The following is a 144,179-nucleotide window of genomic DNA, read 5'->3' on the forward strand; positions in this document are numbered from 1 at the left end:
TGTGTCACGCGCTTTGGCGCCTCAATGGGATTTGGCTTTGGTCAGGGCTCTCGACTAACTTTTTTCACCATCCTCCCGGAACCGTCCCGAAATACAATCTAAGCCGTCCCGAAATTAATGTGGACCGTCCCGAATTTTAAATATTTGTTTTTCTACATTATCATTAGTTAAAATCATTCAAAGTGACCTTTAACATAAATAAAACATCATACAAATCATTAGATGATAATTCATCAACCTTTTTATTTGAGTAAATCAGTTAAACACATAAACAAAGGACAAATATATTTAAAAAAAACACACAAGCGAGAAAGTTACTCTAATATTGAATCCAATCAAGTCCCATCCGATTAACAAAAAAAATCCAACACTCTGTCCTGAAGACAGAAGACAGAACCCAGAGTAACCACTAACCAGGATGACAGTCTGTAACACAGTCAGGAGACCTTTACAAACTGCCCCGCCCCCTCGCACACAGAAAATAAGATCGAAAATACATCATAGACGCATTTTGTAGTCTTATTGCATATTAGAAACGGAGTTGGCGAAACTAAAACTGCAATATAATGTTCATGTAGCAGTAATACATATGACATACGTTTTAAATGTCTCCAATGCTGCAATGACATGTCTGGAAACCCCCTCTAGGGTGCCCCATGCATAGCGCGCCGTCAAAAGCTGCTTCATAAGTTAAGTTTCGTTTCTCCGCACCGCTCCGGGGTAAAAAAAATGGTAGTTACATCACAGCTGTGCGGCTGGCTGACAGCTGTAGCTACGTACTTTGTGTGTGTTTATGTTGACAAGGAGGTTTAATAACTGTGTGCTACACAAAACGTGCAGTCAGTTTAATTTTCATCGCCGTTCGAGGTAGAGTTAGCAGGGTATTTTTATTTTAACTCTCGTCCCAAAATTAATTTGTATCCTCCCCGACCCGATTTTTTTCGGCCCCGGGACGACGGGACGTCCTTAAGCTCGAGCCCTGGTTACGCGCACTGAGTAAAGCTCCATTTGAACCTTTAGATCAGGTCCCCCTGAAGTTCTTGTCAGCCAAAGTAGCTCTGCTCTTGGCTCTGACATCAGCTAAAAGGGTGAGTGATTTGTCTGCTCTCTCTGTGGCTCTGTCATGTCTCCAGATCCAAGGAGATGGCAGCTCAGCTGTTTTGCGCCCTAACCCGGCTTTTATGCCAAAGGTTATCACAAGCTCTTTTAGATCGAGAGTGATAACTTTAACAAGTGGGACTTTGGTCTCTACTTTTTATAACGACAGGTATTCACCTTCATTCCCTCATGGAGAATATTCATTTTTAAATGCTATATTTCCAGGGACTGTGATGCTCCATTACGCATGGCGCAATGGACATGGGTTATTAATTGAGTAGATGTGTTTTTGTACTTCTGGTAACGGACGGACCAGTGGGGCGTGGACTACATCCTGCTTCGCCCTTAACCCAATAGCGATAGCCTTAGAGGGTGAAGCCTTATACAATATAGAACTGGGGTTACGTACTGTAACCCAGTTTCTATGAGTATAGGCGCAGCCCTCTAAGGTTCGGGCCCCACTGGCTCCGCGAATAGCTGAAGAAAAGCTGTTTGTGTGGGAGCAGATGGTCGGGCCTACTTCCTATTTATACGGAAGTGAGGCCGTAGGTGGGGCCCACGTCATAGGTGGGCGTGGATTAAGTCTGTCAGTGCTGCACATGTGCAGTGGGATTACCCAATAGCGATAGCCTTAGAGGGCTGCGCTATATATATATATATATATATATATATATATATATATATATATATATATATATATATATATATATATATATATATATATATATATATATATATATATATATATATATATATATATATATATTTCCATTTATTTTATTATATTGTTAATATTTAAAATAAATTATAAAATTAAAATATATTTATATTTTATATATAAAAATCGGTCTCATGTTACCACTCTGTAAGCCAAGAGTTGTTAATTTAGCAATGCCTTAGCTTGAAGAACAGGGACACAACTAATGACAATAGCATATGGTGGTATATTATTTAGATATTCACACCTTTATCAGAAGAACCAAACCAACATAAAATTATCTCACAGACAGTAGGTCCTGGCCAGTTCTGTCTCATTTATCACAATTATTTTGACATGAGATCTTGATATCGTCCTAGTTTTGTATTTAGTTTCTAGATTTGTAAACAAATCCAGAACCTTTGAAATACGTTACCACTTCACAGCACGGTGCGCTGAGTTCTTGTAGTCGAAAAAAGCCCTAGAAGAACAACTTTGTGTGGTGTGGAGGGGATGTAGGAAGCAGGGGCAGGTGGGGAGAGATGGGCCTTCAAGGTTCAAGGTTATTTTGTTTTAAATGTGTCTTGGAGATAAGGACCAGCTGCACACAATAAAATACAGTATAACACAAAACCAATAAGACACACGGCACGGTGACACATGTACAACACCTCACATTCAACAAGCATCACCTAAAATGGCCAAATCCAATTAACCACTTAAACCCTCTGTTCTTGATTATCGGATTCGAGTTGCAACTGTACTTTGAAGCAAAAAATAAAAAAATACTGGACTAGGGGTACCAAAGGGAAGTAACAAAATACAAAACAACCGGGCAAATGAAAAAAGGAGAGGAAACCGGTTTGTGAAGCCACAAGATGATCTTTTAATAAATCAAAGAAATCATGTTACATGTTCATTACTGCCAAGTGATAGCTTGTACATTTCCTGATCAGTTTATTGATCCTGCTGGTGTCACCGGTTCTGATGCTGCCCCCCCAGCAGACCGCAGCAAAGAAGAGTGCACTAGCCACAACAGACAGGTAGAAGATCTCCAGCATCTTGCTGCATACGTTGAAGGATCTCAGCTTCCTCAGAAAATAGAGTCGGCTCATCCCCTTCTTGTACACAGCGTCAGTGTTGATCCTCCAGTTCAGTCCGTTGTCTAAGTGCACTCCCAGATATTTGTAGTCCTCCACAACAGCCACATCCTCTCCCAGAATGCACAGGGGTAGAGGAAACGTCCTCACCGTCCTGAAATCAATGACCATCTCTCTGGTCTTGGCCACATTCAGAATACTCACAACATTAGGCTGAGGCAAGTCCATTGGCAGGTCATCTTCCGCTCTTCTAGAAGTGGTTGTGCTTCTTGTTGCTTCCGGCTAAAATAAACATAATTAAAGACATTTTGAGTGTTTAAAACACATTATTTATTCCTAAACTTGCAGAAAGAAAAACTAAAGTGTGACATTTAATCACATATTTCTATATCAATCTTATACACCTTGAATTATTGTTGGCCAATGATACACATACCCTTTGAAGATGAGCTGGGAAGTTGAATATTGTTGGCACAACACCATCTTTAAGCCGGACAGTCTGCCCCGTCCTGTCAAAGTCCTGCCAGAGGAAACAAAACCGTCCCTTCTTAGGGCAACTTCCCACTGCCTCCTCTCTCCGGTTTTGGGAAACCTTAAAAACATGAGAAAGGTAGCCAGATATATAAATTATTGTCAACATTTTCCACCCTTCTTTCCTTTAACATTAAGGGTAAGGACAAAAATACACACCTAAATTATCATATTTTTGGGGTAATTGTATGTATGTATGTAATGTATGTATGTATACTTTAAGAATAAGACAACCACACTAAGAGTTGTAAAAAAGGTGTCCAAAAGAAACATTAAATAATTGTGTGGGTCAACAACAATCTGGCCCAGGCCCACCCAGTTTACTCATTGGCCCACCCTGAGAAAGCTTCGGTGTACATTTTATTTTTTTGTTATTATTATAAAAAAATGTATTCACCCATTGAGAATATCCAAGCATTCAAAGTGAAATTCAAGTGAACAAATATCGAGTTGAATTAATGTTGTATGTGTTTTATCCTCTGAACCAAACTCGTTTACGGTAAAAACTGGTTGTTGGTTCCGGCGCGCGCCATAGTAACGTGAGAGGCAGAGAGCTGCCTGCAGGGACGCGCTTTTCTGTAAAAAGTGCAGACATTTCCTCAGCCAAGGAGCTGAAGGTGCATTTACGAGGGATAGATATGTAGACTGGAAGCACCTGCGTAACTCGTTGGAGAGACATAAACAAAGCGAGGACCACTGCAAGTCCATGAGCAGGTTTGAATGCTACAACCTATTGTTGCTGTTACGTAGTGCAATAAAAGAGTTACATAACGATTGTAAATAACCAAATTTCTGTTCTGTGAAACTGAAAAGGATATTACATTGTTTTTGTTACTTTCGTTAGATGCTTTTATTTTGAAGGCGAGTTTACGCTGTTGACAGGAAGTTGTTGTTGCCAAGGAAACAACGTGACGGAGAAAAGGATATTAATCTACGGAGAAAGTAAAGGATAACGTTTATGTTTAAGTTTAGCACCCCCCCGAAGAGGCACAAGGTTGGTATTAACTATAATATAAACATGTAGGTTGTGTCCTAATTCGTTTGTATGCTGTTTTGTAGCTTTGCTGTCTGTTTACAGTTAACATTTGTGTCAGGGTTGAGTGAAGCAGGCAGGACCCAAATGCAGATAACAAAGAAAATACCTTTATTTCAAGGTTTACACGACACGGTGACAAACAGAACACTACCCCGTGAACACAGTCACAGACAAACAAGGATTTAACAATGACAGACAGAAAAACCAGAACTAAAATACACACAAGACTAATCACACAAACAAGACACAGCTGAGGAGGGAGGAGAAAACACAGGGGCACCAGGTGAACACAATCGGGTAATCAGGTAGGAGGGAAAACAGACAGAAAGCAACAGGCAAGACAGGGGGTGAACACTTTTCAAAATAAAACAGGAAACCAAAGACAGAAAAAGACAAGACAAAACACAACACAGACAGATCGTGACAATTTGGTAGTATGCTAAAGTGATTCTAATACAGATGGAGCCTAAATGTATTTGTTATTTTTGTGTCTTTATAGCTCTTACGTTGATATTGGAGATTTCAATGAATTCATATCATCAGTCAAGTCTTCAACCATTATTCGGAGGGAAATGCTATGATGATGCTTGGCAATGGGCATTATTACATATTATTATTATAGGCCAGGCCTACTTTAAAGTCATTTTTCCCCCTGGAAAAAGCTGGCCCACCCTATTTTATACAGGCCCGCCCTAAAGTACATTTCTGCCTACGCTACTGCCACTAAGTAATTAACGATTATCCTAATTATAGTCATAATATTGTCATATCTTACACGTGAAAGGTGATTCCACGGGTTCTTGTTTCCAGACTACGGTGATTAGAGCATCCATAGGCTGCACAAAAGTCAGGCATAGTCAGGTACTTCTGTAAACACAAAGCCAGCAATTTCCTGTATTATAATGTTCTTACTTTATTACCCCTCAGCATTTTATAAATCATCTTCGTATTTACCTTCTCTATTTTCCCACAAGCATCCCCCTCCCCCTCCCCCTCCCCACGTACATTTCTGCCACACTCTCTCCACTTCTTACAGCCTCACACCCAATCATTCTCTTCCACCTAACAGGCATACCCTTTTTAACCCTGTTCATAATCCCTTCTGCTGTTCTCAAATTCATAATTCCCCCTCTACCCCTCACCTCATCCACTATCACCTGCGCCCCCAAAAACCCCGGTACAAACTCATAAACCAAATCCCTAATGTGTCTAAAACCCGCCCTCCACGTTGGGAGATCGAATACAGGACACTGCTCCACAGCGATCATATGGTTAAGAACTCACCCCATGCTAATAGAGCCTCTCTGTGGTACTCAGAAACACTATTAAGCATTTCTTTTTTTAAAGCCGTAAATAAAGCGCTGTCACAACAGCCTCCACAGTTATTAACTGCTTCTTTTAAAAATACTTTCCATACATGTTCTTTTTTATGTTCTTTGTCATTCATATATTTTAATATCATTTTGACCCTTAATGCCTTCTTTTTCCTTTCCAAATTGATCAGCTTCATCCCTCCATCCTTATACTCATTCTCCATTACCTCCCTATCAATTTTAACGCCCCCCCCATCCCACAAAAACTCATTCATTGCCATGTCAATTTCCTTTTGTACGCTCTCTGGCATTTCCATAACAGTCATGATGTAGACTAATTTACTCACTATAAGCCCATTTATAACAACTACCTTCCCTCTTAACTTCAAATGTCTCATCTTCCAAAACCTGAGCGTTTTCTTCATGCTGTTAATAATTCCCTCATATTGCATATCCCTCCCCTCTATTTCCTTTATACCCAAATTAACACCCAGCACCTTAAAATAATCTTTCCTTTCTTTGAGCTCTACTCTATCCTCACCTATACATTACCTCTGATTTATCTATGTTTATCTTTGCCCCTGACGCCCTACCATACTACCCCACTACTTCTAACACTTCCCTCACACTATCCCTATCTCTAACCGTAATCGAATCATCTGCATATTGGTACAGGAGACTAATCTGTCCCCCCGGTATCTCCACCCCTCTAATGTTTTTGTTCTGAATTAGCATTGTAGCTAATGGTTCTGCTGACAAGGCGTACAACATGGAGGAGAGAGGACAACCTTGCCTAACCGACCTCCCTAACCTAAATCAGGGTTCTTACACCTTTTCCAAAGTCAAATTCAAGCACTTTTCAAGCATTTTCAAGGTGCATTTTCAAGCTTTTCAAGCATCTTACAGCTGTTGTAAATTACATATTTATATACACATACTTATACTCAAATGATTATTTCCCTACCTCACATTAAATCAGATGTTCTTTATGCTACAACCAAATGTGTGTTTCATAATAGCATTCTACATGAGGATGAAAAATAAAAAAAAATAAACCTAGTTTAATATTTCAAAATGAGTGACCCATCTGTACGTAGACTGGGCATCCCATATAACCTGGCTGAGCCAATATAAAACAATCAGCCAAATAACTTTTCAATACATTATTGATTACTATTTTTGAGGTACTTTTAGGTTGGCAGTAAACATAAGTCAGAGGTAAATGGTGTACTTTTACTCCACTACATGTATTTAATACCTTTAGTTATTTTACAGATGTGGATGAATGATGTGAAATATAATCAAGTGTTAAATCAGACTTTAGTTCCACCTGGAGTAAATTCACAAGCTACCCTGCAGTATACAAAGTCATTCAAACTAGCTGCACCTTTGATAACACTTTAATGATTAATCATTATAAAACATATCATATATATTTTTAAAAGCAATGTATTTCTATTGGTAGTATGTTTCGTGCCTGCAACACGTCTTTTTGTCCGGTCGGGTCTTGGAAGACCGGAAGCTGTGGGGTTCATAAAAACATGTTCTTACTCAATATCAAGCCACGATTATTGTTTTTATTTTAAATCGTATAATGTCGGGCTTTTTTTGCCGTCTGTGAGGAAAAGAAATGGGGCTCAGAGCCTCAGAATACTGAAATCTGTATATATTTTTTTTCCTTCTAATTTGTTATTATTTGTGACCCGCTCTATCGAAATCAGTCAAAAGTCGCAAAGGCTTATTTAAAAAATAAACGTGGATTTGTGTAAAAAAACTAGTTTTTCAGGGTTCGGGTGTTTTGTTTAATTTTAAATAAACAAAGTCTTGGCTTTCAGAATATGAAACTGTTTGCCGATTAATTGCCAAAATCTCATGATAAATACATTTTTAAAGCTTGTAAAGGGAAGAAGAGGCACCTCTTAACTCGCACCCTGCTCTTCCGCAGCGCCGCTCCCCCTCCCTCCGCTGAATTTATGAAGTAAAGGCGTAGAGCAGGGGTACTCAAATACAAATCTTAAAGGTCCAAAGAAATGTTTCAATAAGACAAAGGTCCGTTTATTACGGTCATTCAAACTTTTAAACAATTGCAACAAGATTAACACGAGGTTGCAAAAACTAAAATAATCTGTATGCAGCAGTTTTCATTGTTATTGTGTCTGTGCTTGATCCCTCAGTCGCAGTGTAAGAGCTGCACAGTTATGAATAAAGGCAGCTGCACCCTCTTTCATTCAGCATTCCCATTATTGCTTTATAAATGTCTTGCCCCCTTGTGTGTCCACTAAGGTTCGTCAGGCCCAACACATCTTCAACAAACTCCCCCTTTGCCTCATCATAAAAACTCACAAACACCAGCAACTGAGCATTGTCAGTGGTGTCAGTGGACTCATCCACAGCTAAGGAAATGCACTGTGCATTTTTTATTCCATCACAAAGCTGATTCATCAAATCACCAGCCAGTATTTATGTTCTTCTGGTTGCTGTGGAATCTGTTAGAAATTAAAATCAATATTGAATGACGTAATTTAGTTTAAACAAACAGTAAGTTCAAAACTGTTTTATTCTGAAAACAGTTCCGGTTAAAGTTTACTTTGAAAAGCTGTATTGAGAGACGACAACAATGACCACTTCCGGTTTCACGTTAGGATCGATTACAGTCGTTAAAATGCATTAAATAAAAAGTCATGAAAGAGTGTATGAGGAGAAAAGGCGTGTGGAAGTTATACAATGACCACACGACATTTAAATCCTCTGTTATGTGCGATATCGGACATTGGAGAAAGAGGTGGGAGAACGACGTCACCAGCCGCCATTGAAGGAGGAGCGCTGGATCGATACAGACGGAGGACAACGCGATCTCAGGCACTTCTTGACCGGGCCGCCTCCAGACAGCAGCTGCAGCTGCTCTCTCCTCGCTCCTTCTGTTTGTTTCAGTACCGCGCCATTTAATTAAAGTACCAAATTGAACCTTCAGAGACTCCATTAGTCTCCTTATTTTAAGCTTCTCTCCTGGGACGCGAGAACAACGAATACAATCAACAAATCTGAGAGGGGGATTTGCTTGATTTGACCTGTTATGTATATAAAACATATATTTACACACGTAAGGTCATCATCTTAACAGTTTTGTATGCTCATCCGTGAGCAGAGCATCAAGTTGACATGTCTATTACAGCTGAATGCGGCAATTACCATTTTGTTCAGCAAAACGCCTCACAAACTTATTAAGATCAACAGCTTTAGTGCGTTTTGATTCAATGCTGAGTACAGCCAAACTTGACAGTCTCTTCTCTGTCATTGTAGACTGCAAATACCTCATTCCTTCAGTACTTGGGTCCGAATGCTTCTCGTTTTGCGCTGTCCCGTTCAAATGAAATCGCCGCCAATCATATTTCCACACTCACGCCAGGGCCGGGGGAGGGGTTACAAGACGTGTGTCTTGTGCTGCATTCACTTGCACTCGGACATTAGAGACTTTCTCTCATAAATGTCCGATGAGCCACAACTTTTCTTTCAAAACAAAGCTGCCAACTGGGGTGGCAGCTGGGGTGGCAAGGCCTATTTTTAGGGTAGCAGTTGCCACCCCATGCCACCCCGGTAGGTGAAACTAGGCTACTAGCTACAGTACAGATGCAACTAGATGAGCTGTTAACTCTCACTCTGATTTTTTTTTTTAAACTCTCGCTCTGACTCAGACAGGTTGAAAGAGACGAGACACGCATTTTTCCCACCCGCATTCCGCGAAGACGTAGAGGTGGAGGGCGCCGCAGCTACGGGACCCCCGTGCCGGCGCCTCTCCCTCCGCTTCACTGTCGCACTACGCTCCCTCCCCTGCATGGCAATGCGAGGGTGGCACGTAGCGGGGCCTGAGGAGGAGCCAGCGATAGCATGCGGCTAAACTGGACTCTCTCCTCCTCTAGGCGGCTGAAGCGCTGGGTGACCGAGGAGACCGACCCAAAGAGCCCCTCCGTGGACACGGGGGCTCCGAGGAGATCTTCTCGGTCCTTCTTAGATAGGGCCGTGAGCCCTGGCCACACGTGACGAGACGCCACTGTGGCCAGGGAAATCATCCGCCCTGCTGCGGTGGCCACGCCATAAATCAGATTACTCATCTGACTAACAGCGTGGTCCGAATAATCGCTCTCGTCCTGAGATGGGAGGGCGGGGGCGTCTGCCTGAGGGGTGATCAGGAAGACGCCAACACGCCAAGATTATCGGCCGCAGCCGCCATCTGCGTACCGAGCTTGAACAACTTATCCAGATATTCCAGGTGTCTCGGTCCCGGGGCAGCGGGGGCAGAGGACGTTTACCCTCTGCCCCACCAGCCGCGGAAGCAGATGGGCCGCCAGGCTCTCATCGAGGGGGGGGGGCACACCTGGACATGTCGTGTCCGAGCGATCCACCACCTTAACGATACCCGCCATGGCGGCTATCGGGGCCTTCGTTTTAAATGGCTGCTGCCATGTCGCCTCCACACACCGCCATACCTCTGGCAGCTGGGGCGAAACGAAGGTCGGCTGCGCCGGACGCACCGGGCCGTAAATCTCAGGAGGTTTACAGGCCTCGGTGGCAGCGGTGGGGGGAGCGGTAAGCCTACATGCTCCGCCGCCAGACTCATCACCGCCGGGAAATCGATCCGTGCAGACCTGACAGGGATGCAAACTTGTCATCTTTCGGCGAAATTCGCCGTTTTGAATCCAAAATAGGTCGTTTGTGTGATTCATGTAGATCTGCAATAAAAATATTTTTGGGGTATGGGGGGGGGGGGGGGTCTGGGACCCGGAGTAATCTGCGGCCGCGAGCTGTTATGTGCCATCATGACACGCATGGTGTTCTTTTTTTATATATTATAATGAAGTGCTCGAGTCTTCCTGCCTGTCGGCTCTGCTCATGGATGTATAATAAGGCTCTGCTGCTCCGGGATGAGGGTCTAGCTTCAGCAGCTACATTACCTACGGGTGCGTTCGTTAATATTAACTGTGCGGTCCGGAGTCACTGGCACAGACTGGACCGCTGGTGAACAGCTGTTAGAACGGGCTGTTCAGGTGTTCCGAGCAGAGCTCCCTGTCGGAGCGGCAGAGCGTGATGTGCACTGAAAAGTGTTCCTGTCGCAATATTATCATTGAGCTAGCTAACTAGCATACATTGTCACCAGGGGCGTCGCCTGGACCTGAAAACATTCGGGGCTTAGCCCACAGTGGCGGCGGCACTACAGTGGCATTTTTTACTGCAACACTCCCCACACGCGGGTCGATAATCAGCTCACGGCATATAAGCAGGGATAAAGTGGTATTTTTTCTGAGTGGGGGGCGGACCTCACCTCCTCTAGGGGGGTCCGGGGGGATGCTCCCCCGGGAAGATTTTTTTTTAAATGTTGAAGTTAAAAGCATCAATCTGGTGCACTTTGAGAGCAAAATGAAGAGATCTATGGATACCTCTCTCAACACCCATATGAAGCAGAACTGTAAACAGATGTACTTTTTCTTTATGGATATTTTACTAATCACTCCCCTTTTAAACTCTATTCTTGTTTTACTGCCATATAGTATTTCATAACTGTTTTTCCTTTATTCTCTTATTTTTTTTATAACTATAATGATCATATGAAGGTGTGCCGCGGAAATAATCTTTTGAATAATTTGTGACCAAACCGTTTGAGACCCACTGAGATAACTTAGACTAAAGTTAAGTATCTAAACACTCAGAGAGTCCTTTAGCTCAGGGGTTCCCAACCCCCGGTCCACGGACCGGTACCGGGCCGCGGAGGTGTTACTGCCGGGCCGCGAAATAGCTGTGAGTTTATCGTAATATTTGCAGAATTATAAATATATAAAAATATTTTATCATAATATTTTTCGCACCTATGCCACCAGTCATATTATTTCATCCAGTAGCTAGTTAATCTTTCACCAGAAAACCGTTGAAAATGGCTTTTATGATGTTCCGAGGGATTCGGCGGCTCAGCCTAAGGTCTCAGCCTCTTGTGCGCACGAGCATGTTACCGGTGCGCCAAGTAGGAAGAGGAGCGCAACCGTTTGATTGCAGACTGTTATGTTTATGTGGGGAAATGGTGGTGCATACATTATTTGAGATATATTTCAAACTCGGACTTCATTTTAAGGACATGTCGGCCAGGGGTGTAGAGGAGCTATTTGTTTAAGCACCGGATTGGCAAAACAGGAGAGTAAACCAGTCTGCCTTGATCTATGAATTAATGTCCGGGACTCTCACGGTATCTGCTGCCCGCAGCTGTTTTATAGAAGGAAACCCTCCTTCACTTCATGAAATGGGCTGGCTGCAGCATCAGGAGGCAGCGGGACGTACTCGGTAAAGAGCTGTGCCTTTTTACGCACCGCCTTCGCTAGGTGTTTAACTTAATCAGAACAGTTTAAGAGTGACTGCAGGCTGCTACGTGTTAACCACACACACATCTACATACATCGAACTGCCCGATTACTCCCCCTTTTATTAGTTTTATGAAGGAGATGTCCAGTCAGTCACCAAGGCGCATGATGTGTGTGTGTATGTGCTCTGCTCAGCTCAGCTCTGTGTGTTCGGTGTGTTTGTGTCTGTCCGACACCGGCATATGCGGCTGTTCCCAAAATAAATTAGTTTAATCTTAATCTCGATGTAGTGCTATGCTGTCGGGAGTGCACCGGAACGAACGACACTATCATAATATCTTCTGAAAACAAATGCCAGTGTCACACACACACACCCACCCACCCCCTGGCGACCGGACACCTCCTTCATAATGCGCCTTCTCCTCATTTCTCCAGCATTCACTGGAGTATCCGTAAATCATACAAACACAACCAAAACGTTGATTTATCTGTTTTCCCGTTTTGGTTTAAAAACTGAATAACGTCGGTTTTTTGGTTTTCCGAAAAACCAAAAAACACTGGTTCTTTTTTAAACGTTGTTAATATGTTTTGGATGCATATTGTTCTAGTATTTGTTCAGGCTGTTACATACAATTAGCCTCTGTTGCTACCTGCTGCTGGTGAGTAAATATTCAAATCAGTTAAAATTGACAACCGGTCCGCGATTTTTTTTTAATGTATCTACCGGTCCTTGGCACAATAAAGGTTGGGAACCCCTGCTTTAGCTCACCTGAGTCTCTCAGTCTGAGAGGAGAGGACTCTCCTCCAGCTTGTTGTGGAACAAACAGCTCCTTATGTCCGTTAGTGCAGCTAGCTAACCAGATGCTAACAACACGGTCCCTGCTGGCACCGGTCCCTCTCTCTCTCTCTCTCCCTCTCTATCACACTAAATGCGCTATTGCCACACACACACACAGAGCCAAGCTTGAATGACACAAGCACACGTTTATTTCCATGCAACTCTCTGATTGGTCTGGTGTCATGCCTCTGTTGCATTCAATGAACACGGGAAATTACAGTGCTGCCGTCCTCTCGTGTCATGATGAGGTTCACGTAAAGCACGGTTAATGTATTATATTATTGAGGGAGAATTGTCCGGGGCTACAGAAAAAACATTCGGGGCTAAAGCCCCGGATGCCCAGGCCAGGCGACGCCACTGATTGTCACTATCTGCTAACATTAGCTTTCGCCTTCGTTTTCAAATCGTTTTTTTCATAGGCTATAAACGGAGGTGGTATAAGTATATATCTTGTACTTGAGTAAAGTAGAAGTCCTGCATTCAAAATGTTCCTCAAGTAAAAGTAGAAAAGTGACCATGTCCTCTATAATGGTTGGATGTGATGTGGCTACTTGTCTGCCGGCTTTGTAACTTGCAATGTTTAAATTACAATATTTACCACTTGTCCACTTACGCGTTGTTGGAGCAGAACACTTCTGCTACGCGCCGTTCGTTGGATGAGGCTGGATCTCTATTAAATTAAGAAAGGAATTGAAAACACCGGAATCAAAAGTTATAACAATTTTCTGAGTTTACTGGTAGGAAATAGAACAAGTATACAAGTTATACAGAGTACTCCGGGTACTCCGGGATTTTAGGTCTGTGATGCGAAGCGGATAAATGTGTCGGGATCAAACCAACTCATCAAACAAAAAGAAATTGGACTTCAGGTCTGTGATGCGAAGCGGATACAGATATCGGGATCAAACCACTCACCAAACCCAAAAGCAATTGGACTTCAGGTCTGTGATGCGAAGCGGATACAGATATCGGGATCAAACCACTCACCAAACCCAAAAGCATTTTTACACACACAAACATCAGTATTTCTATCTACTTTTGGGGCGGAGATTTGTCGAGTCTTCCTTCCCATTTTTCTCCCAAGCGAATTAGAGAGCCCCTGGGGAGGAGCTGTTTAAACTGACCACCTCCCCCAAGTGCCCTGATTGGCTGGATTCGCTTCTGGCCGAGGTCAATCAGAGTTTCGAACAGAGTGAGATCCCAAACCACACCAGGTCAAAAGTCAATGTTTATCTTTACCTTATCTTACTCTACATTCCTTTCCCAGGGGATATTTTCACCTAAACTATTCTCCTTCAGACATTTAAACTCTTCTTCACCTATTTAACGATGTCTTTTAACGACTTAATGACCGCATCTGGCTTTTAGGGATGATAAGAAGGATGTTGGTGTATTGAAACACAGAATCTCTGAGCCAGTGAATTTAAAAGTGAGAATAACATTCCTATTCTATATATAATTACCCAAACCGTTGTGATTACATAAAACAGTTCAAACAATACATGTTTACTTCAATACAGTGTAGAATCATATCTTCTTACTTCAGCGTATATATGTGTATATATTTTTTTCTTTTTTTTCCTTTCTTTCTTGTATTTTCTTGTATTATTATGTTTTTGATTTTTCTTTGTGGGATATATACTTGTGCAATGTCTTATGCTGAAAAAACGAAATACCAATACAAATATTTGTCAAAAAAAAAAAAAAAAAAAAGTAGAAAAGTATTCTCATCAAAATATAGTTAAAGTAGCGACAGTAAAAGTAGTCGTTGTGCAGATTGGTCCATTTCAGAATAATATATATGATATGTTTTATAATGATTGATCATGAAAGTGTTCTCAAAGCTGGTAAAGGTGCAGCTAGTTTGAATGACTTTATATACTGCAGGGTAGCTTGTGAATTTACTCCAGGTGGAACTAAAGTCTGATTTAACACTTGATTATATTTCACATCATTCATCCACATCTGTAAAGTAACTAAAGCTATTAAATACATGTAGTGGAGTAGAAGTACACCATTTACCTCTGAACTGTAGTGGAGTAGAAGAACAAAGTAGCAACACATTGAAATACTTAAATAAAGTACAAGTATCTCAAAATTGTACCCAAGTATAGTACTTGTTGAGTTTATGAACTTAGTTACTTTACACCACTGGCTATACAGATAGAAAGACTAAGCCTTGCACAGAGGCATGAAAATACATTTTCAAAATGCTCAACAGTGCTGCCAAAATTATAAACTGTCTGCTACACAATTCAAATAAATTAGCTTTTATACATTTCTATTAGATGTGACTCTTTGGCGTTTCTGTTATTATTAACTGCTTTAGTTGTTCTGACTGCTCAAATCCTCTGTTATTCCTCATTTTAAAACCGATATTCCGTGGCGTCGGGGGGCTCGGATCCTCGTCACCTTTTTCATACCTGATGAGTTTGCATCCCTGCCTGAGAGTTGGACCTCCGGTCAGCGATGCATCCTCCTCGTCCCCCATCGGAAGAACCGGGAGACGTCACCTCGCTCCCCGAATCGCCTACGTCCACGACGTCGAGCTCCAGATCCACCGACTCCTCCTGCGGGGTAGCCCTCGCCAGGAAGTGCTGCCCACGATGCTCTCGTGTGAGCCGCGGGATCATCTGGCAGTCTGGGCATGTCAGCGTCGGGCCCATATTACCCACCGCGTGGTCAGGCCCCAAGGACGTGAAGCAGAAGGGTAATTAGATTCGGGCATTTCGGGTAGGTCCTACACTTTACTCTCTCTTTCTCAATCGTCTCGTGGAATCACTTCCACTGCTGAAGAGAAAAAGGATGATAGTCAGGAGGCGAGGCCTCCGTTTATACGGTGTGATGCGCGCGCATTCAGGTAGGCCCGCCCTGGGCCGGCTACGTCTATAGAAGTCTCAGTCGGAGAATGCACGCGGGATAAGGTAGTACCCATAGAGTCCAGTAGAGGGCGGAGCCTGTGAGAGATATAACATACTACCAGTAGAAATGCATTGCTTTTAAAATCGCTCTGTGTCGAATCAATAGATTATATTTTGTGACTATAACACGAAATGCCGTGAGACTGGGTTGAATTACAACAGTGAGTGCTTCATCCTCTGAACACCACGGGATGGCGTCTGTGACGCACATAACATAGATTGATTGTCCCCTGCAATTATTATTATCCCTCATCGAGTTCGCTATTCAGCTTGCTAACGTTAGCTTAAACAAACGTAACATGCAACGTTAGCCTAATCTAAAATGCTCTACTACGGCGTACCTTTCATGTGGCTCGTCAGCGCAGTATGGGCATAGATATGTCTCATAATTATTTGTGTGAACAGAAAAATAATTTGTGTGTAAATATGTGATTTGTAAATGTAAAACACCATCCACAAATGCATTTAACAGATTTGCAAACTCACAAATAAATGTGCAAATGTAAAACAGATCTGCAAATGCGCAAAATATTTTTACAAATAAAAAAAAGATCTTTGAATATCTCTTTAACATTTACAACTTTCGATCAGGCATTTGTGAATCCATTTTGTATTTGTCAACCAAAAATGCGCTTGTGGATCTCACGTTTCTGCTTGTGGATCTCAAATCTCTGCTTGTGGATCTCAAATCTCTGCTTGTGGATCGTCTTTTTACACACACGGAGTTTTGAGACAACCTTTCCGCCGGTCTCGGCTAAAATCTACTCGTGTCACTCGGTTATTTTCGGAAGCCACGTGATGGCCTGCTGATGACGACATTTCCGCATGGTTTTCAAAGTAAGAGCATAATGGTTTGTTTAAAGCGCTGTTTTTTTAATGAACAGCGGAACGTTAGATGCCATGGCCATGGGAAGTAGGGGTGCTGAGGGTGGGGAACAGGGAATCTGCACGTCCACAAGATTAATGAAAATATAATACAAATATAATACAAAAAAAACTAATTTTCGGCATTGATGTAACAACATTCATAATTAAGTAAAGATAACACCCTTTTCACCCTGATTACATTTTCCATTTCCCCTGAGGGGCTCAGTGAGGTAAAGGACTCTTGAGTGTTTAAATAGTTCACTTTAGTCTAAGTTATCTCAGTGGGTCTCAAACGGTTTGGTCACAATTTATGTAAACAAATATTTCCAAGGCACTCCTTTATAATTATTAGGATAAATAAAAACAGGTTTGAAATCATTCCAATGTATACTATAGACAGTAAACCAAAAATATCCTTTAAAACTGGAGAGATAAAAAAATATGCATAAATAAATAACTGTTAACCAGCTAAAATCTTGCCTAGGGCAGTAAATTGGTCAGAACCGGCCCTGGTGTCATCCCCACAGCACCCCCCATTTGAAACATGTTCCCACGGCTATGTTAGATGCATTCTTTATCACTGTTACGCCCAGATCTAGAGAAACTAGGCGCAGCATAAAATTGCCCTCTCCCAACTCTTCCCACTCCCAAGAACATGGACACCGAGACAGAGAATGCCGTTTGGTCATTTTAATTACCAACGTTTTTAACAAAGAAACACAACAACCCACAAAACAAACAAATCTCTGAACACATAAATATTGCCTAACAAATAAGAAAAATAAACGTACAGGCTTCTTACCTACTCTGACGTATAAACAGGAGAAAACGAGAATCAACCAAAAGAAAAGGGTTTCACACTTTTGCATAAATTAAAGCGTGTCCAACAAGGACAGGTTAAAGTAGTTTCTTTTCTGAGGTTTTCAAGACAAGCAAGAGGACCAGTATACGGTATAAGTAGGACCACAGCACAACAGGACAGATACAGGAGGAGGGAAAAATATCTACACACAAATGACATAACGACCCAGGGTCGTAACAATCACCATCATCATCATGTTATAGTGATACAGTTAGTTTGTGTTAGTTTATTGGTTCAACTTTCTTCATTGTTTTTTGTGTATTCAGTCAAGCGGGTCAAAGTTACAAAGCACTTCACATCTTATTAATCGGCCTAGTTTTACCTTACCAGTGCAGTGGTAAGGTAATCTGTAGAAAAGCAACGTATTTAGGTCAGCCTTAGTAAGGCTACATTAAATGCATATATTCCTGTCTATTGCTTTCATTTGTATTTAATGTTATTGTTTCCACACATTTCACAATTTGGGATGAATGAGGTATCTATCTATCTATCCATCTATATATCCATATATCCATCCGTCTGTCTGTCTGTCTGTCTGTCTGTCTACAGATAGATAGATAGATAGATAGATAGCTCTAACATGTAGGGTTTCCCATTAATGCTATGGGCTACAGTGAAATGTTCTACTGAAACACTCCCCACACGCACATACAGCTACACCCGTGACTGTTACAATGAAGGCTCGATAATCAGCTCACGGCATATCGGAGAAGATTTTTCTTTTAATTATTATTGAAGTTAAAAGCATCAATCTGGTGCACTTTTGAGAGCAAAATGAAGAGATCTATGGATACATCTCTCAACACCCATGAAACAGAACTGTAAACAGATGTACTTTTTCTTTATGTATATTTTACAAATCACTCCCCTTTTTAAACTGTATTCTTGTTTTACTGTCATATAGTATTTCATACCTGTTTTTCATTTATTCTCTTATTGTTTTATAGCCTAACTATAATGATCATATGAAGTGTGCCTCGGAAATACTTGTTTACATAAATGGTGATCAAACTGTTTTGAGACCCACTGAGATAACTTAGACTAAAGTTAACTATCTAAACACTGAGAGAGTCCTTTACCTCACTGAGCTGACGTTATCTGACAGGAGAGGACTTTCCTTTCACTTAGTTGTAGAAACAGCTTCTAATTTCGGTTAGCGCAGCAACAACAATCTTGCTCTCTCTCTCTCTCTCGCTCGCTCACTCGTGCCACACAGACACACACGGAGCCAAGCTTGAATGAAACACCCAGAAGTAGGCTACTTGTACTGTAGCAGCATATCATTTTCGAATCAATCATTTTTCAAATTACGAATTTCACATATATTACATTATACGGACGGACGGACAGACGGACAGACAGACGGACAGACAGACAGACGGACAGACAGACATAGATAGATACTTCATTCATCCCAAATTGTGAAATGTGTGGAAACAAGTATAAACATAATAACATGAAATACAAATGAAAGCAATAGACAGGAATATATGCATATACAGTAGAAAGGACACAATGAATATTATAACATTTAATGTAGCCTTACTATGAAGGCTAACCTAAATACGGTGCTTTTTTACAGATGACCTTATCTGCACTGGTAAGGTAAAACTAGGCCGATTAATAAGATGTGAAGTGCTTTGTAACTTTGACCCGCTTGACTGAATACACAAAAAACAATGAAGAAATTGTTATCTCTGGGCTGCTTCGCTGCCAGCTGCTCCCCCCGGGACCCGAAAGTGGCGTATAGCCTGTACTTCAACATCAATGCATACGAATGTGCTCGATATATGCTGTATTGAACCAATAAACTAACACAAACGAACTGTATCACTATAACATGATGATGGTGATGAAGAATGCATCTAACGTTCCGCTGTTCACAGTGGCGTTTTTATATGTACAAAACTGGTGGGGCACGAACAACTTAGATGTATATATATAAGCTTCTGGTGCTTTTTTAAACACGTAAACAAATAGCTGTAGGCTATCCATGGTTCCGATAGAGAGAGAGGGGGGGGGGGGAGTATCAAATGACAGACTGTCGGAAGCCTTGAATGAAGAACACGGAGCAACACTGTAAGCGCATACATTTACGTACACAGCGTGGCGATGTCTTATTGTAATGCACCTTAATACATGCAGTAAAGGGCACCATCACAAAGCAATACTTAACAATAACAACAACCGTAATGCTTCAGCATTAAAACACCATAGACTCTAAATATAAGGAAAACACAGACACTCATTACCGAGGTCACATTATCAATCGATCCAGCAGAGCAATAGCCTATAGGCAAAACACAGAAGATCAACAAAATATATGACATCAAATGAACAAATCTGAAGTAGATGGTCAACTTCATTCCTTTTCTTTCCGTTTGACTGATTTTAATGGCTATACGCTGCTCTCTCTCGTCACACTTTTCACGGCACACGTACTTATAGCCTATCAGCTCTGAATTATGAGACAACGTTTTGTTGGAGTTGCCAGCACTATTTTTTTGCGGCACACATTGAATACAAAAAGACTCTGAGCATGCGCAGTGTAGTTTTTACAGCACCCATTCATTTTGACAGCAAAGAGAGGGGCTAGATCGGGGCTTGCCCCACATCGCTCAACACGGCTCAATAGGCACACTGTAGACACTAACTAACACAGGGGTATCTCCTCTTCTTTAACACAGGGGTATCTCCTCTTCTTTAACACAGGGGTATCTCCTCTTTAACACAGGGGTATCTCCTCTTCTTTAACACAGGGGTATCTCCTCTCCTTTAACACAGGGGTATCTCCTCTTCTTTAACACAGGGGTATCTCCTCTCCTTTAACACAGGGGTATCTCCTCTTCTTTAACACAGGGGTATCTCCTCTCCTTTAACACAGGGGTATCTCCTCTTCTTTAACACAGGGGTATCTCCTCTTCTTTAACACAGGGGTATCTCCTCTCCTTTAACACAGGGGTATCTCCTCTTCTTTAACACAGGGGTATCTCCTCTCCTTTAACACAGGGGTATCCTCTTGCCCTTTAACACAGGGGTATCTCCTCTTCTTTAACACAGGGGTATCTCCTCTCCTTTAACACAGGGGTATCTCCTCTTGCCCTTTAACACAGGGGTATCTCCTCTCCTTTAACACAGGGGTATCTCCTCTCCTTTAACACGGGTATCTCCTCTTGCACTTTATGTAGCTCTTTTATATTTTCTTGCACTTTATATGTCGTAGCTGCTATATTGTACTGCCATGTGGTCAGAGTTGGGTGTAACGCGTTACTTTTGTCGGTAACGGAGTAGTGTAACGCGTTACTTTTATAATTCAGTAATCACACTACAGTTACTAACATTGCCCCGACACGCGTTACTTCGTTACTTTTATAAAATCAGTCATAATCACACTGACAGACAAGAGGGGTTTCCGCCGCAGGTTTATATGTACGTAATCTGCGCGACTTGCGCGTCCACATCTCCTGCAGTGCTGCATAAACATGGCAGAGTCAGCGATAACTTTCGAGGGGTGGAGGTATGCCCATTATTTTGAGTTCGTCCGAAGAATAGACAGGAATGTGACGGTGAGGTGCAAACTGTGTCCAGGCCAGAAGCTGTTATCCACTGCTGTAAACACCACGTCAAACCTCAACAAACACCTGCAAAGAACACATGCTAAGGTGAAGCTAATAGCTAAGGACCCCCGAACCCAGAGGGAGGATGTTGTGAGTGCGCCGCCGCCGACTCCGAAGCAGCAAAAATGACCGGTAACCAAAGCAGAGATGGACAGGCTTGTAGCATCCTTCATAGTAGAGGTAATGTTGCCCATTTGCACAGTGGAATCACCATCGCATCGTTCAGAGATATACTGCGCAAAATACAGATAGCAGGAGACAGAGGACAGCCATAGTCAGAGCTATCTGGATCAGTCTTATGCGACAATGGAAACTGAACTAAAGAGAACATTTGAAACTTTAGCAGTCTGCGTGATCTGCCTGTAGGGAGGGGCGGGCCGGCCCTGCGAGTAAAGTAACGAGTAAAGTAACGAGTAAAGTAACGAGTTACTTTATGTAGAGAGTAACGAAGTAGTGTAATATATTACTTTTTTTTTAAAGTAATATTACATATTACTTTTTTTTTTTAAAGTAATATGTAATATTACTTTTTTTTAGTAACGACCCCATCTCTGCATGTGGTAAATACTTGTGTATGCTGCTCTTGCTCTTTTTCACTTTTTGCATATCATGTATTTTGTTTTTGCTATGTTTGTAAAATGTAATTTTCTTAAATGTTTTATGTGAGGGACTGCGGATGGAAATTAGCTCAAAGCTAAATCTGGCACTGTTACGCTTAACACATTTGACTGTTTTAAGTGTTCATTACTGTGCATTTTCCCTGCCAAATAAACGATTCAATAAAATAAATAAATCTTTAAATATATTTTAACATATATTTTATACACATTTTTGGAATTATTATTTTAATTCATTTCTGCTGACAGTAGGTGGGGCTGTGCCCCACCTGCCCCTAATGACGAGTCGCCACTGGCTGTTCATTATAATACAAAAACAGAGTATTAAACAAACCATCATGCTCTTACTTTGAAATCATGCGGAAATGTCGTCATCAGCAGGCCATCACGTGGTTTCTGAAAACAACCGAGTGACACGAGTAGATTTTTTGCCGAGACCGGCGGAAAGTATGTCTCAAAATTCCGTGTGTGTAAAAAGACGATCCACAAGCAGAGATTTGAGATCCACAAGCAGAGATTTGAGATCCACAAGCAGAGATTTGAGATCCACAAGCAGAGATTTGAGATCCACAAGCAGAGATTTGAGATCCACAAGCAGAGATTTGAGATCCGCAAGCGCATTTTTGGTTGACAAATACAAAATGGATTCAGAAATGCCTGATCGAAAGTTGTCAATGTTAAAGAGATATTCACAGATCTTTTTTTTATTTGTGAAAATATTTAGCGTATTTGCAGATCCGTTTTACATTTGCAAATTTATTTGTGAGTTTGCAAATCTTTTAAATGCATTTGTGCATGGTGTTTTACATTTACAAATCACATATTTACACACAAATGATTTTTCTGTTCACACAAATAATTATGAGACATATCTATGCCCATAGCGCAGACTCTCGCATCGTTATTTTTGCATACTTTGCAGGAGGCTACTCGTGGGCTTGAACCTCGTCTTAGCCATGGCTTGTATTTGTCTTCTGCTAGCCAACGCTCGTTGAAACGGCAACCTCCTGGCATACTGTCATCTATCACTCTCATCAGAATGCCCAGGTCACACACGTAACAAAAACACTTGCAGGTCATGCGCATAGCACGGGAAGGCCGGGGCGGAGCTGTTTTATGTAAAAGCGAAGCAATTAAGCGCGCTCCGACTTCTTTATTTTCTTTTAATCTAAAAAGCGAAGTAAAGCATTTACAATTTCAAGCACTTTATCCCAAATTCAAGCACCATTCCCAAAATTCAAGCACTTTTCAAACCTTGAAAACACCTCGTACAATTTCAAGCATTTTCAAGGATTTCCAGCACCCGTACGAACCCTGCTAAATACGTTTGTTATGACCCAATTTATCTTAACACAACTCACCGCCCGACTGTATAATCTTTTAATCCAACCCACCAACTTCACTCCAAACCCCGCTTTCCCTAACACTCTATATAAATATTCATGATTAACACGATCAAATGCTTTGTTCAAATCAAGACTCACTACAATACCACCTTTCTCCTCCTTCATATGTTTTATAGTATCCCTGATACTACTTGTCGTATCACTTATATCCCTCCCCGGTACACTATACGCCTGAGTCCCACCCACAACTGTTTTAATTACCCTCTTGATTCTATTTCCCAGTACTCTAGCCAGAATTTTATAATCATTGTTAAGCATGCTTAACGGCCTGTAGTTCTCTAATCTATCTCTATCCCCTTTTTTGAAAATTATACTTATAACCCCCGATGCCATACTGGTCGGTAAGTCATCCTCCTCCTCAATGTGTTCAAACACCCTGTGTAATACTGGTACTAACAGTTCCCTAAAAGTAATATAAAATTCTGCTGTTAGCCCATCTAACCCCGGACTCTTATTTCTACCTAACCCTACTATTGCTAATTCTATTTCTCCTGTACCAATCTCTCCCTCACACATCTCTATCATTATCATTTAAAGTTTCTAGCGCTGTCTCTACACTCTCTCTATCGGCCTTTTCTGTCCTAAATAAATCCCTGTAAAACTCCTCTACTCTTTCTGCTATCCCTACTAAATCTGTTATTTTGCTACCATCCTTTCCCTCAACCTGTTTTAAATATTTGCTCTCCTGCTTACTTTTTTCCAACCCCAGAAAAAAACCAGTACACCTTTCCCCTTCCATAGCATATTTTGCCCTGCTCCTTACAATCGCCCCCCTACATTTGTCCCTCTCTATACCCTCTAGCTCATCTTTAATCCTAGTGTATTCTCCTAAATCCCTCCCTATCTCTCTATCGATTTTTGCTACCTCCTTAACTAAGGACTCATCCTTTTCTCCCTTCTCCTGTCAAGCATATTTTTTTCCTTACTGTGTTTTATGCTTATTTTCTTGATCTCCTCTTTTAATTCCCCCCACCAAGTTAATAATGTATTGCTCTTTGTACCACCTCCCTTCCTTATACACTCTGTCACCCTTTCTTTATACACTTCATCATTCAGCAGTTTCGCATTCAAGCACCACACACCTCCACTCCACCCATTCATTCTCAGTCCCATCCTGAGACTAAGAACCATATGATCGCTCAGTGCAGTGGTCCTATATTCAATTCTCCCAATCTTTTCAGCTGCAACTTCTGAGCACAGAGCAAAGTCAATCCTACTTTGTGTAAGTTTACCTCCCACCACTTGTCTTCTAGAAAATTCCCTAGCATCCAAATTCCTTTCTCTCCACACATCAATCAACCCATTCGCTTCCATTATCATTTTGAGTGCTCCTCGAGAGGGGTCACTCCCAAAACAAGCACTCACAGACGCATCCAACCTTCCACACCATACATTAAAGTCCCCAACAATCATACAGTTCCCCCCACATTTGCCATCCAACCCCTAAAAAAAACCCTTTCTCTCCTTTCGCTTATTAGGCGCATATACATTTATCAATATGAACGTTTCCCCCATATATTCATGCTGTACTCCAATCATCCTCCCCTCACCATCATCCTCAACCTTCCTTGCATTGTTTACCTCCCCTGAATTGATGAGTATCGCCACCCCTCTAGCATATACACTCCCATTATTTACAAACACTTCACCCATCCACTCCTTTTTTACCTCATCCACACATTCCCCATCCCAATGTGTTTCCTGCAGACATATGATACTGGCCTCACATAAAATTAGCGCCCGGTCTCTTTTGATCTTACTTTTGAGACCATTGCCATTAAAGGAGGAAATAGTTGCCATTAAAAGGAACGTTATTAATATAATAATAATAATAATAATTAAAGCTGCAAGCAGCGTTGAGCGGGTCTTCGACGCTCCGCAGGCTGTTGTCCGCACGTCGAGGTATCATGTAAAATGCTTCCTGTTTTCTGACTGGCTGGTCCCGATACCCAAGGGTGTAACTTGGTTTGAGAAGTGGGGGGGACACAAAACAGGGGGGTCCTCCGCAATGAAATATTTTCTCAATTTAATTCCATTTCCTGCCTTTCTACAAATATATTAGGGACTATAGTGTTAACAAATCCAAGAAAAATGTGTAGTGTATATAATGAGTGTGCACACTTATCTAGTATCCTATCCATGTGAACCTGTTTTATTTGTGATTACCTGACATCCTCTAGGGGGGTCCGGGGGCATGCACCCCGGGAAGATTTGTTTCTTTAAATTGAAGTTGAATGCATCAATCTGGTGCACTTTGAGGGCAACATTAAGAGATTTATGGATACAGTTCTCAACACTCATATGAAACAGAACTGTATATATTTCAATAATCAAAAAGCCATTAGAATATGCTCACAACCAATAACAAATCATTGATAAACTCCTCTCTCCTATCTTTATCTTACCTAGTCTGCATTTTTTCTTTTTATTTATGCATATTTGACTAATCACTCCCCTTTCAAACTGTGTTTTTTATTTTTGTACTGACCTATAGTACACATTGGAAGGATTTCTTAACTTATTTTATACAACTATATATTACATAGATGGAAATATTTGTTTACATAGATGACCAAACCGTTTGAGACCCACTGAGATAACTAGACTAAAGTTTACAACCTAATCACTCAGAGAGTCCTTTACCTCCCTGAGCTGACGTTATCTCTCTCAGTCCGACAGGAGAGGACTCTCCCTCTCCTTATTGTTGAAACAGCTTCTCCGTTAGCTCCGAGCTAGCACCAAATGCTAACAACAACCCCCGTAACTCTCTATGTCTCTCTCTCTCTGTCTCTCTCTCTTTCTATCTCTCTCTCACAAGATGCGCTCGTGCCACACACACACACAGACGCTCCTCCGTGACGATGACCGCTTGCGTAAAAAAAAAAAAAAAAATTAAAAAGTGGGGGGGACACAAATGGGATTTTGAAAAGTGGGGGGGACATGTCCCCCCTGTCCCCAGTGGAAATTACGCCCATGCCGATACCTGTATCGCACAGCAGTAGAACCTGAAGTCCGGAGTACTCTGTAAACTTGTATACGTGTTTTGTTTCTTACGAGTAAAATCTGATTATTGTTATAACCTTTATTCCGGTGTTTTGAATTCCTTTTTTATTAAATATAACCAGGCTCATCTAACGAACGGCGCGTAGCGGAGGTGGGCTTTAAGCCACCATCCACAGTGTTTGCTACAACAGATGACAGAAAGTGTTTTATAAAATGTTCCTTCAATGTGATATGTTAACAAAGGTGGAACGTTTTGCCTGCAACATTCTAAGGATGTGTTTTGGATGTTGTTGGGTAACACATTAAAGATGTTCTTTATAAAACGTTCCCTCAATGTTACATGATAACAAATGAAGAACATTCTCCAAGAAACATTCTGAAAATGTTTTCAGGATGTTATTTTCTTTTTTATAAAACATTCCTGTTATGGCAAATATTAACACGGTGATGGTCAGATTTATTTCTAGAGCGCTTTAAAAAACAAACTTGTTGCATTTGTTTTAACCTGTTTCACGCCTTCCCCCCGGTACCGGGCGGATAAACGCGTCATTTGCAGGAAACAACGTCTAAGGAATCTTAATATTGAATAAAACTATGAATGTGTTATATCCATGTAACGGGAAGAAACTCAGCTAACTGATCTTTTTAATTATTTTTTTCTAAAAAAACCCACAATGCTAGCACTCAGCCTCTGAATTAGCCTCGATCGAAAAAACGGGACCGACAAAGGCACATAAACTCACTCAGAACTCCCTTATTACTTATCCTAGATGCACAACCAAACACTATTTTTTGGTGTCCTGGAGACACTGAATCTAACGGTGCCCACCTCAACACTCAGTGATAAACATTCGCGACGCTATCAACGAAAGCGTACATCATCACATGTGGAGCCAAGAAGCTAAACATGTAAATATGGCTCACCTTGGTCAAAAGTGGTCTTCAATGGCATTAAAACGATAAAAAAACGATGCTGCAGTTAATCCATAGGTTCATCCTATGTGTCTGTGCCTTCTTTGAAATTATTTCTGATAATCCATAAGCAATACAACTGCGTTTTAGTTTCCAAACTCCAGAAGGAGACATTCCTCCAGTTTAGTTTCGCTTTCCACACGCGAAGCGGCAACATTTTTTCTTTATAATGTGTGTCTATGTGAGTCTCCTCCTTCGATTCTATTGGCTCTAACGGTCACAAGGGTATGTCAACCAACCAGATCGAGCAAGGGGGGCCAGAGATAGGTCAAATCCACCCAAATGACCCCAGATGGCCCAGTTTTTGGCTAAATCTCTCTAAAAAGGTCAAATTTCACTTGTTTTGCATAAATCTTGATACAGGGTACTTATTATATGTTGTACTTTGGATTCCTAAAGCTTTTAGTCTACTAACCCATCATCCAAGGGTAGTTTTCACTATCTGTAAAAAATAATTTTTGGACGGACACTATAATTTACAGTTTTTTACTATGTAAAATCTGAATTTTCTTTAAAATAAAAAACATTTATATTGATTCTGACACTTCTACATCCAACTCACAGGTTTATCATTACTTTGAGAAAAGATTATTAATTTAACCCTTTTAGAAGGGAAGATATGGTCATTTGTTCTGGGAATGTCATTTTCGAGCCTGAGACCTGAAAAACAGGCTCAGAGTGGAACAGGTTAAAAGAATGTTTTAAAAGAAATCTGATGTCACCATATTTTCCTTTTGAAAAAAACAAACAAGCACGTAATTCATGATAAGCTGTAAGCAGATATTGCATGTTTGCGGTGGCATGTGTGAGTTCCCAGCTAGAAATGTTTGTTACCATTCGTTGTTCTAGGAATGTTTTCAGCGGGATGTTTTATTTTGGTTCCCAGAATGTTCTTCTGAAAGGTAGGATAACGTTCTTTAAAAACATTCTTGAAATGTTTTGTGATAACCTTCTTAAAATGTTTTTGATAACCTTCTTAAGTTGTTTTTGATAACATTGTTAGAACATTATGTCCTACTGTTCTTAAAACGTTTTCAGCGGGACGTTTTATTTTGGTTCCCAGAATGTTCTTCTGAAAGGTAGGATAACGTTCTCTAAAAACATTCTTAACATTTTTGGTGATAACATTGTTCGAACAATATACAGATGGAGCCTCTTATTTTGGACCCCAGCATACAGCTTCCTGCCTACTGCCAGCCAGTTACCTGCCTAAGACCTGCCAAAGACCAGTATTCAGGAATGTTAGGCCCTCCCACTATTCTCCAATTTCAGGGTTTAACCAGGAGATGGCGCTATATATTAAATAACTAAGACTTAGTTTTTCACAATAGAAAATGCAGATATTATATAAAAAACTAAAGTTAAAATCTTGTTTTTAATGCCCCAAGAGCAATAACATCTTGTCACAAGCTTTTTGGAAGAAAAAGACTTCAAGAGACCTGTAGTTGACTAATTACAGGCCTCAATAAAGTTCTGCCATTGGTTGTGAAAAACAACGGTGGACATAGTGGAAAGTGAAATTGAGATTGTCAAATTTAATAAAAATACAAAATAATGTATCTGTGTACGTGTTTTACTATATGTGATCTGCATGCACTTATCAAACATCTAATTAAAGAATGGGGAGGAGCAAAAAACACACACTTCAAGTCAGATCATCACCCTTAGCCATTTCAATTACCTCTCAAACAACCTAAACTAGTTATAAATGTTTATTTTAAATAAAGTCTTTATGACTCGGAATATGAATAATATGGGTACGTTACAGTTTGTTTTCATCTGATTTCAAATAAACAAAGTCTTGGCTTTCAGAATATTAAACTTGTTTCGGCAAATTTAGATGATAAATACAACTATGAAGCCGACCCCCCTCTGAGTGAATACCTGTTAACTTAATTGTTAACACAATAAAAATGATAACAAGAAAAGTTCATGTTTTATCAAGATGATGGGTTTCCCTAACGCTCAGAGTCGCAACGACTAATTACAGGCCTCAATAAAGTTCTGCCATTGGTTGTGAAAAACAACGGTGGACATAGTGGAAAGTGAAATTGACATTGTCGAATTTAATAAAAATACAAAATAATGTATCTGTGTACGTGTTTTATGTGATCTGCATGCACTTATCAAACATCTAATTAAAGAATGGTAGCTGTACCTCTCAAACAACCTAAACTAGTTATAAATGTTTATTTTAAATAAAGTCTTTATGACTCGGAATATGAATAATATGGGTCCGTTACAGTTTGTTTTCATCTGATTTCAAATAAACAAAGTCTTGGCTTTCAGAATATTAAACTTGTTTCGGCAAATTTAGATGATAAACTTTAAACTTTCACACACGTTGACCGGCGAAAAACTCTGCCCGGTTCACCGACCCCCCTCTGAGTGAATACCTTGGTTTGATTTGGAGAAGGCTTTTAAAGTATACTAACTCTAACTCTATTGTATACTAACTCTTCCCGTCAAGAATATGAATAGAACTTAGATAGATCACTTTACATTTCTGCGAATGAATAGCTTAGCTACTTGGCACTAAGAGTACAGATATGTCTACCCTTTCTTTTCAGAGTGTAATATCTGCATTTTCTCTTTTGGTTTGAATAGGAGAAGGGCAATGGTTATCGATGGTGCTTTTAATGCCTATTGTATACGAACTGTGTGATTTATATTGCTTTTCAAATGCATATAAGCCCCCCATTTACACTGCACTTCCCCGTCAAGAAAATGAATAGCACTTAGTTAGATCACTTTACAGATCAGGTTGGACCAGCCCTGTCGCTACTCTCTGCATTTCCTACTGCAGATAAAAAAAAAGCTACAAATATGTATTTCTTAATAAACTAAATAGGCCACCATTGGTAGCAGTTCTCATTATATACTTCTCAGTAACTGCTCCCCTTAAATTAAATGTGTTCTGTAGATAAATGTAAACGTTCACCATCCCCCACCCGCCCACTGTTTGTTGCTTTTTGACATGTAAATGGGTAACTACCCCCCTCTGAGTGAATACCTGTTGTACCTGTCCGGGGCTAAGCCCATAGGACGATGCTCTGATGTCATCACCCTCGCACATTGGTCATATGTTTATGAGATCACTGTGATTCACTTCTCCGCGGCTCCTCCGTGCAGAGAGGCCCCCCCCCGTTGACAATTCACGAGCGTCTAACTCTCTCCCCCCCTCCCCCGTCGCACCTTCTAACAGAACCCCCCCCCCCCCCATATCTGGATTTGGCCCACAGACCTAGAGAGTAGCAAAATACAGTGAGTCCTAAACACAAGTAGTCAGGGTTCATTTATAACGCTTATTTTTGATTTATTTGATCCGTCCACCTGCCCGATCGGTACTGCGCATGTGCGAGATGGTCCGCCATATTGCTCAACTCCGTACGGCAACCCAACTAGGACACTTGACACAGTGGCTTTTGGCAAAGCACACAAAGAAAACAAAAAAAACCGAGAGAGATGAGTTATTGTTATTACAACGTGACTTCACTATTATTTAACAACTATTTTTATTGGGTTCTTTTATTTGGGGTTAAGTACATTGTCAGAATAAGTGAGAAATGGATTTAACTTCTGTTAGACAGCTATCATACTGAATAAATATTTATGCAAAAATGTATGGCATTAATAATGTATATCTAATTACATTTAAAAATGTATGGCATTAATAATGTATATCTAATTACATTAACTGTGAATGTCTTTCATTTTATTTAAAATGAAATAAAATTACATAAAACATTTTCCATAAAAAAGTTGATTCAAGAACAAATCAGTACTTTTCTTATATGACTATTATTGCTAAATTTGAAAGGTCTTTACCAGCTTTGGAATTATATATATATATATAGCACCTTCTGCCATCCCATCTCTACTGACAATCATTAACACTTAGATTTTATGATATCGTAAGCATCTTCAGTGATTGACTTAAACATTGAGAATGTATTTATTAACTTCTGACATTTTCATATACAAATGTGATCATACACCAACACATTTTTTTTAATTTAGTTGTGCAACATGGCGGACCATCTCGCACATGCGCACATGCATAACATCTCGCACATGCGCATAACAACATGGTGATGTTTTGTAAATGATTACATGTCTTATTTAGCACAGACTATGATCCTATCCGTGTCATATGGATCTTAACAAAGATCCGCTATACATTAGTACCAGATATACTGTACACGGACATTTTAGTGAACCAGACCAGCTGTTTCCGCCGGGTCTTCGCTTCCCGGGCATCACGTTGTTTACAAGTGTGTTCAGATGCTAAATAAAAGTTTAGCTTGTACTTTTGATACCCCGCCTCTCGGCACCACAACATCCAGTTTACTGTATTTCACATGAGCGATGTCGAACATTGAAAAGTCCTTATAAAATCTCTGTTATTAGATCAGTACTTTTCTTATATGACTATTATTGACTTGAACACTGAGAATGTATTTATTAACTTCAGACATTTGAAATATTTGAAATCAGATGAAAACAAACTGTAACGGACCTGCCGTGTTATCTATGATTACTATGCCTTACTGTACATTCATAATTTCAGCCGGAGGTAGGTGGTAGGCGTTGCGGAGGAGCAGATTACGAGTGAGGTGCCTGTTCTAAACGAACTATTCCAGCTGTTATAAAGCATTAAATAAAAGTAAGCAAGGAATACAGAATGTTTCGTTACGTTACTTTGTTGAGAATGTGGCCATGTACATGTAATACATGGGATCATTTGCAGCGACTTGGTCATTGTGGGGAAAATAACACCCATCCTGATCGTTTCAATGAAGTTGAATACAGAATATTCATATTTGTCAGTGATTTCATGTCAATTCGGCGAACATAAACATCAATGATGATGATTAAATTAGGATTAAAAATCGGGAGAGCCGGCTCGTTCGTTTTTTCCGACTAAACAACATTATTTAAATGATTACATGTCTTATTTAGCACAGACTATGATCCTATCCGTGACATATGGATCTTAACAACAAAGAAGTTGATTTCACATGACTCCAGTGTGGAACCCCACTGCACCCCCCTGGTGGATCAATGATCCATTGCAGCTGGCTTCACAATAATTAAATGTATTTATCACGGGGGCGGTATCAAGTCAGACTGGGGGCCGGCCGGCCATCACGGAACGTGCACGAACCGATCATGACCCTCGCATTTTAAACTGTCCAAAATAAGACGCTTCATCTGTACCCCAAGTGTTTTTGTTGTTTATGCACATATCTCTATTGTCATATGGATCGAATAACACTTAGAAAACCAAAGACAGACATATAGAAGAACGGACCGACTATCACTGCCCGTCCCTGAAACCCCTGTTAGTGTTTGTATGTGTTTGTTTCTACTGTGTATGTCTCTCTCTCCCCCCACCTGCCTGCTGGTCTGCTCTATACGGCTGGGAGCAATCTCCAATCAACCACACCTGCAACCTGCTCATCAGCCACACTATGAAAGCCTGCAGCCTGCACTCATTCCCTGCCGGATTGTTGCCGTGAACGGTTTGTTGCGTGCCGCTCTAGCTTTTTGCCAGCATATTCTTTGACAACTTTGCCTGCTTTTGCCTCACACTAATTTTTGTGTCTCTCCCAGGAGGAATCCAAGGCCTGCCACACTCCCAAGACCAGCCAGGCCTCTCCACCCTGGAACAACTGTTTCCCACTGCTGCCATAAACAACCTCCACTCCTAGCTCCCCTTTTCTAATAAACAAATGTTACTTTCACCAGCTGATTCCGAGTCATCCTTTTACATGTGTTAATAGTCCAATTCCAATATTTACAGTGGTCAGTCCAGTTACCCAGGAATTTTGAGTTGAACAATTACAGGAATATTATGTCTTTATGTTCTAATAATGTAAAAATATTGTAGTAAATTGTTACCACAGAACATTTGCATAATGTTTTAAACATAAAGCATGTTATCCTTCTCTAAAATAATAACATTCTGGCAACATAACAAAATCTTAACTTGCAGCTGAAAACGTTTTAAGAACAGGAGGGCATAATGTTCTAACAATGTTATCAAAAACATTTTAAGAATGTTTTTAGAGACCGTTATCCTACCTTTCAGAAGAACATTCTGGGAACCAAAATAAAAGCTTCTGGTGAAAACGTTTTAAGAATAGTAGGGCAAAATGTTCTGACAATGTTATCAAAAACATTTTAGGAAGGTTATCACCAAACATTTTAAGAATGTTTTTAAAGAACGTTATCCTACCTTTCAGAAGAACATTCTGGGAACCAAAATAAAAGCTTCTGCTGAAAACGTTTTAAGAATAGTACGGCATAATGTTCTAACAATGTTATCACCAAACATTTTAAGAATGTTTTTAGAGAACGTTATCCTACCTTTCAGAAGAACGTTCTGGGAACCAAAAGAAAACTTCTCGCTGAAAACATTCCTAGAACAATGAATGTAACATTCTCAGAATGTTTTTAGAATAAAAAAATTCTAGCTGGGTTAGTGTGCTTGAGTGTTTGCGTGGGGGTGGGGATGGGGATGGGGATATAGTCATGTTTACGGCACAGGTGCAATAGTGCCTTGCTCTAGGTCTAGGGCACATCTTCAGGTACCAGTTTTCCCCTGATGGTATTATTACTCCACAGGCCACATGAGTCAAATAAACGCTGCAAACCAAAATACACCACACATTCAAATGTTATTTTGATTTCACTTTAATTTGAAAAATAAATGTGGATATTGATGCAATATTCATACTGGAACATAACATAACAAAACATAAACAGTTGCCTGACATCCTACAGTTAAACATCAGATATAAATTACACAAAAACTGTTTGTTTTTATAAAATGCAAAATACATCCCTTCTTTACCTGCCTGATCCAACACTTAAAGGATACAGTGAAAACCTTGTTTATACCTAGTGTACAATATTATACTATTCAGTGTTACTGAAGCATAACTACATATTGAGATAGCTAAGTCAATATATTGAGATAGCTAAGTCAATATATTGAGATAGTAAGTCAATATATTGATAGCTAAGTCAATATATTGACTTCCATGATTTTTTATTTATTTTTCCTGTGGCGCAAACAGGCTTCCATACATAACACATCTGATGGTGGAATTTGAACTGTTGTGGCGTTAGTGTCTTAGAAACTAAACTAGTGTGTCCAAAACAATAAAGCTGCTACTACTTACTTGTTTCTGTCCTAACTAAGTTTGCTGCCAAAATATAATTTATCTGGTCCTTATTGCTTTTTATAATTATGTTTGGTCATCCATTGTGCTATGACAGTCTGAGGCAGTTATCTTGCAAACTGCCAAGAGTGTTTTTTTTTTTTATTAAGGTTGCTTTGAATCCTGAAAGTCAGTTACAGGATTTATTTTTAAAAAAGACAAAAAAATTAATATTAAAAATGGACACCTGAAAAAACTGTGTAAAACAGCACTGAGCTAGTAAATTATTTTTCACCAACTATATATGCTGGGTTGGCTTTTTAAGTGTTGAGACTGTTTTCTATGGGGCACATTGTTGCATTAAGCCTTAAGAATGTCAATGGAAAACGTTTCTCTGGACGGCACTAACTGAGCTGAAGTGTTTCACCTTTGAGAGTATAGAGAGAAAAGCAAACAGGAAAATAAAGATAACTTTTAGCTTAGGGGAGCTGCTGATGTTTTCAACAGAATATGAATGTGTGGCTTTCAAGTAAAAATATGATTTATTTAGGTTGTTCTTCAGTTTTGATAGGAATCATACTTTCAAGTCAATTGATGGGTTCAGTTCTTATCTTTTATTTATTTAATTTTGCCTCGTAAAACTTCTAAACTGATGTAATTGAATTTAGCTAAAACAAGGCTGTGCTGTTTGTCATGGATTTCAAAAAGCTTAATAGGAAAAAAAATGTCATCAATTTCCATCTGATAACAAGCATGATTGTGAGGAGTCACAATTTTGTAAGAAACTGTAATGGTATGCAATCATTTATGGCATTAATAATTAATATCTGAGATCTGAGTGAGAGGGCTTGAGAGTAAATTTCTCTTCAAAATATAATTGATGTGCTTGCAAAATATATTTTTCTGTGCTCAAAAATGTTCAATTGCGCGCTCAATAACATTTTCTATGCTCAAAATGTTTCATTGCGTGCTCAGGATAGAGGCACAAAAATAACCCCATAGTTCTGGTGGCTGTCTCCGCCCATGAACAACTGTCAGCACTCCATCAGTAACAGACAGTACTAGATCTCATCCTAATGTGTAAAATCTAAAGTGTTTCTATCTTTTCTGAATGTTAGGAACACTTTGTCTCAAAGTGTTTTGTATGTTCCTGCTTTGTTGTTGGCCTGTTGGTTTCAGATGCCTCAATTCTAGCTTCATCACGGGGGGTTCAGATCCAGTTAGATCTCGGGTGTCCAAACGTTTTACACTGATGGCCACATACAGAAAAACACATGATGGGCTGGGCCCCTCACTAGAGGTGAGGTATATCGCCTCATACGTGAAGTTATAAGTTAGCAAAATCAATCAAATGTAGGTCAATTATTCTTGATACTTGAATATGCTATAAGAAAACAAACAGCCTATCACAGCTCTCCAGAGGGTTTCATTTATTTTGTTACAAAAAGCTCATCCCTTAAAGCAGAAGCCTCAGACTGCTTATAATAAGTGGAAATAGGAGGGTATATTTCAAGCTTGTTATGCAAATAGGTTATTGGGCTTTTTGGGGATTTGTTAGAACATGTTTTCAACTTGAACTGAATTTATTTGAAAAGTTTGCTTATAAACACATGAATACTACTGTGTAATTATGTCTTTACATTTATATTTAAGAAGTACAATATAAGACAAGCACACGTTTCAGGTGTGGGCCATATTCCATTATACTTTAAGAATTAGCTGAGGGCCATTTCAAAATAGACAACGGGCCGCAGTTGCCCCCCGGGCCGTAGTTTGGACCCCCCTGAGTTAGATGGTCAGACAAGAACTGCATTTGAAGCAAACCGAAGCTTGTACAGCATTAATGTGAAATCAACCTAGCATTACTCACTGTCCTGTGTGGGACTTTAACTCATGACTCCTGCAGCTTCTCTGGAGCAAGGCAGGAGAACTGAAGTGGCAAAGATCAATCACAGCACTTAACACGTTCAACACGAGCTCTGCATATCATTAAACATACCTCTTGTAAAGTACAGTTTCTAGTTATATCAAGACAGTGATGTTTCTATTTAACTCCTATTATCAGGGTTTATGGGCTGACACTGTAGATGTGTATTTCTCCCGAAATCTTCATAAACTTTATTTCCGCATGCAGTCTGGTTATGAAACATTACTTACACACTGTACAAAGCGGATTGTATATAACATATTTACAACATCATATAGCACACTAATGCAAAGTTTGTGAGTTTCATAACAGTTGGGGTTGTACAGATTTTAGTAAATAGTTTTTACACAGTAAATATAATGCAGTCCAAATATGTCACACTGTAGATAATATTAGCATCACCTATATTTGTCTTGTACACTGCAATATACAATTCATTTGTTTAACATTGACACTCTCATTCTCCCTTACATTCTGCAGCATCATCTCTAACACCAGAGTCTGTTCCATTCTTTATTCTTCATTACCTTCTTTCTCTTCTTCACATCTTCCTATACAGTCTTCCATCCTCTCTGTGTACCTTCATGGTGTCCTCCTCTTCTGCGGACCGCATGTGAGACCAACCGGACCTGATTTGAGAGAGATGAGAGTTCAGAAAAGGTTTCCTACATAGCAGTTATAAACCACTGAAGCTACATCGATCAAACACATTTTCAGTGGAGGGGTTTCAGTTACCAGACAATAACATCATCTTTGACATATTGGGGGAGGGATGAAACCCTCTTTAATGGTCACACATGTGAGCACACAGCAAACACAGTGACATCTGGCCTCTGCTTTTAACCCATCCTAGTACCAGGAGTCTAGTACTAGGAGCAGTGGGCAGCTATTGTACAGCGCCCGGGGAGCAATGGGAGTGGGGGGATGTCCGGTGCCTTGCTCAAGGGCACCACGGGACCTCTCCAAGTACCAGTCCACACTCCATATTTAGGTCTGATCGGGGGCTTGAGTCCAAGTCCAAGTCCCCTACTGCCGGACATGTCCACCATGCAGGATAAAAAAGGTAGTCCCTCTCCAGAAACGTTGACCAGCTCTTTCTGGGGGATCCTCCGGGGCACCATCGCCAGAAAAGATATAGGCCTATTTCCAGACTGCCACCTACACCCTAACAGTACAGACTTCTGTTCCATATGCACGTTCGAGTGGAGGGTCCGCCACATTAAGTGCCGTTCCAAGCCAATAAGTGAAGAGGGGGAGTGAGGGGGAGTGGGTTATCAAGCCCTCCAACAGAGAGTCTGCATCACCTGCTGTCAGGAAACACGCTTAAATATCGACATACAGACGTGAACAACTTCATGTTACCTCGTATTTGATTTACTTAGGATCATGTACCCGTTTTAATCTAGAAAACGGTAACTATGTGCACTTGATTATAAAGTTATTTATATTTACAGGGACTGTTGCAAAAAAATGTGCAGCTTATAAACATCAGATCTAAAAACAAAAATAGGTTATAAAAACGATTTTCTAAATAATTTTTTACATTTTTGTGCAAAACATGCTGATTTGAAACCGTTGTTACGGAAAGTTTAGGCATTTCTTGTTTCTGTCGGAGAGAGGGGAGTTCATCCCAAAGCTTGCCGCTGTATTTACACCCTCCACCTGGAAGAAGGGAGCCTCGTCCAGCTGAGAGTGTGACTACAGACAGAGTTCACTCTGTCACGGAGGGGGAGAGGGTAGGGGGCGGTTTGGAATTGGGCCATTATATTTCCAGTGTGTTCTGGGCCTACCCTGTCTCCTCTCAGTTGGACCTTCCTGGAAAAGCTCCAAAGGGAGGTGCTGAGAAGGCATTCTGATCAGAAGCCACCTGAACTAGCTTCTTCCATCTCAAATGAGCAGCAGCTTCACCAGTTTCTTACTTATCTAAACTCCTCTAGAGGTTGGTCAGATTCAGGACATCAATTGTTCTTCCTAACACTTGTCAATATCCACGGTCCTTTCTGCTTTCCCATCCTGAGACATGTCACAGTTTGCTAGATCTTCCTTGAGGCCAACCTGAAATCATTTTCTCAGTACTCATCAATAATCTAGCCGTATACACTGTGATGTGCAGGTACTGGTGAAATGAAACTACATGAAATCAGATATTGTAATAACACAAAAGTCTCTGTTTTTCTTGTCTTAAACAAACTTGTGTGCATACTCAAACCAAAGCCTGATAGCACTTCTTCCTCTGTGCTTTAGAGAATCATTACAGAAGAAGTCCACACTACCTGGATGTTTATTGTAGCCAAGGGAAATCCAATTGGCTGTGGTGGCCCAGGGCAATCATGGAGTTTCTGTTTCTGCCAGCAGGTTCCACTGGGTCCAGGTCCGGCCTGTAATGATGAAGAGACAGATGTTAGTGTGAGCTTCTGGTTCATGTAGCTCTAGTGGAAACATCTCAGCCTGGGAGTATCAAAAACATCCATTGTCCATTATTCCCACAGTCAGAGCGCAGCAGTGTGCAGGCGTGCATGTCTAAGCAGGATCAGGGTTTCTAATGAATGCTGGACTCTGGCCATATCTCACCGGGCCTCAACTTAAATCCAGGGTGTAATTCTCCCACTCCTCCAGGCATACCTCAGGCCTGATTTTCCACCCCCCCTCTGTCCATCTGGGTGCGTGCCAAGCCCCGGTTAGGACAGTGGGAGAGGCTGAAGACCAACAGCCCCCAACCTGCCTTCAGATTCCAGCACTGTAAAACCTCTTAAATAAAGACAAGCCACAGTTCATCCACAGTAAGACCCCCTCTCCTCCACCAGGCAAAATGAGAGTAATAGCTCCTTTCATCCCTTACAGGTCACACGCTAAAAAAAAATGGCTTTCTTTAAACTTGTGTTTACAATTGTTTACACTGCAGTCAAATCACTTGCATTCCTTCTGTTTTTCCAGATGTGGTTCAACAATCAGGAGAAACAAACACAGCTCTCACAGTGGTTTTCGGGGCCAAAAAAACACAAAACATAGAACACTAAAGTTGGTCAGGAAGTTTGAAAACAGATTGAGATGGTTTGAACTGAAAACAGGATACAATGATGAATTTCATGATGTCTTTTACCACAACACATGTTCCAGACCTTTTATATGATCAATAGCCTTCGTATTAATTATTCATGGAGTAGCAATAAAAACATTTGATTTATTGCTGGATCCATTACCAGGAATGCAAACTCATCAGGTATGAAAAAGGTGACAAGGATCCGAGCCCCCCGACCCCACGGAATATCAGCTTTAAAATTAGGAATAACAGAGGATTTTAGCAGTCAGAACAACTAAAGCAGTTAATAATAATAGAAATGCCAAAGAGTCACATCTAATAGAAATGTATAAAAGCATTTATTTTAATTGTGTAGCAGTCAGTTTATAATTTTGGCAGCACTGTTGAGCATTTTGAAAATGTATTTTCATGCCTCTGTGCAAGGCTTAGTCTTTCTATCTTTATAGCCAGTGGTGTAAAGTAACTAAGTTCATAAACTCAACAAGTACTATACTTGGGTACAATTTTGAGATACTTGTACTTTATTTAAGTATTTCAATGTTTTGCTACTTTGTTCTTCTTCTCCTCTACAGTTCAGAGGTAAATGGTGTACTTTTTTGTTAAATCAGACTTTAGTTCCACCTGGAGTAAATTCACAAGCTACCCTGCAGTATACAAAGTCATTCAAACTAGCTGCACCTTTACCAGCTTTGAGAACACTTTCATGATCAATCATTATAAAACATATCATATATATTATTCTGAAATGGACCAATCTGCACAATCACTACTTTTGAGGAACATTTTGAATGCAGGACTTTTACTGTAACAGAGTATTCCTACACTCTGGTACTTCTACTTTTACTCAAGTACAAGACCTGAGTACTTCTACTTTTACTCAAGTACAAGATCTGAGTACTTCTACTTTTACTCAAGTACAAGACCTGAGTACTTCTACTTTTACTCAAGTACAAGATCTGAGTGCTTCTACTTTTACTCAAGTACAAGATCTGAGTACTTTTACTCTAGTACAAGATCTGAGTGCTTCTATAACAATTGTGACATCACTTACGCGACTCTGGGATTTGTAGTCTTTCTCGTTACGTATTTTTCATAGTCTTATATTTCAACAGTTTTACGACAAACTGTGACTTTTTTGACATGGAAATTATTTTTTAAGATTGACAAACATCATATGTGTAATTCATGGCACAATTCAAACGGGATTGAAAGATAAGTTTTCTCTCTCCATTGACTTCAATACATTATTTTTCCGAAATAAGGTCCCATGGGGCGGAAGTAGATGGGCGTGACTTCGCCACTCAAGTACAAGATATATACTTATACCACCTCCGTTTATAGCCTATGAAAAAAGCTATTTGAAAACGAAGGCTAAAGCTAACGTTAGCAGATAGTGACAATGTATGCTAGTTAGCTAGCTCAACGATTCCTTAAATAATATTGCGACAGAAAAACTTTTCAGTGCACATCACGCTCTGCCGCTCCGACAGGCCCGTTCTAACAGCTGTTCACCAGCGGTCCAGTCTGTGCCACAGTGACTCCGGACCGCACAGTTAATATTAACGAACGCACCGTAGCCTAGGTAATGTAGCTGCTGAAGCTAGACCCTCATCCCGGAGCAGCAGAGCCTTATTATACATCCATGAGCAGAGCCGACAGGCAGGAAGACTCGAGCACACAGCTCGCGCTTCATTATAATATATAAAAAAAGAACACCATGCGTGTCATGATGGCACATAACAGCTCGCGGCCGCAGATTACTCCGGGTCCCAGACTCCCCCCATACCCCAAAAATATTTTTATTGCAGATCTACATGAATCACACAAACGACCTATTTTCGATTCAAAACGGCGAATTTCGCCGAAAGGTGACATGTTTGCATCCCTGCATTACTGAAACTCCTCTTTCTTTCAGTATACAGTCATTTTAAATTAAGCTCTTGCTGTAAATGTTCTGTGGCTAGCAGTGTAACATATATATTGTGAAAGTAATTTGATCCAGAATTAGTATAAACATCTCCATCAGTGAGGGGTCTGCTTGCTCAAGGATACTATTTCATAAAGTTGTTATTGAACAATTCAACAAGTAATGAGAGTGTAATTGTAGGGCAAAGCTACTTCACACAGCAGCAAAGGGTGATGAAACCTCTGCAGACCTGAAACATTAATCTGAGGATCAGCAATGAAGGGGGTCTGGGGGAGATTTAATGTAAGTTGAGAGGAAGATAACATTGTTTTAGGGTGTTTGCCAATCACAGCGTTCTGTCATTTCCCATCCGCAAATTATTGAACTTCATTTGAAATGATTTATGACAGTGAGACATTTTACCCTGTTACAGATTTTTTCAATTGCTAAAACACGTTTTTTGACAACAGGGCTCATTTTGTCAAAACACTGAACATAATTCACAAAACCACACACCCAAAGTGCAAAACACCTCATATATCTTGCAAAATGAAGCACTGCACCCAAAACTACATAAACCAAACTTTTGCACCAAATGGCACACACTTCACTTATAGTACAAGACACTTTGTCCAACCTACTACACACTGTGGTGCTCATTCTAAAGCACACTCATATTTTATGGTGATCTGCGCATGTAGAGAATTCTGCATATAGAGATTGTTCAAGTCTACAAAAATATGTGCAGAAACACAAATATACAGTTGTTATACTTTTGTTTTTTTCCAAAACAAATTGGTGCAACTTTCTTACACAACACACAGTTACAGTTGTGTAAACACAAATGATGCCTTTGTCAAATACAGTAAAGTGAAAGGAAAACTTTGAGTAAAAATAAATACAAGAAAAGAAAATACTGAGCCAGCATTTTACCACCTCACTGGGTCTGACCACAGCGCCTCATCCACCTGCAGAAGAAGCATCACCTGCAGCCTGACGGTCACACAGCTCCAAACGTTGTGCTGCAAATAACTCTTCAACTGACTTCACTTCATCCTCCCTCTCTCTTATCCTCCCTCTTCCTCTTCCTCTTGCTGCTGTCCATACTGTATATCCATTGTTGTTTTTACAAATGTCTTACATGAAGCCTTTTTCTAGTGCTTACATCCTGATTTCTGAGTCAACAATAAAGCAGTTTGGTGTTTATGGTCATTTGGCACGTGTATTTGTTAATTGGTTCATGTGTGTAGCATTTTTAATGGCAGTGTTTTGAAAATGGCAAACAAGTGAATATGTCAGATTTCTGTGTCTTACTTCGAGAACTGTGTGCAGTGTTTTGCAAAAAGTGCCAAGTTGATCTGCAAATTGGGTGCAGAGCTGTTTTGGAGATTTGAGCTGAGGTTTTTCTCTTTGAGTGTGGGTTTGAATAATTGTGCTTGAATAATTGTTTTCTTGTGATAAAATATGTAATGTGGTTTAAAAGATCATAGATTACATTAGACACACAAAGATTACATTAGACACGCAAAGATTGTATGGTATACAAAAAATGAGTAATGCAGTTAAAAGGTGTAAAAGGATTTAACCCTTTAACAGCCAACGCCACCATTTGGTAGAGCACATGTTGTGTCTTGATATCTTGTTGAAAAATAAAATAAAAAAGTTTAACTCCATCTGATTCAGCCAGCTCTACCCTTTGGTTGACATGTTATGCACAAAACAACCTCTAGATGTCACTGTGGTTCGAACAGAATGCCCTTCAGCTAGCTTCCACTGAGAAAGTTGGCATGCTAAAAATCACTGCTGACAAAATCACTCTTTTGGGTCAACTTTTTTAAGGTAACTATATCATTTTTGACATATTTTAGTGTCAGAGCACTGACTGAACATAATTAGATAACTTGATGCACAAAAAAAGTTTTAACAAGGGTGTAATTCATTTTTTGAAAATATGCTCAACCAATCAATCGGTCGAATTGGCTTTTTATGGTAAACTAGCAATATGACTTTTTCAGAGTTTCAGAGATGTTTTCCAATAAAATATGGTAAATAAATAGCTAGATTCATGGTAATATTACTAAATCGAGTATTGCCTTATGAGTCTCAGAGTGAAAGAGTGATAATAATTTATATAGCCCCTTTCATGCATGGCATACAGCCCAAAATTGCACACAGATGAGCAATTTAGGCCAACACAGGATATAGACATTTGCTGTTAGGCCAGTGGTTTCTTGTTAGGCCAATTCAGCATATACAGTAAGATGAGCAAATCTTTTTCTATTCACTTAACATTACTTTTTTCCTTTTTTACAATTATAATTTATAATCTTTTATGAATATATCTGGTTGTATATATTGCTCATTTTCCCTTGGTCTGGTAGTTAAAGGGTTGAATACTAAAATGTGAAGGTAACTAATGCTTACGTTTTGACATGCTCAATATAAAATGTCAATCTTTGATCCACTTAAATGTCTGATCTAGGATCCTGAGATCCATTGCTTTTGTCTGTCTCCACCAACACATTTGGGCTCCGCGGGTTAGGGTTAGGGCAGAGCCGTTTATTGAGAGTTGCGACAACGGAAGTCCAAAATCAGGGGTCCTGCAGGTTTCACCAACTCAAATTTAAAGGTCCCATGACATGTTTTTCCGGTTATTACCCGTCCCCTTGTGTGTTATGTAGCTTTTTATGCATGTAAACGGTCTGCAAAGTCACAAACCCTCAAAGTACACCCTGTAGTGAGTAAAACTCTAACACAGAAAATACCTGTCTATGCCGCCCCAGAACACCTCGTTGGAGATATTTCTTTTTCCATTTTTTTCTTCCTGGTCATAGTGACATAACGCTGCGGAGCTCCGCACACACTCTCACTCAGCCTCATCTTTTCTCAGCCGCAGAGCTCCGTACACATAGTAGTGTACACGTAGTGATGTTAAGATTCACCGATTCGCATCGGTGCACCGGCATAAACGTTCAAGATGCGAGTGCACCGGTTGAAAGAGTGCACATCGACTACAGTTTGGGTTGAACTCGAGATGCATCGATTGTAGCGTCTCTTTGCATCGGTAAAAACAGATTAATTCATATATATATATAATATTATCCACTCATCCACTTGTCAGCACTCTGCAGAGACGATCTTTGCTTCGCTACTACGGAGCCCGAGAGCCGCGTCACAGTTATCAACAAACATGGAAGTCGAGGAGAAAGAAATACACACCGAAAAATAAATATAAATCAAACGTTTGGCAACACTTTGGATTTTTCAAACAAGACAGAGAACTTGACAAATCACAAGCAATTTGCAAACGATGCTGTGCCGCTATAAAGTACAGGAGTAGCACAAATTTAGCGATGCACCTAAAGAGGCGACACGGGGTGGATAGTACGTCTGCGGCTGCCTCACCATCCTCCTCGGATTCAGCTGAAGCCAACCCGGCTATCCCTGGCGGCAGCAAGACTGGTGAGCAGCGTATCGCAACTTTTTTTCACGCTCCGTGGCTAACAGTTCTACCCGTTCCAAGGCAATAACTGACGCCATCGCCTTCTTTATCTGTAAAGATATCCAGACGTACAGTGTCACGGAGAATGAGGGCTTCCAACACCTCCTCCACATTTTGGAGCTCAGGTACCATGTACCAATTAGAAGGTTCTTTACCGAGAAACAAATCCCTGCTCTGTATGAGAAAGTGAGAAGAGAGTTAGTTGACTCGCTGAGCAATGCCCAAAGAGTTGCAATTACAGTTGATGGCTGGACGTCTTGCGCCACTGACTCATATGTCACAGTCACGGCACACTATGGTCAGTGTATGTTTTGGTCATTGGATTTTCTTTTCACAAATGGATATTCAAAAACAAAAAAACCACTGGATATTTAATTTTTGTTTTAAAATAGAAAAACCAATATTGAAATACAAGGCGTTTTTCTTTATCATGGTCAAAAAGGGATTTACTAAACTTAAAAAACGGGATGGTTTTCATTTTCTACTTCTCAAAACAAAAAATAAAATCACTAGAAAACAGAAACGAAAAAACTACAGTTTTTTCATAATCTGCTACCGGAAGTTACCTTACAAAATAAGAACGCAGATGAGGTCAGAATCCGTGTATCTACGGTCCATTTGTTTTTCTTTATTAAACAAGTAAACGGAAGAGTGTCTGCGAGGCGTTTTTGCTTTTTACCTTACGGACCGTCTACACAGCAGCGTTAAAAAAATCTTGAAACGCTTCTGCCCATTCACTTTGAATGGGGTGACGTCACTTTACCTCACTTTTCGCCAAACTGCATTGTGGGCAGGCGAGCGGAGATTTTCAGGATTTTCAGGATTCAAAGTTGAACAATGTTCAACTTTTGAGGCTGAGGTGGAAGCGTCAGCCAATCAAATCCCGTGTACGCAAATCTGACAGTTCAAGCTCTAGCCAATCAAACGGCGTGTATGCTGGGAGAGACATACCGCAGTTCATTTCCTCATATTCCAAAAAATGGAGGAGAAATTAGCGGTAGGGAATCACCCGGTGCTTTATGACCAGTCCCTATTTACCTACCGGGATATAAACCAGAGGAGCCAGGCATGGAGGGAGGTGGCAGAGACAGTGGTATGTTTTCGCCTGTTTGGGGAGTTTATATCCAGTTTACTTCAAACTTTTTTGCTTCGTATGTCGCGGGCGGGAGATTCATGTGATTGGTTGTTCGCAAAAAATCCCCAAGCTTCAGATACGCCCACCTCCAAGTTTTTTTTAACGCTGCTGTGTAGACGGTCCGTTAGCCCAATCCCAAACCACGCCCTACACACTCCCCCTCCGTGACGGAGTGAACTCCGTGGAGTGACGGCCCCTACACACGGCGGCGTGCGTTGACGCTTCAACGCTTCTGCCCATTCACTTTGAATGGGGTGACGTCACGATTCGCCGAACTGCATTGTGGGAGCAAAGCGTAGCTTTTCTCGCGGTGCTCGCTGCAAAAGCAGAGCAATGTTCTACTTTTGAAGCTGAGGCGGAGGCGTCAGCCAATCAAATCCCGCGTATGCAAATCTGCCAGTACAAGCGCTAGCCAATCAAACCGCATGTATGCTGGGAGAGCCAGACCGCAGTTCATTTCCTCATATGCCAAAAAATGGAGGAGAAAATAATCGTAGCGGTAGGGAATCACCTGGTGCTTTATGATCAGTCCCTGTTCACCTACCGGGATACAAACCGGAGGAGCCAGGCATGGAGGGAGGTGGCAGAGACAGTGGGTGAAACTGGTAGGTTTTCGCCTGTTTGGGGAGTTTATATCCAGTGTACTTCATTTGAATGGACAGCTAGCAGGCATAGACAGTATTTAGCCAGCATGGAATGTTGCGTAAAATAGCACCATAGACATTAATGTCATAAATGTTCATCATATAAAGTGTGACATGTAAAACCTTTTATGCAATTGACAGGAGAGATTCATGTGATTGGTTGTTGGTCGCGTTGCTCGCGTAAACTCCCCAAGCTCAAGACACGCCCACCGCCAAGCGGCAACGCACGCCGCCGTGTGTAGGCGGCGTGACACTCGCAGCTCAACGAGGCTCCCTCCTGTCAGATGGAGGGAGTAAATAGAGCGGCTAGCTTTGGGACAAACTCCCCTCTCTCCGGCAGAAACAGGAAATGCCGTAACTGTATGTAACAACGGTTTCAGATCAGCATCTCTTAGACAAAAAATTAAAATGAATAACTAAAATAAAACTCCAAACATCTTTAATTGTGTTACTTTTTTGTAAAGCTCTTTTATTTTAAACCTGATTTTTATAAGCTTCTTAGTTTTTGCAACAGTCTGTAAATATACACAACTTTATAATGATGATTCGTGTTCACCAACACGATTTTTGCATTTTTTTCATGTCACACAGAACGATTTTAAAAGCAATGTATTTCTATTGGTAGTATATTTCGTGCCTGCACCACGTCTTTTTGTCCGGTCGGGTCTTGGAAGACCAGAAGCTGTGTGGTTCATAAAAACATTTTCTTACTCAATATCTTACCCTAAGCCTAACCCTTTTATTTTAAATTGTATAATGTCGGAATTTTTTTGCCGTCCGCAAAAATTAATCACCTCTTGCCTTTGACCAGTATAGTGTTATCAACAGCTCCCGGAAATGTATCATCTAATATTACACTAGATAGTAATTTAGAATGCTGTTCACCCATAAACCTTGAACAATTGAATTCAATGATTCTTTCTTCTAAACCAGACCTGGGCATCGTACGGCCCCCGGGCCACATACGGCCCTTTGGTTGACTCTGACCGGCCCGTGTAAGGCTAATTGGAAATTACAAAATAAACATATTTTCTAACTTTACCTCATGCATGGACTAAAGCTGCATTGCTTTTATTTTGAAGTTGTTTTTTATTCACGTGCATAATGACGCAATACGTATATCAAGACGTGCACATTATTGGATCCTTGTCACAAGACGACTTTAGCCCTCAAAAAAATGTCCGCTAAAAAAAGAAAGGTAGATGCTGAATGCAGGGTTTTCAACAAAAATTGGACTGCTAAGTATTTATTTACTGAAGTCGGAGGTAAAACCGTGTGTTTAGTTTGCGGGGAGCAGATCGCCGTGTTTAAGGAGTACAATGTGAGTCGACATTACGAGACGAAACACGCGGAGAAATATAAAAACTTGACTGACGCTGAAAGGGCGCGGACATCGGAAGCTTTGCTAGCTAAGCTGCAAAAGCAGCAAGGCTTTTTTACCAAGCTTCACACATCCAGTGATGCAGCAACCATGACCAGCTTTGTGATATCCCACAAAATTGCTAAAAATAGTAAGCCGTTCTCGGAGGGGGAGTTTGTCAAAGAGTGCTTGGTGGACTCTGCAGCACTAATATGCCCTGAAAAAAAAGCCGCATTTGAGCAAGTCCCGCTGTCCAGGCGAACCGTGACTAGAAGGATCGAGGACATTGCGGGGAATCTGGAGCTTCAGCTGCAACGTGAAGTGGCAAGTTACGACTTTTTCTCCTTGGCTTTGGACGAGAGCTGTGATGTCCGCGACACAGCCCAGTTACTCGTATTCGTCCGCGGGATAACACCGGACTTCAAGATTACGGAGGAGCTGGCAGCAATGCGGTCGATGAAAGGGACGACGACAGGGAGCGATCTGTTCACGGAGGTAAACGAGTGCATGGACACGCATACATATGTGAACAAACATTTTCATTATGAAGTTTACGAAATCCAGGTATAGATCCTCTCTCACTGATGATCATCTGTCAGCTGTGCTTCGCATCTCCACCTCAGACATTCAACCTGACTTTGATGCACTCGTTAAAGCCCAGCAGAGACTAGATTTCTCTCACTGAACAAGAAAAGAGAACTTAAAAACACCAAATGAGGTGGTTAGACTACAAATGTTGGCATGTAAAGGCACCAACTAGCAGTGAACTGGGACACTTTCTTTGGAAGCCTTTTTCTCAAAATCACAGTTCAGTGATGTTTAGTGACAGTTCAATATGATGTATTTTGCTTAATATTTGGAGTACAAAGACAATATTGTGATGTCTTTAGAATGCTAAGAACCTCTTTCCAACAGTAAATGAAACTCAAAATGTGTTTGAGTGAATGTGAATTTGATTTAATAAATGACATTTTTTTGTAAGGCAACCTCACTTTTTCATTGCTTAACTATAACATACTCTTACCAGCTTGTCAAAACAATGCTATTTACTGCTTTTTATAAAGAAATACAATTAATATTATGCAGAATTGAGTTCAGCCTTTTGGCCCGGCCCTCCACAATATTTTCAGTTTCTCATGTGGCCCCATGGAAAAAATAATTGCCCACCCCTGTTCTAAACCATCAACGTGTATCTTAGACCCGATTCCAACTAAGCTGTTAAAGGAAGTTCTTCCATTAATTAACACTTCTTTATTCAATATTATGAATATGTCTTTATTATCAGGCTATGTTCCACAATCATTTAAAGTAGCAGTGATAAAACCTCTTCTTAAAAAGCACAACCTCGATAAAGAGGTTTTAGACAACTATAGACCTATTTCTAATCTTCCGTTCCTCTCAAAAATTCTTGAAAAATGGGGTCGCAAAACAGTTGTGTGATTACTTAAAAAAACAATGATTTATTTGAAGATTTTCAGTCTGGCTTTAGAACACATCATAGCACAGAGACAGCTCTGGTTAAAGTCACAAATGACCTTCTAATAGCCTCAGACAAAGGACTTGTCTCTATTCTTGTCTTGCTCGATCTCAGTGCTGCATTTGATACTATCGACCATGACATCCTATTGCAAAGACTAGAGCACTTTGTTGGCATACAGGGAACTGCTTTAGGCTGGTTTAGGTCTATCTGAACGCTCACAGTTTTTGTGTGTCAATGATGAATCTTCCATACAAACCAAAGTTAGCCATGGAGTGCCACAGGGCTCAGTGCATGGACCTATTTTGTTCACATTATATATGCTTCCGTTAGGCAATATTATAAGGAATCACATTTTCATTGTTATGCAGATGATACTCAACTATATTTATCCATCAAGCCTGATGAAACCAATCATCTAAATACAATTCTGCCTCAAGGACTTAAAAACGTGGATGACCTTACATTTTTTTATGTTAAACACGGCCAAAACTGAAGTTATTGTACTCGTCCCAAAGAATCTACGAAACAAATGATCTAGTAAGACTGTGAGACCGTAAGGAATCTTGGTGTTGATCAGGATTTATCCTTTAACGCCCACATAAAATTAATCTCACGGACCGCCTTCTTTAATCTACGCAACATTGCAAAAATCAGGCATATCTTGCCTCAAAACGATGCAGAGAAACTAGTCCATGCATTTGTTACTTCAAGGCTGGATTATTGTGACTCTTTATTATCAGGGTGTACCAAAAAGTCAGTTAAATCGCTTCAGCTGATTCAAAATGCTGCAGCACGTGTACTGACCAGAGCTCGGAAAAGGGACCACATTACTCCTGTTTTGGCTGCCTTACACTGGCTCCCTATAGAACACAGGATATAATTCTTCTTCTCGCCTACAAAGCCCTTAACCTGTTGAGCCCTGAGCCTGTTTTTCAGGTCTCAGGCTCGAAAATGACATTCCCAGAACAAATGACCATATATTCCCTTCTAAAAGGGTTAAATTAATAATCTTTTTTCTCAAAAGTAATGATAAACCTGTGAGTTGGATGTAGAAAAGTCAGAATCAATATAGATGTTTTTTATTTTAAAGAAAATTCAGATTGAACATAGTAAAGAACTGTAAATGATCGTTTTTACTTATAGTGAAAACTACCCTTGGATGATGGTAAGGTAGACTAAAAGCTTTAGGAATCCAAAGTACAACATATAAGTACCCTGTATCAAGATTGATGCAAAACAAGTGACATTTGACCTTTTTAGAGAGGTTTAGCAAAAAAACTCTACCTCTGAGGTGATTTGGGTGGAAATGGGGGTTTTACCGTTTCTCTGGAACGGTTTTGGTGATTTACATCTCTTTCTGACCGTTAGAGCCAATAGAATCGAAGGGGAATTTCCCCACACACACACATGGTAAAAAAAAAAGGTGGGGGCTTCGCGCATGCAGTTTTGCATCAGAGCGAACCTATCTCTCGCTCTGACATCTGGAAACGGAAAAGCAGTTTTATTGCTTATGGATTATCAGAAATCATTTCAAAGGGACACAGACACATTGGATTAACCTATGGATTAACTTCAGCAGCGTTTTTATCGTTTTATTGCCATTGAAGACCACTTTTGACCAGACTACGACACAGGTAAACCATGTTAGCGTTTTTAGCTACCTAGCGCCACATGTTTTGATGTCTGTTTTTGTTTATAAAGTCGCGAGTTCGTATCATAGAGTGATAATGTATGTATCCATCGATTCTGTGTCATCTCACGATCAGATCGATGGGTTGGATGTGCAGAAAGGATAAATAATAAGGTTTTATGAGTGAGTTTCGGTGCAGTAAATCTGTTAGCATTTTTCGCTCGTTGCTAATTCAGAGGCTCAGCGTTAGCATTGTGTTTTTCTTTTTTGAAAAATAAATAAAAATGATCAGTTACATGAGTTTCTTCCCGTTACATGGATATAAAACATTCATAGTTTATTAAATGAACATGCCCTCAGACACTGTTTCCTGCAAGATGTTGCGGGAGGGCCCCGGTACCGGGGTCTCTCGGGCTTAACAGGTTAATGGGCAGGCGCCATCTTACCTTAAAGGAGAGGTGTCATGGCCATTTCCACTGATCATAATTCCATTGTTGAGGTATACTAAAATAGATTTATACTGTGCAATTTTCCAAACTCACATTGGTTTCGCATACAGCATCTCTGTAAAGTATTCAGCAGTATTCACTCTCTCCACTAAACGGCTCGTTGGAGCTCTTGCCCCCCCCCTCCCTGTGAGCCTAGTGTGCTCCGATTGGTCAGCTTGGCCACTCTGTTCTGATTAGTCAACCACCAGAGAGGCTCCGCCCATGTTTAACAGTGCTTTTTTCTGCTCGCTCTCAGCGGAACAACAGTCTTATAATGGCCTTGGTACAGCCGTATATTTTATACGCTAATTAACCGAACTGTACCTACAACTGTTGTTATAGAAGAGTAAGTTATTTTTACCTGTAATAAACTACTACTGTTTGATGAGAAATCAAATCATGGTTTGCTATATATGAATGATAAGTTATAGGAGCAAATAATTCAGGGAAGAAAGGATAGGCCTACTAAGTATTTCCATCAAACTTTATTTTTAGAAATGTACAAAATGAACATGCGTAAATATACTGTATATCATCCATTCCTCCCCTTATAGGCGTTTTCGGCATCTTGCCTATCGCAGCTTTGTAAGCGGCTGCCGGGGCTTTTTAGGACGAGGCATCAGAGTGGGTCATCCCGTGTGTTTATGATGAATTGGAAATGGGGGACCCTGATGTAAACAAGACGAAAGTCTTTCTCTGGTCTGCATCCCCTTAACAATTGTATGTTTTGAGCTGTACTGTACTGTACCCAATATACAAGCTGTTAATAAACTTTTCAATCAATCAATCAATCAATCAATGTGTGTTGTCCGCCAGATACGCCAGGAGTTTCCTGATCTGGCTGGACGAAATCAAATGTAAATCACAAAATATTAGAGAAACTTAGTTGTTTTAGATTCGTTAGTAGTAGTTGTGGTAGGAGTGTGTATCTATCTATCTAATCAACACAGTTAGCTTGCCCGCTAATATGCTAACCTACATTTGCTAATTGTTCAGTGTAATATGCTATAGGCTACTATACTATACTATGAACAACAGATAGTGGTTCATATTAGGCTATCGAGAACATGTTTACAATTGCAATCTTATACGGGTAGTCTGCTACATTCATTGTAGCTGGCATAACAACAATTTTTTCCCGAGCAAACTCATGTCTAGCTCCGTTTTTTAGCTCGGTAGCATACACGCTAGGAACGACAGCTATAATGTAATTACGTTTCGCGACTGACCGTACGGTAAATCACCCGGAGTATACTGTCTATGAGTATTTTGTGTGTGAATGCAGACATTCTCCTGCTATGAGATACATGTATGTAAGGCCATCTGCTGATATTACAGTTGATATATGGAAACGCTAGCAACTTAGTTAGCACAGTTAGCACTGTGTCAATGGCTTAGCAGTCCGACACACGTTTACACATTTAAACAGTCTTGTTTGATAAATACACAAATAACAATGCAAACTTACAGGTTGTGTACCCGAATCTTCCCCTGCTCCAAACGGTCCAAACAAACTAGGAATAGCATCGTCCTTCAGTTTCAAATGCTGTGCATATCCGGCCTCAAACTGGGCAATGTTTTGGAAGCTTTCGTCTGTGAAATGCCGCGCACACAGTAACGTTCTTCGAACCTCTGAAGGAACAGTGTTAAAAAGACATTTCAACCACTGACTTCGTCGTGGTTCTTCCGTCGGTAGGACAAACAGCTCAGATTTCTCCTCACATTTCAGGAAACAGGTCCTTGGCATTGGCATGACTGGATCGATTGTGAACTGAACCAGAGCTTCCAACAGTAAATGTTAGGCTGGCAGAGGGTGCGGCCAGCGCCGCTGGATGTGGCCATAGCTCTTCCGGATTGGTCCATTTTGTTCCGGGTACCGCATGACATCATGCCGTACCCGGAAGAATCAAATGGACAGTGACGTATCTCCAACGAGGCGTTTTTGGGGAGGTATTTTCTGTGTTAGAGTTTTACTCGCTACAGGGTGTACTTTGAGGGTTTTGACTCTGCACACCGTTTACATGCATAAAAACCTTCATAACACACAAGGGGACGGGTAATAACCGGAAAAGCATGACACCTCTCCTTTAAAGAACTCACTATACCCTACTGTCCTACTAGGGCATTGCGTTCCAAGAATGCAGGGTTGTTGGTTGTTCCTAGAGTCTCTTAAACAGGGGTCGGCAACCTTTTTGCCCAAAATTGTTATCAGCGTGCCGACGATCGTGAATTATCAACGGGGGGGGGGGGGGTGAGGAGCTCGACGCTCGTGAACTATCAACAGGAGGGCGGGGGGAGCCTCGCTGCGGGGAAGCAGTGTGTGGACCTGTCAGCGCAAGTTACATGATGCAGAATTTAACAAACACATTTAAATAATTGGTTTAAACGGCATAATAAGGACGATCGTCCGTTCTGTGATTCTCCAGAACACACATGTTATGATATTAGGGTCATGCAGAGTGAGATCTCCTTTAAGATCTCTTAAAGGAGATCGCTGTCCCTTTAAGAGAGAGAGAGAGGGGTGTGGTGTGTGCATGTGTGTGTGTGTGGATGGTAGAGCGAGAGTGAGTGAGTGTGTGGGTGTTTCTCAATCGCGAGTACGCTTGCTTGGTAGCACATGTCTGCCGAGCATCTTGCTTCAGAAGTGAGTCAAGAATACTTCCTGCCATTCGGAAAACGAAGTGTGGAACACGCTAGCAAGTGTGCAGGTGTGCGTCATATGAGAGGCCCCGCCTTACATCTTCCGCCACAGATTTGGTCCGTGCGCAAAGCATTGTGGGGATTTTAAGACCGCGGAGTCTACTCATGTGCAGCCTCGATATTTCTCCAAACGGAGTACGCCGGCTCGGTAGATTTCCAAGTATGCTGGAGATTGGAACAGTACTTCGGCGGCACTCGATGACATAGTATGCTTGAAATAGTGGCTCTGAAGCAGCTTTACTCGCGATTGAGAAACACCCCGTGTATGTTTCTGGAAGTGAAACGAGGCAGCAGAAAAACAGAGGTATGTGATGATATTGGGCTATATAAATAAACATTGATTGATTGAGTATTTGCTTCACGCTGTGCGCGCTCCCACGAGGTGCAGTAGGCATGCATAACACGGCACTAACAGTTCACGAGCGTGCGTCCCGTCCCCCCCGTTGACAGTTCACGAGCGTGCTCTCTCTCTCTCCCTTGCTCTCCCCTACGTTACATGGACGCTGGTCAATAGAAATGAATAGGGGGAAAAACGTAGTATATTGACGTTCTCCTGGCGAGACCTCAATCTTCGTAATATCTATCAAACTATAGATCCTACACATCCACTGGACGTAGATTGTGAAAGTAAAATATACACTTCTCGCTAGAAATGTAATCAAAAATAATTATAATGGCCAAACTATCCTACAATTTAGGATTTTCCACGAAAAATGGGCCAGGTGTCCGCCATGTTTTTGTTTTTTCACCGCGGGGAAAGTTGACGATCACGTGACATGAACACTGCCCATTAGAATTAAAAAGGAAAGGAAAACGTAGCCCTGTCACGTTTTGAGAGGCGTTTAAACGTGAAACTGATACGTCCTACCTTGTGGACCAACGTAGCTATTAAACGTTCTTCTGTGAGACGGTAGTGTAGTGTGTAGTGCAGTGTGCAGTGTGTCCTCACATGTAGAGCTGTGGGAAGTGTGTAGTGTTGTGTAGTGTAGTGTTGTGTAGTGTAGTGTAATGTAGTGTGTAGCACAGGCCGGATTAACCATCTGGGCACACTGGGCACGTGCCCAGGGGCCCTTGAGCAAGAGACGGCCCTCAGTGACAAGAAAAAAAATATATATATTTTTTTTTTATGAAACTCACTCTCTGCCGCAATAAATAACTCATTAATATATTTTCTAAACTGTCTCTGTACTGTATGTTTCACTATGTATGCGCTCAACTTTATTACTACGCGGCTGCGGTCTATAGCCGAATCACAACCCCACCTTCACTCATGTCACATTGACATTGTGTTACGTGAGCTGAAAAAATGTATGGTGCCGGTAGCAGCCGAACGCCCAGCAGGGCAGCGAAAAGAAAGAAAAAGAAAGAAAAGGAAGAGAGAGTGGCGGCTGCTTTAAAACATTTCCCAACAATAAATAGCTTTTTCAAAAAAGCTAAAAGTGACAAATTAGGCCAGCAACCACAAGGAACAGTGACGGTCACGGAGCCTGAGGATGTTGTTGAGCTAGTGAGCAATGTTAGGATTTTGATTAATTTATCACAGACTTTGCAAAGAAAAGGGCAAGGAAGAAACACTTCTAAAAGGCAAGATCCATTGGTTTGAGGGATTGTCTTACAAACACACATTCTCTCTCTATTGCTTACATACACATACTCACTCACTCACTCTCTCTCAAGGCCCTGACACACCAGGCAGTCACCAGAGAACTCGCCGACACCGACAGTTCCATCGACGAGTTCTCCTGCGTCTTGGCCGTGTGTCGCACTGGAAATCACCGCAAAGACTCCAGCCGAGCACGTACGAACTGCGCATGCGTGAGTGGCAATAACTCTCCTTACCAGCAGGCGGCGGTAGTGTGTATTCGTCATTCAAAATAGGCAACAACCGGAAGACAGAGAAGAAGAACAGACTGATATAAACAAACAAATAGCGTGTGCGTTCCATTTTCACTCTCGTCCATCGAAAACATGTTTTAGAATATAAAAATACATGAATGATGAAATGAGCACATAAAGTGCAGACATACTATAAAATCACAGTTAACAGACCTGCATCTGATGATCGCAGTGTTCTGGCGGGTGTGTAGTTTATTGAGTCAGCAATGTAATAATGGCCACTTCTTGCTAAATTTACGATGAGATGAAGAACCGGACTTGACCAAACAAATCACGGAGCTCTCAGCAGAGGACAGCCGGGGACGCTCCCGCCGATATCAGAGATGTCCCTGCTATGTGTGGGAGGTAAGAGAGGACATTTAAGGGCTATGTTTGATGTCTTTTAAGTATCACCTGCTGGGGTTTAGCTGCTGTCCTGTGCCTTTTTTAATCGTTTGTTTACGTCCCTCACTTCCGTTTCGCTTCTCATTTGCTAGCTGAACAGCTGATCAGAGTGGTTTCTTGGCCCGATAGCTTGTGTCCGACACCCGGCCGATTCAACATGTTGAATCGACCGGGTGTCGACCGTGAAAGGCCAAATAAGGCGTGTCACGGCCGAGGGTTCGGGACACACCAAATTGACTTTGGGCGACAAGGAACCCGTTGTCGCCAGACAACGCAAGACGGCCGAATACGGCCTGGTGTGTCAGGGCCTTCACACACACACACACACTCAATCACTCACTCTCCCTCTCACACACACTCACTCTCCCTCTCTCACACAGACTCACTCTTTCTCTCTCACACACACTCACTCTCTCTCTCACACACTCACTCTCTCTCACACACACTCACTCTCTCTCTCCCTCTCACATACATACACACAATAATATCTTCTATCACATATACTGATCACTTAGTTGAGCAACCACATACTTTCAATACATGTTTTACTTTTGTAACTCTCGATGTTGGTGACAAATAGAACTCCTCGTGTACTTGTACAGCCAGCCAGTCATATTTTGGCAATTGAAGTGGGGTGCTGCTCTGAGGTTTTGAGTGATATTACCTAGGTATTCCTGAGCCATACACTGTCTTGAGATCTTATCCATTGTATCCTTGTCTTGTGATTTTTGACTGAAAGGGCAAAAGGCTAGACCTACTTTGGTTGAACTATGTAGCTGCGTCCCTGCTTTTGACAAATAGGTGTGCGATTGACATGCCAGATTGAATGAAAATGTAAAATATTGGTCATGTTGGGTAGGCGTGTTGGTACGTGGGTTGAGGGGCCCTGAGCTCTCAGTGCCCGGGGGCCCCTGGAGGTACAAATCCGGCCTTGTGTGTAGTGCAGTGTGTCCTCACATGTAGAGCTGTGGGCAGGACATCTTCAGCCTGCTGGGGATCAGGGTCAGCCTGCTCTGGTTCCTCAGCTTCGTTTTCCTGACCAGGTCTTTGACTCGGCCCCATGTGTAGTTTTCACTCAGCTGAAAACATAAAGACCCACAAGAACAAAAACTGAATACACATTTTCACTTTTAGCTGGGACCAATCAGGACTAATGAGGGTTCACATAGTGGTATCAGTGCTAGCAACTCCATCTCCATCTTAAGTTTAAGATATGGAAAAAGCCAATAAATAGACTTTGAGTGAAAATGTATTCAGATGTGTTGAAAAATTACGGGAATATTCTAGGTGAAAACATTCCATGGAATGTATTGGTTTGTAAACAAAATTAAATAAAAAATAAAGTGTTTAATTTGCTTGTCATGTGCAGATGGAAACTAGGCTTTGGGCTACAGTGGTTCAGTCTGTAGGGGCATGGACTTTGGATCGAAGGGTCGCTGGTTCATGTCCAGACCAAAAAAGTACTGAAGTGCCCTTGAGCCAGGCACCAAACCACCAACTGCTCCCTGACTGGCTGCCTCTCCACTCTGGATACTCATGTGCATGTGTCCACATAGCTGTGTGTGTTTGTAAGTACCTGTACCTGTAAAAATGCATGTGCGTGTGTGTGGAAAACACCCCGTCGGGGGATCAATAAAGGTCCATCTTTTGAACAGTGGTTGGCCGGCAGGTCTAGCAAGGCCTTCTCTGGCCTAAACACTATCAGGATCAATGACTCACCTTTTAATATAGTTTTTACATTAACCCTGTAAGGCCCCCTGTTGTTATTTTACAACATTACTTTAAAGGGGACCTATCATGCAAAATGCACTTTTGTACGTCTTTTATACATGAATATGTGTCCCCGGGGTTCCAGGGAACTCACCAAGTGTCAGAAAACACAACCCTCTCTATTTTCCTCCATACCCAAATCTCTAAAAAAGGGGCTGCAACGGATCTGATAAAAACTGATCCAGATTTGAACACTGTCCTGACGTCAGGACGGTGGCGCTACGGCTATTGGGCCAACTCTCCACCTATCAGGGGAATGTGGGGTTGGGGCACGGCCGGCCATTGCCGCTCGAAAGCACTGGAGACGCTGTAGTACATATGCCAGGCCTGTAAGTGGCGCTGTAGTCTGCCACAAAAGCAGCGAAGAAGACTTCCCGCGCATGGTTGCCATAGTTACCCTTCTGTTTATTCTCCGCTGTGGCTTTTTTTCTCCCTCCCCGAGGCAAGCGTTTGCTCCTGCTGCTTTAATTCAATGCAATCCCTCCCGTCGAGGCAAGCACTGTAATTCTCTCAGGTTAGTCCACCAGCAGATGACAAACACCCACCTCTCCGCCTCTTCCAAGGAACGAGGGGACCGTGCGGCAGAGTTTCAGTTAGATTTTTTTTCGCCGGTCAACATGTCCGTTAAAGTTTAAATCTTCGGGACAAAATTAGTGCCGGTCAAAGGTCTTCTTTGTTATTTATTGAGCTTTAAATCAAATGAATAATGACTCCATATAATCATATAAGAATAAAACACGGAGGACAGAGATCTCTTTTTCTCCCCCTCTTCTGACTTGATCAGAGCACGCTCCCCTCTCCTGCAGGGGGGCGTGGTCAGCTGCAGCTCACAGAATCAGCCCCCTGCAAAAACAGGGCTGGAGAACAGCAAATAGAGCGAAATGAGGCATGGCTAAAATGTATGATCTGTTTGGTATTTTGAAAACAAACGTATAAATATACCTTATATAGGTATGGCCCTACAATATATAATTTAAATATAGCATGATAGGTCCACTTTAAGTAGGCTAATCCTAAAAAAGTCAGTAAATGTTTGTTTTTTTAAATACCACATTTACATAGTCAAAAGGTCCTTTTGTTCAGCCTCACAATGTTATTGGGTATTAAATGTGTTTATAGGTCCCGCCCTCTGGCCATACACTCACACAACTTCCAAATCTTCAAACGAGCAACATCTCTTTGTTTTATTGGACTGGCTTTGTCAGATTCAAGTAAGTAAAATGCCTCAACAAAAAAAAAAGTGTGACTATTACAATGCCTAGAACATGTACATATTTAGTTATTGTGGAATACATTCATCAAATTTGATTTGAGCAGCTTATGTCTTTGTTGCAATATTACATACCTGGGTCAGTATGGTAATCAAAATAGCATGTGTCCCTGTCATGGACATTGCCCTTCTTATATGTTCACACATGGGCGTAATTTCCACTGGGGACAGGGGGGACATGTCCCCCCCACTTTACGCAAGCGGTCATCGTCACGGAGGAGCACACAGCGTCTGTGTGTGTGGCACGAGCACATCTTGCGTGAGTGCGAGCGAGAGAGAGCACCAGTTATGGGGGTTGTTGTTAGCATCTGGTGCTAGCTTGGAGCTAACGGAGATTATAAAATGTTTCAACAATAAGGAGAGGGAGAGTCCGCCAGATTGATGCATTTAACTTCAATTTAAAGAAAAAAATCTTCCCGGGGGTGCACCCCTAGAGCAGGGGTGTCAAACTCAATTTCATCGCGGGCCACATTAGCATTATGGTTGCACTCAAAGGGCCGGTTGTAACTATATAAATATACATATATATATATAAAATAATGTATTATATTACATTATTGCCTCTGAATTGGATTATTATCGGATAGGATAATAACTTAGTAATTAACTACGTCTGAAAGCAGAAGTCCATTGCAAATAATTGCAAGTCTCTTCAGTGCGCATGTCACAAAACGAGATGCATGTGGGACATGTACAGATGAAGCGTCTTATTTTGGACAGTTTAAAATGCGAGGGTCGTGATCGGTTTGTGCACGTTCCGTGATGGCCGGCCGGCCCCCAGTCAGACTTGATACCGCCCCCATGATAAATACATTTAATTATTGTGAAGCCAGCTGCAATGGATCATTGATCCACCAGGGGGTGCAGTGGGGTTCCACACTGGAGTCATGTGAAATCAACTTCTAAATAATAGATGTTGTTTAGTCGGAAAAAAACGAACGAGCCGGCTCTCCCGATTTTTAATCCTAATTTAATCATCATCATTGATGTTTATGTTCGCCGAATTGACATGAAATCACTGACAAATATGAATATTCTGTATTCAACTTCATTGAAACGATCAGGATGGGTGTTATTTTTCCCCACAATGACCAAGTCGCTGCAAATGATCCCATGTATTACATGTACATGGCCACATTCTCAACAAAGTTACGTAACGAAACATTCTGTATTCCTTGCTTACTTTTTATTTAATGCTTTATAACAGCTGGAATAGTTCGTTTAGAACAGGCACCTCACTCGCAATCTGCTCCTCCGCAACGCCTACCACCTACCTCCGGCTGAAATTATGAATGTACAGTAAGGCATAGTAATCATAGATAACACGGCAGGGTCCGTTACAGTTTGTTTTCATCTGATTTCAAATATTTCAAATGTCTGAAGTTAATAAATACATTCTCAGTGTTCAAGTCAATAATAGTCATATAAGAAAAGTACTGATCTAATAACAGAGATTTTATAAGGACTTTTCAATGTTCGACATCGCTCATGTGAAATACAGTAAACTGGATGTTGTGGTGCCGAGAGGCGGGGTATCAAAAGTACAAGCTAAACTTTTATTTAGCATCTGAACACACTTGTAAACAACGTGATGCCCGGGAAGCGAAGACCCGGCGGAAACAGCTGGTCTGGTTCACTAAAATGTCCGTGTACAGTATAGCTTTATAACAAATGAATAACGACTATATATTATAATAAAACTATATATTGAGCTTTAAAACAAATGATATATATTATAATAAAATAAACACGGGCTGTTGTTATGCCTGCTGTAACGTTTACTTTCTCCGTTCTCCGCTTAAGTAATTATTACTTCCTGGTTAGCTTTCCGCTCGAAATTTAAATCTGAAAATGGCAAAATAACGGAGAAAAAAACGTTCACAGAGAAGACGACAACAATTGTCACTTGCACTTGTCATTTAGCATCTGAACACACTTGTAAACAACGTGATGCCCGGGAAGCGAAGACCCGGCGGAAACAGCTGGTCTGGTTCACTAAAATGTCCGTGTACAGTATATCTGGTACTAATGTATAGCGGATCTTTGTTAAGATCCATATGTCAGTAGAGATGGGATGGCAGAAGGTGCTATATATATATATATATATATATATAATTCCAAAGCTGGTAAAGACCTTTCAAATTTAGCAATAATAGTCATATAAGAAAAGTACTGATTTGTTCTTGAATCAACTTTTTTATGGAAAATGTTTTATGTAATTTTATTTCATTTTAAATAAAATGAAAGACATTCACAGTTAATGTAATTAGATATACATTATTAATGCCATACATTTTTAAATGTAATTAGATATACATTATTAATGCCATACATTTTTGCATAAATATTTATTCAGTATGATAGCTGTCTAACAGAAGTTAAATCCATTTCTCACTTATTCTGACAATGTACTTAACCCCAAATAAAAGAACCCAATAAAAATAGTTGTTAAATAATAGTGAAGTCACGTTGTAATAACAATAACTCATCTCTCTCGGTTTTTTTTTGTTTTCTTTGTGTGCTTTGCCAAAAGCCACTGTGTCAAGTGTCCTAGTTGGGTTACCGTAACGAACAGCAGCCGGCTCTCGATTTTTAATCCTAATTTAATCGTTTGTGTTCGCCGAATTGACATGAAATCACTGACAAATATGAATATACTGTATTCAACTTCATTAAAATGTTATTAACGTGCCTAAACTCAGTAATTCACTAAAGATTACTGATCCCTCCGCGTCCCTGGGTGTTATTTTTCCCCATAATGACCAAGTCGCTGCAAATTATCCCGCTTATTACATGGCCACATTCTCAACAAAGTAACGACATGACTCCCAATATTAATTAAAATGCTTTTATGGATTTAGAAAATATTTTTATTGATTTAAAACATAGTTCTATGTATTGATTTAAATTTACATGCATCCGCTAAGAAAAATAGTCCGTTGTTACCGTTTTTTAAACAGTCAGAATGAAACGGCAGCTCTCAGCTGTGTGTTCACACTCCTAACTCTGATCTTTCTTTTCCAACAGTTAAGTTAACTGTAGGTTACTCTGAGTGACAAGCTTACAGTTAGTGAAGTAACACTTTTTTTTTGTGAGTCACGACCTCGCTGTTTCATTCTAACATAACGCTCCAAATATGACTGTTTCCACTCGGACTTCAATACAGCAACACCATTGTTTGGTTTCCATGGTAGCGTGTCTCTTTAGTAGCGTGCACTCCTTTCCTGTAAATTACAGGTCCAGCCAGGCAAAACAGTAATATGAAATATGAACGTTAGTTTTTAACTGAAATGATCAAATAAAGTCAAAATGTCACAGTGTTTACAAACATTGACCATACCGTTCACCAGCCCCCACCCCACTCTTTGTTTAAAACGAATTGGCCATCGGAATGTGTGTGTCCCAACCCCCCCCTGTGATATCTCTTCACAGGGGGGAGAGAGTTAGACGCTCGTGAATTGTCAACGGGGGGGGGGCCTCTCTGCACGGAGGAGCCGCGGAGAAGTGAATCACAGTGATCTGCTATTTTAAAGTAAATTCAACACATATCGACCCTAAATATAGCATATATTAAGAACGAGAAAGTGTTGACATCGTTTTTTGTAAACATATGACCAATGTGCGAGGGTGATGACATCAGAGCATCGTCCTATGGGCTTAGCCCCGGACAGGTACAACAGGTATTCACTCAGAGGGGGGTAGTTACCCATTTACATGTCAAAAAGCAACATACAGTAGGCGGGTGGGGGATGGTGAACGTTTACATTTCTCTACAGCAGTGGTTCCCAAACTTTTTGTGCCCAAGGCACACCAAAGGACAAGTAAAAATCTCAAGGCACACCTATTGTGCGAAATAGCCCTTATAACACGTGTTATCACTCATATCATGTAAAATATCTGTAAATGTGCATAATTATTTACTAATGCCAAATAAAATGTATAGATAGAACAATCAGTGGTTCAAGTTAGTATATTCCTCAGTGTAACATATCCACTAGTTGCAAAGCTTAAACATTTTTATATATTTTTTTATTTTAAGGGAAAGGATGTTTTCACTACTCAGTTTGTCAACTATGTTACGGACAAACTTGATGTCATTACAATCATTTGATTAAGTCCTGCACTTCAAGTAAAATCAAATTTGAAAGGCTCTTGAGTCTATTCTACCATATATCCAAAGATTTTTTAAAGTTTAAAAAATAATTGTATTAAAGTTTTGTTTTTTCATGTGATATGTTCAGCACTGTCATTAAGTTTAGGGATATTTTGTATTATAAAACTACCATACAGGTCATTTTGATAGTTTTAAGAGATGTCATGTAAAACTCCAACCTGTGTAGATATACATTATACTATAAAGGATATCAGAAGCACTATTTTAGATATTTTAAATTTGAAAAAATGAGGTGCAACATAGTTGACAATGAAAGTCAAACATTTGACGCAAATAACATAGTTGACTGGACACATTATTAACCATCAGCACTATGTTAATTTCAAGGCAGAAGTGCAAAATTCCATTGATAATGATGTGTAATGACGTCTACATGTCGTACAAATGGTCAACTAGGTTACCTGTCAACTAAGTTACTACAGTTATTACAGTACTGGGTAACTCAGTTGACAGGTAACCTAGTTGACAATTTCCCTATTTTGACCCATCATTTCAATGGTAGGCCTTGCCTGGATGACCACATGTCATTTTCTTGAACAGGTTAACATCACATTTGCACATATAATTGAATTAAAATCATTAAACAATTGTAAACCATAACAATGTACGTAACATTGTTGATTGTCAATGAGTATATTAATTGACCATGTGCTATTATACATAAAATATTGTAAAAATGTAGAGGACAATCACCACAGTGTGTTCAAAATGTCTGCCAAAGAGGAACATGGCATCATGTGATGCTGGTGACATGGTATTGGGACAAACAATTTTTGAGTTAAAGGGGGAAGTTCTGTTAGTAACATAGTTGACAGAACTTTTGCGGACATTCATATATTAAGATATTTAAATTATTTAAAGGGGGAAATCAATTAAAAATATGTTATTATTCTTTAGTATTTAGACTTTTGAAATAAATGAATCATTTTTTAAATTTACTTTAATGGTTTTTATTCATTATTTTGAATCCAAGACACCCTCAACTGAAAAACGGACATAGCAAAAACTGACAATTTAAGAACATCATGACACATTTCAAGCTAAATAAAGCATAGGATGCACATAATGTTTGTGTGATATTATAACATGCTTTCCAATAATAGGCAAAATATGATATTTTTGAAGAAAATAGTTAGAATAATTATAATTATCATCAATGGACATCAATGGACATGGAATGTACCCTAAATTGTAGAATCACTCAGCAGTTACATACACCAAACCTTCCAGTTATATTCCTATCAATATTATGAAGGCTTTTACAGAAGGGTTTGGTCATATATAATTCATAGCCTGAATTATATAACATTTTATACCTAAAAACATGGTGAAAATTGATATTTTAGGGCTGTTGACAGTATTTTCTGATTTATGGAGTGATACAAAGAGATATCCAAAATCCCTTCTGTAAAAGCCTTAGATACTAATATGACTACAAAATGAAACAATAATTTTGATCCTGGCTTTATCCAAAGTTCAGATTTCGGTTCCTGAAATGTGTTAAAATATGCGCATATTTCATGAGATAATGGTTCATTTGGATATTTAAACATGCTATTTCAGAAAACTTGTAATACAAAAAACAATTGCCTTATTGTAAGTAATTAACTGGAGAAATATTTAGCTGATATCTTTAAGTTAAAAATACCCTATTCACCTGGGGTGTCTCGCCTTAATTAGATGTTTGATAAGTGCAGATCACATAGTAAAACACGTACACAGATACATTATTTTGTATTTTTATTAAATTCGACAATGTCAATTTCACTTTCCACTATGTCCACCGTTGTTTTTCACAACCAATGGCAGAACTTTATTGAGGCCTGTAATTAGTCAACTACAGGTCTCTTGAGTCAGTCTTTTTCTTCCAAAAAGCTTGTGACAAGATGTTATTGCTCTTGGGGCATTAAAAACAAGATTTTAACTTTAGTTTTTTATATAATATCTGCATTTTCTATTGTGAAAAACTAAGTCTTAGTTATTTAATATATAGCGCCATCTCCTGGTTAAACCCTGAAATTGGAGAATAGTGGGAGGGCCTAACATTCCTGAATACTGGTCTTTGGCAGGCAACTGGCTGGCAACTGCTGCAGTCGGCAGGAAGCTGTATGCTGGGGTCCAAAATAAGAGGCTCCATCTGTAGTTTATGGGCAACCTGCTACTGTAAAGCGGCATCTAAACGTACTATATTCTTTGTAAGCTCTTGCGGGCCACATAAAATGAAGTCGCGGGCCAGATTTGGCCCCCGGGCCTTGAGTTTGACACCCCTGCCCTAGAGGATGTGAGGTCCACACACAAATAAAACGGGTTCACATGGATAGGATACTAGATACATTTGCACACTCATTATATACACTACACATCTTTCTTGGATTTTTTAACACCATAGTCCCTAATATATTTGTAGAAAGGCAGGAAATGGAATTAAATCGAGAACATTTTTCATTGCGGAGGACCCCCTGTTTTGTGTGTCCCCCACTTCTCAAACCAAAGTTACAGCCTTGTGTTCACATATGGAAATAAAACACTAATAGAAATATAATGTATTTGATAATTCACTATAACTAAGTTCTAAATGTGTCCTCTGTTAAGATTTTGAATTAAGACCAGAATTGAATAAATGAATACATTATTTCTGATAGCAGTATGTGAAATTATATCTGTAGCAATATTTTAAACTCTACTTGTATTTTATCAGTTAATTAGTTACAAAAATACATTTAACTCTTCTCTTGTTCTGGCAGAAACAGTTCTTTCTGAAATGTTTTGGGACACTTGGATGTATCCCTTTTAGTATGATAATTAGCCTGTTATCATTAGCCAGACAGTATTGTGTGACTTGTTGAACTGGTTTACCTGCATGTGTGGGTGTAGGTATTAATTTTGTTATGATAATAGACAGCATTGTGTGACTTGTTGAACTGGTTTACCTGCATGTATGGGTGTAGGTACTCCTTTTATTATGATAATAGGCTAAGCCAGGTAGTATTGTGTGACGTGTACAATATAAATAGGATTCAGATGCTTGTTGCATCGGGACACCTGGAAGGGGGTGGTGCATGCATGCCTTGATAATAGGCTAAGCCAGACAGAATGAACACTTGTTCCACCACCCTATCTATTCCTTCAGGTAATCTATTACAATATAATAAACATATGTATTATTGATACATATTTATTAATGACTTTTTCCATTTCAGAATGCCACCAACAAAGAGAGGTCCTCGATTCAGTGTGCAGGATGTGATTGCTGACATCCAAAAAGGAGAAAGTGATTTTGAGATGGAATTAGAGGACAGTGACACTGCTATGAGTGAAGAAGAGGCAGATGAAGATGCGAAGTGGACAAAGAAAACCAACAACCCAATGACCGCCCAGTCAGTGATTATGTGGACATCGAGCCCCAACCAAATAAACACACCAAGCCCTGTGACAGGTATCGCTGGCTGAAAAAAGATTTCATCAGTCCCAATACAAATTGTTCTGGTCCAGATATCACAGAGCTTGAAGAAAAAAGGGAGAGGAAGCTTTGACATCAGAGTGGAGGCCAACCAAAACATCTGTGCTGTCAAATGGTATGACAGCAGAGCGGTCACACTTGTGTCATCCTTTGCTGGACCAGACCCTGTGCAGAAAATTCAGCGCTGGGACAAAGCCAACAAAACCTACGTAGAAGTTGAGAGGCCTTCCATTGTGGGTACCGTATTTTCCGGACTAGGGTTACCTGTCTGGCTGGTCCTGCGACTTATACTCCGAAGCGACGTATATATTGAATTTTGTCTGACTGCGTTCAAACTCCGGTCAATAGATGGCACAATATACAATCATGATAACTGAAAACTGCTGTACCACAGAAGAAGAAAAAAGTCACGGAAACTGGGAGGATGCGTCACGTAACTTTCCAGGATGTTGTGGGATGGATGGACACAGCATGGGCTTCAGTGACTACCGACACCATCCTGTCGGGATTCAGAAAGGTCTAATCGGTGCTGATTCTGGTGGTGAGTCTGAGGACAGCCCGGAGCAGGACATGCTGCTTCATCCACACCGGCTAGGCTAATTAGCGTATCAGTATTATGTGCCGTAGCTCATTGTATGGATTATTTAGTTTATTCAGCTCGTCAGTCGGGCAGTTAATAACAGCGTGCCATGTCTGTATTGTGTTTACAGTTTCACCAACTCATTAAATTTCAGTGAAGCTGACATCTGTGCCGGAGTTTCTTTGAAAGTGTTTAACTGGATGGATAGCTAGCTCGGTGATAGTGAGACCTTCACAGCGACACAGAGGATGAAGACTTCAGTGGATAAATGCGACTTACACACCGAAATGACTTATATATGTTTTCTTTCTCTTAACGAAATTTTTTTTGACAAGAGCGACTTATACTCAGGTGCGACTTGTAGTCCGGAAGATACGGTACTTACAACAAATACATGGGAGGTGTGGATTTGTTGGACTCGTTTCCGGCCAAATACAAGTTTCCCATGAAATCCCGACGCTGGTACGTGTACATCTTCTGGCACACCATCATCCTTGCTGTGATCAACGGCTGGCTCCTCTACAAGCAGGACTGCAAAGCTCTAAAGATGGAGCAGGAGATCCTGAACAGGAGACAGTTTCAGGTATCCTGGTAAGAATGCATTTCTGCTATTTGCCGTTTGTAATATTTTTAAATATTTCACTGTAATATTTTTGACTTGCATCCTAATGTATTTTTGACATGTATCGAAATTGATTCTGTTCTAATCAGGTGAACGCAACTCCTCTGAAAACACCCAAGAGAGGACGACCATCTTCAGGCAACGGGAGCCCAGCACCGACAGTGACATCAAGGAGCCCATTGAATGCTCAGAAGAGACCATCCTCAGGTGATGGCAGTCCACCAAACGGGGCCCCATCCAAGAGATACACCCTCCACTGGATGTACGCAAGGACCTAATGGCACATTTTCCAGTGAAGACAAAGAGAGGACGCTGCAGACACTACAGTAAAGGGTACACAAACACGCAATGGAGCAAGTGTGATGTCCGTCTGAGCTTTTCCGACGACAGGAACTGTTTTTGGGACTACCATTGTATTAATATTTAATAAATGACTATTCATAAAAAATATGACTGATGTGTGATTATTATTCATGCTATATACTGATATAGGGCTAAGTAAGCAATCAATCCTGCAAATTAACCCTTAGTTGTTAAAAATATTTATTCAGACAATGTGAGTAGAAATACAGAAATTCTGCTCCCACCTAAGGCCAACGTTGCAATATTACAACATTTCCCTAAAAACGTAAACATTTTGAAAACTCTTTAATTTCTGCACCAGAGGCTCCCTACAACAACATCTGAAAGGTCAACAATGGTCCAATAGTCTATTCTCTTCATTTTATAGCTTTTCTCTGTGTTGCGCTCAGTTGTGCTGTGTCCAGTAATGGTTGTTAATGTTGGAGCTTTTATCCAATCATATTTCAGTTTGCGTTTAGATTTTGAAGCTGTTTTTTCAACCCACATTGGCTGACAGCAGAGGAGAAATTGATTTGGTGAAGATAGCAAGCCTGTCGCAGCCGGGGAAAGGGTTTGACTGTCAGCTTCAATTAACTAACTACAGCGGTGCCTCCGAGGAACACTGCACACTGCTGGGAATGCCTGATACTGATCCACTGTTTGGAGCGAGAGAGGGTTTGAAACTTTAGTTGTCTAACCAAGACACCAAAGCACTGCCGGACACTTACAAGCAACGGTGCTTTTGAAAAGGGGAAGCCTGAGTGGATCTAGAGTTTAACAAAGAAGTGTGTAGGAAAACGCTCCACAATGGTTTTTACCAGAAATATAATAATTTGTTAAATGTTCTTGTCATTTTATTAAGTAAATATCTCTGCTAGAGATGATGTATGTGGCTGCAGTGAAAGGAGACTTTTTGAAGTGTTATTTGGGTTTCTTGCTTTAGCTATGGCATTAATTCTCGCTAAATGAGATACCTGTCTAGACCGCTAGGGGCGTCTAATGGAGTAGACGGATCTAACAGGTGGTCCTGATACTTCATAATAAATCCATTAACATCCTGCTATTTTTTGTTCTAATTCGACCAAAACTTGACCCAGTTTAAGATTAAAGCTATCTGTGATCTACTATTGGGATATATGTGCAGCTATCATGCCTCCAAAGGTGAACAAGGCGACTGCTAGCTTAACCAGTAGCACGGTTGAGGCTAATGATCAACGCAACAACATGCTACAGGACATCCGCAGAATTGTAAGGGAAGTGATTCAATAGATAGATAGATAGATAGATAGTACTTTATTGATCCCAAATTGGGAAATTGTTGTTGTTACAGCAGCATAAAAGGCATTTTACAATAAAACAAAACTACAAAATATACAAGAATAGAAAGAAAAATAAAATAAAATATAAACAAAAAGACAAAAATCAATAAAACACCGGGAGCTGCAAGCAACAGGCAGCCACCAGCACGGCGCCGAGTAACAAGATGAAGTTTCCTCGCTCAAGACTGACATTGAGCTTGCGATTGCCCCAGTAAGAGCTGAATTGGATGAATGTAAGACTCAACTTGCTGATCATGAGGAAGGTTTAAACACCCTGGCCGCCCGGATTGACTCTCTGGAAGCCCGCAGTACTCAGCTAGCTAAAGACAACGCTAAATTACAATTGAAAACAGACGACCTGGAGAATAGAGGGAGACGTTACAATCTACGTATTGTTGGAATACCAGAAGGTGTTGAACAAGGCAACCCTACTACTTTCATCTCTAACATGCTTCACGAATTGTTTACCGGACCGGGCGGACCGGAGAAAGCACCGGTACTTGAACGTGCTCACCGTGTACCCGCTTCCCGACCTAAAGACGGAGAGCGCCCACGCTCCTTCCTATGTAAAGTTCATATTTTTCAAGTGAAAGAGGAAATACTGAAACTCTCACGTCAGAAAGGCAAGCTAGTGCTCGGTGGCACCCAGATTTTCATATTCCCTGACTACAGCGCAGATTTGGACAAGCGCAGCGCGGCATATAATGAGGTAAAGGCTGTGCTTCTCAAGGCAGACGTCAGATATGGGCTCCTTTACCTGGCACGACTGCGGGTCACTTTCGGCAGTGAGACGAGGATTTTCGACTCTCCCCAATCCGCGATGGAATAGTACACTACGAAGATAAAGCCTACCGCCGAAAATATGTGAATATTTGTGCTGTTTGTGCCAGGCGGGTCGTCTGTTAAATCAAGGAGTTGTTTACCACGGACTGGAAATCGGAATGCTCGGGTTGGATGACACCGTAGGTAATGGAAACGCTCTCTGCAGGGACGTTGTTTGAGCCGGGATAACTGACTGTTTGTGCTATCTTCCTATAGTCATTTATCTTGAGAATTATGCTGCTTATATCTTGAAAATGCCTCATGTAAGGGTCTTTCTTTCTTTTTTCGTGATCATATTCCTTATAACGTTTAAACAGACTTTTCATTCACGGGAACGTTTGAGACTCTTTCCCTGAGATCTCCTCCTGCAGGTTTGGTCTGTCTTGTTCACCGGTTGCTTCCGTTCGTGTTTAACTTCAGTAACTACTAAATTAATGTATCTGTTCATGTTTAAAGCATCTTATCTCACTTCTCATAGTAACAGGTGCTCACAAGATCATACAGATAGCATATAAGCAAAACTTATTTGTGAGAGGGTTTAGCTTTGAGCAAAATACCTGTTACAATTATTTTGCACATGTCTTTTGGGTCTTGTTTTATGTGATTATTGTTTTTAGCTTAGAATAAGGACACTAGAGGAGTTCACTGCTGGATAAGCTAATTCTGTTAACTAAGGACCGAAAGTGGTTAGATATTTAGGTAATGGCGGTTAGAGTAAAGCTTGTTAAGCTTTGGGAAATACACTGTTTGTGTAGGGGAAATGGGAAAATGGGGAGAACAATGTTTGATAAATGTTTTCTTTTTTGTGTGTGTTATAGTCTGTTTTTGTTTTTAGTTTTTAGTTATGGTTTCTGTTATGAATGCTCCAGAGTACGGCAATATTTTAGCACCTTAATCTATGACCAGCTTGCACTTCAGCTCTCCATTCTTTCAGTAAGAAATCTTCAATGACGACTCCATCTGCCCGTCCTGGGGTGTATGGCTGCCAGGTCAACTTTATCAGCTGGAACTGTAAGGGCCTTAATCAACCTGTAAAGCGTAAGAAAGTCCTCTCCCATCTTCAGAACCTCAAGGTAAATATTGCATTTCTCCAGGAAACACATTTAAAGATTTCAGACCATTCAAAACTTAAAACTCAGTGGGTGGGTGAGGTGTATCACTCCAAATTCAATGGTAAAGCTAGAGGCACTGCTATACTTATTCACAAATCCGTACCCTTTGTTGTATCTCAGATCACTGAAGACCGCAATGGTCGATATGTTATGGTATCTGGCTCACTGTATAACACACCCTTAACTCTTATTAATGTTTACGCACCGAACTGTGATGATTATATGTTTTTTAATGAGCTATTCTTAAATGTGCCTGTTGCTGAGGGTCACCAATTGATAGTGGGGGGAGACATGAATTGTGTTCTAAACCCAAAGTTAGACCGCTCTTCAGCACGACCCGTGCAGTTAACAAAATGTGCATTGGGTCTGCAGTCACATTTAGAAACTCTGGGAGCCGTAGATGCGTGGCGCTTCCTCTTCCCGTCAGCTAGGCAGTACTCTTTGTTTTCCCCTTTACACCAATCGTACTCACGCATTGATTACTTTTTTATTGACAAACGCCTTCTTCCGATGGTAAAAAATTGCTCATATGATGCTATAATAATATCAGATCATTGTCCTTTGATCATGGAGCTATGCTTTGAGAATCAACCAACGCCTTCTCGATCTTGGAGATGTAATACTTACTTACTATCTGATGAAACCTTCATAAAATGCATATCTTCAGAAATTGACATATTTTTTTAGATTAATATTGATAAAGACATGAAATGGAGTTCTATCTGGGAAAGTCTTAAAGCATATATCCGTGGGAAAATAATCTCTTATAGCTCCTTCAAAAACAAACAAACAAGGATGCGCTTGCTGGAGTTGACCAATATGATTTTAAATTTGGATCAGCAACATTCTGCTTCTCCATCTCCTGATTTATATAAACAGAGATTATGTTTACAGACAGAATTTAATCTTCTTTCTACTAGACAGACTGAACAGATGGTTTTAGAGCTCACGACTAATAGCTCAAATCAGAAATGAATCTGGCCATCTGAACCATGATTCTGGTGGAATCAACAAAACATTTAAGAACTTCTATAGTAGACTTTACGAATCTGAATCCTGTAGGAACGAAAAAATTAAGGCATTTCTTTTCCCACCTTAGGCGATGATGCTAGGAAGCAGCTCGATGAACAAATGACTGCATCTGAAATTGAAGAAGCTATAAAAACAATACAAGCTGGCAAATCTCCTGGGCCAGATGGCTTCCCAGTTGAATTGTATAGAACCTTTAGCAAAAATCTTACTCCTGTTTTAAATGAATCCCTATATGATGAATCCCTAAGATCCAGTTCCTTACCTCCAACCTTAAATTAAGCTACAATATCCTTACTATTAAAACCAAATAAAGACCCATTAGAACCTTCGTCATACCGCCCAATCTCTTTATTGAATGTTGATTTTAAAATATTAGGGTCACCCTGCAGACTTTGCCCATTTTATGTGCTACATAATTAGGGCCTGAGCACGAAGTGTGCGAAGACCTATTGTTATTCGTAGAATTCTTATTATTATTCCCCGTCCGGTTCTAAGCTGTTTTTGAGGGCTTTACGACGCCATTCATGCAGTGTAATTTTGCACGGACGTCAGGACTGGCGAAAGATTTGACATTCTGGAGCCGATGGGTTAACATTTGTTTTTAATTAGCATAATGTTAAAAACAGTGCAATATTATCCTACATTTCTATTTCTTGTTTATCAACACCAATCTTGGTATACAGCATCGGTGGAGGGTCACACACATTACAGTAGGAAATGAGCATGTTCAGTTAATAAATATGGCCGCCATTAATCAAAACGTATTAGCAAAAAGGTGTGGCTTAGAAAGAAATGCTCATAACTCATCCACAATGTATCCATTCACCACAGATTTTGGTGGATAGGTTCAGTCTGTGTTGGGGAATAGGCACACCAAAGCATTGTCATTTTGGACTATAGGGGCCGCCAAAAACACCACCAATTTATAACTCGAGAACGGATGGACGACATAAAATACTCTTTTTTTTTAGACATACTCTGGGGGTGAGTATGAACTGAGATTTAAAGTGTCGCAACGAATGACGAACGTGGGCGTGGCCTATACATTTCTTTTAGACTGCGATAGCATAAAATGAGCTTCGGACGCGACACTTGGGACACACGTCACAGCCCACAAACTCTTGGCGACTGTACAAAAAAATCGTACGTTTTTGCAAAAACGGCTCAGTAGCGCCCCCTATTGTGCGGTAGTCACATATAGTTTCTTCCAGCTACCCGAATCATTGCACAGATTTTTCTCATGGAATTGCGAACATATTTCAAAATGGCTTCCATTAGCTCCGCCCCCCATAAAGTCGTCCATTTTGAAAAATGTGCAATTTTCATGCATTTTCAGCACATTTTTGCGAACTCCTCCTAGGGAAATGATCGGAAAAATTCCAGTCCAGAACAAGTTCAGCCCATATCCAATGTGATGCTAAATTGCGAAGGAATAGTCGATCGCTAAAATGGGGAGCTCGTAAGCTAACGGTGAATTTACCATTTGTGACCCATTTGTGACCATTTCAATGTCAACAATTCACTGAAATGTGCTTCTGACGCAAAACTTGGGACACACGTCACAGCCCATGACCTTTTCGAGAATGTTAAAAAAAACATAGTCTTTTGTTACAACGGCTCAGTAGCCTCATGGAATTGCGGACATATTTCTAATTAGCTTCCATTAGCCCCGCCCCCGAGAAAGTCGGCCATTTAAAAAAATGTGCATTTCTCATGTATTTTAAGGACATTTTTGCGAATTCCTCCTAGGTGAATGATCGGAAAAATTCCAATCCAGGACAAGTTCAGCCCATATCCAATGTGATGCTAAATTGCGAAGAGCGAATACACCATTTTTGATGATTTACATGTCGCAAATTACTCCAAACTACTCGCATATAGTTTTTCCGATATTCACGAAACGCTGTATATACATTGCTCTCATGATTTCACACATATTTTAGTGGGAATGCTGATACAGCATTCCAACTATATGTTATGCTACGGACGAAAAGTTTACTATTATTCCATCCAATTATTTTGTCCGTCTTCTCCTCCCACATTCAACATCGCAGAAACTCCGTTCAAACATCAAAACGTTCAGCTCCGTCGGGAATCGATGGCTATTACTTTTATCATTCATAACTTTCATAATTCCAGAGATACATCCCATAATACATCACATTTTTAACCATTGAAGTCAATGGAGAAATTCTTCAGACTTCAACAAATCTTCATGCGACTTCAACTGCTAACTGTTCATTCATACTTTCACTCAGAAACCTCATTCCAACTTTAAAATGTTACACATCTTTCTGACATTATTCGTGTAACACAACTTTTAAATCTGATTCTTACTTTTAGAGATATTAAACATTGTTCAGACCTTGTTAAAGAGGTTTTCTTCAGATTTTAACATTAACTAGAGTGCGTGATGTCACAGCTAGAGGGTAAGAAATCTTGAAATGTGCCTTCATATTTTTTTTTTAAACTGCCATAATTCCCAAACCCTACATTCTTGAGACATAATTTTTCATGATAAACGTAGGAAAACATCTCGTAGCTTGAAAAATGATAAATAATTAAGCAAAATAATTCAACAAAATGCCTCTTGAGGGCATGAAGTGACAAAAACGTTAAACATGTCTCCATTAAAGCCCATTGTAATTTCAGGCAGATATTTCCTCACAGCAGCAGCCGCACACCTTTCTTAAACTGCCAAAAAGGCCACATTATTAACCCGAAAGTACACAAAAATTACACTTCAGATACTCAACTTCCTTGACATGCTTCACGTTTTGAAATTTCACAGATATCTGTTATCGTTCTTCCACAAAACGTTCATCTCTCATTCAGAACAATGAAACCTTTGAAGTCTAGGCACCTCGTTAGCTCAACTATAAACACCTGTGTAATGGAACACGATGATGTCATCACTCCAACTGTTCATTTCATACTCACACACACACTCTCTCTCTCTCTCACAAACTCTCTCTTTGTTCAAAAAGTGCTCAAAATTCACATGTGTGCTAACAGTCCAGCCGTGAAGACATCTACGAGACAGTTTTGAGATTTCTTCAAATGCCGTTGCCATGGCAACACAATGCTCGCCATGAAGCACGATGTCGCTGTAAGTCCAATGGACACGGTCCGATCGTCCCCCAATCTTCACTTGTATATCACCGGTCCATGCCTCAACAGCTCTACGCCAAATCTGAGATCTCACCATATGCCGTTTCCATGGAAACGCATCCCTCGCCATAAAAGACGATGTCGCTATAACTCCTATGAAAATGTTCAAAAAGTGCTCAAACTTCACATGTGTGCTAACAGTCCAGCCGTGAAGACATCTACAGGACAGTTTTGAGATTTCTTCAAATGCCGTTGGCATGGCGACAGATCATTCACATCAAGTTAGTTCAAAGGTTTGCAGTTCAAATATTCTGCTGCTTTTCCAAGCCTTTTTACTTTCTTTTCTTCTCTCATCACACATTCAAGCCCCCAGTGTTCATGTATCATTTCAATCTAAATTCTTCACTTTCTTCTTACACATTACTTTTCAGCATAAAGCATTCCCACTAGCAATTTCTTCAGGAATTGCATTCTCTAGTTCCAATTGCTTTTCATTAGCCCTGCCCCCCAGAAAGTTGGCAATTTTGAAAGATGGGCGTTTTTCATGCATTTTAAGCACATTTTTCCACATTCCTCTTAGGGAAATGATCGGAAAAATTCCACACCAGGACAAATTGCCAATGCCATGCTAAATTGGGAATAAAGTAGTTGCTAGCTCATTCGGGGAGGTCGTAAGCTAACAGAGAATATACCATTTTTTACGGTTTACATGTCGCAAATTCCTCCAAGCTACTCGCATATGGTTGTTCCAATATGCACGAAACGTTGTATACACATTGTTCTTATGATTGCGGACATCTTTCAAATTGCCTTCCATTTGCGCCGCCCCACAGAAAGTCGGCCATTTTGAAAGAATGTGCAGTTCTCATGCATTTTCTGCACATTTTTGCAAACTCGTCCTAGAGAAATGGCCGGAAAAATTCCATTCCAGGACAAGTTCAGCCCATATCCAATGCGATGCTACATTGGGAAGGAATAGTCAGTTGCTCGAACGGGGAGCTCACAGGCCAGAATGTACCATTTTCCACCATTTAGATGTCAGATAAGCAACTCTGTCTTCCACATCATCTCTCTCTAACACACACACACACACACACACACACGCACACAGCTGGCAATGATGTTGAGTGTTAGTCCAGAAGCTCCCTCTGCTGGCGGCACATGCAATTACAACACACACATAAAGCTCTTAAAGCATATCATCAGGCTTCACAAATAGCACTATTTGGTTTCATGAAAAATATCAACTGTTTATTTGTAGATATCTACTAAAGCATACAAATAAAGTGTGTAATGTAGGCCTGTTACTTATATTATTGAGTGATATATATTATACACACTGTTCTGCTTTCTGCACTGGCCTCAGCAGCTGTTGTCACTGTAAATGTCGGCTCACAATTAAAGCAATTTAAAAACATACATAGCCTAATATCCAGAGGAGATGCGTTTATTGAGTAAACAAACGGTAAAGGGCAGAAATTCTGCACAACCCACTGCACCACACGCCACGGTTACTGCTCCTCCAGACAGCCTCCGCGATAAACGATCCTCGACGAGCCTTTAGAGAAATTTATTTTCCTTCGAGGTGGCGCGCCCACATCCGTTTCCGGGTCGCTGCCGGAGGACCGAGGAGTCCGGGACGTGAACATTTGACAAATTAAGAACGGCTCATTTCGGAGGACTCGCGCGCGTCTGCTTGACGTCGGGACGACCGGCGACCCTTCCCGACAGGCGCACGGACGCGAAGGCCCGCCCACAACTGTGACCGCAGTTTTAATTATGGTTGCAAGACAATCAGAGCTAAATATATATTATTTTCTATAGAAAGGTTCATAGAAATAATAAAATTTGTTAAAGATGGAGTGTCTACTGGCAGTCCTTTGCCTCATGTGTAAATATTTCTTGCAGTGGATTTATAAGGTGCACTGACTCACCCTGCGCTGGGGGGGGGAGAGTCCCTCCATGCTGTCCCCGAGGTGCCCCTCCCCCTCAGTGTAACTCCTCCGCTCCAAGCCTCTCCTCCACAGAGGGACCAGGGTCTCACTGCTCATGTCTGAAACATAAATCACAAACAAGAGGTTTGGCATACAAGTGTGTAAAACGTTTTCAAATTGTACTTGAGTATAGTACTTGAGTAAATCTACTTAGTTACTTTACATCACTAATTATGAAGTAGTGTGTTGCATCTGACTCCTCAGCAGTGTGAGTGTTCACATGTTGGGGCCTCGTGCAGAGGGGGGTGAGGCTGTTTGATCAAATCAAATCAAGTTTTATTTATAAAGCACATTTAAAAGCAATTTTTGGTCGAGCCAAAACACAGTACATGTAATAAAAACACATTACTACAATCACAATAAAAGACAATAAATTACAACAGATATATATAAAAAAACACAGGGAAAAGTCAGGAGTCGTGCTCCGCTCTAACTAGAAGGCCAGAGAGAAGAAGTGTGTTTTTAGTGTAGATTAAAAAAAAACTAGGGTCTGGGCCGACCTCACATGGAGGGGCAGAGTGTTCCAGAGCCTAGGGCCAGCTGCTGCGAAGGCTCGGTGCCCTCGGGTTTTAAGCCTGGTCTTGGGCACTACCAGCAGCAGCTGGTCAGCAGACCTTAAAGCTATGGCTGGGGTGTAGCGCTGGAGGAGTTCAGCTATATAGGCCGGAGCCAGCCCATTTAGTGCTTTAAAAACAAATAAAAGGATTTTAAAATCAATTCTGAACCGAACTGGAAGCCAGTGTAGTGAGGCCAGAATTGGGGTGATGTGGTCACGCTTTTTGTGGCCAGTCAGCAAACGTGCAGCTGCGTTTTGGACTAGCTGCAGGCGTTTAATTGAGGCCTGGTCCATACCCACATACAGAGTGTTGCAATAGTCCAGTCTCGAGGTAACAAAGGCGTTAATAACCCTTTCTAAGTCATTAAAAGATAAAAACGACTTGGTTTTGGCCAATAGTCTTATTTAAAAAAAGCAGGATTTGACTACGGTGCTGACCTGCTTGTCGAATTTAAAAGTGCTAGTGGAGGTCACTCCAAGGTTCATGACAGAGGGGAGGATGTTTTTATTGAGAGAGCCCAGAATATCAACCGGAGAGGCTGGAGGTTGGGGTCCAAAAAAGATGACCTCAGTCTTGCTCTCGTTGAGGTTGAGAAAGTTTTTGCTCAGCCAGGATTTTATCTCTGTTAAGCAGTCCATCAACTGCTGTAGTGAGTGTTTGACATTTGCTTTGAGAGGCAGATATATCTGTACATCGTTCCAGCAGTGGAAGGGAATATTGTGTTTAGTGAGAATTGAACCTAGGGGCAGTATGTACAGTAGAAAAAGGATGGGGCCCAGAATCGAGCCTTGGGGAACCCCACAGGTAAGAGGGGCTTTGGCAGAGGAGAATGCACCTAGCTGTACTGAGAAGCTACGGTCTGTCAGGTAGGACCTGAACCATGCAAGGGCAGAGCCTGTGGTGCCAGCGGACTGTTCAAGCCGTGACAACAGGATGCTATGGTCCACAGTGTCAAAGGCAGCTGTCAGGTCTAACAGCACCAAGACAGCTGGGCTACCTGAGTCGGCGGCCAGGAGCAGGTCATTAAAAACTCTTAAAAGGGCTGTTTCAGTGCTGTGCATGGGTTTGAAGCCAGACTGAAACTTTTCATGGATTCCATGCATGGTTAAAAAAGACTGCAGCTGGGCGTAGACTACTCGCTCCAGGGCTTTAGATAAAAAAGGTAGCTGGGAGATGGGCCTAAAATTGGCGAGAATGGAGGGGTCGAGATTTTTCTTTTTAAGTAGTGGCTTAACCACGGCATGTTTGAAGGCAGCTGGGACACATCCTGAGCTAAGAGAGGTGTTTATAAGTAATAAAATACTTGCACCAACTGATTCTAAAACATCTCTAAGAAGGCGAGAGGGAATGCTGTCTGAGGTGCAGTTTGTCGGCCGCAAGTGCATGACTACATCCGAGAGAGAAGAGAGGGATACAGGCTCAAAGTGGTCGAGGACAGCAGGGCACAGAAAAGGAGCAGGAGCTGGGGTAGCACTAGTGTGGGCTAGCCTAAGAGCAGATACTTTTTCAATAAAAAAATTAAGAACCTTATCACAGAGCATCTCACCTGCCGGCTCGCAGTTTTTGTTGATTTGGGCATATTTCCTGGACAGGCTACTTTGTACAGACAAAGTTAATAATAACTGTAATATTCCAGTTATAAACGACATGAATCAAAGATGTGTTGCTGTATTTTAGTGGTAAAAAAATGCATTCATCATCATAATTATTCTATATATATAATTTACACAGTGCCTGTAAACCGGAGGAGAACGCTGGCATTTCTCCTCCTACTTGAAAGACTACGGAGGGATAGGGTCTGCAAAATTAGTTTGTGTGTGTGTATATATAGCTCTGAACGTTCCACTTCCTGCCTGCCCGACCTTACGTTACGGCTGCGCCGCGACAAAAATAGGATTCGATCCTAATTTTAGAGGAGCCCTGCGCTGAGCCGCTTCTGGGCCGCTTCTGGGCCGCTTCTGAGCCGTAACGCGCCGCGTGTGGTGGAATAGCACCCATTGACTAGAGTGGCCGTGAGCACCGCGGCGCAGCCGTAACGCGCCCGTAACGCGCCACAGACGGACCCGGTGGAATCTAGGGGTGAGGCCCAATCCCAAACCGCCCCCTACACCCTACCCCTACACACTACCCCTCCGTTCGCGCGGAGGGTCCGCCACATTAAGTGCTGTTCCAAACCAATGAGTGTGGAGGGGGAGTGGGTTAACAAGCCCTCAAACAGCGAGTCTGCAGCAGTGCTGACTGGAGACCGGTCTCTACCTGACCGGAGTCACGCTGTGTGTGTCCGTCAGGAAACACGCTGTTTACAAACAGTTCTTCTTCTTCTTCTTCTTCTTCTTCGTCTCTCATTTTTGGCGGATTGCAAACAACTTAAAAGGTGCATACCGCCACCTACTGTACATGAGTATGAATCATCATATCATTCCAACTCTTTAACCTATGATCTAATAAAAATAAATCAAAAATAAATAAATAAATCAACAAAAACATTAAATAAATAAAACAAAAATAAAAATATATGTTCTTTCCTGACCTAATGTTACATTATTTTTCCTACCCCAGTTTCACTCAAGAATGTAAACAGTGCCTTTCTGGTAGCTCTTACTCCCTCTCCTTTTGTTCCCAAAACACCAACCACACTCCATTCCCTCTCTGCCTCTAAAACTTTAGCCTTTAGTTTTTCTCTTTCCGCTTTATAGATGTCACAATGTAACAAGATGTGTTCTACATCTTCTTTAACTCCACAGTTCCCACACTTGTCACTGTCACTTTTCCCCATGATATACAGCATACCATTCAAAGCCGTGTGATTTATTCTGAGTCTAGCGATCGTGATTTCCTCCCTTCTGTTTCTTTCTTTATAAATATGAATTGTAATTGTCTTTTGCACTTTGTGATACTCTTTGCCTTTCTGGTCTTTCTCCCACCTTTTCTGCCAGATCTCCATCCCTTTCTTCTTAATTACTGCTTTTCCTTCTCCTTTTCCAAGTTGAACTGGTAATGTGATTTCCTTTTGTAGTGCACTTTTTGCTAATTTATCAGCACACTCGTTCCCTTTCACCCCCTCATGTGCAGGCACCCAGCAGAACTGCAGATCTATACCGCCTCTGTGCAGTCTTAACAGGCTGTGATTCAGTTCTATGAGAATGTCTTCTCTGGCAGTTGTTGTTTTTACAAGTAGTTCCAGCAAACATCCACTGATAAACTGCGATGTTAACAACCTCATGATAACCTCATATGTTTTTAACTTAGGATCATACCTGTGTTTAGTCTAGAAAAAGGTAAATGTGTGCATTTTATTATAAAGTTGTGTATATTTACAGATTGTTGCAAAAGCTTATAAACATCAGGTTTAAAACTAAAAGAGCTTTACAGAAAAAGTAACACAATTAAAGATGTTTGGAGTTTTATTTGAGTTCTTAATTTAAATTGTTTGTCTAAGAGATGCTGATTTGAAACCGTTGTTACATACAGTTACGGCATTTCCTGTTTCTGCCGGAGAGAGGGGAGGCCGTCCCAATGCGGTGCGGTGTATTTATACCCTTAACCCTTAATGGAGGGAACTTCATTCAGCTGCGAGTGTGGCTACAGACGGAGTTCACTCCGTCACTGAGGGGTAGGGTCGAGGGAGTGGTTTGGGATTGGGCCAGAGAGTGAGAGCATGTGAGCAGGGATGCTAGTACTTACGTGTGTGCCATGTCTCAACGACTCACAAAGTCAGGCTTTCAAAAAGAAAAGAAAGGAGAGAAAGAAAAGAGAGAGGGACTAAAGGGCGACAGTTAGTGATGGCAAAATGAAGCTTTGAATGAAGCATCGAACCACTTGGACAATTGTGTCGGAAATAGGTTCATTTCTCGAAGCTTCAGTTACAGCGACCTCTCCTGGCGAAGTGCAAGGCTGCAGTGGGTTTAACGTATCTTTGCCTTGAAAAATATTCGATGCACACACACTAAGACTGAATATCATGTTCTATTTGCAATTAAAGATTGATAATTGTGTGTATTGGGTTATTGAGAAGAGACTAGAGAGTAGGGGTGGGCGGATCGATCCCAACATATCGATACTTCCGATATTACGTTACGTTTCAAAATATCGATACTAGAGCCAATAGGATCGATACTTTTATACTTTTTTTTTTCCTCTCAACTCGTCAATTTCATCAAAAACGATGTGCAAACGAACACAAGTATATGCGCTCTTTTCTTCTCTCCACTGCTGTCCTCCTCTCCTCGAGGCTCGCGCAGCGCGCTCCCTGCCTGAACGCCGATTATCAAGCTGACTGACAGCAGCCAGCAGGGCAGGACAGCAGCAGCCAGCGACTCGCGAGTGCGACACACACACACGTATTATGGCTGAGAGAAAGAGGAGCGTTGTGTGGAGCTATTTCACAACTGTCAATGAAAACTTAGCGAACTGTGATGTGTGCAAGAAGGCAGTTCGCTACTGTGGCCACTTTGTATTGTTATTTTTTCATGTTTGCACTTTAAATTTGCAAAAATAAAACGTTTATTTTTCTATAAAAACTGTCCTGTCTTTATTCATGAAAATGAATTCAGATTTAGTCTATTTATGATGCTTTCAGCTCAAAAATCATATCATGCAGCTCTCCCCTATATGAAAGTACATAAGCCGCTTTTCATTTAAAAAAGTATCGGTATCGGTATCGGCGATACTGGCCCTGAAATACTTGGTATCGGATCGAATCCAGATTTTGTGGTATCGCCCACCCCTACGAGTGCTGGACATTTTTTTTGGCGGAGAGGGCCTTTTATCAGTTATTAAAGTATTAAAGTTGAAAAGCAATGATTAAAAGTTCACCCATTCCGGGCTTAGAACCAGCTGCGCGGCCGGCAGCTCTATCCACTGGGCTATCTATTCCTTAAACTATTGAACTGTTTTTATATTAGTCATAATTGTCTTTTTGTTCACAACTTATCCACATTTCAAAGTGTCTCCCGAGCCAGAACGACCTATCTTTCTGCCTGGCTTGCTCTATAATGACCCAATTAAAATGCAATACCAACAACAACTCAACAGCAACAACGTAAACTACGCGCATTGTTTAGAGCGGTTATAAAGTGTTGAAGAGCTCAAATTCGAAACTGTTTCAACCTGTCACCTGTCAAAATCGAGATGAGGCAGTGCATTGAATCACCTGATTGGACGGCGAACCAGTGAGTTGATTCATTCAGGAAATGAAGCAGTTAATAGGCTTGTTTGAGACGAGCTGCGGCTCGCCTCGAAAGTAGACGAGAATAGCCGATCGCAGCCGGGGGAGGTCTCAAAAAACTCGCCTGAAGTCGGACAGCTCGGAGTCGGCTTCTTCTTCTTCTTCTTCTCTCGGTTTTTTGGCGGATTTCAAACAACTTTAAGGTGCATACCGCCACCTCCGGAGTCGGCTTGACTCGGTTTGCATTTATAAATGCACACGGCATCTATTGCACGTCTGTCCGTCCTGGGAGAGGGATCCCTCCTCTGTTGCTCTCCCTGAGGTTTCTCCCATTTCCCCTTTAAACTGTGGGTTTTTCTCTGGAAGTTTTTCCTTGTATGATGTGAAACGTAAGGACAGAGGGTGTCGTATTGTCATACTGATATTCTGTACAAACTGTGAAGTCCACTGAGACAAATGTAACATTTGTGATATTGGGCTATATAAATAAACATTGATTGATTGATTGATAAAGAATGGACAAATGTGTTTAATCGTTAATGTCAGATATGTACTAAGTAAATACATTTGTTCCTGCTCAAGATTAGATTCAACTTTATTGTTATTGCACAGATTACAGGTACTGAGACAACGAAATGCAGTTTAGCTTCTAACCAGGAGTGCATAAAGCAGTAAAGTGAAAAGTAATGTACACAATCTACAGAATAAAATATAGAATGAATTGAATGATGAATAAACAGTGAGGGGTATGAATACACTATATACACAGTAGCCTAGCCTAGTATTAACAGTGTGTTGTATGAATATGCTAAAATATATAAAGTATGACAACGGTAAGCAGTGCAAGTATAGTATACAAATATATAGATATTAATTGAATGATGATAAACATTGTGGAACAATGATGAAAAATGTGAATGGAAGTGGCGACGTAAAACTGACACAAAACAACAACACACTTTTGCCGAGCCAATGGAGAGTTTCATCCCCAGCACGGGGTAAAACCCACCAATGAGCGCTCAGCTCGAGATACCAGCAAGTCGTTTCCCATCAAGCATTTCGCTTCCGCAGCCCAGGGAGAGAAACTGCGCCGCCTCGCTCTCAAGTCTGCGGGCGTCTTTGTCCCGCGAGATTTCAACGTCTCATGTAGGCGAGCCTCCAGAGCAAGTCGGACAAAATGACTAACCATCATGCAACGCACGAGCAAGACGTTGATCGCAATTGCGCAGGTCTGCGCAGGTCTCGCTTGTCTCAAACAAGCCTAATGGTTCGGACGTCACATGTCACGTGATTTGAAGCAGTTGCTGCTTCTGACGTCATATGTCACGTGATTTGAAGCAAGCTTCGAATCACTGCTTCTATGGAATAGGAAGTCCAGGGTTGAAGCTCCGTTCGAAGATTCAGTGTCAAACTGCCATCACTAGCGACAGTATGTCACCCAGTTTTTCAAGAAAAAAGGTGGGTGTGTGGTCCATGAGTGGTGGAAATGAGTCTGTTAGCTAGGTTATGGCTAGAAAGGATCCGTCTTGTGTAAAACTCTCGCGAGAGTTTGCAAGTCACGTGGCTGAATGTTTACGTTTGGCAGGCAGCCTTTCAGTTACGATCGTTAACATCAGTGGGCCACAGCAAATGATGGTGAGAAGCTAAACTATCTATTAATTATGTCAATTACAGGGAGTGTGATTGTTGAAATAGGGTGTTAGCGGTCTTGCTGTTCAAAGAAGAATGACAACACTGTAGATCACCAACACTATGGTTTATTTTTTATTCACAGGCAAGTCAACGTTGTCGCAGTAAAAGTCCCAAGATAGCTCCTGGTGCAATCAAATGTTCCCTTTCAGTGTTTTACTATTATGTCTGATGTTTCTCTATTAATATTGCTGCTGCATTAATGTGTATGTTGCATGTTACTGCTGTAGATGTGTTTCCGAGCCGCTCCGATTACAACGAGAGTTACAACGAGAACGTGACGTCATATTTACACAAGACGGATCCTTTCTAGCCATAACCTGTTAGCTAAGCGTCCATTGTAAATAATACTTTTTATGTTTTTTTTTGTACTAAGCTGACATTAAGTACTGTTAATATCTATAAAGAAAATGCAGAGGTTTTTAATTTCACTGCTCTTTTAGCTGACATTTAACAAATGCAGGTAGATTTTTAGCAGCTATTCATACTAAATCATTTGTCCCTCCCCCTGGTGCCAGGACCAACAGATCCATCTCTAGGCTCAGCAGCCCTGTCCCCCCAGAATGCTGAACCTGAACCAGCTTTTCTCCCAACTGAAGGAGGTGAGCAGCATTGTGTTGAATTACATGCCACTTAACATATCTGAAGGGAGACTGGAATACAATATATATATATATATATATGTGTCAGAATGTTCCATTCAAAAATGTTATTATTAAAAAGGCATTTACACCATAAAAGATGACTATTGAGATCTATTGTCAGGAATGTTAGTCTTATATGTATGGCCAGAGGGCAGGACCTATAAACACATTTACTACCCAATAGCATTGTGAGGCTGAACAAAAGGACCTTTTGACTATGTAAATGTAGTCTTTTAAAAAAACAAAAACATTTACTGACTTTTTTGGATAGCTTAAAGTAATGTTGTAAAATTACAACCGGGGGCCTTACAGGGTTAAGGGCTATTGTTTATTGTTATTTACTTTAAGATGTTTATTCTTAACCAATCATTTAATTTAAAAACTCTTATTTAAATGATGTGTGTGTGTCTCTGTATTCCTGATGATACACTGAGAGAATGAGCTCATAGGGCTGCTGATCACCATAAGCTAAACAATCTGTATATTGCATTACATTTGTATAATGTAAGCTTCGTTGATACTTTGCCTGCGGGAATAGGAAAAAAATAGTTAGATATACTGAATATTATTTGATCTATTCCACCACTAGCTTAATCCCAAATAATGTAGAGGTGTGTTGTAGGTGCCTTAAATAACCCCTTATTTTCTAGTGAGATGTATTTTTATGTTCATATAATAGTGATTTCAATGCCACCCCAAAATGATCACTGGTTCCATCCTGGCCACCCCACTGAAAATGTCCTGGCTCTGCCACTGTCCATGGTACAGTCAGAGATATCCACTCTGCACCTTATCTGGCCCCCATCTCTCCTTCAGAGAAGAACCAAGGCATTCCACAGTGCACGGGACATTGTGTGTTCCCGCCATGAGCAGGATGCCAGGAATTCCGCCGGTGTCCCACTCGAGTCATAACTTCATCTTCCCCAGCGGGACCACCTCCGAGCTGTCAGCCCACAGCCCCCCCCCCCCCGAGCAATGTGAGCTGCTCCCAAAACAATGTTGATAACATGAAACTTAGGAGCTGCCAAGACTTTTAATAACATACCTGATAGATCCATTTCAGGACCATGTCTCACAAACACTGTGTGTGTGTGTGTGTGTGTGTGTGTGTGTGTGTGTGTGTGTGTGTGTGTGTGTGTGTGTGTGTGTGTGTGTGTGTGTGTGTGTGTGTGTGTGTGTGTGTGTGTGTGTGTGTGTGTGTGTGTGTGTGTGTGTGTGTGTGTGTGTGTGTGTGTGTGTGTGTGTGTGTGTGTGTGTGTGTGTGTGTGTGTGTGTGTGTGTGTGTGTGTGCGTGCGTGCGCGCGTGTGGACGGACACATCACACTGAGGCAGGTTATTAAGTGCTGATCCAACCAGTAATTAAATGCTAAAGGTTAATTGGGGAGGTTTGACCTCCAGGGCGCTGCATAACATAGACTCACTGATATCTACTACTGTACGTCGCAGAGGGAAAGCCTGTCCACTGATGCATTCATATCTTATATACTATAGAAGCCCACTGATTTGACTTTAAAAAGTTACAAATATACCTGTACAGCTACACTGCCATATCATTCATTAATGGAGCTCCTCCTGCTGCGTGTACAGTACAGCACACTGCAAATAACCCATCCTAGTACTGGGAGCAGTGGGGGGGGGGGGTCCGTGCCTTGCTCAAATTCACCACGGCAGTCCACACTCCTTTTTTAAGTCTGGTCTGGGACTTGAACCAGCGAACCTACAGCATCCCTACTGAGCCACTGGATCCTAGGGTCCTCTGGAGGTGAGGCCCACTGGAAATCTGCCTCACTTTAACTGTGAAGGATTGAAGTGGTCAGAAGGTCGAACAGTGTGGTTTTATCTGGGGAGTTCAGGAGTGCAGAGCCACATTTGTACTTTGTTGTATATTTCCAGATCCATTTACTCAAGTACTGTACTTAAGTAACATTATGAGATGATTGTGCTTTAGTTGAGTACTTCCATCTTATGCTACTTTATACTTCTACTCCACTACATTTAAAAGGGAAATAATGTTATTTTACTCCACTACCTTTAATCAACAGCTTTATCTACATTTAACAAAATGCATCTCTAAAATGTAACTAGTGGACTAACTCTTAAAGTCACAAAAGATTAAAATAATTTAAATATTTTTAGGGCTGTCAGTCGATTAAAATATTTAATCGCGATTAATCGCATGATTGTCCATAGTTAATCGCGATTAATCGCAAATTAATCGCACATTTTTTATCTGTTCTAAATGTACCTTAGAGGGATATTTTTCAAGTTTTTAATACTCTTATCAACATATGAGTGGACAACTATGCTTTATATGTTTGTTTATTATCATTTGAACAATGACAAATATTCTCATGAATATTAAACACAACAACCTCTGAACATTACAAATATTCGCCTCAATTCAACCTAGAACCTCTCTCATACAATAATACAATACTGTGTGTGTGTGTGTGTGTGTGTGTGTGTGTGTGTGTGTGTGTGTGTGTGTGTGTGTGTGTGTGTGTGTGTGTGTGTGTGTGTGTGTGTGTGTGTGTGTGTGTGTGTGTGTGTGTGTGTGTGTGTGTGTGAGAATGTGGAGACACTGTGATGGATCGTTGGAGCTATGTGCAGCTCAAGGCATATATGCCTGTGTGTATGAGCTGTGTTGCGCGCACTATCCGTGCTGAGTGTGCTGTCTGGCTACCTGCATAAAGTCAAGTGCTCGGCGCAGTTGTCGGCGAAATGTCGCTCCTCTGTTTTCATTGAAACAGCTCCTTATATCCGTTAGCTCAGCTAGCTAGCACCAGATGCTAACAACAACACGTAAGGTGTGCTTCGCTCGCACCACACATACACACACCCTCCCGGTCCTCCCGATGGCCAGTCCGGGCCTGCCGGTGAGCGTGGAAGTGTGGTCTGCCACAAGCGGGCAGCAGGAGCGGGGCTGTCAGCATCAGCTTGTAGATGGTATTTTAAACTCGATGCGCTCTGAAACTACGGCGGCCGAGGACAAAAAATACACATGCGTTAATCGCGTTAAAATAATTAGTGGCGTTAATTTTTTTTTGTGTTAACGCGTTATTAACGCGTTAACTTGACAGCCCTAAATATTTTACATAAAGTCAATAATATAACATTATAAACACACATAAAGGCAATTGTTCTGCCCAATGACTACTTTTACTTCTTCATTTAAGTTCATTGAGCTGATAATACTTTTGTGCTTTTACTTTAGTAAGATTTTGAATTCAGATATTTTGACAATAATATATTGCTACTTTTTCTCAAGTAAAGCATCTGAATACTTCTTCCAACACTGTACATTTCCATAATCTACGACCCAACAATTACTCTGACCAGGTGCTCTATTTCCTTCCAATATAATACATAAACATAATACTGTACATCCGCTGCCGACCAAGTTTGAATACACATTTGTTCAAAAGCACACTGAAGGACAGAACTGTTCTGAAACAAACAATGTCAAACTGCAGACAGAATACCTGTCCTGGTGGATAGGAGGGGGTGCCGGCCGACCTCGTGGATGGTGGACAGGTCGGACAGGGTCCCGCTGGGGGACAGGCACTCACTCCTGGAGGGTCTCTTGTGAGGGTCCTGGAACGCCAGCTCTGCTGCTCCACAGCTGCAGTGCTGCTGGAAGAAGTCCTGCAGGAAGAACACCAGATGCATATCACCATATTCTTCATTTAGCATTTTATATTGTTAATCTATTGATTTCAATTTGATATGCTTTTGGCATTATCGTTGTTATTTGTTTAACCGTGTGAATAGCAGCTAAGGCAGCAAAACTGACCTGTGCTTTGATAGCTATGCATTCATATTTTCCTCATTATTTAAAAAAATCAGAGCATCGATCTAATTGAGGTTTACATCGTTCAGCTTAGTTTGAAAACAGTGAAGAACAGTTTGTGCTTTACAGCATTAAAACATTGCATTGCATTGCTAACTTTACCAGTGGTCTAGTTACTACATGAATCCTACTGTCACACATACAGTGTCTGCGTGTCAAAAATGTGTTTAATTTAATTTGCAACAGTGATCTCTCTCTCTCTCTCTCTCTCTCTCTCTCTCTCTCTCTCTCTCTCTCTCTCTATCTCTCTCTCTTCTCTATCTCTCTCTCTCTCTCTCTTCTCTCTCTCTCTCTCTCTCTCTCTCTCTCTCTCTCTCTCTCTCTCTCTCTCTCCTCCTCTCTCTCTCTCTCTCTCTCTCTCTCTCTCTCTCTCTTTTTCCTGTTCACACCGCAGCGGGCCGGCTCTTTCCCCAAAAACCGGTTCTTATCAAGCACCAAATAGGATAGCAACAAGTAGTCAAGATAGTCAGTTTAGCTTCGGTTGCTATGCTAACATCACCCATTTTATACCAGAGAAACTTTCATAACAGCGTTGTGATGCCAAACAGCGGGCAGCACTGCAGCGGTCTGTAAATGCAGCTGAAACACATTAATAAACAATGAACCACGGCACTCTGGAGATAGTATAAGGTTGGAAAAGTAGTTATTTAATTTAATCTGGCTTCGTATGATTAAAAGTAACACGATCATCGACCCGACGCAGTCCCCCATTGTTGTTGTTGTGAGCGCCGTTGGGGAGAAAATCAGCGACGTAAGCGGTGACGTCATGACGCAGCAGCGGCAGCACCAGTTGGGCTCTGGGCGGTGTGAACAAAACGGGGGCTGGAAAAAAAAAACGGTTCCGAACCAGAAAAGCTCTAGCACGGAGCTAGAACGGGAACCGCGTTGGTGTGAAAGGGGCATGACAGACAGCAATGCTACATACAATATTTATATGACATTTGGAAGGTCTATGCTATTCTATAGCTTAAAGGTGGGGTAGGTAAGTTTGAGAAACCGGCTCGAGATACACTTTTTGTTATATTCCATGGAATGCTCTTAACATCCCGATAGCAATGAATATCTTAAGTGCTTTGACAAAAAATCCATAAAAAAATATCATCTGTGGAAGCCGTAGCACTGTAAAAAGCACGACCAATCATTTTAGCCGGCCCAGCTAAAATAACTGGATGGCCTACCTGCCTGTCAGCCTTCCATCTGTGCACAAACTTATCTCGTGCCCTCATTGGTCATGTGCGCGTTCGTGTGTGTTGGAGGAGGGGCTTTGTAAGGAAGTGGCAGATTTTTTCTGGCTGTGTATTTTCAAATTTTAGCGATCTCGAGTTGGTTTCTCCAAAATTACCTACCCCACCTTTAATAGAGAACCGCAGTGACACGTCCTAAAACCCGGAAGTAAGTTAGCATTTTTACCACGTCCGGTTCCTTCGACAAAAAGCAATGCAATTTCTCCATAGGATTTTGGAAAATAGCTCGAAATAAGGTCTGTGTTTGACACAAATTGAAGAGACGGATCACGTTTTGTTCTACGACATTAAATACATCAGCAGTGACCCCGCTGATGATTTTTGAAGAGTTTACGTGTCTGAAAAGCGATGGTTGTTAACAAGTGGCTGAATAGGACTACAGAAGTTGTCCAGGCCGTTTTACGTCATTACACCGAACACGTAAAACACTCCCGCTAAGTTTGTTTGCCCTGTTCTGCTTGAAAGCAAGTACCTGCCTCCTGCAAACTGTTCAAACAAACGCTTCAACTTGTACCATTTAGAATCTGTATGTTTGAATATGGATCTTAAGTTGGCGAAGCAGCGACCCTTCGTTTATAGCATAACGTTAGCATTTTGCTTCTGGCGACTAGATTTATGATTCGAAAATTATAAAAGTAGGGTAGACATGTGGATATTATCTGGCTGAACAAAACGTGATCCGTCTCTTAAATGTGTGTCAACCTTATTTCGAGCTATTTTCCAAAATCCTATGGAGAAATTGCATTGCGTTTTTGATGAAGGAACCGGAAGGAGTTTACTTCCGGGTTTTAGGACGCGTCACTGCGGTTCTCTATAATGTTGGCACTGATTCCCACACTCTCTTCATCCAGGTTATTTCAACACATGCTGAGTCAGCAGTGCTGGATTGTAGAATTGTAGAATGCAGTGTAGAATTCAACAGACACAGATATTGCACCAATCAAATTACAGTATTGAACACACAACACTTTTAAAATACTGTATGTGATATTTGGTACTCTCATTCAGGATAATGATAAACCAGAGCGATTAAATGATGCTAGATACGTTTTCACATATCAGAACTTTGAAGATAAAATGTAAAGGTTAAACTAAATTGAAAAGAATGATTCAAACATTTAAAACACAAGATTTGTCTAATTGCTTCTCTTTTCAAATGTAATATTACAAATCTGTTCCAAAGTTTTAAAACTTTGACTAAAATCTGTACTATACTGGGATTTTCAACATGATTTGTGATCAGACAGACAATTATACATCAGAAATACAATCCTTGCCCATAACCCCCCCGCCCCCCCAGACAGCAGAATAAGAGTCCCACCTCTCTGGTCCTCGCCCCCCGGCCGCCCCTCTGCAGGCTGCTGATGTGCCTCTGCAGACGGAGGTTGGTCTCCTGCAGCTGGCCCATCTTCTCCATCAGCTGGCAGATGTGCTCCAGGTAACCCAGGCCGGAGCTCAGAGGGCTGGGACTGGCCTGCTGGCCCCAGACACACAGAGGGGGGGCAGGTTAGTCAGGATTACAGCAGGAAGCTGATAGGAGATTTGGAATTTTTCAGGAAAAAAGATCCTCTCTCTATTGGTCCTGATCCACCTACTTAAAAAACCTGTCTGAAAATGAGCTGATCAGATTTTGCCACTTTGTGATGTCACAATGTTTTTTGGGTTGGGAAACCATTAGCCCATAACCAACCAAGGTAACCCCCGCCCACCTTATCACCTGAATCATTGTACATCATTGTATTATCAGACATTGATCATGGCCAAGTTAACATTAAGTCATTTTGGATTACATATTGCTTTCTTTGAATCAAAAAGGAAGTGGTTTAATTTAATGATGGTTTAACTCAGACAATCAGCATTTTCTGTTTCTGTAATTAGCTTAATTTAATTTCCGTAATGAAGAGTTACAGTACTTATACTTGCAAAGGATGGAATAGGAAAAAAGTCTGATAACTTAAAAAGAAAAGAAAACGATAATATTGTGAGTTGGTAAAAAGTTCACTGGAGCCAGAAGATTTTGTGTTTAACTTGACTTTGAAATGAGGATTAATTATATAAACATTTTACAAAATGATATGATAAACTGTAGAACTTTGTCAAGGTTTAACAATCATCTTAAAACTGCTTTCAAAGAACCACATTTTCAGGATGAGAATATTCAGGGTCATTTCTGACATAATTGTCAGACTCACTTACATCTTGAATATTCTTTGACAGATTTTCAGATGTCTTATTTTCCACATGGTAGAAAAGGTTTTATAACACAACCAACACACATTGAAGTAATACAAAGGGTTTGCTGCATAACTTAGATCCCATAATGTCATGAGCCAGGAGCTGCAGTTTTTCAGCAATGTAAAAAAGAAAACAAGTTTTTTTTAGCAAATATTTATCCAATGATCAACATTCCTAAAAGTATCCTGACAAAAGCAGGATGTGAGCTCAGGTCGGGGTCTGTCCCCCTCTTTCCTGTGCCACGGACACTGGAGCCCCAGTCAGCTAGCTGGGATGGAAACACAGTGGAACAATGGGTCTGAGGCTGGAGGACTGACATCACTTCCTGTGAGGATCCTCTGGGGATCAGAGGCTCTTGACCATGGACACTTTCATCTGCATTCTTCTTTCAATGCGTCATAAAAAATAAAAGGTTCATCATACTCTGATGTCCTGCCAACATCTCCTCTAAGCAACATTTTAGATACAGCTAACGGGCTGATTATGCTTAAAATGTGTTTTGATGTTTTGAGTATGATTGAGTATTTTAATGCTGCACTCATCATTATTCATTGAAATGAACAATGGGTTATTATGATTAAATGTCTAAGGTCACATGATATTCCAGCTCTGCAGTCCTCCTCAGCTCTTCTGAGCGCTTGAGCATCTTTTTAAAGGTTGATTTGGTTTTACGACCTCAACATTCTCTGCTTCATCATCCCAATACATTTTGACACAAAATGCTTCAATCAGGTTCAAAGGGATAAAGTGATATTCATCAGATGGATTACTCATCTCTTTTCAAGTCAACACACCCCTGGTGGTTTTTGGAGCCTAATTAAGATAAGAAAGGGTATTCCTTCCAGGAGATGACCCTCACTTCTTCAGTGAGGCGGGGGGGGGGGGGGGGGGGGAAGGGGGTTGTCTGTAGCCCTAACCAATCAGACACGCTATCAGGGCTGGGCTGATCTTATCCTCGGCCCACAGAGACCTCTTGATCCACAGCCGGGAAAAGAGGGTGAGATTCAGGAATGCCCTCTTCTGCGTGCGTAAAAATTGGAAAGCACATGCAAACAAACACACATCCTGCTGCACTTCCTCTGAGCTTCCTCTGTCAAAAGCCAATAACGTCTCACACAGCGAGCAGACTGAGGCACCCAGGATGAAAGCTTCATGTCCAACACAACAAATACAGCCAGATCGTCCAATAATGAGCAGGAATTTTCTCTGATGTAACCATCAGTGGACGATGCCACATCAGGAATCCCTACTCAAAACGTCTTATTTTTGCTGTTTTTTAAATGTATTTCCAAAAGTGTTTAGATGTATGCCTATCCGATAAGGTATCAGGAATCCATAGATTGTTCACTGAGGCATGGTTTAAATGAATACCCTACTTTTTTTGTTAGTTTTTTTATCAAAAGGTTTAGAAGATAGAATTGGGGAGGGATGAAACCCTCTTTAATGGTCACACATGCAGAGCACACAGCACACACAGTGAAATTTGGCCTCTGCATTTAACCCATCCTAGTACCAGTAGTCTAGCACCAGGAGTCTAGCACCAGGAGTCTAGTACTAGGAGCAGTGGGCAGCTATTGCACAGCGCCCGGGGAGCAATCGGAGTGGGGGAGTGTCCGGTGCCTTGCTCAAGGGCACCACGGCAGGGCAGGAGATTAACTGGGACCTCCCCAAGTAGCAGTCCACACTCCATATTTTCGGTCTGGTCGGGGACTTGAACCGGCGACCCTACAGCTCCCAGTCCAAGCCCCTACTGACTGAGCCACTGCCGGACGGTGAACATTTAAGTAATATTTGCTTTTATGCTTAAAATGTTTCCTCTTTCACATGTTAACTAAAGAAAGATCAACAATAAAATCCCAGATCTGTGGGACCTGAGGCTCCCTCTGACCCTCTTGTGAGTGTTTCAGTATCTCTGCTGAATCCAAATGACGTTCCTATCATGACCGTGTTGGAAAAGAATGAAGCACCAGATGTGCGGAGCCTGCAGATAGGGAGGAAGGTACGAGCAGAGCACGTACGCTGCTCCTCTTCAACACACACACACACACACACACACACACACACACACACACACACACACACACACACACACACACACACACACACACACACACACACACACACACACACACACACACAGTGTCTCTGCTGCACTGTATCTTCTCAACACACTGTGTGCTGGAGTTTCCTTCTGTCCACTGTTAGTTTTGGCATTTGACTCTGATGTGGATTGATTCTTAGTCTTTAATTGAAATGTAGGTTTAGTGACATTTAAGTCAGCAACATTATTAAATGTCTAAGGTCACATGATATTCCAGCTCTGCAGTCCTCCTCAGCTCTTCTGAGCGCTTGAGCATCTTTTTAAAGGTTGATTTGGTTTTACGACCTCAACATTCTCTGCTTCATCATCCCAATACATTTTGACACAAAATGCTTCAATCAGGTTCAAAGGGATAAAGTGATATTCATCAGATGGATTACTCATCTCTTTTCAAGTCAACACACCCCTGGTGGTTTTTGGAGCCTAATTAAGATAAGAAAGGGTATTCCTTCCAGGAGATGACCCTCACTTCTTCAGTGAGGCGGGGGGGGGGGGGAAGGGGGTTGTCTGTAGCCCTAACCAATCAGACACGCTATCAGGGCTGGGCTGGGTAAGGGTTGACATCATGCCGTACCCGGAAGAATCAAATGGACAATGACGTATCTCCAACGAGGCGTTTTGGGGAAGTTTTTTCTGTGTTAGAGTTTTACTCGCTATAGGCTGTACTTTGAGGGTTTTGACTCTGCACACCGTTTACATGCATAAAAACCTTCATAACACACAAGGGGACGGGTAATAACCGGAAAAGCATGACACCTCTCCTTTAACACCGCAGTGCGTGGTGGAGTCACGAACTTTGCTACATTTACGTGTCTGCACCACGCAAACAACCCCAATGTAAAGTGAATGAGGCTCCTTTGTCGTGGTGCACACACGCATTTCTACAACGTCCAGCAGTGAGCTTTTATTCTATAAAACGTTTTTAAAATCTACTTTATAGCTTGTAGTAACTCACGGGAGGCTTCTTTTATTTTATTTGTATTCATAATAATTTTTATTTTTCGTCAGAATGTATTATGGTGCATTATTTACCAATTTTTGTTCTCAAAAAACAGTGCATTGTGTGTAATACAACTGTGATTTTTATTAAATTAGTTAGTTTTTAAGGAAGGCCAGAGCTTCAGCTGTGTCAAATAGATTGTTCCCTTTAGTTAACGTTATTTAAAAGATAATTATATTCCTATTTGATCATGTCCCCTTTATTGTATTACGGACGCAGAGAGCAATGTGAGCGTCCATTCCCATTGGATAACGGAGGATTTTACACCCGGAAGTAAGTATTCTCCTTACTGTCGATTGATTTTACAGTGATATCTGCACTACTCATCAACTCAAAAACACCAGATTATCCTTGTTAATTACACAACATTGATTGGTTTAAATTGTGTACAATGCTTTTGTAATTTTCCCCTTCGATTTGGAGAAACAAATATTTGTTCAGAGTTTAGGATGGCCGAAGACACTACACTACCCAGAATCCTCAGCTATTCCGCTTTGCCTCAAGCTCTGTGATTGGTTCTGAAAAACGTTTCGTAAAAGATAAAATCATACTTTATTCAGGAGTGCTTGCTTTACTCTTTGAAAGTCATCACATGAATGCATTGTAATAAATGGTTCGGCTGCATTAAATATTACACATCTGTCGTAGTTCTTTATTTATCTACAGAGATCGGGCTTCAGAATAGACCGGAAACTATTCTTTTACCGTTCTGTTTTAATTTCACAATAAAGTTAGTAGTAATAATTTGTTTTGATATTATTGTTTTTTATTAACTACTAGACCGCTGGGTCATGTTAAGACCATCTTTTCTGTGTTGCTGTGGGTTTTTTCCATCGCTTTTGTGTTACAAATATCAAAACAATAACAGAATATATCCGTCGTAAACTAAACCAGAAACAGCAGTATATTTTATTTTGTTAACACTGTAAACTTGACAGCTTTTTAACCCGCACCTCCTACTGGTTAAAGCACGTTATTACACGTTTAGAGTAATGCAATGCAGGTAGATTGTGTTGCTTTTTAATGACTGTTTTAAAATGCCTTTTTCTTAATGTCTTTCATTTTTGTAAAGCACTTTTGAATGTGTTATATTTGATGAAAACATTTAAATATTAAGAGTACATACTCTTAATATAGTGGGAAAGTGGAAGGTCAATGATATAAATAATATAGAATAGAAAATATCAAGAAGATACTGTAAGTGATCTCTACAATAAAACAGTTTAGTGCCTGATAGGAGGATGTGCAAAACAGACAAACTAATAAGGCTTTATTTAAACATTAAAGAATACTTTAGGTTAAGGTCTTCTTTTAAATAAGCTTTGGGGGTATCTACAGATATTAAGCCTGACAAAGTACTTAACGTCTAATATATTGCATGGTTTGTTTTGGAACTTGACAATCATCTTTCCTGCAATGTTAACTATGTTGAAGCACTTATTTTAACTGATATTATACATATTAATTATACTCTTATAAGATGTATGTAGATAGTATAAGAAATGTGCAGAATATGTTTAATGGTGGAGGTACACAGATATCGATAGATGTCTTGTAATGCACTGTTGAGGAACCTGTGACCCAAGTTTTTCATTCATTGCATAGCTACACCGTAGTTGTGTATATGATATGTCAATAAACCTTAGAAAATCTTGAAATCTTGAAAGGGATGTGCAAAATAGCCATTATATACAGTTTTTAACCTCTTAAGCCCATAGCCTGTTTTTCAGGTCTCAGGCTCGAAAATGACATTCCCAGAACAAATGACCATATCTTCCCTTCTAAAAGGGTTAAATTAATAATCTTTATTCTCAAAGTAATGATAAACCTGTGAGTTGGATGTAGAAAATTCAGAATCAATATAGATGTTTTTTATTTTAAAGAAAATTCAGATTTTACATAGTAAAAAACTGTAAATTATAGTGTCCGTCCAAAACATTTTTTTACTTATAGTGAAAACTACCCTTGGATGATGGGTTAGTAGACTACAAGCTTTAGGAATCCAAAGTACAACATATAATAAGTACCCTGTATCAAGATTGATGCAAAACAAGTGAAATTTGACTTTTTTAGAGAGATTTAGCCAAAAAACCAACCTGATCTCAACAGAATGCGTGACTCCACCACGACTCCTTAACACTGCATTGCGTGGTGGAGTCACGAACTTTGTTACATTTACGTGTCTGCACCACGCAAACAACGCCAATGTAAAGTGAATGAGGCTCCTTTGTCGTGGTGCACACACGCATTTCTACAACGTCCAGCAGTGAGCTTTTATTCTATAAAACGTTTTTTAAAATCTACTGTATAGCTTGTAGTAACTCACAGGAGGCTTCTTTTATTTTATTTGTATTCATAATCATTTTTATTTTTCGTCAGAATGTATTATGGTGCATTATTCACCAATGTTTGTTCTCAAAAAACAATGTATTGTAAGTAATACAACTGTGATTTTTATTAAATTAGTTCGTTTTTAAGGAAGGCCAGAGCTTCAGCTGTGTCAAAGAGATTGTTCCCTTTAGTTAACTTTATTTAAAAGATAATTATATTCCTATTTGATTAAGTACCCTTTATTGTATTACGGACCCAAAGAGCTGAGCGTCCATTCCCATTGGATAACAGAGCATTTTACACCCGGAAGTAAGTATTCTCCTTACTGTCCATTGATTTTATTTACAGTGATATCTGCACTACTCATCAACTCAAAAACACCAGATTATCCTTGTTAATTACACAACATTGATTGGTTTAAATTGTGTACAATGCTTTTGTATTTTCCCCTTTCGATTCGGAGAAACAAATATGTTTTCGGAGTGTGTGGATGGTAGAAGACACTACACTACCCAGAATCCTCAGCTATTGTTCCGCTTTGCCTCAAGCTCTGTGATTGGTTGACCTCCAACTGCATTCCAATGAAAAAAACGTTTCGTCAAAGATCAAATCATACTTTATTCAGCAGTGCTTGCTTTACTCTTTGAAAGTCATCACATGAATGCATTGTAATGAATGGTTTGGCTGCATTAAACATTACACATCTGTCGTAGTTCTTTATTTATCTACAGAGATCGGGCCTCAGAATGGACCGGAAACTATTCTTTTACCGTTCTATTTTAATTTCACAATAAAGTTAGTAGTAATAATTTGTTTTGATATTATTGTTTTTTATTAACTACTAGACCGCTGGGTCATGTTAAGACCATCTTTTCTGTGTTGCTGTGGGTTTTTTACATCGCTTTTGTGTTACAAATATCAAAACAATAACAGAATATATCCGTCGTAAACTAAACCAGAAACAGCAGTATATTTTATTTTGTTAACACTGTAAACTTGACAGCTTTTTAACCCGCACCTCCTACTGGTTAAAGCACGTTATTACACGTTTAGAGTAATGCAATGCAGGTAGATTGGGTTGCTTTTTATTGACTGTTTTAAAATGCCTTTTTCTTAATGTCTTTCATTTTTGTAAAGCACTTTTGAATGTGTTATATTTGATGAAAACATTTCAATATTAAGAGTACATACTCTTAATATAGTGGGAAAGTGGAAGGTCAATGATATAAATAATATAGAATAGAAAATATCAAGAAGATACTGTAAGTGATCTCTACAATAAAACAGTTTAGTGCCTGATAGGAGGATGTGCAAAACAGACAAACTTATAAGGCTTTATTTAAACATTAAAGAATACTTTAGGTTAAGGTCGTCTTTTAAATAAGAAAAAAGCTTTGGGGGTATCTACAGATATTAAGCCTGACAAAGTACTTAACGTCTAATATATTGCATGGTTTGTTTTGGAACTTGACAATCAACTTTCCTTCAATGTTAACTATGTTGAAGCACTTATTTTAACTGATATTATACATATTAATTATACTCTTATAAGATGTATGTAGATAGTATAAGAAATGTGCAGAATATGTTTAATGGTGGAGGTACACAGATATCGATAGATGTCTTGTGATGCACTGTTGATGAACCTGTGACCCAAGTGTTTCATTCATTGCATAACTACACCGTAGTTGTGTATATGATATGTCAATAAACCTTAGAAAATCTTGAAATCTTGAAAGGGATGTGCAAAATAGCCATTATATACAGTTTTTAATGAACTATTAGTAGAGAATAACGAGTAATGAATATGCTTTAGGGATCTGCAGATACATATTTAGTCTTCTCAAGCACCCCACTACCAAATATCTCGCCTGATTGTTGGCTGAATTCACTGAATTTTACTCCGGTGTAACTAAAGTCTGATTTAAGGGTTGTTTATATTTCACATCATTAATCCAAATCTGTAAAGTAACTAAATAAATGTAGTGGAGTAAAAATACCAGGTTAACCTTAAAGAAAGCCCTCAGGATTATAAAAGACCCCCATCACCCCACAAACTGTTCTGTCTGCTGCCGTCTGGCAGGCGGTACCGCAGCATCCGGACTAAAACCACCAGACTCAGGGACAGTTTCATCCCACAGGCCATAAGACTATTAAACACCTGAACTTAGAAACAACATCCATAACATTCATCTGGCTGCTACTTAGAAATTATTTATCTAATATATCATATTCCAATCACTTGTATATAGACTCTTATTGCACTATTTCACTTTTTACTATTTTACTATTTTTCTTTTTGTATTTACTTGCACTATTTGTTCTGTGTAGCCTATCTGTTTTATTGTGTTGCACTGTTGGAGGAGCCTGTGACCTAAGGGGGGGGTAGGACACGTTCTAAGCACATGGTGTAGTCCTATAGCTGAGGATTCTGGGTAGTGTAGTGCCTTCTGCCATCCACACACTACGAACAAATATTTGTTTCTCCGAATCGAAAGGGGAAAATACAAAAGCATTGCACACAATTTAAACCAATCAATGTTGTGTAATTAACAAGGATAATCTGGTGTTTTTGAGTTGATGAGTAGTGCAGATATCACTGTAAATAAAATCAATGGACAGTAAGGAGAATACTTACTTCCGGGTGTAAAATGCTCTGTTATCCAATGGGAATGGACGCTCAGCTCTTTGGGTCCGTAATACAATAAAGGGGACTTAATCAAATAGGAATATAATTATCTTTTAAATAACGTTAACTAAAGGGAACAATCTCTTTGACACAGCTGAAGCTCTGGCCTTCCTTAAAAACGAACTAATTTAATAAAAATCACAGTTGTATTACACACAATGCATTGTTTTTTGAGAACAAACATTGGTGAATAATGCACCATAATACATTCTGACGAAAAATAAAAATGATTATGAATACAAATAAAATAAAAGAAGCCTCCTGTGAGTTACTACAAGCTATAAAGTAGATTTTAAAAAACGTTTTATAGAATAAAAGCTCACTGCTGGACGTTGTAGAAATGCGTGTGTGCACCACGACAAAGGAGCCTCATTCACTTTACATTGGGGTTGTTTGCGTGGTGCAGACACGTAAATGTAGCAAAGTTCGTGACTCCACCACGCAATGCGGTGTTAAGGAGTCGTGGTGGAGTCACGCATTCTGGTGAGACCAGGTTGCAAAAAACCCCACTTCTGGGGTCATTTGGGTGGATTTGACCTATCTCTGGCCCCCCTTGCTCGATTTTGAAGAATGAAATCTCTTTATAACCGCTAGAGCCAATGGAATCGAGGGAAAGTTATATACACACCAAAACGTTAACAAATAAGGAGTGAGAGTGACGCGTTACCAAAACCGGAAGCTGCATACACTCTGGTGGCAGCTAACTTTTCCGCTCCGATTTTTACAAAAAAAATGGAATTATGGATTATAAATAATTTTTTCAAAGGCACAGGTACATTATCAACCTATGGATCAACAGTTGTAGCATTTTTTTTTTCGTCTTAATGCCATTGAACACGTCTTTTGACCTAATTGACAGCTACGGTGAGACGATCTGCCGTAAAAGCTCCGTAAAGGTACGTGTTGTGATGTCTGTGTTTGCTTCCCCTGTCGCAAGTTCGGATCGCTCAGTGATGATACTATACCTAAATAATCAGTGGAGTCTCAGCTTTAATCGGATATATTGTATGTGCAGCTACGATAAGTAATAAGGGTATCTTTATCTTGAATTGTGTGCCGCAGTGCGTTAGAATTTTTTCGCTCAGGGGTCATTTAGACGCTTCTTATGAGACTTGTGTTTTGTTTTGGTAAAAATGGTTCATATCTTCAGTTAGCTGAGATTCTTCCCGTTAATCTGGTGCTACACATTAATAGTTTCATAAATGTTAAGAAGCCCTGAGATATTATCTCGAAAAAAAAACGGTGGGAGGGGTCCAATGGGGCGACCGCCGTGCTTAAGAGGTTAATTAACTATTAGTAGAGAATAACGAGAAATGAATATACTTTATAGGGATCTGCAGATAAATATTTAGTCTTCTCAAGCACCAACTATCAAATATCTCGCCTGATTGTTGGCACTTGACAATCACCTTCACTGAATTTTACTCAGGTGTAACTAAAGTCTGATTTAAGGGTTGTTTATATTTCACATCATTAATCCAAATCTGTAAAGTAACTAAAATAAATGTAGTGGAGTAAAAATACCAGGTTAACCTTAAAGAAAGCCCTCAGGATTATAAAAGACCCCCATCACCCCAGCCAAAAACTGTTCTGTCTGCTGCCGTCTGGCAGGCGGTACCGCAGCATCCGGACTAAAACCACCAGACTCAGGGACAGTTTCATCCCACAGGCCAGAAGGCTATTAAACACCTGAACTTAGAAACAACATCCATAACATTCATCTGGCTGCTACTTAGAAATGATGTATCTAATATATCATATTCCAATCACTTGTATATGGACTCTTATTGCACTATTTCACTTTTTACTATTTTACTTTTTGTATTTACTTGCACTATTTTTTCTGTGTATCTGTTTTGTTGTGTTGCACTGTTGGAGGAGCCTGTGACCTAAGGGGGGGGGGGGGGGGGGGGGGGGGGGGGGTAGGACACGTTCTAAGCACATGGTGTAGTCCCATAGCTGAGGATTCTGGGTAGTGTAGTGTCTTCTGCCATCCAAAAACTCCGAAAAAATATTTGTTTCTCCGAATCGAAAGGGGAAAATACAAAAGCATTGTACACCATTTAAACCAATCAATGTTGTGTAATTAACAAGGATAATCTGGTGTTTTTGAGTTGATGAGTAGTGCAGATATCACTGTAAAATCAATCGACAGTAAGGAGAATACTTACTTCCGGGTGTAAAATCCTCCGTTATCCAATGGGAATGGACGCTCACATTGCTCTCTGTGTCCGTAATACAATAAAGGGGACATGATCAAATAGGAATATAATTATCTTCTAAATAACGTTAACTAAAGGGAACAATCTATTTGACACAGTTGAAGCTCTGGCCTTCCTTAAAAACTAACTAATTTAATAAAAATCACAGTTGTATTACACACAATGCACTGTTTTTTGACAACAAAAATTGGTAAATAATGCACCATAATACATTCTGACGAAAAATAAAAATTATTATGAATACAAATAAAATTAAAAAAGCCTCCCGTGAGTTACTACAAGCTATAAAGTAGATTTTAAAAACGTTTTATAGAATAAAAGCTCACTGCTGGACGTTGTAGAAATGCGTGTGTGCACCACGACAAAGGAGCCTCATTCACTTTACATTGGGGTTGTTGCAAAGTTCGTGACTCCACCACGCACTGCGGTGTTAAGGAGTCGTGGTGGAGTCACGCATTCTGGTGAGACCAGGTTGGCCAGACCAGCTGGGTAAACAGTGCGTCCTAGCCATCATTTATTCAGGAGTTTGATGGCTTGTGGGACGAAAGACAGCCTAGATCTGTTCTTTTTTATATAAGGGGCACGATATCTCCGCCCGGATGGCAACAGTTCAAAGTAAGAGGCAAGAAGGTGCCTCAGGTCACTCACAATATTGTGTGCCAATTTTAAAACTCTGTCCTTGTATAAGCATTCTATATTAGCAAATGAGATTCCTGTCAATTTACTGGACAATGTTATGGCCCTCCTGACCGACCTTTTCTGTGCCTCAGTTGCGTTGCCGAACCAGCATATAATGCCAAAGGAGAGCACAATTTCAATAAAAGCATGATAAAACACCTTAACCATTCTGTTGCCGACATTAAAAGACAATAATTTACTTAAAAAAAACATTCTTTGTTGAGACTTAGCATTTATTTTCTCACACCAAACATCCCATCTGAGCTTGTGGTTAAGCACGACACCAAGATATTTGTACTCAGTGACACATTGAATGGGCTCGCTATTTAAAAGAGTAGGGTTGGGCGATTGTGCTATTCTAAAATCAATTTCCATTTCCTTTGTTTTTGAGGTGTTTAGAAGCAGGTTTGACTTCTCACACCAGTTAATAAAGAAGTCAAGGACAGGCCCATGCTCCTCTTCCTCATCAAATAGGAGGCTGACCAGGGCCGTATCATCTGCATACTTAATAAAGTGCCTATTGGGAAAAGTGCTAATGCAGGACTGTATAAAATAAATAAAAGAGAGGATAAGACACATACCTGGGGTGAGCCTATCCAGATAGTTATTGTGTCAGAAAGTGCCATGCCTATTTTGACCTGCTGAGTTCTACAGCTGAGGAAGTCAACGATCCAGGAGATCAGACCAGGTTCAAGTGAGAATTCTTCAGTTAAAATATTTGGTAAAATACTTGGCTTGATGGTGTTAAAAGCCGATGAGAAGTTGGCAAATAGAATCTTTACATGGGCTTTTGGCGTCTCGAGGTGAGTGTGCAGAAGATGCAAGAGGGTTGCGATAGCATCTTCCACCCCTCTAGAGGCCTGATAAGCAAATTGCATGGGATCTACGAGGTGCTGCGTTTGTGAGATTAAATGCCTCTTAACTAAACGCTCAAAACATTTCATTACCAGTGAATAGTTTGTAAATAGTTTACCGTGAGATATACAGCATACTTTTGGCCATAATATCGCAGCCCTACAAATGAACTGAGATATCGACACATATTTTAAGCTATTCCAGTACGCCGACCAATACAATGCACGGTTTTAAGGATAGGATCAAGTCACTACTCATGTAGTTGCTTTTTACTGTTCTTTAGTAAGTGTGCAGCGCAATTTTGATTTAAAATGGCGATTTGAAGTTAATTAATAATTTAAGATGTAAATTAATTCCAGTTTAATGTTACTATTGAAAAGACGGTTTTGTTTGTAATACTTTCTATTTTTATTGTCTAATTTGGTGTCACCATTGTGTGCATTTGATAGAGATACAGGAGCAGTTGCTTTAGGGCCGCATAGCCCTTTAGGTCAAAACAATCTTTCCTGAAAGGCATACTCGGTTGGACTCGTTTGTTCATGTCAAGATTGTAAGAAATGAAAAAGCTTACAGATAATAACTTACAATGTACAGTTCAGTTTGCCTGCTTGTTTTTAAGATAATTTGTCCCAGCTGTTTTGCTGCCACAATGTCTAACTTATGTTAGATCATTTATGAATTTAGTCCCATAACTGGTCCTTTTTTCTTCCTATAACTGGTAATGTTGTCTAACATTACTGACAAAAACATAACTCTACTGAAATGTGATCACATTAAAGAGTTTATGGAGGGATAAAGCAACCCTTTAAATGAGCTGGCAGGAACAGTTTCTCCCTGCTGTGCAGCTGAGGAGTTCAAGTGAAGCCAGCAGCCGGCAATCATTAATTACATTTCACACCCGCACTGATGAGATAAGTATGCTTTGAAAATGGATACCAAGTGTGGTATTAGACATGCAGATAAACAGGTCCATATGATCCCTGTTACTGCCTGATGTTGGAAATATGATAGCTATGCACTCAATGAATCTGAACCTCCAGACGTCAGACTTGTGGTGTTTAAAGACATAGGAAAAGAGAAGAGGAGAAAAGGCACATGGGTAAACACAGGGACAATCCTCATGTTCACATATTTCAGGCAAGAAAAATCCAATATCCCCCTGCTGCGGACTATAGAGTCCCATTTAGCAGGGAAAGGATTTACATTATTAGTTGTGGTGATAAGTGATGAAGATGCCCGGGGGGGGGGGGCCCACCACCTGACTGCCTGCCAGCATTGTAGCCCCAGAGCCTGTCATGATGGGCCCCTAAAAGCCACTGCCACACGCCATGACCTCACAGGGGCTCCAGGGATCCTTGAAAGAGCTTCTTTCTGGGTAAATATGTAAGTCATTTGAGATATTTGACACTTATTTGATGCAGCTAGGCCGCCGAGCTGAAGGCCCTGAGAGCAGCGAGCTCCAGATGAGAGGGGCAGGTGGTCCGGAACAGTATTGCTAGGAAAATCTCCAGTCGCTCTGCACAGATGAACAGGTGCTGCATGACATGCGATGGACTGCACTGTAATGCATGCCCCCACCCACCCCCAACCACCTTACTGCTTCCCTCAGTGTTAGCTGGCGCTCATATTTTAGTTAGACTGCTGTGGCCACAATAATAAAAGCCTTGTCTTCAGAAAGGCCTTTGAGCTTGATATTTTTGAAGAGGGGGAGACAGGGAGGATATGGGGGACGGCTACAGGATGGATTATAATGACATTTGGTTTTTAAAGGATGACCAACATCAGCTCATAATTCTGATAACTCAAATACTTCAGTTTTTGACAAAAACGTTTTGCAAACTACTGATATTCCCATCAGGCTCTGCTGTACTCTGTGTTTTGTTCCTATTACAGAATGTTATGCTAACATGCAAGACTAAGATAGATACCTTAATTAACTGGTAAGCGTAAGCCTGTTAGCATCCTCATTGTGAGTATGTGAGCATAGTGGCGCTAGCATTTAGCTTAAAGTGAGAATGCCTAGGGTAACTGTATAATTAATTGATTTGGGAATTTAAACATTTTAAATATTGAAAGCGAAATCCACCTCTAAAATTCAGTGTCAAAGTATTCTTTTAGAATCTAAAGGAGTAACGTTATTGTTTGAAATGTTACTGATACTTATCATGAGTTCACCCTTTCAAACTAAATTCTCGGGAATAAAAAACCTGTTTACTTAATAGCTGCTTGCAACCTATAGAATCATTTCCACAATGTGTTCCCTCCAGTCAATGCAGAAGGCATTCATATGGAAAACTTAAGGCTGTATCAGTTTCTCCCTGGAGGAGCTGCCAGCAGTGAATCAAGGCCTGTCTGTGATGTGTTCAGGAACATCAAAAAGATGATTATGACTTTGCAGCATGCACAGCTGTCAGGTGCTCCCTCAGTAGTTCACTTTGTTCTCTCACTCTGGATGGGAACAAGAAAATAACTATTTTTTTCCCCATAACATGAATGAAACATGCCCCTGCATGTCATGATGAAAGAGGACAGTTGCTTTTTTGTCATGTCCCTGGCACAGGAACAGGCCCAAGCATGGGTGCAGTTTCTGTACTTTAAAAAATAAAAATGCAGTTACTATGTTCATACAAAATCGGAACATTGAAGGACTGTGTTAATAATACTTAAAAATGCATTGTAGACAATGTGACTGAAAGGTAAAGAGTTTAACATTATAGATAATGACAATGAACATCAATGAAAAAGTATAAGTATACGTAACATATTATATTAAGTTTACTTTACTTTATATGTTTGTGGGAGAAGGCCACCAGTGAGCTCCGAATTGTTTTCTTTTGTAAAATATCATTCTCACTTCGCACACACATGGTTGTTAGCTAGCTAGCTACCGCTAACATTCTGCATGTTCAGTCTGTACATAGTCTGATCCTCGTACATTTACTGCACAAAAAACACAAATGTTGAAAATATAATTTTTGGAGGTAACATGTCTAGAATAAAAGGAGACCCGGGGGACAGGGGCTATATGTGACCCGCTCTATCGAAATCAGTCGGAAGTCGCAACGGCTCATTTCAAAATAAACGTGGATTTGCGTAAAAGACTTTGGGTCAATGCGACTGATTTCGATAGAGCAAGTCACATATAGCCTATCCCATCTGGCCTGGGAACAAGAATGAAAGGTCTCAGAGGAAGTGCTGGATACATCAAGTGCAGAATGAAAATGGATGGGTCAGTTTGGATTGGATCTGGTTCTTACCTCACTCAGTCTGCAGCATTGGTCCATGTAGTCCTTCAGGCTGTCAATAGTGTCACTCCTTCCTATGGGCTCAGGCTCACAGTCGTTGTCCATCATGTCATCACAGGCTCCTGGTGAGGAGTGCTTCCTCGGCCTCGTGTCCTCTGAGCAGGTCCGATCTCTTACAGCTCTGGTGTCCTGGAGCTGTTCACACATCTCAGCCCTGCACTGTTCCCTCTCTGTGAGCAGGTCCACTCTCACAGCTGGACTCAGTTCCTCTGAGTGTGTGAACACATTATCCTGAGTATCCCCTGCTGTACTAAGACTGATATCCACTGAGTCCTCTGCCTGATGGATCTCAGATGTGTGTTCATCATGCAGAGAGGCAGGGTCAGAGTTCAGGATGCAGGAGTTGCAGGAGGACTCTCTGCTGTGGACCACGAAGCTGTGCTCCGAGCCTGTTGGGGTGGACGGAGAGTTAGCTCCACTCGGCAGCTCCACTCCAGAATCCTCAGACTCAAACGTATACAGCCTCGGCAGCTGGGAGTCTGAGAAAATAGCAGATAGGTAGTCTGGCCCCGACTTTTCATCAAGACGGTACTTCAGCTCAGAGGCTGTGATGGGCTCCGAGATATCCTGCTCTGAAACGGACGCAGTGGAGAGCGTGGACACCAAGTCTTCTGCCATCAGGAGCCTCTCCTGGAAGTTGCTAAAGAGCTTAATTTTGGTCAGGACCACCTCACTGTCCTGCACCGCATCTCTGTCTCCTTTCCCTGCAAACAGATGAAGAAGTATGGATTTATGCTTGTAGGCCTTGCAAAGTCCCACAATAAAAGGTTATTTGAAAGTGCTGTTTTTGTATCTAATGCCTTTTAAAACTGTTTTAATTTACTGGCACAAAATATAAAGTGTTTCCTGATTCGACCCAGCAATTGTTAAGGTTTGGTTAGGTTTAGAAACAAAAAAGACTGGTTAGGGAAAAACATGGTGTTTTTCTTGGGAGAACTGTCCCCCATCTGCATACTGTACCTGGGCCCCCAGTTTGAAATGTTTTCACACAGTCTGAAATGTGAGAGCTGATGCCTCAAAGGAAACAAAAGACCTTCAAATACTTGAAGTGAAGCCAAAGTGTAGCTTAGGGCTGCCAGAGGGAGGATTTTCTTGACCTAAAATCCATAATAACTTAAATTCATCGAGAACAAAACAGAAGACTGAAGAAGCGCAGGCATTACAAGCATTCTGTCAACATCAGGGGGCTAACTCTTCATGAACTATGGATGGACCATGTGCACCATCAAACAAATGCATCTGTACGACTGGAAGACTGGTGTTCATGTAATGCTACATTCCTCTGTGAAATACCACAGGAGCCACACAATGTGTCAGTGTCCCCGACCTGTCCAGCTTTGATCAGAAGCTCCAGTTAAGACCATTATAAGGAGCAGCCATATGTGTCCTCTCCTCTTTCTCAGAGTGGGCAATCTGATATGTCTCTCTGCCAATCAAATGGACATTTTCTCCCTACCTTGTAAACTTTGGAATTATAAGAAGAAAATTCTTGTTACCCAAGAAAAATGCAGGGGCCCTTATTAAGTTAAGGGTTGTTATGTTTGTTCAGTCAAATACGACTGCAGTTTACACCATTTTGGAATAATATAGTATAATATGAGGGCTACATGACACCCATCAATAAAGGAGGTTTGACAACTTCCTGCAGGGTGAACTGGATTACAAAATTAGAATGAAGAATTACGAAATTACTTATAAAATGTAATAAAATACATATAAAAAAGAGAGTCAAGATCTTAATAAAGATAAACATTAAAGGTCACCTATCATGCAATTTCTAGGCAATAGCATAGGTCTCAGATATGTAAACATTTATAAAAAATATGTCTATGAAGTGTTTTGCTCAAAATACCAAACAGATCACCCATTCTATCCATGCCTCATATCCCTCTATTTCACTTCCTGTTACTAAATTGCTGATTCGGGGTATAAAGCTTTAAAAAGAAAAAAGAAAAGAGGGGGCGGAGCTTATGCCTGCTCATGCGGGACCCAGCAGATACTGTCTAAAAGAAATGCTGCGGGGATGAAACGCCAAAACCACATCAAGGATTATTCCTGTAACAGTATGGAGCTCAAATGCTTTTTCTCTCTCAGGTTTACCACAAGGTGAGTTCCTTTTTATATCCTGCTTCTTAACACATACTCTCTCCAGTACAGGTTAGCTCTGAGTGTTAGCGATGCTTGCTAATGTAAACAAAGACCATATTACGTCCAAAACACGTCGGGCATTGATTCTGATAGCAAGTATTTATGTATAAAAAAAGACATACACAAGTACATTTTGCATGATAGGTCCCCTTTAACATTTTATGTTTTAAAAACAATATATACATATTCTCAGTAACAAAAAAAGAAATGCTGTGAGAATTAAACTGAAGTCTTGGGTTAATGGGTTTTTGGCCCAAAGCAACAGCAAGTATTACAGTGCTGCTTCTGTGTGGTTCATATGACCCAGAGGGGATGTTGTTATTTTGAGGGGTGGGGGCCTCCACTAAATGATGAATGATACTCCAGCTTTAGTTTAGAAACAGGATGTTTGCTGATTGGAACTGATTGGAGGGTTTTCAACTTGGATTGTAACTTGGCACAACTGAAAACATCTCAAATAGTGAATTATCTTATACTGATACAAACAAAGCAATATTAGCTACTTATGATTTTACAATCTTATCAAATCGATAAAAAATTAAACATAGGTGTTAACCAGTTGAGCCCTGAGCCTGTTTTTCAGGCCTCAGGCTTGAAAATGACATTCCCAGAACAAATGACTATATCTTCACTTCTAAAAGGGGTAAATTAATAATCTTTTTTCTCAAAGCAATGATAAACCTGTGAGTTGGATGTAGAAAAGTCAGAATCAATATTGAATTTTTTTATTTGAAATTAAATTCAGAAGATTTCACGTAGAAAACTTCAGCTCATCTCTGACCAAAACAAGAACACACACACAGTCTACTGTTGAGCAGTAGCAGATCTGACTAAACACTGATAGTCCAGAGTTTGGTTTTGCCAGAGGCCTGTACTACGAAGCCGGATTTTCGCTTAGCGAGGTAACTTCGGGGTAAACTCTGGGTTTCCGGTCCTACGACGCTGGTTCACTTCTTACCGGGGTAGATCTCCATGGTAACTTATTCTGAACGGCAAACCTGCTCCGGAGCGGTTCCAGGATAAGAGATCAACTCAGTGAAAGCACCGCCTGCTGACCAATCAGAGCTCAGTGTGCAGAGTTTAAAGCTATCAAGTCATATTACAGGATAAAGTAAATACAGAAAAACTGCCGTTGCAGGAAAGACGGCCGGCAAAAATCAACTGACTGTGTGAACGTGAAAATTAATAGAATATCACCTCCCATCTTCAGAGCAATCTGACTAATATAACATTAGCGTTAAAGGTCCCATGTCATGCTTTTCCGGTTATTACCCATCCCCTTGTGTGTTATGAAGGTTTTTCTGCATGTAAACGGTCTGCAAAGTCACAAACCCGCAAAGTACACCCTGTAGCGAGTAAAACTCTAACACAGAAAAGACCTGTCTATGCTGCCCCAGAACGCCTCGTTGGAGATTTCTCTTTTTCCATTGTTTTCTTCCTGGGTACAGTGACGTGCCCATACCCAAATGGACCAATCCGTGGAGCCGTTACGTCCGCGGAGCCGGACCAATCCGCGGACTTCCTCACACACACACACTCAGTCTTTTCTCAGCTGCAGCTCGGCCGATTTCTCCTCCCTGAGACGGCGGGACGCGGCGAGGCTGTGAGTCTGTGTGTGAGCACACACACAAACTCCCAGCCAGGCTGCGGGTGTGTGTGTGTGCTCGGGCTGGTTTCGGGCTGGGTTTCACTGTGTCTCGCTGTCTCGCAGACGGCCACTGGGCTCACAGGGAGGGGGGGGCAGGAGCTCCAACAAGCCGTTTAGGACAGAGAGTGAATACACATACTATACAGAGATGCTGTATGAGAAACCAATGTGAGTTTGGAAAATTGCACAATATAAATCTATTTTAGTAGACCTCAACAATGGAATTATGATCAGTAGAAATGGCCATGACATGGGACCTTTAAAAAAGCTTACTTAAAGGGGACCTATCATGCAAAATGCACTTTTGTACGTCTTTTATACATGAATATGTGTCCCCGGTGTTCCAGGGAACTCACCAAGTGTCAGAAAACACAACCCTCTCTATTTTCCTCCATACCCAAATCTCTAAAAAAGGGGCTGCAACGGATCTGATAAAAACGTATCCAGATTTGAACACTGTCCTGACGTCAGGACGGTGGCGCTACGGCTATTGGGCCAACTCCACCAATCAGGAGGAGACAGCCACGGACATTGCCGTTCGAAAGCGCTGGAGACGCTGTAGTACATATGCCAGGCCTGTAGATGGTGCTGTTCTGCCCTTATCTGCCCTTACAAACACAGAGCTAAAAAATGTCAAATTGAGCAAAATGAGGCATGGCTAAAATGCATGATCTGTTTGGTATTTTGCAAAAAAAAAAGTATAAATATGCCTTATATAGGTATGGTCCTACACTATATTATTCAAATATAGCATGATAGGTCCACTTTAAATATCTGCCACAACATAAGTAACCGGATCAAAGTAACAATACGTACAGTCCGCGGCACTGAGTGCAGACTTCGATGTGTCCCATTATCATTCATATCACATCATATCACATCATATCACATCATAATGTATCATATATTTCCTTATCTGAGTCAGCTTCTTGAGCCGTATCTGGCCGTGCAACACTTACAGTGTCACATACTGTATGCAGAAGTATTATTTTAAGCAACACATTAAGTTGACGAAACACTCGTGTCACGGGGCAGTGATATCATAAACCTGTTAATGTACGCATTCAAACACTTTTTCTGTTACCAGCTGTATTCACCTTGCAGGTGCAGCTATGTGGCTTTTATCCTGGATAAAGTGTTTAAGTCATGGATGGTTAAAGTTTAACTTCTTCATATTTGTCTAATATTATAGCTTACTTTTCATTCAGGAAGTATGACGCTGCGCTGTCAGTACGCTTGTCCATGTTTGTGATCGGTCAAATGTTGCTAACCCCACCCCTTTCATGTGAACGCGCACTCAGCCGGACAGAGAAACCCTGGCTTGAGTTACCGAGTTGATAACCAGCTTCGTAGGACCGCTTAGCGAGATCGCGTTTGTTTTGGGTTAGTTAAGCCAGATAACTCAAACATATCCAGGGTATGTTGAACTGGATTCGTAATACAGGCCTCCGGTTATTGGCCTCTGAAGGTTCTGAACCAGGTTTCCAAACATAACTCTGCAAATAACAAACTCTCTTCCCAAACAATGTAATTTAACTCATTTGTTATACCTTCAAATGCCTTTTATATCATATTTACCAGACAAAGACTTCTACTGGCCTTGTGAACTATGATGTTTGTCAGGACAGAATGTTAAGGGTGGATTTTAAAATCACTATTGCATTTTCCCCATAGACAATCTATAAAAGAGAGGTCTGCAAACTGGTAACAGGACTCATACAACTGCAAAGAGGTTTTTTTTTGCAGAATGCTGGGAGAAATATAAGAATGTGTGAAGCATTTCTTTTGTCACATGAGCAGGTCACTTAGGTTTATTGTTTTACCAAGTGACCTCACCGTATGAGTGAACCACTTTGGGTTTATGTATAAAGAGCAATAATGACAGGGGAATAACATGAATTCATCCATTGATAGAAAACCTTTATCTTTGGTTCCTGCACTTCTCTGCATAACTTTATTCCTACTGATGTTTCTCAGAGGCAGAGCTGCTCAGCAGAACCACAGCTTTCCTGAGTGGCCAATCATAAAGGTCGGGCACAACGTTTAAACTGTTTAATAAGCTCTTCTGCTCGATTATGAACTGCTCCATTAAAGAGATGCAGAATGGTAAAGTCATTGAAATGTGCCAAGGGTACACACTCCTCTCTGAGTGAATAATGTTAACCCACTGTTAGCACCAATGGTGCTAAGTAGCTTGCTAACAAACAATTGGGGGACATTAACGTCAGCATTTTACCACATTTCTGACAGTAAAAATGTAGAAGATAGGCTATAGTAGTATACCTTATAGCAATAATGTGTCAAGATCAGATGAACACACGTTTACATATTAAAAAGCATTTTGTTTTGTTTCAAATTACATCATTAATTTGATGGGTAAAACTGCAACCGTTATCTAAATACAATTCCTTTGAAATGTAATTTAAATGCAGTTTGTATAGGAATGCATTGTAGGGCTCATTGTAAGAGTTAATTGTTCTCTAGACCTCCAGAAACTGTCCAAACTCCTGACCTACTTTTATTCACTGAGGTTCAAGCAAGCCTTTAACACACTTCTGTTTTTGTGAATGTCTCCACTTTACCCGCCAGTGACGTATCCATCCTTTTCTGACTATGACTGATGAGCAAAAGTATATGAAACTGCTGGTTAGACATGTTGCACCACAGCCTTATCTTATCACAGCTGTTGAACATGTAGGTAAACTATACAATTACCATCCCAGAATATTAATGGCCGCTTCTTCCAGGTGTCAGCCAGTGTGTGGACTACTGCTGACCCAGACATGGGACTGTTTAACTGTCCTGCACTGAGCCAATACCTAGCCAATAGATAACGTTTGATCCTTTAGTTTGGTTTGGCTTTCATACCCCCACACACTGTACTATCCTGTACAACTAAAAGTGACAAACTAGGAGGCGTACATCAGAATCTAAATTCAGATTTTTGTAAATCTAAAAATGCATATTAATGTACCTTTTCAGGAGAATAAATAAAACTAAAGTGTTGGAGCAAAATACCAAAAAATGAACTTTTGTCATTAGCTCTTTCATGTCCTCATATGAGAAAACTGATTTTTGTTTCCATCAAACCTAATATTCCTACATTGCCTTTATTAAGGACATTGTCTCTTAACTGTAAAATATAGTAACAGTTAGTTTAAAGCAACCAGATATTTTCTTTTCAAAGCCAGTAGCAATAGTGATTCATCATTTGTATTCTGACTGACAGGTCTGGAGTGAGGAGGAGGAAATAAAGCTATCACCACATCTGACTCATGCACATATGAACCTCTGTTCTTGGTGAGTCAAATCACATGCACATAAGAGAGCAGGTATGTGACAACGTCATCGGCAGACATCAACATTGCAAACAACAAATCAGTTTATTCAGTTTATTGTCATTGCCCAAACATTCTATGCCAAAAAAGTGGCAGATAAAGTCAGGAGCCAAGGCGCTGGCAAAGTTAAAAAGGAGATTATTCATAGATCTACATATATATGTAGCCTGTGGTCTCTTAGGTGACGCGCACTTACATGTCCATTCCCCACCATGACCTCCACACACTCACTTTCCGCTTCACAAACAGTAGACAGACTAATTCCTGAATTCAATGTGAACAGTGGCATTAGCATGAGGGCTACTGTCCTGTATGAGCTGCAGCTCTGTATAAGTCCCTGTAGAGTCTTTGTGTCCAACTCATCTTTTCTCAACCAACACAAGAATCTTTTTTCAGTGACTAAATAGCACCATTATTTATTTCCAGAAACCAGGACAGTGGTAATTGTAAAATAAAAAATTAGATTATAATGTTTCAGTGAAGTACGCACAGACACAAAGAAGGGGAGCAGGGTGACTTTAATTACACACTGAAGTCATCCAGTGATTGAGAACCAATCCCTGTCCTTCCCTACAATCCGCACAGGTGTGTGTGTGTGTGTGTGTGTGTGTGTGTGTGTGTGTGTGTCCAGGAACCAGCTGTCCTCATCCCTCAACAAACAACACAAACATATTCTATCCTGTAATTGTCTACACAGGCTGACTCAGCCTATTTCCAGTCTCTGTACCTGGCTAACATCCACAACATATGATTACCCCCCCCCGCACTCATCCTAAAGCCTGTTTTCTGCCTAAAACTGCCTTCAGCGTTTTCCCATCATATTCATTTCACATTCCAGGAGGACGTGCTTGCATTGTTTTTCAAGTGAGTCCTTTTCAGAGTCAGAGTGTTGGGGACTGAAGGTGTTACATTAGAGTGGGGGGCTGCCCTGTTGCCCTCTCTGATGGACACTAAGAACAGAGCTGTGGGCCGCCTGGGAGGCTGGGACCGCATCAGGGTTAACGGGGGCCAGTAGGTGTGGGGGGGAAGAATTACACACCTATGGACCCTCCCCTTTGCTTCAGGCTATAACCTCCTAGCTGAATTAGCTGCCACTATAACACATTTAAATCCAAACTGTCGGAGGTCATAGTGCATTGTGGGTATCGAGGTGCCCAGTTCTGTCAAGGAAGAAAAAGGAATAGAAAACATTTAATCTGGATCGGGTCGAAACATTTTAGTTAATTTTATTTGACACAAATCCAGCTACACTGAGGGTAAGAGTCAGGAGAAAACTGAGCTGAAGATGGCACAACAAGTGCAGCGCCACTGTGAGAAATCTTCAACAGACCATACAAAGCCTATCACCAATTATCAACCGACACTCAGCAGATCTGAGGGCTCAAACTGCAGTTTCTCCAAACAGTCTCCTAATCTGACTAATGAACACGGGTTATCTCTATGGTAAAATACACAAACAGAAATGTAAAAATAACAATTTATGGTATTGAGGAGGGGGGTTTACTTGCTGTAAGTATTTCTTTAAAGGTGTGTTTGTGATCTGGTTTTAGTATCACAAAAGCTTTGACTTAAACAATGTGTTGCACTTTGAAACATGTTAGAGGTTTAGTCGTTAGTGCTGTCTGGCTGCTGTTTAATGCAGAAGATAGAATTTGGGAGGTTCTCAGAGGTGTTTTGCGGGCATGCAGGCACGTGTAAGCCCCCGGGCTAACAGCAGGCTCAGATGGCCCTCAGATCCTGAGCTCAGGAGGTCATGGACAGGCTGGGACAGGACGAACATTTCAGGAGCCAGGTGGGTGACGGTGAGCACTCAGTGTGGTCTGCTGATGTTCCCGGCTCAACAGAGCTTTGAGAGGGGTTCATGTAGAGGCTTTATCCCTTTAGACATCTAATGATGACGTATCAAACTGTTAAATCGATAAACACACAAATAAATAAATGAATAAATAATAAATAAAAATCCTCTTATTTGATGCCAACATGATTTTCTTTCTAATTGCATCCTTCCGTTGACTTTGTGTTCTATCACAGCGCCTCAAAATTGTTCTGTTCATTCTGTCTGAACACAAAGTAGATACACAATACAATAGATAGACAATACACACACACACAAACTGTCTTGTGTGACTTTAAATCCAGGAGAACCCGTGCTCCTCTGGGCTGTGGCGTCATCAACCTTAAGGATGATTCCCAGACCCCCTCTCTTTATCAAAGCTAACGGGGGCCCCTAACTCACAAACCATTAAGATAAGGCAAGAATGTGCAGGAGCACTGTAACTCAAGTCAAATCTCCTGCGTCTCATTTCCTCTGATGGTTAAGAGTTTGACTTCCCGTCCCTCAAAAATACAGAACCAGGGGTTTGAGCAGATACTTCCTAGTAGTTTTACAAATGAGACAACATCTGTTTGTGCTCAGAACACTTACAAGGTGATTTCACATCAAGAACTTTTGGGGAAGTTTAAGAGACACTTCAAAAACCCCTTACTGGTTCAGCAGATTTCATTCGGTTAAGAGGGAAACAAATATTCAAGAGTTCCTAGGAAAGCGGAGCAGTTCATCATCCCTTAATACGCCATCATCAGTGGAGTGATATTCCAAGTGCAGCCCTGCAACCTTCTATTCAAACTTAATATGTTGTAGAAGTAAAATGTGTTAAAGCAGGCCGGAGTCAGAGTTTAGAATGTGTGGGCTCCAGAATTATGTTCTTTTTATAGAGCTTATTTACTGCATTTATGTATACAATAGCAATACATGGCATATTGTAGAAATGAATGCAGTCGATTCTGTATATTGATTTTGATAAAATAAAAAAGTTAATGTCTTTCAGATGCAGACAGGGTTTATTTCTATATTTTTCATAAAGTCATGGAGGACATAGTGAATGCACCTAACACAATTACCTACGTCCTTCGTGCAAATCCCCCCCCTCCCCCTTCATGTGCACTCCCTCAGCAGCTCCTGGTCTCTGAACACTGACAGCCTGTATCCTGTCTGTTTCAGAACTCCACTGAGATCCACAGAGCTGCATATTTCAGACATTTGTCGTAAAATGATGATCAGAGAGGGCAGTTTGATGGAGGGCCATGTATTGAAACATGTTTGCTTTCCTTCATCACGCTCATCAGACTAAACGGTTCGCCTTTCTGTCAGTGATGTTTCCGTCCTGAACCTCAACAGTGACGCAGCACACAATGAAGCTGTTATCTTTACAATGGCCCTCCTCTTCCTACTTTGAGAAACATGGCAAACAATGTGACTGCTGTCGAGCAAAGCGTAGGGGCTTCCTCACAGCCCCATAAATGAGCAGATTTACCCCCCCCCCCACAACAACATCTGCTCCCCGGCAGGTGTGGAGGCTCGCACTGTAAATAAGCTGACAGTAATCTGTGAAGGAGGCGCTCGTGGAATGCAGAGCAACTCGACGCCAAGATTAGAAAGAGAAGAGGAATGAAAAGGAGACACACACACACACACACACACACACACACACACACACACACACACACACACACACACACACACACTGCAGGAGCACAGTCCTATACATATTCATTATCGAATGTCAGAGATGTAAAGTATCTTGTACTCAAGTACTGTAATTAAGTATCAGCTTTGAGAACACTTTCATGATCAATCATTATAAAACATATCATATATATTATTCTGAAATGGACCAATCTGCACAATTACTACTTTCACTGTCGCTACTTTAACTATATTTTGATGATAATACTTTTCTACTTTTACTTGAGGAACATTGGAATTGCAAGTCTTTCACTTAACAGAGTATTCCTAAAGTATGGTATTTCTACTTTTACTCAAGTACAACAAAGAGTACTTCTTCCACCTCTGTGGAGTTTCATGGCTCTTCTGTGAAGCAGACATCGTTAGTACTGCAGTTATGATAAGTACACTGCTGTGTAACGTGTCTTCTGAAAGCTACAGTGGAAACATGACACTTCTCTATTTGTCTTTTGGTGGGGCGACCACATAGTATTTACTGCTTATAGTTTCCAATAAAAGCACTTCTTCAAATGATATCAAAAGTTTTTTGATGGGCACCCAGAGATGCTTGTAAGTTGCTTCTTAATGTTTATTGCCCCTTAAAAAATAAAGTTATTCTGGGAATCCAATTAAGCTCTAATTAAACAGACTGAGTCATGTGATGGAGCTGCTACACTAAAAAAAATGAATTTCACATAACTGTATTAGGTTAATTGAAAGCAATAATATTAAGTTGAACCGAATATTCATATTTATTTCAACAGTTATGTGAAAAATGTTGACATTATACATTTAAATAAGTCAATGCATTAGTTTTTTCAGTGCAGTCTCACTTCAAGTTTTTAAAACTTCTTCTCTCAAAGAAAGTGTCCCACTCTTCGTCCCTCTGCTTACTGACACAAATACCCTGGACAGAGACAGAAATGGAAAGAGCACAATGAAAGTGCACCTCACCCCACAGCACACACAGAAAGGAAAGGCTCTAGCATCCCTGCAATGAAGGGAAGGAGATAAAGACGACTGTACCTTTCCTCCAAGGAGCCAGGATGGAGAAGGACTTGTGCCAGCTGATTACCAGCCCAGCCTTCTTCCTCTTCACACTCATGGTGCTATAACAATCCCTGAGGTTGGCACGTGGTGAGGTTAGGAGAAGTTCCTCAGAGATTCCTCATCATGTGGATGAAGTTCACTTGTAGTAAAGGCGTCTGTTGATGGGGGATTTAGGGAGGAAGCTGTCCTCCAGCAGGGTCAGGGTAGCTGCTGCACCGCACGAGTGTGAGTGTGACTTTGTGAGAGCTCCAGCTGAGAACAGTGAAGGGGGCGGGGCTCAAGTCCCAGCACTGAGGGGAGGAGGACGATGAGGAGGGGGAGGACGGGGAGGAGGTGGAGGAGGAGGGGGAGGACAGGGAGGAGGTGGAGGAGGAGGGAGAACAGTTTAAAATGTTCTACTGAGATTTAAAATACCCTTTCTCATCAATCACACTCAAACTCACGGTGAAAAACCGTGAATGACTCTCGTGAAGCACCAACAATGCATAAAACAATAAAACAAATGTAAAAAAACTATAAAATAGTGCAAGATTATCTTGCAAGACCAATGTGCAAGTAATGCAGGAAAAGTGACATACATGTCAAGAAAATAATAATACAATAAGTGAAATGATGCAGAGAATGTTGTGAGAGGCACATGCAGGAGTGTGTGTGCATAAGAGAACTCCCTTCTGAGGGGGACACTACACAACACAGGGGCAACATGTAATTGTCACTGTTAAATATTTCAAAACAACCACAGCAGCTTTTAGAACATCTCAGTTATTTTATAGACCATTAATGAGTTCATTTTAAGGAATCTAGTTTGCAAGCCTTTTTGTCATCAGCAGTTGTCATCATAGCATCACTGCTCACTTTCCTGCAGAGGTGGATAGTAACAAAGTACTTTCACTCAAGTACGGTACTCAGGTACACTTTTGAGGTACTTGTACTTTACCTCAGTATTCTCTGTTTATGCTATACACTTCTACTCCACTATACATTTTAGAAGCCAATAGTACTTTTTACTCTACTACATATATTGGACAGCTTTTAGTTACCAGTTACTTTTAAGATTTAGATTCTTAGCTAATACAAAATATAAATACATTATTAAATGAACTTCCAGCAGCAGTATATGAAGTATTTAAATGAGCTCTACATTTACAAGCTGTGATAAAAACACATGAATAATCATAATAGTAACCCAGTAACTCAATATGAATCTGAAATGGGCCATCATGCATCAGGAACTTTTACTACTAATATTTAAGTATAACTTAATACCGATACTCTTGGACTTTTATTTAAGTAAGATTTTGAATGCAGGACTTTTACTTGTAACAAAGTACTTTTAAAATGTAGTATTGCTACTTTAACTTCAGTAAAAAGAGTACTTCTTCCATCACTGCTGTGCTGGAGCATCTCACTTCCGTATAAAAGGAGGCCTCGCCTCCCGCTCATCATCCTTTACTCTTCAGCGAGCGGAGGTGATAGCCTAGCACTGGGGTACTCCGTCTTCACGGAGCTGTCTGGCGGGGGGAGAAAATCTATCCGCCCGGGACGAGAGGGCGAATCCCGCCTCCTCCCTGTACAATGCACAGATCACTACGTTTTCTAAATAGAAATGAGGTTGATCTGTATCCAAATCTAGGTGTCTTTTGTTTCCACAAATGCTACACTTACACACAATGTTAACCGTACAAATTCCCCATTCGCTGCCCCAGCTGTAGCTCCTGTAAAGGAGGTGACTAGTGGGCATGCGCAGATGAGAGGGATGAACCGCAGGGAGTGCTATCTAAAGGAAAGCGCTATGCGGTTACAGGGGCATTATGGCCGGCGTATTGCTGTCAGAGAACACACTACGCCTATAAAGACTCCGATTAATGCTGTTTACCGTAGTGGTGAAAACGGGGGGTTACGTATTGTAACCCTAGTTATATAAACACAGGCGGAGCCCTCTACTGGACTCTATGGGTACTACCTTATCCCGCGTGCATTCTCCCACTGAGACTTCTATAAACGTAGCCGGCCCAGGGTGGGCCTACCTGAATGCGCGCGCATCACACCGTATAAAAGGAGGCCTCGCCTCCTGACTGCCATCCTATACCTCTCTTCAGCGAGCGGAACAGGACAGACAGTGCCCTGAGTAGAGGGCTCCGCCTGTGTTTATATAACTAGGGTTACAATACGTAACCCCCCGTTATATCTCTCAAAGGCTCCGCCCGTAACGGGCCAGCGCGCCCCTTGCCTATCCCGGGACCCCCAGAGGGCCCAGGAAAGGCAAAGGCGCATCACGTCCGGGGAGGGGGTCAGATGCCAACTGACCCACAACCCCCCCCCCCTACAAATCCTGTGTTGCCCCAGCAAGCACAGACGAGGAGAAAGAGCCAGAAAGAACATGTCCAAGAGATAAAACCTTATAAAGGGGCCTGGCGTCGACCAAGACGCCGCTGTGCATAAATCCTCCACACCGTTGAATAAGGCTGTTGATACAGCTACAGCCCGTGTGGAGTGCGCACGAATCCCCGTGGGGCAGGCTCTCCCTGCCTGACCGTAGGCATGTGCAATGCACTCGCAGAGCCAGCCTGCCAGGCGTTTCTTGGACAGAGCTTTCCCGATCACCCCGCCCCCGAAGCACACGAACAGCTGTTCGGTGCGTCTAAGGGCAGCCGTGAGCTCCACATAACATGCTAGCGCACGCACCGGGCAGAGGAGGTGCAGTTTAGCCTCCCTGGCCCCCCATGGGGGGGAGACTAAAACCCCCTAACTGAATAGCCCTCGACCTGAACGCACTCCTTAGGTCTTTAGACACAAAGGAGGGGTTCGGTCTAAGTGTCGCGCCGCTCCGGCCACCCCGAACTAGTAAACAACTCGGGTGCACCGACAGAGCAGTTAACTCGGACACTCTTTTGGCTGACGTTAAGGCAAGAAGCAAAGCTGTTTTCCACGACAATGCTTTCAGAGGGGAGAGCTCCAGAGGCTCAATGGTCCCGAGGCCAGAGCCTCGAGCACTAGGGGCAGGTCCCACTGCGGGGTGGAGACGTGCACTACAGGGCGCAGTCTCCTAACCCCCTGTAAAAACCGCGACATCAGTGGTTGATTAAAGGCTGACCTGCCACCAAAAACCCTCATGACAGGACGAGATGGCTGCTGCATACACTTTCACTGTGAAATGCGCCAGCCCTCTGTCCACCAGTAAGTGTAAGAAGGATAAAATAGAGCCCAACTCACAAGATAGGGGCTCTATTCCCCGCTCCTCACACCAATGCTGGAATCTCAGCCACTTCGGCCTGTAACAGGCTGTGGTGGATTCTGCTCTAGCTGCCTGGATAGACTGAATAACGCTGTCAGACAATCTACCCTGTCTCAGCCTGTCCCTCTCAGGAGCCAAGCCTGAAGAGGACGGCCCAGAGTGGGTAACGCCCCGATTGCACCTGCCCCTTGAGACATCGCCCCCCCAGAACTGGGCGATCGCCCAGGGCTGGCCCACCTTCATCTGTGTCATTTCTGAGTACCACGGAGCCCCGACGCGATTCGGTGCTACCAGAATGACTGCCAGACGTTCTCGCCTCACTCTCCCCAGGAGAGGGAGAATGAGACGCAGCGGTGGAAAGGCGTATAGCAGCTTCCTTGGCCATGGCTCGTGTGCAAACGCGTCCACCCCCAAGGGCGGGTCGTCGCTCAGGGCCATGGAGAACCACAGGGCACAGTGGCTGTTGTGCCGGCTGGCGAGCAGATCCACTTCTGCTCTCCCGAACTGGGCCCAGATCTGCTTCACCACCTCCGGGTGAAGCACTCGCCTGGCAGGGGGCCGCCCCTCGACCTGAGGTCGGCCCCTCTGTTCTCCAGTCCCGGGACATGGAGGGCTCTCAGAGATAACACCACCTCTGAGGCCCATCACCACAGCTCCTCCGCTGTGGTCAACAAGGAGGCGGAGCGGACTCCGCCCTGCCTGTTGATATAAGCCACTGTGGTGCTGTTGTCGCACCTGACCATTACATGTCTCCCCTGAATTAGGGGCATGAAATGCCGGAGAACTAACACTACTGCCCGTAGCTCTAGGAGGTTGCTGTATCGAAACTCTGTCAGAGCCCAGCGCCCACCTATAGCTCTCTTCAGGCAGGTCCCTCCCCATCCTGTTCCGGACGCGTCCGTGAACACTGTGATGTAGGAGGTCACCCGTCCCAGTGGAGACCCCCTCCGGAGGTGGTCCGGAGACCCCCAAAACCGGAGGTTGCCCCCACTGAGGGGGGGGAGGAATGGTCACCAGCCGTCGTTTGTGCCTCCAAACGCAGGCTGGGGAACCACCTCTGCAGGCGGCGCATATGTAGTAACCGGCGGGACCACCATGTGAGCAGCCGCCATGAGACACAGAGTCTGCATGACAGTTAAAGCTGTCACTGTTGCCCCCTGTCGCAGCCTGTGCCCCGCCCTGAGACGGGGCACACGTCTGCTCTCTGACAGGGTGACACGCAGCGCGTCTGCATCGAGCACCACACCCAAATACAACGCCTGTTGGCGAGGTATGGGGGTGCTCTTTCTTTCCCATCGATCGCAAAACCTAATTTGGTTAGGTGTGTGATCAATTGTGCTGTGCAAAACATTGCCTGTTCCCGGGACCCAGCCATGACTATGAGGTTGTCTATGTAAAATAAAACTCTCATGCCGTGTGTGCGCAGCGGTTGAGGCGCTGTGGCCACACATTTGCTGAATGTGCGTGGGGATAGGGAATAACCGAACGGCAGCCTGTTGTATTCGTAGGCTATTCCCTGGAAGGCAAAACGCAGATACTTTCTGTGCTCTGGAACAATTTCCACATGAAAGTATGCGTCTTTCAGGTCGATGGTGGTGAACCAATCGCCTAGCTGCACAAGCCCTAGTAACTGTTTCACAGTTAACATGCGGAATTTCCGGCTGGAAATATGACGATTCAGGCATCGGAGATCTAGAATAGGTCTGAATTCCCCTGTTTTCTTGAGAACCAGGAAATACATGGAATAATGACCCCTCTCTCTGTGCTGAGGATGCACAACAGACACAGCCTGTTTCTGCACCAGAGCCTGAATCTCTGCTGAGAGGAAACCCATCTCCTCCTGGGAAGACAGATTTACCTCTCGCATGCCCATAAAAGGAGGTGGGATGCTGCAAAACTGGAGTGAATAGCCCCGTTTCAGCGTCCTGTCCATCCACCTTGTCAGTACACAGCTGAGTTTCCATTCCCCATAACATTGTGTTAATGGGCAAGCCCTCAGCTGTGGGGCCGCAGCTATGAAGCTGTGGTACTCTCTGGTGGCCCACTCCGCCGTCAAACCCTCCATAAAAGGAAGTTTGACCCATGGGGGGCTGACACAGAAAGGGCCGTTTTTCTATAATGCAGTTTCCACTCAGAGAAAAAAACGGCGCGCGCTTGTTACGTGCCAGGCAGGCTGTACTTGTGTGGTTCTCCTTCCCTCCTGCTTTTCTCTCTTCTCCCTGTCTTCTGCACAGCTAATCAGCAGCTGATCAGGACCTGCCTGTGCACCAGAGTCTGATGGCTGATTGGATCCTCTCACCCTCAGCTGGCCTATCAGCAGCCAGGGCCGACCATAAAGGAGGCACCCAGGAAGTCTTCTCTCTCTCTCACTCTGGGTAGATTGCTGATGGAGGAGCCTGCAATTGACGGCCTTGTAACGAAAATATTTCTCTTTGTTTTGTATGACCTTTGTTGAAAGTGTGTGTGTTGAGAGGTGGAGGAGTTAGGTAAGTCTGGGGTACCCTGTACACTTCTCATCACGTAGATAACTAATGTTAAGACACACTAGGTTAGCGGATTGTTGCCACCCCTGTATTCTGTTTTTGTCCAATTCTGAGTAGTTTAGTTATTGAGGGTTTTTGTTTGAGTTTTGGTTTCAAAGGATAGACGTAGAGATAGGCCTGGTTTTGTTATGCTTGTTTCTTTTGTTTGGCACAATCCTTCGACTCCTCCTCCTCCTCACAGAGGATAAGAAGCTCGGTGAAACAAATTACGTCATTCAAACACCTGACCGCAGACGTCCTACCAGAGTGTGTCATATCAACATGCTGAAGAAGTACTGCACCAGGGATGACCAAAATGAATCTTCCAAAGCTCACCAGGTGGAGACAACCGTCTCTCCTATGGCTTCAGTTTCAAGGGTGAGCTCAAATGAGGATGAGTTGGTGATGCGTAGTGCAACACCACAGGGGGCAAGACTAAGCAATACTGAGGTATTGGCTGATTTGCCCAATTACTTGTCTCATCTTCCTGATAACCAAGAAAGTGATATACAGAAACTGATATTCGACTTTGCATGTCTTTTTAATGACACTCCCTCACAAACTTCTGTCCTAGCTCATGATGTGGTCTTGACCAACCCTTGGCCCATCAAACAGCGTGCGTACAGGGGTAACCCAGTTAAGAGAGAGATTATGAAAAAGGAAGTTGAGTATCTACTTAAAAACGGATTTGCAAGGCCTAGTTCCAGTCCCTGGAGTTCCCCTTGTGTGCTAGACACAAAGTCAGATGGAAGTCCCAGATTCTGCACTGACTTTCGCAAGGTTAATGCTGTCACTGTCCCCGATGCACACCCGTTACCGCTCATTGATGACTGCATCGATGAAATTGGTCCTGCACAATTTGTCAGTAAGCTGGACATGTTAAAGGGATACTGGCAAGTTCCTTTAACACAGCGTGCTTCTGATATTTCAGCCTTTGTGACACCTGACAGTTTCCTTCAGTACACTGTGATGCCTTTCGGTATGTGTAACGCACCTGCCACCTTTCAGAGGCTTGTAAATCTTGTATTAGGACATGTTTCAAACTGTAAGGCATATCTGGACGACATTGTTGTCTATTCTAATGACTGGGTTAGCCACATGTCTACCTTAAGAGAAGTTTTTAAGTGCTTGTCGGCCGCATCCCTAACGTTAAACCTTGCCAAATGTGAGTTTGGAAAAGGTACCGTTCTCTACCTTGGTCAGCAGGTTGGTCGAGGGCTGGTGTGCCCTGCTGATGCAAAGATCAGGGCAATTGCCTCCCTCCCAGTGCCATCCACCAGGAGGGAACTTCGCCGCTTCCTAGGAATGGCAGGGTACTATCGCCGTTTCTGCAAAAACTTCTCCTCGGTGGCGGCCCCACTCACTACGTTGACCAGTCCCTCAAAGTCTTTTGTTTGGTCCGGTGAGTGTCAGCAGTCATTTGAGAGCCTAAAAGGTATTCTGTGTTGCACTCCTGTTCTTTCTGCACCAGACTTTTCGAAGCCATTCAAGCTTGAAGTCGATGCCAGTGGAGTTGGGGCAGGGGCTGTTCTTCTACAAGAAGATGCACAGGCCATCGATCACCCCGTGAGTTACTTCTCCCGAAAGTTTAACAAACATCAGTTGAAGTACTCTACTATTGAAAAAGAAGCTTTAGCTTTATTGTTTGCCTTGCAGCACTTTGAGGTGTATCTTGGCTCCAGTGTAAAACCTATTAAGGTATACACTGATCACAATCCCCTGGTTTTTCTTGCAAGGATGTACAACCACAATCAACGCCTTATGCGTTGGTCATTGATCGTCCAGAACTACAACCTTGACATAAGCCATAAAAAGGGGGCCGATAATGTTCTTGCCGATGCACTATCTCGTGCTATGTAAATGTTTATTGTCAGGTCCAAACATACTGTTTGGATTTATATGTGTGGGGGTGTTACGTGCCAGGCAGGCTGTACTTGTGTGGTTCTCCTTCCCTCCTGCTTTTCTCTCTTCTCCCTGTCTTCTGCACAGCTAATCAGCAGCTGATCAGGACCTGCCTGTGCACCAGAGTCTGATGGCTGATTGGATCCTCTCACCCTCAGCTGGCCTATCAGCAGCCAGGGCCGACCATAAAGGAGGCACCCAGGAAGTCTTCTCTCTCTCTCACTCTGGGTAGATTGCTGATGGAGGAGCCTGCAATTGACGGCCTTGTAACGAAAATATTTCTCTTTGTTTTGTATGACCTTTGTTGAAAGTGTGTGTGTTGAGAGGTGGAGGAGTTAGGTAAGTCTGGGGTACCCTGTACACTTCTCATCACGTAGATAACTAATGTTAAGACACACTAGGTTAGCGGATTGTTGCCACCCCTGTATTCTGTTTTTGTCCAATTCTGAGTAGTTTAGTTAGTGAGGGTTTTTGTTTGAGTTTTGGTTTCAAAGGATAGACGTAGAGATAAGCCTGGTTTTGTTATGCTTGTTTCTTTTGTTTGGCACAATCCTTCGACTCCTCCTCACACACAGAGTATTTCTGTAAGGTTTTCTGTTCAGTTTCTAGGTTTACAAGAATAAACCTTTTGTCAACCTTTACGCTGACTCTCCTTTTATTGGTTGTTGTGTGTTATTGTCTCCAGGTCCCCTAGACCTTAGTGGGGACGTAACAGCGCGCTCCGCCATAATGCTGCTTCCTCTTAGAGAGAAAGAGGCATTAATCGGAGCTTCTTCTGTCCATGAACGCACTCGTCATAATGCTATTTTCCTCACTATGGAAAACAGCATTAACCGGAGTTCTTACAGGCGTAGTGTGTTTTACTAAGGCCCCTGAACGCACCGCCACGCTCCTCTTTACAAGTGCGGGCGTTGCTATAATGCAGCCCCTATCACTATAGTAAACAGCATTATTTGGAGTCTTAGTTTCAGACATAGAATGTTTTCTAACAGAAAAACGTCGGCCATAATGTCCCTGTACCCGCACCGCACTATAACAGTGCTGCCTGCGGTTTATCACTCTCATCTGCGCACTCCCACTAGCCTCCTCCCTAACGGGAGCTATTAGCTGGGGCAGCGAGTGGGGAATTTGTACAGTCATCAACATGTGCAAGTGTATTGTGGAAACAAAGGACACTCAGACTTGGATACAGATCAACACCATCTTTATTTTAAAAGTTTTGACAGAGATCTGGGCATTAAATAGGCAGTTAACTCCGCGAAGATGGAGCTCCCCACCCGGGTGCTCTGCTGTTGCGGAGCCTGCCTCGGTCGGGCAGCCCTTCCCCGTGATTGCCGGTATGCCGGTGCCACGGGGTGGGCCGTAGAGGTGGAGGGCGCTGCAGCTACGGGACCCCCGTGCCGGCGCCTCTCCCTCCGCTTCACTGTCGTACTACGCTCCCTCCCCTGCATGGCAACGCGAGGGGGGCACGTAGCGGGGCCTGAGGAGGAGCCAGCGATAGCATGCAGCTAAGCTGGACTCTCTCCTCCTCTAGGCGGCTGACTGGGTGACCGAGGAGACCAACCCAAAGAGCCCCTCCGTGGACACGGGGGCTCCGAGGAGATCTTCTCGGTCCTTCTTAGATAGGGCCATGAGCCCTGGCCACACGTGACAAGACGCCACTGTGGCCAGGGAAATCATCCGCCCTGCTGCGGTGGCCACGCCATAAATCAGATTACTCATCTGACTAACAGCGTGGTCCGAATAATCGCTCTCGTCCTGAGACGGGAGGGCGGGGGCGTCTGCCTGAGGGTGATCAGGAAGACGCCAACACGCCAAGATTATCGGCCGCAGCCGCCATCTGCGTACCGAGCTTGAACAACTTATCCAGATATTCCAGGTGTCTCGGTCCCGGGGCAGCGGGGCAGAGGACGTTTACCCTCCGCCCAACCAGCCGCGGAAGCAGATGGGCCGCTAGGCTCTCATCGAGGGGGGGGGCACACCTGGACATGTCGTGTCCGAGCGATCCACCACCTTAACGATACCCGCCATGGCGGCTATCGGGGCCTTCGTTTTAAATGGCTGCTGCCATGTCGCCTCCACACACAGCCATACCTCTGGCAGCTGGGGCGAAACGAAGGTCGGCTGCGCCGGACGCACCGGGCCGTAAATCTCAGGCGGTTTACAGGCCTCGGTGGCAGCGGTGGGGGGAGCGGTAAGCCTACACGCTCCGCCGCCAGAGTCATCACCGCCGGGAAATCCATCCGCGCAGACCTGAGAGTTGGACCTCCGGATAGCGAGGCGTCCTTGTCGTCGATCATCGGAACCGGGACCGTCTGGCCCCACGGCAGGGAGAACCGGAACGATGTCCCCTCGCTTCCCGAATCGCCCATGTCCACGACGTCGAGATCCAGCTACTCCGACTCCTCCTGCGGGGCAATCTTCTCCAGGAAGTGCTGCCCACGATGCTCCCTCGTGCGCCGCGGGATCGCCTGGCAGGCCGAGCACGCCGGCGTCGAGCCCATACCGTTCATCGCGTGGTCGGGCCCCAAACACGTGAAGCAGAGGGGGTGCGGATCGGCTCCCGAAATCAGGTTCGGACAATTCGGGCAGGTCCTATGGTCCAGCCATACTTTCTCTCTATTACTTTCACTTCAATACGTCTTACGTCTTCTGTGGAATCACTTCCGCTTAGCTGAAGAGAAAAAGGATAGCAGTCAGGAGGCGAGGCCTCCTTTTATACGGTGTGATGCGCGCGCATTCAGGTAGGCCCGCCCTGGGCCGGCTACGTCTATAGAAGTCTCAGTGGGAGAATGCACGCGGGATAAGGTAGTACCCATAGAGTCCAGTAGAGGGCGGAGCCTGTGAGAGATATAACAGCATTATGGTGGAGCGCGCGCTCGCACAAGAGTGTTCAGGGACCTCAGTAAATAATCGTCCCTTTCTGTGTCAACCCTCTATGGGCAAATCTTCCCTTCACGGGGAGTTTTGCGGCGGAACGAGTCACCAGAGAGTATCACAGCTTCATAGCTGCGGGCCCACAGCAAAGTGGATGGACAGGACGCTGAAACGGGGCTATTTACTCCGGTTTTGCAGCATCCCACCTCCATTCAAAGGCATGCGAGAGGTAAATCTGTCATCCCAGGAGGAGATGGGTTTCCTCACAGCAGAGATTCAGGCTCTGGTGCACAAACAGACACTGCCTGCCTCAGCACAGAGAGTAGGGTATTTATTCCATGTCCTACTACGCTACATTGCCTGCAGAAAATTCTGCATGTAAACTATAAAACAGTTAATGGGGCTGGTGCAAACCGGGCGATTGGTTCACCACCATCGACCTGAAAGACGCATACTTTCATGTGGAAATTGCTCCGGAGCACAGAAAGTATCTGCGTTTTGCCTTTCAGGGAATAGCCTACGAGTACAACAGATTATCGTTCGGCTACTCCCTATCCCCACGCACGTTCAGAATGTGTGGCCACTGCGCTTCAACCGCTGCGCGCCCACGGCATGAGAGTTTTCTTTTACCTAGACGACCTCATAGTCATGGCCGGGTCCAGGGAACAGGCAATGCTTTGCACAGCACAATTGATCACACACCTAACCAAGTTAGGCATTGCAATCAATTGGAAAAAGAGCACCCCCATACCTCGCCAACAGGCGTTGTATTTGGGAGTGGTGCTCGATGCAGGCGCGCTACGCGCCACCCTGTCAGAGAGCAGACGTGCGTCCCTTCTCCGGGCGGTGCACAGGCTGCGACAGGAGGCGACAGTGACAGCTTTAACTGTCATGCAGACTTTGGGTCTCATGGCAGCTGCTCACGTTGTGGTCCCGCTGGGGTTACTGCATATGCGCCGCCTGCAGAGGTGGTTCTCCAGCCTGCGTTTGGATCCCAAGAGGCACAAACGGCGGCTGGTGACCATCCCCCCCTCAGTGGAGGGCAACCTCCGGTTCTGGGGGTCTCCCGGGCGCCTCCGGAGGGGGTCTCCACTGGGACGGGTAACCTCCTACATGACAGTGTTCACGGACGCATCCAGAACAGGATGGGGAGGGACCTGCCTGAAGAGGACTATAGGTGGGCGCTGGTCTCTAACAGAAACCTCCTAGAGCTACGGGCAGTAGTGTTAGTTCTCCGGCATTTCATGCCCCTAATTCAAGGGATACATGTAATGGTCAGGAGCGACAACAGCACCACAGTGGCTTATATCAACAGGCAGGGCGGAGTCTGCTCCGCCGCCTTGTGGGCCACAGCGGAGAGGCTGTGGTTATGGGCATCAGAGGTGGTGTTATCTCTGAGAGCCCTCCATATCCCGGGACTGGAGAACAGGGTGGCCGACCTCATGTTGAGGGGCGGCCCCCTGCCAGGCGAATGGACGCTTCACCCGGAGGTGGTGAAGCAGATCTGGGCCCAGTTCGGGAGAGCGGAAGTGGATCTGTTCGCCAACCGGCACAACAGCCACTGTGCCCTGTGGTTCTCCATGGCCCTGAGCGACGACCCGCCCTTGGGGGTGGACGCGTTTGCACACGAGCCATGGCCAAGGAAGCTGCTATACGCCTTTCCACCGCTGCGTCTCATTCTCCCTCTCCTGGGGAGAGTGAGGCGAGAACGTCTGGCAGTCATTCTGGTGGCACCGGATCGCGTCGGGGCTCCGTGGTACTCAGAAATGACACAGATGAAGGTGGGCCAGCCCTGGCCAATTCCCCAGTTCTGGGGGGCGATGTCTCAAGAGGCAGGTGCAATCGGGGCGTTACCCACTCTGGGCCGTCCTCTCCAGGCTTGGCTCCTGAGAGGGACAGGCTGAGACAGGGTGGATTGTCTGACAGCGTTATTCAGTCTATCCAGGCAGTTAGAGCAGGATCCACCACAGCCTGTTACAGGCCGAAGTGGCTGGGATTCCAGCGTTGGTGTGAGGAGCGGAGAATAGAGCCCCTATCTTGTGAGTTGGGCTCTAGTTTATCCTTCTTACAGTTATTGGTGGACAGAGGGCTTGCTCATTCTACGGTAAAGGTGTATGCAGCAGCCATCTCGTCCTGTCATGAGGGATTTAACGGCAGGTCAGCCTTCTCTCATCCACTGATGTTGCGGTTTTTACAGGGGGTCAGGAGGCTGCGCCCAGTAGTGCGCGCCTCCGCCCCGCAGTGGGACCTGCTGCTGGTGCTCGAGGCTCTGGTCACAGAACCATTTGAGCCTCTGAAGCTCTCCTCCCTGAAAGCACTGTCGTGGAAGACAGCGTTGCTACTTGCCTTAACGTCAGCCAAAAGAGTGTCCGAGTTGACCGCTCTGTTCGTTGCACCCGAGCTGTTTACTGATTCAGGGTGACCAGAGTGGGGTGACACTCAGACCGAACCCCTCCTTTGTGCCCAAGAGCCTAAGGAGTGCGTTCAGGTCGAGGGCTATTCAGTTGGGGGGTTTTAGTCTTCCTCCCCCATGGTGGGGCCAGGGAAGCTAAATTACACCTCCTCTGCCCGGTGCGCGCGTTAGCATGTTATGTAGAGCACACAGCTACCCTGAGACGCACTGAACAGCTGTTTGTGTGCTTCGGGGGCGGGGTGACTGGAAAAGCTCTGTCCAAGAAACGCCTGGCAGGCTGGCTTTGCGGAGGCATTGCACACGCCTACGAGCGGGCAGGGAGAGCCTGTCCCACGGGGGTCCGTGCGCACTCCACACGAGCTGTGGCTGCGTCAACAGCTTTATTCAACGGCGTGAGTGTGGAGGATATATGCACGGCGGCGTCTTGGTCAACGCCAGGCCCCTTCATAAAGTTGTATCTCTTGGATATGTCTGGCTCTTTCTCAGCGTCTGTGCTTGCTGGGGCAACACAGGACTGGTGAGGAGGGGGGGGGGCTGTGGGTCAGTGGGCATCTGACCCCCTCCCCGGACCTCCGGACCTTTGGAGTGACGTAATGCGCTCTGGGCCCTTACGGGCCGTCTCCACAGCAGCTTTAAAAAATCTTGAAACGCTTCTGCCCATTCACTTTGAATGGGGTGACGTCACTTTTTTTCGCTTTCGCCGAAATGCATTGTGGGCAGGCGAGCGGAGATTCTCAGGATTTTCAAGATCCAAAGTTGAACAATGTTCAACTTTTGAAGCTGAGGAGGAAGCGTCAGCCAATCAAATCCCGTGTACGCAAATCTGACAGTTCAAGCTCTAGCCAATCAAACGGCGTGTATGCTGGGAGAGACATACCGCAGGTCATTTCCTCATATTCCAAAAAATGGAGGAGAAATTAGCGGTAGCGAATCAATCACCCGGTGCTTTATGACCAGACCTACCGGGATATAAACCGGAGGAGCCAGGCATGGAGGGAGGTGGCAGAGACAGTGGTATGTTTTCGCCTGTTTTGGGAGTTTATATCCAGTTTACTTCGGGCTTTTTGGCTTCGTATGTCGCGGGCGGGAGATTCATGTGATTGGTTGATCGCAAAAAAATCCCCAAGCCTCAGATACGCCCACCTCCAAGATTTTTTTAACGCTGCCGTGGAGACGGCCCGTTACAGGGCTGAAGGGCTCCCCTCGTCTGCCTGGGGGCAGGAGGGGGGAAAGCCCTCCATACTATAGTCCGTACACACTCTGCACGGGGCCAGTGTCTGAGTGTGGGGACATAGGGGCACTTGCGCTCTCCCCATGTTTTTTAGGGAGAGAGGGTGCATAGTGGACCCATACGGGGCTGCGGACTTTCTCTGTCTGCCTAAAGGCGGATGCAGGGGGGCCCTCAGCACTGTTTTTTCGAGCACACTTTTTTGCGAGGCAAGCGCATCAGGGTGTGCTCTATCGGCCGCAGCCCGGACTTCTCCACGGTTACAACCGAGGGAGAGGTGAGTGAGGCGCAGCGGCTGCTAAAGCCGGTCAGGGACAGTGAGGTGGAACGGTGTGCTGGACGACAGCGCGTGCATACATCGGGGCTCCGCCCACTGTACCCATAGAGTCCAGTAGAGGGCGGAGCCTGTGAGAGATATAACGCCAGGTTACGCATTGTAACCCTTGTTATATTAACACAGGCGGAGCCCTCTACCTTGGGGGCACTGTCTGTCCTATACTGCTCGCTGAAGAGTGGTGTAGGATGGTGAGCGGGAGGCGAGGCCTCCTTTTATACGGAAGTGAGATGCGCGCGCATTCAGGTAGGCCCGCCCCGGGGCCGGCTACGTCTATAGAAATCTCAGTAGGTGAATGCTTGCATGATAAGGTAGTACCCATAGAGTCCAGTAGAGGGCTCCGCCTGTGTTAATATAACAAGGGTTACAATACGTAACCCGGCGTTTCACCCCAGCTTTTAGCAGAGGAGCTTTCTTTCTATCTCAGCACGAGTCTGATCAGGAGCCGCGTCCTGACAGGGAGGGAAGAGAGCAATGCTGGCTTTCATTATAAACTCTCAGCAGCCAGGAAATACCAAAGTATGGATCAGAGGATGTGATAAAGATTTCTCCACAAGGGCATTTTTACTACTGTGACAGCATTCTAGAAAACGTACATGGAATAACGATTTGTGTGTTTCACCAGTGGACTGTAATGTATTTTACAAGTGATGTTATTGAAATATCACTTTCCTTCCAAATAATGACCCTTTCCTGGATATAACCTCACCTGGCATTTTGAAACATAATTCCTTTGTTTTTCCTTTACTAAGTAGAAAAACAAAGCTAAGTCGTGGAATTCAGTCACACCCACACACCTTCAGCCGGGGTCACTGCCTCCTCTCCCTGCAACCTGCTCTAATGGTTCATCCTGAACACCATGACCCTGTCACACATTTCAGCCAGAATTATTAGAGGAGATAAGTGTAATGTTGCAGGTATAGATTTAAAGAAAGCCTTTATTAAGACTCTAATGGCAGGCAAAGGTCAGGACACTTTGCACGCAAACAAAGAAAAACAGATTGACCGGGCTGGGTGCAGTCCTGAATGCAACAGGGTCATTTTTACAGCCAAATAATTAATTTGACTCTGATTGGAGGTGGTCTACCTAGCCGGACTGACTATAGCTTGTGAACGCACCCACTACCTGCAGCCGTGGCCTTAAGAGTCTCTCAATCTACATTTACGCAAAGGTGGAGGAAGTCCCCAAATCTAGTACTGGAGTAAAAGTAGAAGTACCACAGTGTAGGAATACTCTGTAATAAGTAAAAGTTCAATCAAAATGTTACTCAGTAAAAGTAGAAAAGTAGTATCATCAAAATAGAGTTAAATAGCAAAAGTAAAAGTAGTGATTGTGCAGATTGGTCCATTTCAGAATAATATATATGATATGTTTTATAATGATTGATCATGAAAGTGTTCTCAAAGCTGGTAAAGGTGCAGCTAGTTTGAATGACTTTGTATACTGCAGGGTAGCTTGTGAATTTACTCCAGGTGGAACTAAAGTCTGATTTAACACTTGATTATGTTTCACATCATTCATCCACATCTGTAAAGGTATTAAATAAATGTAGTGGAGTAAAAGAAAAAAATTGCAAAAGATTCAAATACTCAAGTAAAGTACAAGTACCTCAAAATTGTACTTAAGAACAGTACTTGAGTAAATCTACTTAATTACTTCTACTTAAAATGACTACTGCATTTACGTTTACATCAGTTTTCTCTCATGTGCTGGGGGGCTGTCAGAGCATAGATAATGGACCATGCATAAGAGTGGCAAGAATAAAAGGAAAGTGGTCAGGGCAGCGATAAGGAGCCCTCCACACAGTCAGTTAAAACATCAGTGTGATAATCCCAAAGGATTGAGCTGGCACTGACATTTGTCCTGTTATTTAACTTCTTGCAAAGTTTCAGAACGTTTGAAACAACACCAGAGAGTAGTGAAAAGCAGAGAGAGCCTGAAAACTGTGTGCTGGAGTTCAATCTCAAGACATGGTTCCTAGATCAATAAACCTCGCTCTGCGTGTGAAATATTAGACTGCTGCTGAGGAATGCTGAGATGTTTTGCCACAGCGGTCATGTGTACCTCTGCACGAGTCATCTTTGTCTTCTGAGGAATGTGATCGTGAATAATTCACAATAACAGGGAAGACACATGCTGTCATTGTTTTCCTCCTGATAGCAGTCCACTACCTCACAGGGGTGAGGCAATGTCACCACTCAGCAGCCTTAAAGGTCCCCTATTATACTCTTTTTCAACAATATAGTACAGGTCTCAGATAAATACAAAACATGTCTCTGAATTGTTTGGCTGAAATACCAAACAGTTCATGTATTGTAGCATCCCATAAACCCCTCTGTTTCAGCACCATGGTGCTCTAGGAGGAGATTCAGGTGATAAGGTGGGGGGGTGGGGGGTTACCTTGGTTGGTTATTGGCTAATGGTTGCACAACCATAATAAACATTGTGGCAAAATCTGATCAGCTCATTTTCAGACAGGTTTTTATATAGATGGATCAGGACAAAAAGAGAGGGGGTCTTTGTTCCTGAAACATTCCTACGTGTCTTAAAGGTAGGGTAGGTAAGAATGGAGAAAGCAGCTCGATTGCGCTAGAATTTGAAAGTACACAACCGAAAAAAATCTGCCCCTTCCTTCAGACTTCCCTCCTCCAACACACACGAAGGCGCACATGACCAATGAGGGCACGAGATAAGTTTGTGCACAGATGGAAGGCTGACAGGCAGGTAGGCCATCCAGTTATCTGCTGCGGGCCGCTAATTGGACTTGCTTTGTACAGCCCCACGGCTTCCACAGATGAAATATTTGTATATATTTATTGTCAAAGCATTTAAAGGAGAGGTGTCATGGCCATTTCCACTGATCATAATTCCATTGTTGAGGTCTACTAGAATAGATTTATATTGTGCATTTTTCCAAACTCACATTAGTTTCTCATACAGCATCTCTGTAAACTACGTGTATTCACTGAATTTCACTCTCTGCCTTTAACGGCTCGTTGTAGCTCCAAAAGCTCCAGCCCCCACCCTCCCTGTGAGCACAGTGTGCTCTGATTGGTCGGGACGTTGTGAATCGCGCTGAGCTCCGTGGAGGTGTGTTTCCTTGTTTAGGATACATAGCCAAACTCAGCCAAACTCATCCTGAGCACACACAAAGTCACAGCCGAAGTAAAAACAATAAGTGTGGCTTGATATTGAGTAAGAAAAAGGTTGATAAACGCTGTGAGAATGGGTCTGCAGAGAGAATTTCGCCGTGATCCCAACTGTCTGTTATCAGCCTGCAGCCAGGGAGGAGAAATCAGCTGAGCTGCCTGCTCCCTGCACACAGATGTGTGTGTGAGGAAGTCCGTGGATTGGTCAATTTGGACCAATCAGCTGGGGCTTAACGTAACGGCTCCGCGGACGTAACGGCTCCACGGATTGGTCCATTTCGTTCCGGGTACGGGTTGACATCATGCCGTCCCGGAAGAATCAAATGGACAATGACGTATCTCCAACGAGGCGTTTTGGGGAGGTATTTTCTGTGTTAGAGTTTTACTCGCTACAGGGTGTACTTTGAGGGTTTTGACTCTGCACACCGTTTACATGCATAAAAACCTTCATAACACACAAGGGGACGGGTAATAACCGGAAAAGCATGACACCTCTCCTTTAATGTATTAATTGCTATCGGGATGTTAAGAGCATTCCATGGAATATAACAAAAAGGGTTTCTGAAGTGAATTACCTACCCTACCTTTAACACACTGGTGACACGTATGTATGTATACAAGACATGAAAAGGTGGATTTTGCATATAAAGTGACCTTTATGGTCTGTGAGGTAGAGGCTGACATACAAGGTGCAACCAGCTCACACACTGTAGGCAGTGCCATTTGGAGCAATTTAAAGCATCTTCCCAAGGACACAAGGAGATGTTGACTGCGGGGGACGGAGAGGGAACCACCAACCCTCTGAATAGAGGGCCGACTATCTGACTCCTGAGACATAGCCAGGCTTTTTTGGACCTCAGGCCGGAACCGAACCTGGGTCCTCGCGGGCGGTAGTGGACTGTTACAGCCGGAGACTCGCAACGGCGGTGGACTTTCACAGCGCCGCTGCGCCGGGCCCGCCAGAGCCTCGCAACGGCGGGTGTTTGCGGCGGCGGGTGCGGCGGCGGGTGCGGTACCGGCGCAGCGGCGCTGTGAAAGTCCACGGCCCACCAACGGCAGCGGCCCACCGGGAAAAGTCCCGAATCTCCCGATGGCCAATCCGAGCCTGCTCACACACACACAACTGAAACCAAAATAATTTACAGACATATGTAAAAATCTCTCATACACACATGTGAAACGCTCTCTCACACACACACACACACACACACACACACACACACACACACACACACACACACACACACACACACACACACACACACACACACACACAACAACGTTGCAGTCGGGAAGAAAAGCAATGTGGAGCGGCATCTCACCACTTCATTAGGAGTTTAACCGTGACACTTTTCGAAATCCCGTTTGTGTCCCCCCACTTTACAAATAGGCCTATGTATATTATTTTTTTTTAACGCAAGCCGTCATCGCCACGGAGGAGCACACAGCCTCTGTGAGCGAGCGAGACAGAGAGAGAGAGAGAGAGAGAGCACACCTTTATCTATTTTTTTAAATTTTTTATATATATCTGTTGTAATTTATTGTCTTTTATTGTGATTGTAGTAATGTGTTTTTATTACATGTACAGCACTTTGGCTCGACCAAAAATCGCTTTTAAATGTGCTTTATAAATAAAACTTGATTTGATTTGAATTTAATATAGCCTAGTTGTACAAAATTAAGTAAGAAATCATTCCAATGTGTACGATAGGAGAGTAAAAAAAAAAAAAAAACAGTTTAAAAGGGGAGTGATTAGTAAAATATGCATAAGTAAAAAGAAAGAACGCTATAGGTAACATAAGATAAGAATAAACAAGTTTAAATGATTTGTTATTGGTTGTGATCATATTCTAAAGATGTTTGGATTATTGAAAAGTATACAGCTCCCTTTCATCTGAGTGTTGAGAGCTGTATCCATAAATTCATGTTGTGCTCAAAGTGCACCAGATGCATTTCACTTCAACATTTAAAAACACATCTTCCCGGGGGTGCATGCCCCCGGACCCCCCTAGAGGAGGTGAGGTCCACCCCCAAATAAAGCAGGTTAAAATAATTAAATTGAATACATTTTCTTTTAGTAAACACTGAAAACGGGTCCCACAGACCCAAACAGCACACAAAGGTTAAAGGTCAGCATATAATAATGTTAAAATGTGCTAAATATATACACTGCAAAAAACAATAAAAAGAGGAGTAAAAGTAGCCCCCGGCTTGTTTTATTTTTTGAAAGTAGCTCTCATCCTAAAAAAGGTTGGAGACCCCTGTTATAGAACGATACATTTGACAATTTTAAGCTTGGCCTACCATTTTATTGGAGCGATGAGGAACATGTTCAAAGTGGGGAATGACAGAACAAGTTTGAGAACCACTGGGCTGAGGGCTGAGGATTACCAAATACTGCAAGCAGCCAATTGGACCAAATTGGGACAAACCACATGCTTCCATGTCAAGGGGGCATTTGGGTTTTGTCAGTGTCAGTTTTGTATTCTGTTAATCTCAATGAAACCTTGTTTGCTATTTGGTTTGTCACTATGTTCATGTTGTGTCAGTTTACATCTGTTAAGTTGCTGTTGTATTTATAAAAAGTATACCTTTTTTATTGGCTAGTTATTTAAGATTCTAGGTTTATAACGTTTTTTAGTTGTTGCCTTACTGCTTGGTCCCTAACACCTCTCTAAAAACAAGTGCGTGATGTTGATGCAGCGTGAGTCTGACCTGCAGCCGTCATTAACTGGCTCTGAGTCGGTCTGTTTCAGCAGCTGAACAACAACAGATTCCAGGAGGAGGGGGCCAATGAAGTCTGTGTAGACTCTGTCAGTGAAGGAGGGAGACCCCGCTGACCACTGACACTTCACACGTAAAAGCAGCAACAGTAAAAAAGAGAACATTACAGAAACAATACGGTGATTGCTGAATCAACCAGCTGTCAAGGCTCCAGATGTCATGATTTTATTTGGGGTTTAATATTCCTGCTTTATTTTTAACCTGTTAAGCCCTGAGCCTGTTTTTCAAGTCTCAGGCTCGAAAATGACATGCCCAGAACAAATGACTATATCTTCACTTCTAAAAGGGGTAAATTAATAATCTTTTTTCTCAAAGCAATGATAAACCTGTGAGTTGGATGTAGAAAATCAATATAGATGTTTTTATTTTAAAGTAAATTCAGATTGAACATAGTAAAAAAAATTGAATTATAGTTTCCGTCCAAAGATAAACCCATTACTTATAGTGAAAACCAGCCTTGAATGATGGGATAGTAGACTAAAAGCTTTAGGAATCCAAACTATAACATATAATAAGTACCCTGTATCAAGATTGATGCAAAACAAGTGACATTTGACCTTTTTAGAGAGGTTTAGAAAAGAAAACCCACCTCTGGGGTCATTTGGGTGTATTTGCCATATCTCTGGAACCCATTGGTCGATTTTGGTGATTGACACCTCTTTTGAACCCTAAATCCATCTAAACATTACCATTGGTGAATGAGAGTGATGCGCAGCCAGCATGCCCAAAACCGGAAGCTCTCATACACTCTATAACGAAACTCAGTTTATTGACATAAATGTTGTGATGGATTATCAGTAGGGATGGGTATCGTTAGGATTTTATTGATACCGATATTTTTCGATACTCTTATCGATACTTTTCAATAATTTGGTGCTCAAAATTATAGACATGATTACAAGATGTAAAGATTAAACAACAGTCATTTTATTGTAATTTATTTTTATTTATTATTTAATGTAACTTTTTCAATGTCATACCAAGCAGGTATGAGTGTGTTTGACAGTGTGTCTCTGGAAGGGGGGCGGTAATTAGGGGCAGTTCATAAATCCATGTAAACATGACCATTATTCAGTTAAAACGAGACGCTGCGTGCGCTAGGGCTGTGCAATTAATCATATTTTAATCGCAATTACGATTTTGGCCTGCCACAATTACAAAAACAACATAATTGAAAAAAAAACTACAACATATTTGATCTAATTAATTTTAGTCTAATTTATTTTTATTTATCATATTTATATATGTTTAGTAGCTTGTGGAAGTGCGCTCCAAAATATATGTTGATCTTGTTTATTGGTATTTATTATTTTGATATTATTTATTTAAATATATCATTTATTTAATTTATTTTTGTATTGGTTTTTCAATTGAATTATACGTTCAGGGTAATCAACAGTTAAAAAGATACTGTTCAAATTATTATTTGTTTTAAAGTTCAATAAATGGATGTTTTCAAAGTCAATGAATAATCGTATTTAATAATCGTGATATCAATTATTGACCAAAATAATCGTGATTATGATTTTTGCCATAATCGAGCAGCCCTAGCGTGCGCACCTCCTAAACCGGAAGCTCCGGTCGGCTAACCATTATATTGCGTTTATTATTTATAATTGTAATGATGGATTATCAGTAATCATTTTAAAATTACAGAGACATTGGATTAACTGTTTTTATGCCCTTAAACACAACTTTTGATCACAAAACAGCAAAGGTAAGACATAACTATCATCATGGCTACGTAAAGTGAAGAGGTTTTCTTGCTCTTTCCTGGCTGCTAGTTCAGTGAGTTTTGGTCGTACAGTGATGAGACTTACACCAATGGAATCAGCTTTCATGTGATATGTTGTTTGTGCAGATAAAATGACGTAGAAAATATCGCTTTTGCCAGTTATGTGCTAAAGTAGCCGTTAGCCCTGTTAGCCCGTTTTGCTAAGTGTTGATTTAGACTCTTGGTTTTGGACTTCTGTTCCGTGTAGGTAAAATGGTTAATATCGTCTATTAGCTGAGATTTTCCCGTTAAGTGGGTATGCATCATTAATAGGTTGTTAAATGTTAAGAAGCCTTGAGACGCTGTTTCTAGCAAAATGTTGCGTCTGCCCCTATGGTCTGCCCCCGGGAGTCTCACAATAATAAGAGCGCTGTTAGGAGAGATGACGAGTGGCATTCATAGTGGCCAATCAGTGGTACTCAAGCCGGATACGTCACACGGGATGAGGGTTCCCAACCAACCAGAATTGTTTAAAGGGGACCTATCATGCAAAATGCACTTTTGTACGTCTTTTATACATGAATATGTGTCCCCGGTGTTCCAGCGAACTCACCAAGTGTCAGAAAACACAACCCTCTCTATTTTCCTCCATACCCAAATCTCTAAAAAAAGGGGCTGCAACGGATCTGATAAAAACTGATCCAGATTTGAACACTGTCCTGACGTCAGGACGGTGGCGCTACGGCTATTGGGCCAACTCCACCAATCAGGAGGAGACAGCCACGGCCATTGCCGTTCGAAAGCGCTGGAGTAGTACATATGTAGTACATATGCCAGGCCTGTAAGTGGCGCTGTAGTCTGCCACAAAAGCAGTGAAGAAGACTTGGTTACAATGGTTACCCTTCTGTTTATTCTCCGCTGTGGCTTTCTTTCTCCCTCCCCGAGGCAAGCGTTTGCTCCTTCTGCTGCTTTAATTCAATGCAATCCCTCCCCGTCGAGGCAAGCACTGTAATTCTCTCCGGTTAGTCCACCAGCAGATGACAAACACCCACCTCTCCGCCTCTTCCAAGGAACGAGGGGACCTTGCGGCAGAGTTTCAGTTTCAGTTTGTTTCGCCGGTCAAGATGTCCGTTAAAGTTTAAATCTTCCGGACAAAATTAGAAAAGTGCTGGTCAAAGGTCTTCTTTGTTATTTATTGAGCTTTAAAACAAATGAATAACGACTCTATATAATAAAACACGGAGGACGGAGATCTCTTTTTCTCCCCCTCTTCTGACAGCCCAACAGCTGATCAGAGCACGGCTCACCTCTCCTGCAGGGGGGCGTGGTCAGCAGAATCAGACCCGTAGACAGCAAACAGCACATAGAGCAAAATGAGGCATGGCTAAAATGCATGATCTGTTTGGTATTTTGAAAACAGAAACGTATAAATATACCTTATATAGGTATGGCCCTACAATATATCATTTAAATATAGCATGATAGGTTTCCTTTAAACTAAGGAAGTAGCGTAATTCATATACCGATAGCAGCACCGTTTGTCCAGCGGCTTAACGGTATACCAATACCGTCCAATCAGGTACCGGTACTGACTTAGTACCGGTTCTCGATACCCATCCCTAATTATCAGTAATTATTTCAAAGTGACACAGACACATTGGATTAACCTTCAGCAG

At 42.0% G+C, this 144,179-nt stretch overlaps 1 protein-coding gene across 2 annotated transcripts; it reads right to left on the minus strand.

Moving 5' to 3' along the window:
- Nucleotides 1–34,528: 34,528 nt before the first annotated feature.
- On the minus strand, nt 34,529–120,562 carry si:ch211-250c4.3 (uncharacterized protein LOC100535981 homolog). 2 transcript variants are annotated; one of them, XM_034142187.1, is made up of 8 exons: nt 120,321–120,562; nt 108,608–109,359; nt 92,561–92,713; nt 89,628–89,790; nt 78,029–78,147; nt 57,438–57,559; nt 38,589–38,693; nt 34,529–36,944 (listed from the first exon to the last, which is right to left on the minus strand). In XM_034142187.1, the coding sequence occupies exons 1-7, from the start codon at nt 120,397–120,399 to the stop codon at nt 38,597–38,599; spliced, it is 1,485 nt and encodes a 494-aa protein (XP_033998078.1). In that variant the 5' UTR covers nt 120,400–120,562; the 3' UTR covers nt 34,529–36,944; nt 38,589–38,596. The 2 variants fall into 2 exon arrangements, with proteins under 2 accessions (XP_033998078.1, XP_033998077.1); XM_034142186.1 differs by having other exon boundaries at nt 92,561–92,716.
- Nucleotides 120,563–144,179: the final 23,617 nt, after the last annotated feature.

The sequence above is a fragment of the Trematomus bernacchii genome, unplaced genomic scaffold, assembly GCF_902827165.1.
Source record: "Trematomus bernacchii unplaced genomic scaffold, fTreBer1.1, whole genome shotgun sequence".
Taxonomy (NCBI): Eukaryota; Metazoa; Chordata; class Actinopteri; order Perciformes; family Nototheniidae; genus Trematomus; species Trematomus bernacchii.

What these genes read in the sequence shown, in the direction of transcription:
- si:ch211-250c4.3 (XM_034142186.1), bottom strand. Translation starts at nt 120,399, where the DNA reads ATGAGTGTGAAGAGGAAGAAGGCTGGGCTGGTAATCAGCTGGCACAAG. An exon ending in CCTGGCTCCTTGGAGGAAAG is followed by an intron (nt 109,360 to 120,320) that starts GTACAGTCGTCT and finishes ATCTGTTTGCAG; the next exon opens with GGAAAGGAGACAGAGATGCG. An exon ending in TCCTGCCCACAGCTCTACAT is followed by an intron (nt 38,694 to 57,437) that starts GTGAGGACACAC and finishes TCATCATTACAG; the next exon opens with GCCGGACCTGGACCCAGTGG.